This window comes from Malus domestica, chromosome 13, assembly GCF_042453785.1.
Source record: "Malus domestica chromosome 13, GDT2T_hap1".
Taxonomy (NCBI): Eukaryota; Viridiplantae; Streptophyta; class Magnoliopsida; order Rosales; family Rosaceae; genus Malus; species Malus domestica.
This window is the reverse complement of record NC_091673.1, coordinates 4,873,997-5,016,385: the sequence shown is the minus strand read 5'-3', so window position 1 is coordinate 5,016,385 and position 142,389 is coordinate 4,873,997. Positions and strand designations below refer to the sequence as shown.

At 37.3% G+C, this 142,389-nt stretch overlaps 13 protein-coding genes, 4 long non-coding RNA genes and 1 other non-coding gene across 42 annotated transcripts in view; 6 read left to right on the top strand and 12 right to left on the bottom strand.

The window, feature by feature from the left end:
* Positions 1-1,320, bottom strand: part of LOC139190474 (uncharacterized) — a 3,322-nt gene extending 2,002 nt beyond the window's left edge. Inside the window, exon 1 of the long non-coding RNA XR_011574708.1 lies at positions 1-1,320. This exon is cut by the window's left edge and continues 744 nt beyond it. This is a non-coding gene — a long non-coding RNA (uncharacterized lncRNA).
* A 14,536-nt stretch (positions 1,321-15,856) lies between these two features.
* LOC139190529 (uncharacterized) lies at positions 15,857-16,482 on the top strand. Its single transcript, XR_011574797.1, has 2 exons — positions 15,857-16,038; positions 16,321-16,482. It is a non-coding gene; the product is annotated as an uncharacterized lncRNA (long non-coding RNA).
* A 974-nt stretch (positions 16,483-17,456) lies between these two features.
* On the bottom strand, positions 17,457-17,858 carry MIR10992 (microRNA MIR10992). Its single transcript, NR_161606.1, has one exon. It is a non-coding gene; the product is annotated as a microRNA MIR10992 (primary transcript).
* Positions 17,859-20,881: 3,023 nt separating this feature from the next.
* LOC103452333 (probable F-box protein At1g44080) lies at positions 20,882-22,578 on the bottom strand. Its single transcript, XM_070810325.1, has 2 exons — positions 22,380-22,578; positions 20,882-22,208 (listed from the first exon to the last, which is right to left on the bottom strand). Exons 1-2 carry the CDS (start codon positions 22,439-22,441, stop codon positions 21,005-21,007), a joined length of 1,266 nt encoding a protein of 421 aa, XP_070666426.1. The 5' UTR covers positions 22,442-22,578; the 3' UTR covers positions 20,882-21,004.
* A 6,110-nt stretch (positions 22,579-28,688) lies between these two features.
* Positions 28,689-32,123, top strand: LOC108174987 (uncharacterized). Its single transcript, XR_011574398.1, has 2 exons — positions 28,689-28,814; positions 31,630-32,123. It is a non-coding gene; the product is annotated as an uncharacterized lncRNA (long non-coding RNA).
* MYB88 (transcription factor MYB51) lies at positions 29,159-34,040 on the bottom strand. Of its 7 annotated transcripts, none has more exons than XR_011574365.1 (13): positions 33,288-34,040; positions 33,096-33,142; positions 32,913-32,969; positions 32,699-32,771; positions 32,281-32,336; positions 32,013-32,192; positions 31,758-31,927; positions 31,384-31,532; positions 30,977-31,119; positions 30,679-30,890; positions 30,409-30,554; positions 29,707-29,943; positions 29,159-29,603 (listed from the first exon to the last, which is right to left on the bottom strand). XR_011574365.1 is itself a non-coding variant. In NM_001294065.1 (13 exon segments), coding segments are annotated over 12 exon segments (1,410 nt in total). In that variant the 5' UTR covers positions 33,345-33,390; the 3' UTR covers positions 29,350-29,603; positions 29,707-29,832.
* An 18,852-nt stretch (positions 34,041-52,892) lies between these two features.
* LOC103452334 (uncharacterized) lies at positions 52,893-53,735 on the bottom strand. Its single transcript, XM_017336792.3, has one exon. The coding sequence runs from the start codon at positions 53,605-53,607 to the stop codon at positions 52,999-53,001; it is 609 nt and encodes a 202-aa protein (XP_017192281.2). The 5' UTR covers positions 53,608-53,735; the 3' UTR covers positions 52,893-52,998.
* Positions 53,736-57,618: 3,883 nt separating this feature from the next.
* On the bottom strand, positions 57,619-59,582 carry HD19 (homeobox-leucine zipper protein ATHB-13-like). The gene is given in 3 exon segments (NM_001294067.1): positions 57,619-58,357; positions 58,847-59,223; positions 59,355-59,582. Coding segments are annotated over 3 exon segments (870 nt in total). The 5' UTR covers positions 59,485-59,582; the 3' UTR covers positions 57,619-57,994.
* A 6,932-nt stretch (positions 59,583-66,514) lies between these two features.
* On the bottom strand, positions 66,515-72,273 carry LOC103451844 (sucrose transport protein SUC3). 14 transcript variants are annotated; one of them, XR_011574391.1, is made up of 16 exons: positions 71,739-72,273; positions 71,213-71,278; positions 70,846-70,944; positions 70,685-70,749; positions 70,516-70,600; positions 70,334-70,367; positions 70,102-70,201; positions 69,764-69,839; positions 68,748-69,113; positions 68,375-68,518; positions 68,032-68,265; positions 67,884-67,947; positions 67,748-67,791; positions 67,400-67,544; positions 66,932-67,225; positions 66,515-66,841 (listed from the first exon to the last, which is right to left on the bottom strand). XR_011574391.1 is itself a non-coding variant. In XM_008391281.4 (15 exons), the coding sequence occupies exons 1-14, from the start codon at positions 72,030-72,032 to the stop codon at positions 67,462-67,464; spliced, it is 1,704 nt and encodes a 567-aa protein (XP_008389503.1). In that variant the 5' UTR covers positions 72,033-72,273; the 3' UTR covers positions 66,515-67,225; positions 67,417-67,461. The 14 variants fall into 14 exon arrangements, 3 of the variants coding, with proteins under 3 accessions (XP_008389503.1, XP_028947822.1, XP_070666363.1); XR_011574392.1 differs by having other exon boundaries at positions 67,417-67,544; XR_011574397.1 differs by having other exon boundaries at positions 66,515-66,856; positions 67,400-67,494.
* Positions 72,274-73,364: 1,091 nt separating this feature from the next.
* LOC103451845 (binding partner of ACD11 1) lies at positions 73,365-75,476 on the bottom strand. Of its 2 annotated transcripts, none has more exons than XM_029091994.2 (5): positions 75,334-75,476; positions 75,007-75,135; positions 74,840-74,915; positions 74,072-74,179; positions 73,365-73,943 (listed from the first exon to the last, which is right to left on the bottom strand). In XM_029091994.2, exons 2-5 carry the CDS (start codon positions 75,120-75,122, stop codon positions 73,536-73,538), a joined length of 708 nt encoding a protein of 235 aa, XP_028947827.2. In that variant the 5' UTR covers positions 75,123-75,135; positions 75,334-75,476; the 3' UTR covers positions 73,365-73,535. The 2 variants fall into 2 exon arrangements, with proteins under 2 accessions (XP_028947827.2, XP_070666365.1); XM_070810264.1 differs by having other exon boundaries at positions 73,365-73,934.
* A 12,675-nt stretch (positions 75,477-88,151) lies between these two features.
* LOC103451846 (transcription factor PRE6-like) lies at positions 88,152-89,328 on the bottom strand. Its single transcript, XM_008391284.4, has 2 exons — positions 88,950-89,328; positions 88,152-88,591 (listed from the first exon to the last, which is right to left on the bottom strand). The coding sequence occupies exons 1-2, from the start codon at positions 89,085-89,087 to the stop codon at positions 88,439-88,441; spliced, it is 291 nt and encodes a 96-aa protein (XP_008389506.1). The 5' UTR covers positions 89,088-89,328; the 3' UTR covers positions 88,152-88,438.
* Positions 89,329-96,249: 6,921 nt separating this feature from the next.
* LOC103451832 (peptidyl-prolyl cis-trans isomerase CYP23-like) lies at positions 96,250-98,777 on the bottom strand. The gene is made up of 7 exons (XM_008391260.4): positions 98,575-98,777; positions 98,225-98,487; positions 98,030-98,102; positions 97,860-97,949; positions 97,208-97,247; positions 96,825-96,907; positions 96,250-96,745 (listed from the first exon to the last, which is right to left on the bottom strand). Exons 1-7 carry the CDS (start codon positions 98,734-98,736, stop codon positions 96,725-96,727), a joined length of 732 nt encoding a protein of 243 aa, XP_008389482.1. The 5' UTR covers positions 98,737-98,777; the 3' UTR covers positions 96,250-96,724.
* Positions 98,778-100,022: 1,245 nt separating this feature from the next.
* LOC139190525 (uncharacterized) lies at positions 100,023-102,610 on the bottom strand. Its single transcript, XR_011574787.1, has 2 exons — positions 100,842-102,610; positions 100,023-100,473 (listed from the first exon to the last, which is right to left on the bottom strand). It is a non-coding gene; the product is annotated as an uncharacterized lncRNA (long non-coding RNA).
* A 10,206-nt stretch (positions 102,611-112,816) lies between these two features.
* Positions 112,817-115,903, top strand: LOC103451833 (F-box/kelch-repeat protein SKIP11). Of its 4 annotated transcripts, none has more exons than XM_008391262.4 (3): positions 112,817-113,419; positions 113,748-113,845; positions 114,044-115,903. In XM_008391262.4, the coding sequence occupies exon 3, from the start codon at positions 114,113-114,115 to the stop codon at positions 115,439-115,441; it is 1,329 nt and encodes a 442-aa protein (XP_008389484.2). In that variant the 5' UTR covers positions 112,817-113,419; positions 113,748-113,845; positions 114,044-114,112; the 3' UTR covers positions 115,442-115,903. The 4 variants fall into 4 exon arrangements, with proteins under 4 accessions (XP_008389484.2, XP_008389483.2, XP_008389486.2 ...); XM_008391261.4 differs by having other exon boundaries at positions 113,058-113,419; positions 113,743-113,845; XM_008391263.4 differs by having other exon boundaries at positions 113,155-113,419; positions 113,753-113,845.
* Positions 115,904-129,446: 13,543 nt separating this feature from the next.
* Positions 129,447-130,028, top strand: LOC103451835 (uncharacterized). The gene has a single exon (XM_008391265.3). The coding sequence runs from the start codon at positions 129,447-129,449 to the stop codon at positions 130,026-130,028; it is 582 nt and encodes a 193-aa protein (XP_008389487.1).
* A 6,428-nt stretch (positions 130,029-136,456) lies between these two features.
* On the top strand, positions 136,457-139,025 carry LOC103451836 (protein GAMETE CELL DEFECTIVE 1, mitochondrial-like). Its single transcript, XM_008391266.4, has 3 exons — positions 136,457-137,470; positions 138,072-138,261; positions 138,613-139,025. The coding sequence occupies exons 1-3, from the start codon at positions 136,932-136,934 to the stop codon at positions 138,820-138,822; spliced, it is 939 nt and encodes a 312-aa protein (XP_008389488.1). The 5' UTR covers positions 136,457-136,931; the 3' UTR covers positions 138,823-139,025.
* A 1,261-nt stretch (positions 139,026-140,286) lies between these two features.
* Positions 140,287-142,354, top strand: LOC103451837 (pentatricopeptide repeat-containing protein At1g26900, mitochondrial). Its single transcript, XM_008391267.4, has one exon. The coding sequence runs from the start codon at positions 140,472-140,474 to the stop codon at positions 142,236-142,238; it is 1,767 nt and encodes a 588-aa protein (XP_008389489.1). The 5' UTR covers positions 140,287-140,471; the 3' UTR covers positions 142,239-142,354.
* LOC103451839 (PH, RCC1 and FYVE domains-containing protein 1-like) overlaps positions 142,235-142,389 on the bottom strand; it is a 5,482-nt gene continuing 5,327 nt past the window's right edge. For both annotated transcript variants that reach the window (XM_008391269.4, XM_070810261.1), the window contains exon 10: positions 142,235-142,389. This exon is cut by the window's right edge and continues 259 nt beyond it. The gene's annotated coding sequence lies outside the window, so the exon portion shown is untranslated.

Here is a 142,389-nt window from a genome sequence, read left to right as displayed (position 1 = left end):
GATTAGGAGGGATTGCTAATCTATTCTAAATTAATTTAAAAATATTAAATAAGACTCAAGGACACAAAACTAGGCTAAAAACTCTAATAACTCGAAACACACTTAAAATGACTCAAAATAATGGAAACACTCAATTTAAACACTAGGGACTGAAATGGACGGAAATTAAATTAAAAAACTAACAATAAAGAAAACTAACTAAATAATATAATTTAATAATGGATGGGTGTTTGGTTTTGATGAAAAGTAAATTAAACTTAATTAAATTACAGAATTGACAAAAACATAAAATTAAGGTAAAATGATAATTGACGGACTAGCTAGAGGGTTCTTCTCCACACATGACACATATGCAACCTAAATTGATTTTCAGTTGTTCTTTCAATAAATTGTAAATCACAATGTTCCAAGTTAATTAGGTCCGCTTAAATTAACTCTTAGATTTCCCTAGATTCATTGGATTGAATGGAATACGCATTACAACCAAATTATTCCTCATCAAAGTCCCTAACTATGGAATACGCATGATAGAGACATTCAACAAAGATCATTAAGTTCAACGGAAATCATAAACATTGACTAAGCATTCATAACTATGGAATACGCATGTTAATCCAGCCTAGAATTCACTTAACACGATTGTGGATAACAACCTTCACTACTTGTGAATATAAGTTCATAACGATTAGGTGAAATTCACTTATATTCTAGCATCAAATTCATGCATGTAAATTAAGTATGCATCCTTAATCAACATACAAAAATAAGTTATCAATCAAGCAGTTAAGCAAATTAAATCACAACTCAGAAATCACAACTGAAGGTAATCAATTCATATTACAAATATATTCATGGTTTTGAATTAACCTCTAGCCAAAATAAATTTAATTACACATTATTAAAACAAAAATAAAATATAAGTATTGGAAAGATTTAACCGAGAGAGAGGAGAGTGTTTGCTGCTTCTGTCTGTCTGACTTCTCTGTTTTCTGACTTGCCTCCATGCTCAAGCTGCCAAATGGCAGCTCTTCTCCTCTGCCCCGCGTCACCTCTCGCTGCTCACCTCTCGGTGCTCCCTCTTATTTTCTGCGCCACTCTACTTTTCTGTCCTCTTCGGTTTTTGTTTTTCAAGGCTGCCAAAGGCAGCGTTATTTTACCGCACAGTCTCGCTGTGCTTTCCTGCGCTGCTCAGCTGCAAAGGCAGCTTTTCTTTTCTTTTCTGTCCGCGCCTCCCTTCACTGCATCACGCTGCACGTTTTTATTCTCCTGGTTCCGAGGCTCCCACTTCACATGCTGCCAAGGAGCTGCTTACCTCCACCAACCACGCTGCACTCAGATTCTTTTTGTTTATTCACTCCACTAGCTGCAAATGCAGCTTCTCTTTTGCTCTCCACCTCACGCTGCACTCATTCTTTTTGTTTATTTCCTTTTCTGAGCCGCCCCAAAAGCTTCCCACCTTAACATATTACATATAATAATAGAATTAAACACACCATTCTTCCAGCAAATTACAGCAAAACCATTTCAAACAGCTTTTAATTACATAAACAACCACAACAGAAATTGTAACAATCCATAAACTATCAGCAATATAAAGTTAAATACCAAAAAGAAAATAGAAAGAGTCACATTAATACATTATTTAAAACTCATTTGTGCTATTTTTATTTTCTTTGCATAACAAATCCTATAAACACAAAAATAACGTAAATAGCTCGAAAATATAAGGAACTAACTAAGAAAAGACGAGTGAATTTGAAGTAAAAATATATATAAATATGATCCGATCAAGATGGTTAATTAAGCTTCTCCTAAGTTTTTGGAACCACTTAGGAACTAAGAAGCTTTGGTTGTGATTAGGTTGTTGACTAGTTTTGGACCACACACATCACTTATCCATTCTCTCTCTCTCCCGTACTCTCTCTCTCGATTTTCACTCTCTCTCTCTCATTCTTCATACGAAAAAGCTTCAACTCACCCCAAACCTTGTAGATCGACGGTGTAATTGTCACCATTGTGTTCCTCGTGGTGATACGAAAGGTTTGACACCAGTTTTAGGTAAGTAATCATTCGAAAACTCGTAAACCCGTAACCCAATTTTCATGCACTGTTCATACTCACGTAAAACCTTGTGTTTTAGGGAAATATAAGCTCATATGAAGCTTAATGAGGTCCTCACGAGTCTCGGGGTAGTTCGTTTGAGGAATTTGGATGTCGGGATCGCGAGAAACGGCGAGTTGCAGTTTTGGTCGAAATTTCGAAGCTTCCCCGACATGATTTCGTGAGATTTGAAGCTTCAAATTGGTATAACGCCATTCTTCTCACTCTAAGCTTTCATATGGTTCAAATTTCGTGAAAAATGGCTGAAAAACAAGTGAGAACAAAGGTTTTAAAGTTTTACCCAGTTTTTCAGCGACCGGCGACTCGCCGGGGACGAAGACAGAATCTTCGTCAGTTTTGACGGAATATGCTGACGTCGTCAGTTAGTTTGGACGGTTACCATTGGACTTAACGAAATATTCTGGGGAATATTCCTAACGGCAGTTAGGGAATCCACTGCACGTGGCCGCGTGTTTTGCCGTGCGTTCGCCGGCTCGTGAGGGTTCCAAAAATTAATCTAAAAATTTGGGGATGATCCTGAGGTTGTGTAGGTCACTGTGGTATATTCATATACCCATTTTGAGCTATGTATGAGAAGTTATTAGCTAGTTTTGCTTATGTGCTTTAAAATAACGTTTTTATAGTTAATTCGCATATAGGTGAGACTTATCCCGAGGACGAGCGTATCCACGGGCGACTCGAGGGTTACGACCCGTCGACATACCAGTGAGTGGGCTTTTGTTTTCAGTATATATTTATATACTTGATATATTTCCCATAAATGCATTTTTAAGGAAAGTATGCTTTGAAATAATATGCCAAATGCTTTTATATTCTGAATACGCATTTCATGGTTACATATATATATATATATATATATATATATATATATATATATATATATATATATATATATATATATATATATATAAGTGTGGTGTTGTGGAGGCACATGTAAGTTCAGGTAAGTTATATTTGGTTATATGAATAATTGATTGTGGAGCAAATAATATTCACTAGGCGACACGTGGACTTTTGAACATAAGAGGACAAAAATACCCTTGAGGCATACCGGGATTCCTACGCGCGAGCAGTGGGCAATCATTTTTCAACCAAGTCAAAAGTGCCCAAAATAGGTATCAACTTAAAACCTAATTTATTCATATATTTCCCATTTCATTATTTAGCTAATCAATTAGCTAAATAATATACTTATTCCTTTCATATTTCCTCAAATCATAATAATTGACTAATTAAGGGATTAATTAACTAATCAATCCCTTAATTATCAATTTGAAACATCCACCCAAACCTAAAAATACTAGAGGGCCGGCTATCCCATTCAAAACCTAAACCATTACCTTTTTTGTTACCTTTTCCCACCATTTCTTCCCTTTTATTAGCCAATCAATACCATAATTACTATAACATTTATTTTCATATTTAATTAGCAAATTAAAGTGGCTAATTAAACCACAAACTAACCAAAAACCCACTAGGCCGGTCATGCCCTATTTTTCCTGTTGGTGGCTGCCATTTTCTCCCCCTTTGTGTGACATTCAAATAGCTAGTAAATTAGGTTATTACTATTTGCTAATTAACTAGCCAATTATTTCCATAACTCCCTAAAATAACTAGCCCATTATCTCCATAACCCCCCAAAATAAATCATCCTTTCCTCTCCTATAAATTGGGTACCATTTTCACAAAACACTAATTGAAAACCTCTTGCAAAAAATCACAAACACTCTAAACACTATTTCTCTCTAAAATTCTAACTTTGGCATCGGAGGTTCTTCGGCCAAAGCCCCCCCCATTCATCGTGGGCGTGTGAGGCTTTTGGCCTTAACCTAAGGTGCTAGTTGTTTTGTAGGTGCAAAATCGTCCAAGATCGAGGAGGAGAAAATTTGCATCCACATTGATGATATGACATGTGATTGAAAATGTTGAGTTCATAAAACTGCACCTAGGGTGATTGTGATTTAGCCAGAAATGTGAAGTACATGCCTGTTTATTTACGTCACCTCCCGCACTATATGCTCATATTGGATCCAATTTAAGTGCACAGTCTTGTCGGGCAGACCTTAATTATGGTTCTGACTCGTAGGTGACTAGCGATTTATCGCCCGGCTATTATGAGAGAATAAAATTGAGCATAACTATATTACACCCAATCTTGTTGTACATACATTTTTAGTGGTTCTGACTTATGTGCAGTATATTTCCGTATAGGTCATTGTAGTGACTTCTGCTAGATTGACTTAGAGCTATGAATTCAGCCGTACAGACTACCACAGGAGTTCTGGCTAACATATCATATTTCTATGAATTTATTCTTAACTGAATTGCTTACTCTGTTATATATTGGCATGGTATATATTTGAATATGATTATGTGAAGCATGAATTGGATTGATATAATTTCATATATATATATATATATATATATTATGTATATGCTTATATTCTGATTTTGGGAAAAATTATACATGTTTTACAGTGAGGGATTAGATATGTTGATAATGAAATGGTTTTGTAAAACATTTGTTTTTGCCCACTCATGTTTTCTGTTTTGCGCCCCTCTAGGTTTTAAGTAAGCTTGATGTTGGTGGCTTGAGGACGTCAGCGGTTTTGACCTATCTAAATAATAGTAGGATATTCCCGGTATTGTATAACTAGTACTTGCCTACTGGACTGCACCTAGACTTATTATGCTCTGATTATAAGTGTTTACTGTTGTAACTAACTCCTATCACTTCATGTTTAGTAGTGCACTCTAGTAATCCGGTTTTTAATTATTCGTATAATTCTTATCTTTATTGCTTCCGTACTGTGCACATGGCTACGTCACTCTCACGTGACGACTAGCATGCCATGATCTCAGTCGGGGTGTGTCAGGATTTCTAAGTTGTAAAATAAATTGTCGACCGCCACCTAATCCTAGTAATTGGCGAAGATCCAACCGTTGGATCGCTGTGAGAATATAGTGTGTTATTCTATAAGCATAATGTGGACTTTAAGAAGTTATAGATGGGCAGATCTTCCAGATCTAATTACGTAGGGTTGTGGACCCTACAGTTGATCGAGAGTTGACTTTGGTCAACATGGCTCGTAACGTTCTGAATATTAATTTAATAGTACAGGATACTAAGTGAGGTCTTGTGGGCCTACAATGGTTAGAGAGTGACTCAGATTTATGTGATGTAGTTATTATCTTGATTTCTTACATTAATATTGTTTGTAAATATGAAAGGGTTACATAAATGTGATTTCCATTTAAATGTGATTTTTATTATATATTTAACCATGAAATGATCGAATTTGAATTATGGTGATTAATAGAATATTAATTAACCACGATTTTATTTAAAGAATGAATGGTGAACTACAAAGGGCTTGATCTCGCTTAAGGGTACGTAGGCAGTCTAACAAGGGTTAAATGCAGCCTTAAATAATCGAGAATTAATATTTTGTTGAGAAGTTGTTTTAATAGAAGGAATTTGGGGATTAAATTGATAATTTAATTGTATGTTTTGATAATTAAAATATGAATATAGTTTTGTAGGAAATAAGAAATTGAAGTAAAGAATTGTGAGTAATGGTAGTGAAACTAACAAGAGTTTTAAATTAGGATTATCATCGAAATTATTTCCCAAAAATAAGTATTTCGAGGTAGGGCGTTACATGGATCCTCTTCGGATTCCAACTGGGGGGTCCTTGTCACATCCCGGCCCAGGACGGACCACTTCCCGAGCCCGCTCCACCACCGTAGCACGATATTGTCCGCTTTGGGCTTACCATTCCCTCACGGTTTTGTTTTTGAGAACTCATGAGCAACTTCCCAGTGGGTCACCCATCCTGGGAGTGCTCTGACCTCCTTCTCGCTAACTTTGGAGTTCCGACGGAACCCGAAGCCAGTGAGCTCCCAAAAGGCCTCGTGCTAGGTAGGGATAGGAATATACATTTAAGGATCACTCCCCTGGGCGATGTGGGATGTTACAATCCACCCCCCTTAGGGGCCCGACGTTCTCGTCGGCACACCATGGCTAAGGTTAGGCTCTGATACCAATTGTCACATCCCAGCCCGGGGCGGACCACTTCCCGGGCTCGCTCTATCACCGTAGCACGATATTGTCCGCTTTGAGCTTACCATTCCCTCACGGTTTTGTTTTTGAGAACTCATGAGCAACTTCCCAGTGGGTCACCTATCCTGGGAGTGCTCTGGCTTCCTTCTCGCTTAATTTCGGAGTTCCGACGGAACCCGAAGCCAGTGAACTCCCAAAAGGCCTCGTGCTAGGTAGGGATAGGAATATACATTTAAAGATCATTCCCTTGGGCGATGTGGGATGTTACAGTCCTCATCCAAGTCCAAATTGGAAGAAAAACAGGCGCAAATCCGATGAGAAGATGATGAGTCTGATGAAGAAGATGAAGCATGGCGCAACACACAATATGTGGCAGTTATGGCTGCGGTCATGATGTGTCAGCCAATTGAGGAATAACGTCAACGGGGTGGCTCAGTTGCTAGTTGCTCTTACAAACCACGAAGCAGAGCGATGACGCATGCCAATTTGATGAACAACCACTTCAACCCCAACTCGGTGTACACATAAGAGGATTTCATATGTCGTTTTCGGATGAGGTGTCATGTCTTCCAGTGTTTACTTCGTGATATCCAAAAGGTCAATCCATACTTTCGACAGAAGCGGAATAAAACAGGCCGCCATGGTTTCTCACCTTATCAGAATGTTACTGTTGCACTCTGAATAATGGCTATGACTTCCCAACTGATTCGATGGATGAAACTCATGGTATGTTTGAGTCTACACCCTTTAATACTCTTGTTGAATTCTGTGACACAATTGTTTAACTTTACAAAGACGAGTACCTCCGCGAGCCAAATCAAGAAGATTTGGATTGGCTCATTCGTAAATCTGAAGACTGTGGGTTTCCGGGCATGATAGGGTCATTAGACTGTATGCATTGGGATTGGAAGAATTGTCCCACCGAATGGCAATGAGGTTTCAGCGGAAGGTCGAGAAAGGCAACTGTTGTGTTAGAGGCCGTTGCCTCGTATGACACATGGATTTGGCATACTTTCTTTGGAGTCCCTGGATCCAAAATGACATTACAGTTATTGGGCATTCACCCATTTTCAATAGCCTGATGGAAGGTAAATCACCTCAACTTGACTACTACATCAATAGCCATTAGTACAATATGAGGTATTACTTGGCAGATGACATCAATCCAAAATGGGCAACACTTGTCCAAGCAATTCCAAACCTTGCGAATGATGCTGAAAAGTTGTTTACCTTACACTAAAAGGCATACCAGAAATATGTTGAGAAAGCTTTCGGTATTCTACAAGTATGGTGGAAGATCATCAGCGAACCGGCAAAATGGTGGAGTCGGGAAAATTTGGACTCCATCATGATGTCTTGCATCATATTACACAACATGATTGTGGAGAATAAACGGGATGGGTATATTGATGGAGAGTCTGATGACGACCAAGATGATCCAAATAGGTCAAGAATGGCTCATGTAAAAATATATGATGGGCCTAATTTGCCTTTCAATCTAATAACTGGTAGTATCTCTTTAAATGAGTACACGAGGCACTATAGAATGATACGTTCCCGTGCCACAAACAAGTACCTACAACATGATCTTATTGCACATCTTTAGGCCAAAAGAAGCATTAAATAGGTGTTTAAGTTTTATGTTGTTAAATGTTTTTAAAAATGTTGTTTAAGTTTCGTGTTGTTAAATGTTTTTTTTTTATGTTGTATAATTTTTATGCCCTTTCATGTTATTTAATATTGCTTAATATTGTTTAATAATGTTATGTAATGTTTAATGGTTTAGGAAGTTATAGGGGAAAAATAGATTTTTTAAACAAATTTTGTTATAAAAAAAGGGTTAGCTAACGTCAACTAGTTATAGTTGGGATTTGAAATGTGGCCGGGCTCGGGGCTACCCGGTTGGCCCTTTGACTCGTTTTTCCAGTGGGGCCCATGAGCCATTTGGCCTGACCTCAGTTGGAGATGATTTTCGGACTATTTTTCATCTTCTGACCCTCTGGACCCTTCAATTAGAGATGACCTAAGGGGACGGCCGAATCCAAATGTATAGCAGACATGCCTTGGATCGACACGTGTGTGATTATAATGAATGGAAGAAACTAAAGGATATGTTATCCATCATCCTCTACCCGGGTCCAGAACTCCAGAATCTTAGTTGACTTTGTTCGTGGCTGGAATTTTCGTGGGGGATGCTTCCTGTCCGACGAGCACACAGCTCCCCGAGAGGTCGGCGCCGGTTGATGGTTTCTATCGGGCTCCTGCTTTATTGGCGGGCTTGTTGGGCAAGTCTGAAAGAGAAGGACAAAGTTAACTTTGAAAGGTGCCTTTGTGAGGCCTTAGGTGTAGGCCTTGAGGCTTCACAATCAAGATTAACCTTTAAGTGCTCAGGCGTGCCACTGCCATCTTCAACATGACAGATGTAGAACAGATGTTTTTATTTCTTCAAGGTTTGTAGGACTCGATCAGACCTGAAATGGGGTGCATCAGTATTGAGAAGATATCATTGGTTCTCTGACCAGGCCTTTCAAGATGCTCTTGGGGAAGATGCCACTTCTTCTTGTAGGGAAAAATTTATTAGTTGCATTCAATCAAGAGATATGGCCTGGGGAGTTTGGGGCAATCGGTATGATCGAGGGTTGGAGGTGTATCATCCCAATTTTTGCAGTAGGCAATTAGGCTTTAGGCAAGCCATCCCTATCCCATTCTTTGACTCCGTTCATTGTGGCACTTCTTTTCGTTTAGCATCTCCATCTGAGGCGACCTTTAAGGCTGCCCGACGCAGTCTTGAAGTCATGAGTCAGGCTGCCCGAAAGTCCATCATCCTCAATTTTGAATGCACTTCACTATTCTCTTCTTGGTATGAAGACAAATGGACCAAGAAATATGGAGGAGACTTGAGAGAAACTCATGATCGCTTGTTCGGTCAACTTTCTCTTAAATCATACCCTAGTTCGGGCGAACTTGAAAATTGGAAGGAGATGATTCAAGAGAAGAATCGAGTCCTTCTGATAGGTATCATTTCTGCTTATCTTGATTCCATAATCCTTCCCTTAAACCCTTTTAACTTTTTCCCTTCTTAACCCTACAGCCTAAGTGGATGTTGAATCCGTCCCTACTGAGTTTGAGGATGACTTAGCTGATGCAGCAGTTCTTCATGGAGATGCGGCGGAGGCTGAGAGGCGAGAAGCTGGAGAAGGTGGGGATGTTTCGGAAGATTCAGGAGCTGAAAAAGAAGCGCCCGAAGCTACCATCCAAATGTCCAGGCGAAGGAAAGCAGTCGTGATTGAGAACTCAGATTCTGATCCTGCATCGCCCCCCCAAGACTAGACGACGAATTCCTACTCCTACTAGAAAGAGTAAGAGAACCAGAACCGTCCAACCTATCAAGTCGTCAGACCCACCTACTCCAGTTGTTGAGGCGGGCAGAAAGAAGCAAAAATCTTCAAGTAAGTTGTGTTCCCTTCAGTTAGGCTGCCATTTTTCTTCTTTATCTTGATTCCATGTTTTTCTTCAACACAGGACCTGAAGCATCAAAGAAACCAACCATCGCCTCAAAGGATGAACCCTTAGGAGCTGCAATGTATAAAAAGGCTGAAGAATTGAGAAACCTCACCCTTAAAAAACTTGAGGTATAGTCTACTCTTATGTCTGCATAGTCTTTCTTGCTTACAAAAAACCTGAGTATGGTTACTTGAGTCAGGCTGTAAGACACGAGAAGCTTCATCTGCCCGAGGTCTCTTCACCATTTGCTCAAGAAACAGATATCTCTCCCTCCCGGGTTGATCCTTCAGAGGTATACTCCATTTTTTAAACCTTAGGTAACTTTATGATTTTTTGGGATAATGCCTGATCTTTTTCTTTCTTCTGACTTCATCCAGGTCGGGGTATCTACCCCCTTGCCTAGGCAAGGTTCTCATTTGATTTCTCCTTCTGTCCTGGAGGCAACTCCATATTCTCAATTGGATCAATCCACGGGAGTAATGTTGCACTTTGTGGATGAGGACAGTAATTTGGTTAGTAACCATCCTTACAATGAATTCCTGCACATTGTTTCGATATTCACTTCTGTTTATTTCTTCTTTAGCCTCCTTCAATACAAACTTCATCAGTGGCAATAAGAACAAGTGACGAACCCATAGTCCCTGAGATTCATGTAACTTCAGAAGCGACTACTCTACAGGTATTTGCCTGCCCGACAGTTACCCTTGATAAACCTCCTTCATCCCCTCAGGGTCGAACTTTGGTAAGGAGAAATTTCCTTCTTGTTCTTCTCTTACCATCTGCTTACTAACCATTACTGCCTTTCCTGTGTACTTCCAGGGTATTGGTGAAGGTTTAGGCGCAGTTTCTTCTTTCCATGTTAGTGGCAGGGAGTCTTCCCCTCAAGCAGGAATTAGTACTCTTCCTTGTGAGACTCCAAGGCTTAGTCAAGTATATCTCATCCTCCCCGAACTTTCCTTTATTCCTTCATTCCAAATTGTCTATTAACAATCTGATCTTCTTTTGGTCTTTACAGCGAGTTCCTGAAGAAACTTCTCCTCCTCATTTGGTTCGTAAACCAAAGCTCCATCGACCTCATTTAGCTATTGGGAGTGCTGGGATGGTTCATCCTGGTATGGAGAAGGTCGGAGAGCTAAAAATTGCCCCATCAGTAGCCGCTACTTCATTAGAGGAAACTGGAGTGCAAAGTCCCCCTCCTGCTTCTCTGGCTTCAAAAACTGCTAAGTTGCCCGAACTGTTTGAAAAATTCGGGCAGCTCGAGACAAGGCTGAAATCTTCGAAGCATTCCTCACCTTCAGGTTTTCTAGAGCAAAAACGAGTTTTCCAAGAATGGGCAAGGAAGGATTTCTCCGCTTCATTTAGTTTTAAGGCCCTTCATGATCTGGAAAAGGTTACAAGTGAGCTTTTCAGAGCCGGCCAACTGTCAAAAACCCAACATAATTCCTTCTTCTCCTTCTTTGAAAATCTGAGGGCTCTTCGGGATCAACATAAGAGGGTAGAAAGACAAGCTAATCGTGTAAGATGCTTCCAGGAGAAGGAATCATGTACTTCGGCTCAGGTAGACAAGTTGATGAATGATGGTTCATTGACGAAAGAAAGAATTGGAGTGGTGACTGCTGAAATCCAAAAACTAGAAGAACGACTGGTTGTTCTCAAGGCTGAGCAAGCAGCTCTTCTGGACACCATCGAAAATCAAATCGAAGAAGTGAAGAAAACTAACTCGGAGTTGGAGCATTTTAGATCTCAGCTTGCAAATAGCCACACTGTCCTGGCCGAACCTAGTAGGATTTTTACAATTATGGGAATATATCACTCCCAAATAATCACCATGAGTGAAGATGTAAAACTACTAGATTAGGACCACTTGTAACTCCTCTCTTATTGGAATGAACATGTACTTGTCTTTTGCTCGCTTTACTTCTGGCCCATATCCAAACTTCTTTCGGGCAACTCTTTGCCCCCTTGTTTACTTTCTTCTTTATTGGAGCGAGGGTGTTGTGACAACCCGAGATCCATCTCCCTTTGTTGTACCAGCCGATGACACTGGGTTCTCCATCTAAACCAGATGGATCGTGTTGATAGAAACCTCAGGGAAATGATTGGTATCAACCATCATGCTAGCTTGTGACTTGTCAAGTAACAAATTTCCCTTCACTATAAGGTTTTGCACCCAGTCTCTGAACTGGACATAATTAGTTATAGAATGGTTGAAGGTATAGTGTAACTTACAATACTTCTTTCCCCTCAGCTCTTCTGGTTTGGGCATCTTTTTTGTACTGTCGGGTACAATCACTCTTGCCCGCACCAGCTCTTCATAGATCTCAGGTGCTTTGGTCAGATCGAACGAATAGCTCTAATCTTTGGGAGGTTTTATGGGGACAAAACCTCCATCGTTCATCACGATCTTCTGGTTTTTGATGAGCTGAACTAATCATTTCACTGTCAAGGGTTTGAAAGGTGTAGTCATCTCAGCAGCACACACCTCGATCTTCTCTCTATCATGATTGTCCTTCCGCTCTGGCCCAATTTCTCCCACCTCCACATGATGAATTGTAGCTTTGTTTTTGTAGAATGGGGGAGTTTTGGACGTATGCTTCACCTGTTATTCTTCTAGCAATAGCTTCTCATATCTTGTGGCAGCAATGACTAACTCATGTAGCTCATTAATTTTTGTATCATAAAATCTTTTCCTCAAAGGTAATTTTAGCGCCCTTTGAGCAATTGATATGAGCTGAGCTTGGTTAACAGGGAATTGACACCTCATCCTCGTCTTCCTGAACCTCATCATGAAGTCCTCTGTGGACTTATGCTCGTATTGTTTAACTTCAACCAGATCATTAATAGTCATCTCTTGTTCTATTATGTAAAATTGTTCATGGAAAGCCATCTCCATTTGCCCCCAGTTGGCAATAGAGTTAGGGGGTAATAAAGAATACCATTGGGATGCAAGTTCTGCCAACGAATTCCCAAACAACCTTAACTTGTAGTTTGGGTTGTCCTCATACGCCACACAGTAATTAGAGAACTTGAAAATATGATCTCTGGAGAACACACTGTTGTCTTCACCCGTGAATGTTGGGAATGCGGGCATCTTGAAGTTAGAAGGAAATGGATTCTGTTCATCGATGTATTCAGGATAAGGCTTTTGATAAATAATCCTGAACGCTAGGCGAGCTCGTGGTTGAGCATTTTGGACTACTGCCCTCCTCAATTCGGCCAACTCATCCCTTAGTTGTTGAGTAGCTATATTAGTCTGGAAAAGAAGGGCGGACTCGTCCTTCGGGCTTCGGTCATTGCCAATGAATGCCTCTTTCTTCGACTCAGGCTTTCTCCAGCTAGCTCCCCCTCCTTTATGAGCCAACGGGGGTGGCCTATAAGGAAGAGGTTTGTCCGAGGCTGCAGAGCTTTCTTTTTTGCTGGACTTTCCTGTTATTATGAGCATCCCATACTTTGTCCTCTCCTGCTCGCTTTGCTTCCTGCTATTAAATGTTAACAACGGGAAGCTAGGAAACTCCTTTTCCAGGACCGGCTCTATCACGGGTTGACAACCTTCAGGAACTACTTTCTTCTTTCCCCTATCCGTTTCTTCCTCTAATAGTGGAAATAGAGGAATAACTGGCTCACTTCTGATAGTGACCTAGCTCATCCCATTTCCTTGAGCCCCTTTTGGAGTGGAAAACTCCAGATCGAGCCTTCTTTGTAGATTCCCTGTTAAGGTACATAATCTATTGACCTCCCCCTTGTTTCCAACGAGATTTTTTCCATGCTTCTCAATACTTGTATCATGGTAGCCTGCAATTCCTCATTAGTTCCTTTTCCTTCCGACCTCCTGGATGAAGATAGGCTTTCTAAGACCACCTATCCTGATGGGGAAGAAAGATTTCCTGCTTGATCTGTCATTGGTAGCAAAAGTTGAGAAGAATCGCTTTTCATTTTCTTTCTACAAAATGTATGGCTTTTCTTTTTGGACATGCAAGATCTACACAGGTCCCATTGGGCGTGCCAAAACTATGTTCGTGGCTGGAATTTCCGTAGGGGATGCTTCCTGTCCGACGAGCACACAGCTCCCCGAGAGGTCGGCGCCGGTTGATGGTTTCTGTCGGGCTCCTACTTTACTGGTGGGCTTGTCGAGCAAGGCTTTTCGGGCAAGTCTGAAAGAGAAGGACATAGTTAACTTTGAAAGGTGCCTTTGTGAGGCCTTAGGTGTAGGCCTTGAGGCTTCACAATCAAGATTAACCTTTAAGTGCTCAGACGTGCCACTGCCATCTTCAGCATGACAGATGTAGAACGGATGTTTGAGTTTAATTATATATTCGAGAGACTATGTTTAGTTATTGACAGGTGCCTTTGTAGGGCCTTAGGTGTAGGCCTTGAGGCTTCACAATCAATAACTAACTTAGTACTCGAACACATAAGGTTCATTTTCTTGGTTATATGGGTCTTATAACCATCATACTTCTGATTACCTGAACGTAAAGAACAGAATGAATCCAAATAGGTGCCTTTGTGGGGCCTTAGGTATAGGCCTTGAGGCTTCCCATCAGAACCCCTTCTATACTCAATGTTCTTGCCCGAGAAATATAATGAATCCAAATAGGTGCCTTTGTCGGGCCTTAGATATAGGCCTTGAGGCTTCCCATCAGAATTCATCCCATCCCCGAACGTTATATGGTAATCATGATATAACAGAAATAAAACTAAATGACAGGTCGATTACTTGCGCCCCAAGTAACTTCGGACTTCTTGTTTTCAAAGCTTGTAGTGGATGGGTTAAGTCCACATCAGGTTCTTTTTTATGCCTTGAGGGCAATGACTTTTAGGGTGATCAAATCTTATATGCCCGAGGGCTTAGAACTTAGATCTAACTTGAACAATGGAAACATATTCAAATCAGATTCAAGCACTGAGAGAACATTTTAATAGCCATATTACTAGAAATAACTTGGATACAATTTGTAGTATATAACATATTGCTAGGCTAATGAATAAAAAGACAAAAACAAAGAGGGTCGGGCAAGGCTGATCGTCTTGCAAAAGGTTTGAAAGCTTAGAAAAAGGATTGGGAGGTGAGTTTTCATAAAAGAGATCGATACTACAGCAAGAGTTGAGCAGGGTAGCAGAGCTATTACAAAAAAAGGTTATCCCAAAAGGGATGAAGGCTTGGGTTGACTACAGCTTCGTTTTGAAGGCAAATCTGGCTTTGAGCAGAGTTTGTGCTTGTATTTGTTTATTTGAGTGTCCTTGATTCTGACCTCTCTTTCTCCTTTTATAGACATCTTAGCTTGGCCTCCTGTAGCAGCAACCTTGCCCGAATGTAGTTTGAAGGGTAGTGACTCATCAGCTATTTACTTGTACTGCCATTTAAAAGTACTTTTTGGGCTGATTAGCTGGTTGGTCTATACCACTTGGCCTTTGGGTAGGTAAGCAAGTGGTCTGCATGCCCTGCACCTAGTCGGGAAAAAGCCTTCTCTGCTTTTTGGGCTGAGCTTCGGGCTTTTACTTCTCTTTTTGGGCCAACACCCCTATAAGCCCAAAGTTTAAGTTTTAACCCAAACAGACTCTCTCTTGTCCCCTCCTACCCACACTCTCCGACACTCGTCTTCTCAGATAACCACCCAGAACATCACAGTCGTCGCGATTCTCGCGACCCCCACGATAGCACCACCCATTTCTCGATTCTCCTCTTCGACGACATCCCAGAACCAGAAAGCATAGGTCCCAGAACTACGACGGCTTGATTCTCTCCTCCTCGACGACATCACCGCTGTCGCGATCACCAGCACCCCATCGCCGCCGCCAGTTCAGTTATATTCTTTAAGTTATGATATTAATTCTATGTTTAAACCTGCCAAATCTGAACCGATCCATTCCCATATTTTGCATAATTTGAACCGATTCCGTGCTCTTGTTCTGTGGGAATTGTGATTATATGAATTTATTTCTACAATTGCGCAGCCTTTTAGTTGAGAGCATTGTTGGTTGATGAACATGTATTTGTGGGTCTGTGATTATGTCTGCTGGCTGGTCTTGTTGAGTCCAGCTATGTGAGCCCAAGCCCAATACTCTTCCTCTCCTAGTCGGCCCGTACCTGCAACATCTCTGAATCCATACAACTAGGGTTATCTTATGAAGAATATATATATGTAACAATCGGAGCTGTAGCAGGGCATGAATGATTGAATGAACTCCGTCTCTCTTTCCCTCATTTTCTCTCTTACCTTTTTTTCTCTTAATTTCTGCACTGTCTTTGTCAAGTTTTCCGTTTTTAGCCGTCCGAATCCAATTGGGCATACCAGGTCCTGATCCCAGTTATCTTGATCTTGATCGTGTGCTATATGTTTTGCTTCCTGGTAATATTTTAAACTCAAATGAATTTGTCTTGATTTGTTGAAAGTTAAGGATGAAATTGTTGAGATTTAGTCATGCAATTTTGTTTTCAATCTTTTTGAGATCTTCAATGTTTTTTTTTTTCTTGAAAGTATTAATTTTTCGTTGCTCTCAATTGAAATTAGGGGAAAACCCATGATATTTAAACCTACATTCTGACGTACCTTACTGTTAATCGGTTTCTTTGTTCATTTTGTATCCTTGTTTGTTGGATTTGTGTGCTGAAATGCTTGTTTTGGAGGCAGGAATGGAGAATTTGAAATAAGAAGTGGATATGGAGGGGAACACTCTTTGTTATTACATTATAATAAAATTCATACTATCTTGTACTATATGAGGTTTGTCCATAATTTGAAAGAAATGACATGGTTAGAAACCTGACCCATAAAATTAAACTTGTTCATCAATCTATTTTATAAAATTTTCACCATAATTTGAAAGAAATGACATGGTTAGAAACCTGACCCATAAAATTAAACTTGTTCATCAGTCTATTTTATAAAATTTTCACATTAGCAAGTCATGGATAGTCCTTCCTCTTTGACAGAGATGTGAGTTTCTCATTCATATTTATTCTTGCAACATATTTAACGATATGTAATCTGTACAAGTATTCATTTCACGTTCTCGAAGAAAATGTCCTATAGTTATTGTGGTAACATATTCAATGTAAGAAAAATGAATGGATTTTATATATCAGTTCATACATCCTTCTATTTTGCTCGTCTGTGTTATCACTTCATACATCCTTGTAATTCCAGGCTTCGTTGCCAGATTCTATCAAGCTTGATTTGTTTAAATGTATCTAGGCTAGAGACATCCTTCTAAGCTTATTGTGTTGTTTAAGATATATATATGTATGAGTGGCTCGTTTCATCCTCTCTTTAGTATATGCTTTATGTGCACCAACTTGGTGTAGGACACATCATTTCTAAGTATAATCTCCAGGCACTTAATGATCTTGATGGAGCACCTAGATTTTAAGGTCTGAGTTTTAAAGTTACTTATGACAATCTCTAATTCATTACAACTTACATGTATAATTTGCACATATTTATGGAATGTATGTCTGATGCTCTACCATTTGTGAAGTTACCAGCGCTGAAGATCAAGCAGTGCACATCTTTCTTCCTGAACCCTTGAGTTGGAACAAGAAAGAAAAACTTAAATAACATTTGTTGAGAAATTAATTCAATAAAATTATAACATGTGTTAATGAACACGTGTTTAGGTGCATTTATATGTAAACTAAATAGAATTTGTGACACTATGTAATAGTTTTACAATCACAACTACAAAAAATTTCTACCCTTCTTTCACTCTTCAAAATGGTAAGCTTAATTGTAAGCTTTAGTATTTGAAGTGCATCTACCTTCCAATTGGAAACACTGTGTCCTTACTGAACCTTAACATAGTTTTAAAGGCTCTGTGCATGGTACGAATAAATTGAATGCTGGTGGTTGGGGTTCTTCATACATCATAACAAATTATTACTCAGTACCACATAACAAATTATTACTCAGTACAAGTAAATTAAGAGATACACCTACCATACTTCCATTGTCCTTGAAAGTTGTTGTCATAGAAAGGACAATGGAAGTATGGTAGGTGTATTTCTTAATTTACTTGGTACTGAGTAATAATTTGTTATGTAGTACTGAGTAATAATTTGTTATGGTGTATGAAGAACCCCAACCACCAGCATTCAATTTCTTCGTATCATGCACAAAGCATTTAAAACTATGTTATGCTCCAGTAAGGACACAATGTTTCCAATTGGAAGGTAGATGCACTTCAAATACTAAAGCTTACAATTAACCTTACCATGGTGAAAGAAGGGTAGAAATTTTTTGTAGTTGTGATCGTAACACTATCACATAGTGTCACAAATTCTATTTAGTTTACATATAAATGCACCTAAACACGTGTTATAATTTTATTGAATTAATTTCTCAACAAATGGCATTTAAGTTTTTCTTTCTTGTTCCAACTCAAGGGTTCAGGAAGAAAGTTGTGCACTACTTGATTGTATCTTCAGGGCTGTAACTGCACAAGGGGTAGAGCATCAGACATACATTCCATAAATATGTCCAAATTATGCATGTAAGTTGTAATGAATTAGAGATTGCCATAAGTAACTTTAAACGTCGGACCTTAAATCTAGGTGCTCCATCAAGATTATTAAGTGCCTAAAGATTATACTTAGAAATGATGTGTCCTACAACCAAGTTGGTGTGCATATACTAAAGAGCGGAGAAATACGAGCCACTCATACAGATATATATCTTAAGCAACAGAATGATGTTTCTAGCCTAGATACATTTAAACAAATCAAGCTTGATAGAATCTGTCATGCAATTACAAGGATGTATGAACTGATAACACAGACCAGCAAAGTAGAAGGATTTATGAACTGATATATAAAATCCATTCATTTTTTCTTACATTGCATATGTTACCACAATAGCTATAGGACATTTTCTATGAGAATGTGAAATAACAAATGAACACTTGTACAGATTACAGATCGTTGAATATGTTACATGAATGAGAAACTCACATCTCTGTCAAAGAGGAAGACTATCCATGCCTTGCTAATATGAAAATTTTATAAAATAGACTGATGAACAAGTTTAATTTTATGGGTTAGGTTTCTAACCAAGTCATTTCTTTCAAATTATGGACAAACCTAGTACTACTTCCCAAAAATGAAGCTCAGTTTAAAATCGGAAATCCCATTGCAAACTGTATGAGTTTTATTATAATGTAATAACAAAGAGTGTTCCCCTCCATATCCACTTTTTATTTCAAATTCTCCATTCCTGCCTCCAAAACAAGCATTTCAGCACAAAATGAACGAAGAAACCGATTAATAGTAAGGTACGTCAGAATAGAATGTAGCTTTAAATATCATGGGTTTTCCCCTAATTGAAATTCAACATAATGGCAGCAGAGTAAATTGATGACCAGTTGAATACTTTTGAGAAAAAAAAACATTGGAGATCTCAAAAAAATTGCATGACTAAATTTCATCCTCAACTTTCAACAAATCAAGACAAATTCATTTGAGTTTAAAATATTACCAGGAAGCAAAACATATAGCACAAGAAAACTGGGAACGTACCCTGGTTCTGTCACATCCACAAATGCACACCAAGTCTTTCAAAAAATTAGAGCCTTGGACTACACCGTGCAATTCCTGAGCCTTAAAATATCAACTTAACCCCAATTTTAGTCCCATTGTATCTGATCCCGCAAGCATTGCCCAACGACTGGAAAAAAAAAACATACAAATGCAAAGAGAGAATTATGAACACAGATGAAATTTGACCAAATGTATTTGGAAGTTATTGGACGAGGGATCAAACTATCAATCCAAAGTGACCAAATGAATATAAAAACAAACAGAGCACCAAAAGTTTTCATTGACCGAATTAAAAAGATAACCACGATGAGTCAACTAACACCATTCTCTTTCACACCTACTTCATAAAAAATAAAAGAACTTGCAAAGGTTGTAAAAGCATTATTAGATTGGATTAAAAATTGATACGCTTCCTCTATATCTGTATGAATATTTATGTTATTTTTATAATAGAAATGACACTCACATATTTTGTGGGCTTTACTTTTATTATACAAATTGTTAATGCTCAAAACTTGCAGGTTAACAAAATTAAAATACTAAACCCTTGGTGGGCATGTATGGAGGGAAATGAAATAGACTAAATGGTTTAAGTGGTTCACCGTTTAAAATTGGGCCACATCTACTTTGTTTCTCGGATTATAATGATCTCAAGACTAAAAATAACACTCGATTAATACATAAACTTGCTCTTATTTTAGTTGTTTGACGCACTACAAGAGGTTGCTACCACTTTATATAGGCTATCAATAAACCCTTTATCTTGGGTTCTCCCAATTTGGCATTTAATGTGCCACATACGTAGAATAGCACGTGACCCATTTTCACCTATAAACTAGACATTCGGGCGTGAAATGACATGTGTTCAGTTGAGATGACGTGCCTTTTCAAAGTGATGAGACACTCGACCTTGGTTATCTAACCATCTCTTTGAATGCCATTCCAACCATCTTTAGGTCTTATCCTAGGTCTTTGCTACTGATTGTGAGTCGTCGCCACATGGTCTGACTGACGTCTGGGTAGACATGTCTCATGAAGTTATCAGTCTGCTCACATGCCCTTGGTGGTTGGTAAACTCTCCACGTATCCTGGTCTGGTTAAGCTCATAGGCAGTCGACTTTAGTGCTCATGAGTATCCTCTAAACAACTTGGACCTTGGGTTTCTCAAATTTTCTTGAGCTTTTTGTGGCTTCTTTCCCGGTCTGCAATATTATATAGATCTCAAAGTGCCCAACACTACTATAAAATAAACATATAGTAAGTGTAGCATTACTCGGATTAGATATTACCCAAATATAGCATTACTCAAATTAGATATTACCCAAATTAGATGTGCATTAATTAAGCACAAGTGGATGAAGAAAACTTCGGGTAAAGCGTTGGATCAGACAAATATGTGGTAATACATCTTTTGTGTGAGCAATCACAGCAATATTGTGGCTGGTCTACCATATATATTTTCTCTATGATAATGAACACGCCTTTGTTCTTACTTCATTTAAATTGATGAGTGTTGTTATTTTTTATATGTTTTGCTTCACTATCAAGTTTCAAAATATAACGGTGGGAAAGACTTTCAGAATGAGAGCAAACCTCACATACGGAGACAAAAGATTCCGAAATAATTACTAGGATTTTTATGTTAGATGAAACCAGCAATATGTCGAAATGAATTAAAATGTAGAGGATTTCACATTTTTGGGATATGTGCTACAACCTACTTGGACCAGTAATGTAGGCATATAAAAGATTAAACACAAACACTATCAATCTAGGCCACAAAATCAATGGCCAAGTCCGTTAAAGGTTGGGAAAATCCAAATCGCAGGTGGTATACGGCTGGTCGGATCACAATTAGGACTAGGGACCTGGATCCGGGTGATGCTTTTGTCCTCTAAATTGAAGATATTCATGCCAGTTGGGTTTAGCTTACATGTGTGGTATATGCAATTCGGCTTACATCCAACAAAATTCGAAGCCAGAACAGAGAATGAATGGTTGACGCCGAGAAACAAAGCCTCATCTCCAATGTCTTTTACCTCAACCTTCCGGATGGTTCTGTTACTATCGTCAAATACGACCTTGTAAACGCAGAAACTCTCGGTCCAAGACCCCTTAGTACGACCATCCTTAATTGCAAACATTCGAACTTGCAACAAGTCTCCCTTGATTGATTCCACAAGATATTCCCAATCAGCTTGTCCGATTTCAATGAAAGGTGCGATTTGAATGAATGGTTGACGTCGATATGCATGTGACTTCTCAACATCAACTGAGAAGATGCTTCCCAACCGATACCCAACTGCGTAGATTTTGTTTTTATAAAATACAGCATCAGTCACGTTTATATGGATGGACCTCCAATACTTTTCTCCCGCTTTAGTGAAAGCCAACCTGCAAACTCCGCGGTATATTGCAACAACCATATAATTGTCACGATTCAAACTGGGATCGGTGGATAATATAACCTTTTGGACGAAATTCTCGTAGGGGTGAAACCATAGGTTCATATCTTGGGCCTCGAACTCTAACGGAGGAAGACGAATGGTTTCTTTTGTGAAAGGGTTTACCAGAGTTATGTTGATAGGTTGGTCCGCTAGATCAATTGTGGCCAACCAACCATGGCTGGAGCCACGACATATCTTACTGTAAGGCACAGGTAACCGAACATTCTCGTAAACTTTCCCTTCATTAATACTGTATACTGCTCTTGTTGTCGGGCCAGTAGTTTCTACTTGTGTTTGTGATTCTAATTGGGAAGGGATCAAGAGCATGGGAAGTACCTTAAGCCACCGCTGCGTTGCAAGATTATAGACTTTGGAAAGATAACACCATTCCTTGCAAACGGCAGCAAAGCGAACATGATCAATGGGTTCCAACAAGTTATCCAGAATTAGAAAGATAAGGGCTTCGGGAAGACTTGCCCATTCTGATATCGACATCGACAGGTTCCTCCTAACCATAAGACGATGCTTCTTGTTAGACGACCTACATGCACATGACAACGCAAGAACAAAATTAGAAATCAATACAACATGCACGCATGATATTTTTAAGTTTTAACAGAACAACGTAACCAGGTTATTCTTAAACAATTAAGAAGCATGCATGATATACTAACAACAACAACAACAAGATTAATCCAATTAAGGTAATTACAGGCTTAGGCACAGGGCCAACGGATCCCCATTTAAACTCATTGATGTTTCGTCGTCCGCCATGTCCGCCGTTATCCAGCCACCAGCGCCGGCCGCTATTTGATTTCTTTACTCCGATCGGTTAAACTATTTAGCTAGTGTTTTGTTTTTCATCTTCAATCTCTAATTGAAGTAGTTTCGTCTGTTTGGAGTAGTTTCAGTTTGACGAGGACTCGTATTGTTGATTGATCTCTCTACACGTTGGTTTTTATATACCCTTCCCTTTCGCTGATGCACTATTGAGGTATTAGAGTCCCAGTAAGTATCAAATATAACTATTTATTTATCTTAATCGGTCAATGTACTTATCTTAAATTAACTCATAAAGTAATCAATGTAATCTCTTAAGTTCTGGCTATTTGTTTAATCAAGTTTGTGATTATTTAGGACTGTTCAACTTTCACTTGTCGTTATCTTCTTCCTTGTTTTTTTTTTTGAACAAATCGTCTTCCTTGTTAGCAGCGTCGTTGAAGGCAGTCAACCTCTTAACCAAGTTCATACTTCACATTTTTTCACTGGCTTGCTTTGTCTTGGTTTTCCATTTTATAAAACTTTATTTTCTCTACTTGAATTTTTATCTTAAATGGTCATTGAGATTTGTGTAACTCCTTATTTTGGTCCCTCAGATTTGAAATCGATAGAATTGGTCCATGTTTGTCTATCATCAATCATTTTAGTCATTACGTACAAAGTCTCCATTAAATAAGGATAAAATGACAAAAACACTCTCAATTTTTGTCAAATCATTTTGGCTATTGTTTATTAAATTGAGGGAAGTTTTATCATTTTAATCTTTGTTTAACATTACTATTCACGGAAGGACCAAAATAATTGATGATGGACAATTTTAGGGACAACTTGTATTGATTTCAAATTTCAGAAACTAAAATGACGAGTTATGCAATCATTTTGGCTAAAAAGCCTTCATATGATAAAACCTTATCTTCACCATGTACCAATCATGCATATTGAGATAGAAAACCCTAACGAAGATGTATTTGCTCTTTTTAGTTCTTTGCAAGCGTACCAGACAATACATGTTTGCCTTCTTATGCCATGCCATCCAGAACGTCAAATGTGAATAAATATGAGCAAAGCATTGAAATGGTAAATGAATTATCAAAGTTTTGATTGCAAAACTCATCCAATGTCAGATGTTGACATGAAGATTTTGAGTAAAATGTATCAATAGAAAGTATTGAAATTTCAGCCATGACCACAACCAGAGTATATGTTTTTTGGTTGGGATCAAGGATTTAAATATCGATATTATCGGCGATATTTCGCCGATAATATCATTTTTTTTAGATAACGATATTTTTACATATATCCACTTAATTATCGTCCGAATATCGCGATATTTTCGATATTTTTGAGATATTTTCGCGAGGAGGATGCTCTAGACGAGGAAGAAGAAGGAGCAGAGCTGGAAGAGGCGGAGGAGGGCTTATTGAACGGTGGAAAGGGAGTGGAGCCGCCGGAATCCGCCGAGCGTGAGGACTCCTCCGGACCGCCAATCACAATCACCACCGCCAAAATTCCCCCAAATCCCCAGAAACAAACAAGAAGTTGAAGCAAACCCAAATTCCAATAGATCAAATTATGGAATTACAGTGCATAATGATTCAAAAATTACCTTAATTTACACAAAAAGCTTCAAGATCTAACAAGAATTACGTATCCAAAGTAGGGAAATTTAGGGAAAAACCCACCGAGTGTAGTTCATCTTCTCGTAAAACCGAATCGAGAAAAGCGAGAGCGACAGATTCACCTTGTCCTTTACCCACCGAATCGAATAGTCCCCCGATGATGCTCTCTTCATCGAATGATTTGGGGAAATGGGTGTGGGTGCGATTGGGGAAATGGAGCTTCCTCTGCGCGTCGCCGTGCTTCCCAGAGACGGAGAAGAGGGAGGGAGAGTTCAGGAGGGTGGTGGAGATGCTGCGCTGGCATCGGGGTGGACGGATTTGGGTGTGCCTGGGTGTGGGTGTGATCGGGGAAATGGAGTGAGAGAACGAGAGTTCGAGAGAGAGATAAAGTTGAGAACTGAGAGAGAGTGAGGGGTCCGAGAGGGACTCGGGAAAAGAGAGAGAGATAGGGTGAAGGTTAGTGGTCTGCCACGTGGCAGTGTGACAGAGAGTGAGAATCAAGATGGAGGGTCCAGATTAGATTAGGATAAAGGACTCAATTGCACAATTTATATAATTTACATGGAGGTGGGGATTGGCCAAGGTCCATCCTGTAATGTCACATCCCGGCATGGGCCCCCACCACATCCCGGGCTCGACTCCGCCATAGCACGATATTGCCCGCTTTGGACCCCGACCACGCCTTCACGGTTTTGTTTCTGGGAACTCACACAAGAACTTCCCACTGGGTCACCCATCCTGGGAATGCTCTCGCGCTAACTCGCTTTAACTTCGGAGTTTCAATGGAACCCGAAGCCAGTGAGCTCCCAAAAGGCCTTGTGCTAGGTACAAGGTTCTAAAAGTCGCTAGGCGCTAGTCGGGCGGCGGGTTGGGGCCTAGCGCCTAGGCGGCTAGGCGGGTGCCTAGGCGGACTAGGCGGATTTAAGTAAATCTATCATATTTCAGGTAAATAAGTGTCTCCTTCTACTTGAAATATATATAATTTCATCATAAACTACAAAATAAAATGCATATATATCATGAAGTATTGGAACATAATGAAAACATGTGAAATAAGGATATAATGTTTGTTCATTCAAGTATGCAACAAGTCTCTTACAATTTATTGAAAAAAAACAAAATGCAAAATGAAAGTTATGTATTTTCTGTCTAAGTGAGTTGCAACCTAGGCGGGTCTAGACGGGTGCCTAAGTGGTCTAGGCGGTGGGCTGGGGCCTAGCGCCTAGGCGGCACTACGCGGGGATTTTTAGAACAGTGGCTAGGTAGAGATGAGAATATACATATAAGGCATAGAAGATCCACTCCCTTAGACGATGTGGGATGTTACATGTAATCACATTCTTATACATATTGTCCACATAATATTACAAAGATGAGTCTGTTGTGTAATGGTGAAGTAGAGTTTTGTTATACACCTTGTCCTTTATTCAAAACTTGGTGATGCTAGCTGCCTACCTTCTTATTTTAAATACTCCCTTCTGATTTTTAGAACTCCCTACAATAGATGTTCAGATTCAAAAACCTTCGGATTTTTGTAAATCAATTATTTTTTTACAGTTCATATAAAATAAGGTGTACACATTCAAGAGTAAGATCCAGTTATGTTGAAAGAAATGTCTTCTAATATTTTTGAGCCAGTCATAACCTTAAATTTTTACTTGAATATGCCGTATTAAATTCATTTTTACCAAAGCTTGTAAACAAGCTCTTTTTGTATACTACAATCATCTCAATACTAAATTTTTCATCTAAATTTTAAAGTTCGAACTTAAACTAAAAAGTCAGAAAAATTAACTTTTAGTTGTTCTCCAATTAATTATATTACTATATATATATATATATATATATATTTTTTTTTTTTTAAATTTCTTTCATTTATTTCAAAGACCCCTCCTGACATGGATTTCTAGCTCTGCCATTGGCCTTGGTGAGATGGACTTTGCTCTAAGGAACAAGAAATTCAAAATGAAAATGGCATTGAAGTTGAAAAAGATAAGCTTTATAAACTCCAATCTTAATGATTACAGTGGCGATGCGTAATACCCAGAATAAGAGCACGGAAGCAGTCGATAAAAGATTGATGCTATTCTTGATCAAACATTAAGGCCATATCAATAAAAAATTAAGAACCCAATCATTTCAACAAATTAAATATTATATTTCACCATTTCATCCCTAATTATATATATATATATATATATATATATATATATATATATATATATATATATATATAATACGTTCTCGTCTTTATCGATGGCAAGATCACTTTCTCTCAATGGCTGGTCAAGTTACTTTGATCAAGTCAATTGTGGTAAGCATGTTATCTCATACTTTCTCAGTTTATTTTTGGCCACCTACGGTATTAAATCAGGTTTGTAGTTGGACTCGAAATTTCATTTGGATGGGATGTGCTGATTCTTGTGGATTTTCTATTGTGGTATGGACAAAATGTTGTGTTCCTTTAAATGAAGGATGTCTTGGGTAATTTTTCAGCTTTAAATAAGGCTTTTTATTGAAAAAGTTTTGGGATATTTTGGTTACCTCATCTATGGCTTCACAGTTCTTTAATTGTCTTGGACAATCGTGTTCTACATACAAGAGTTCCTCCATTTGGCCTAGTTTACGCCTTTTTTTTTTCCAGATACTTTTCATGGCTCAAAATGGGTGATAGGTACTGGTGAAAATATTATTTTTTGGCATGTGAGATGGTTAGATTTTCCAATATTTGATAGGCTTGGTATTCCACCAGATTTATGCAAGGTTTTTCGAGCTAAAGTTTCTGATTTTATTGTGGATGGTTGTTGGACTCCCTCACCTACTTTACATTCATGGCTAGCATCCCATTTGAGATGATATTTCTTCTATTGGGCTTCCTTCAGAGTCTGGGATTGATGACAAAATGGTTTGGATGTCTGCTTCAAATGGTGACCTTTCTTTATCTTTGGCTTATGATATTAAGCGTAATAAGCAACCAGTGGTTCAATGGGATTGATGGGTTTGGCAATCTTGCTTTCACCCTCGTAATTCGGCTACATTGTGGAAGTATTTACATGGTAAGATGTTAACTGATGATCTCTTGCAATGAAAAGGTTTTGCTATAGCATTTATGTGCTCTCTTTGTTGTGAAGGTATGGAAACTGCTTCACATATTTTCTTTGAGTGCTTTTTTGCACGTCAAATTTTTAGTCTACTGTTTTAGAATTATTCAGAGTTAAATATTTATTTCAAGATATTTTTAGCTTTTTCCATTATCATTTACAACAAGGTTTTGGCACCCAAGTGCAGCTGCTTTGGTGGGGTATGATTGGAGTTGGTTTTTATTCTATTTGGCATGCTCGCAACGCTGTTTGTTTTCATGAAATTGATTATCTCAATTTCGGTTGTAGGAAGAATTATGTGGAAGAGCTTTGCATTCTTCATTCTATTGGTGTTTGTAGACGTCCTGCTAAGGCTCCAAAAATTATTGAGGTGTTGTGGCGCCCGCCTTCTCAATCTTGGATCAAAGTAAATAATGATGGTGTTGCAAGAGGTTCCCTTGGTGTGGTTGCAGTTGGTGGTATCTTTCGGGATTTTACCGATCATTCTCTTGGTTGTTTTGCAGGTTCAATAGGCTTAGCCTCTTCTTTGGATGCCAAACTACACGCTGTTATTCATGTTGTATCTTTAGCTTGGGATATAGGTTGGCATTCATTATGGATTGAATGTGACTCCTTATTGGTTGTTCATCTTCTTTCTTCATCTTCAACTTCTTTGATATCTATCCCTTGGAGGCTTTTGGTTGATGGCATAATTATCGAGTTTCACTATCCTCCATGCAGGTTCAGATTTCTCATATTTTTAGAGAGGGTAATCAAGTTGTTAATTGTTTGGCCAGTTATGGTGTTGATCACCCCAATGTCCATTGGTGGGATTCATGCCCTCCTTATGCTGCAGTTGCTTATTCTCACAAACCTTTCTAAGCTTCCTTGTTATAGGTTTTGCTGAAAGAAGTTTTGAATTGTTGTTATGAATTCTTTAATGGTCCGGATTTGGCCTCATGTCTCTCTTGACATATTGTATTTTTCTTGTTTATCAATAAATTCTCCTCAAAGTCACTTCCCATGATGGCAATGCTGGAGTGGGATGGACTTTGAGGCAAAAAAAAAAAAGGGTTAAACTGTTAGTTGTTAAGGATGAGAATCTTTTAAAATCGAACTTGCATCAAAATACAAAAATATAATTACTTTTCGCCACTATAATAAAGCGACATCTGCTTAACAGTAATGTTAATTGAACATCAAGCGATCACTTTCTCCCTTCATTTTTCCTTTTTTTTTATTTCCCTTTCTCTTACCATGTTCAATTTGCTTCTTGTACGACCTTTCGGTTTTTTCATTTTTTTTCTCGAATGCAAATTGCAAAGCATTACTAGAACAAACATATAATTTTGTTACTAGTTTATCCTTGAGATCAAACAATTTTAAGTTGGAGTTGAGAGGTCCAAATTGTCAATTTGTGCTACTATACCTTCACTCGAGAAAGTTAACAGCAAATAATTATATGTGCACTTTATTTTGTAGAGATTTCCCTCCCTCTTTTACCTCTTTGCTTTTGCTTTCTTCCTAATCATACTGGTCTTCCATCACCACCACAACGACCAAACAACACAGTTCTCTCACAACCCTTCTTCCCCACTTCAACAACTTGCTGTCAACACAGAAGCACTGAAGACTGGGAGTTTCCTTCACGCCAGCCATAACTCTCTGGTAAGCAAAACCACTGGCTTTCTAGCTCAAATTTCGTCAAGTTTTAGGCCGTTTTCTTTTCGGATTTATTGTTCCTTAATTTGAATGCAGTTCATGCATTCCTGCATCTGTGTGCGAGTCGGTGTCTTACTTCCCTGATGCTGAATGTACAGACATTACTCTACACTTCATAGAGATGTGTTTGTCTTTGACACAAGCGATAGCTGGGGAGGGGAGATTTAAACAAGTAACCTCAGATGCAAGGGTAAATACTCTTGACCAACTGAGCTACGAGTGTCTTACCTGGAGATGTGTTCATCAGTTCATGTCTTACTTCTAGGAAGGTAGGATATAACAAAAGAGAGTAGTGCACACCAAAACCAAAACTATTTTCACTCAAATTACATAAAGTTTAGTTACATCAGAAATCATGGGGGAAATCAAACCAAAGAAGAAAAAAAAATATAAATTTATTCTATACCCGTTTTCCACACCGGAAAAACGATAAACAGGAATCCATTTGAACTGGTTAATCCTCTCTCCTTTTGTTTCTTTCTTTTTCTTCGAATTTCTCTCTGTTTTGTTTTGATCATATACTCTAGCGGAAAATATCGGCGAGCTGCCTATGTATGCTTACATTAGTCTCACACTCTGGAACTAGGGATATAGCAAGTTCTGTACAACTGTAAAAATCAAGGCCAAAAAATGGAACACTCGGAAAACATATCGGATGGCAAGAGACTAGCTAAAGAATGACACGCCAAACACACGAAAAGCGAATACCGATTAGGAACTCTGAAGGAGGTAACTCTGCTTAGGACAAAAGAATGCAGAAAACTGTGTTAGATACGTTTGCAAATGCTAAAATGCACCATTGCATTCTAGATCTGGGTTTTGGGAAGCAGATCTTTACCTGCCCATTTGTAAAATTGTAGGCTGGAATGGCTGCAATTCTCAGAAAAGAGGAATTCAAAACGGACACGAACTCAGTAGGCCATGTAAAATGACTAGATATGAGGTGGTGGATCAAAAAGGTTGGTTATAGACTTTGGAGAAGGGATCGTTTGCAGGGTGGCGGTTGTGAAGGATTGGTGCTTGGGTTGGGGCAGGGGGAGTCCTCTCCAAGCGTTTTGAGCAAGAAATTCCTTTCCTGAAAAATCCAACACATAAGTGGTCAGTCTTGAATCAATATAATGTCATGCATTCGTAATAGAAGAAGTTAAGAACTTGTTATACATACACTAACCGTCAACTAGATTCTATGTGGCAAACAAGAAGCTACAGAGGTTTCCAAATTCAAGTTTGCGGGTAGAAGTTAAGAACATGGCTGATCATGGTAATGCACTTGGATATCAATAGTTTGTGGTGCATATTGTAAATGAAAGCAGTGTTGTAGCTCCTAATTTTTTTTTTTTCTTTAGGATGGAAACACTCTTGTCTGCTTTATGTTTGTTTAGCATCACCTGGACTTTGGTTAAGCATTGCATAGCTTCACTTAGATTACAGCGGGGTTAATTGAAACAACGTTAAGCATCATTATTAATACCACTTCTTCTGCAACCATTAAGACTAATATCTTATTGTTTGATAGAGTTGAACTTCTGAGACAACTTACACTTTCAGAAAATTTTGGGCTAGGAATTCCTGCTGCCAAGGATCTGAACAATGGGGTAACTTTAATAGGAGAATTGAACTCTATACTTGACAATGCAGAAACAACTGCGTAGTCTTTTGTTGCTTCATCACATGATGGAAATATCTCTGTGAAAAGAAAGATTAGATAAGTTATCAAGAAATTTGATTGAATAGCAAATTTGATGTGTAATTCCAAAGCAGAAGTTATCATCAGCCAACATATGTAATATGTAATATGTTAATTCATTACCTTGCTTTTCGGAAAAAATCCCTTTCTCACAATCACCAACACCATTTTTCCCTTCAATAGGAATTGACTGTGACCCTGGTCGAATCTCCTGATTCAGTGAACCTATTTCAACTTCATTTTTTTCCACTTGATAGTATTCTGTTTGGGACAGAAGAGTTGACCCTGTACTGTATTCGGAACTTCCTGGAGACTCCTCGTATAAATCAGGCTGCCTGCAATGTCTATGTCATCAATTAGATGTTGTGCAGGGGTTTAAGCATGCTCATATAAGAATAGTAGTCTAAGTCACTTTTCTTACTGCCAAGATGGTCGGCTTCCTTCAGTGGTGCTCCTTAAGTCCTCTAACAGATATTTAAGATCTTCGAGTTGAAAATCAAAATCGTTAATTCCATAACTGAGGATGTCACTATCTTTGCTTTGATTCAAGAAATCTTGGAGCACCTGAATATCACATTTGATGTTTGTGAGGATATGCAGATTCAATTTGGCACCGGACATAAATCTGTTTTACTCTATGAATCAGATATGGAGGAATCAAGTACTAAAGGCATCTGAATATTACATTCACAATATATGCGAGTTATATGTATAATTGTATTTATATGTTCCTACGATTTTACCTGATAGACCGTTTTCAAAAACCAAGCAATTAAATGTTGATAGCTCAGTCCACAGGACCACAGCAAATAGATAATTTTTTCTCACCTTCCATGCATTTTCAAGACTCTGGTCTGTGTTCTCTGCATTAACTTTTAATGCCAGCGAGCTGAGCAATTCTGCTTGTTGCATCAAAGCGATTATCTTCGGATCATCCTTCTTGAGAAATGATCCGTGAAACTTGCTCTTTTGTACTGCTGATAAATGAAAGTAGAGTGACATTAGATTCTCCTTAAGTTTTGTAGTTGAAAAAATATAAATCAATGCATAATGAATTTTTCAAATGATAAATAGGCCAACTTTCTGCTGTCCAAATAGAAGGAATATGCTTATGTTCTCACACATTTCCTGCAAAGTGCTTATCGGGCATTGTAACAGAAATCTGAAGAGTTGCCGAACAAGTTTAATTTGAGGTGATTTACCATTCACGGGGACTTCCTTGGTGCCATTCACATTATTCTGGTCTGGCAGATTCTCTACATTGTGGACATTCTGAATCAACACTGCAAATGGAGCTCTTAGCTGCTGACTCATCTTTCCACACTGCTCGAGTAGTCTGTCCCCCTCGGAGAGACTAGGGATGTGGCTTCTCCTGTGTCGCACAAAGAATGAGTTCTACGATTTTGAGTAGTAATCTAATCAACATTTTGTACATAAAGATATAAACTTTACTATACCTCATCTTCTTAGAAGGTGCTGTAGTTTCTGCTGTTCCATCTGTATTGAATCCATTTCGGATTTTGACCCTTTTGTCATTCTGATTGATATATGAAGCGGCATTCTCTTTAGCTAAGGCTTCATATTTTGCTCTCTTCTTGCACAAGGTGGAAAACCGGTTTTTCACAGCATTGTCAGTTCTGCATCAATAGCACAACTTATGATCTTAAGCGCGTCATTCGACACAGCTATCTTATAACAGGAGGAGAAAAAAGAAAGTCAATATACCTTCCCGAAACAACCTTCGCTATTTCTGTCCATCTGTTTCCGAATATCTTTTGAGCCTGCAGATCAGATCACCTAGAGCAATCAGGTTGCTACCACATCCAATGATGAGGGTAATGATGTTTAATGTTGAATAAACAGTGGTCAGGTTTTCTGTTCAACTTTAGGAAGTCACACAATGCAATCACTAGGTCTGGCCTACTTGGTCATATTAAAGAAAATGATTAAAGCTTCTCTAAAATCGAGTTTTGATGATTTATTTTTCTGCTTAAACCAATTAAGGATGCAGAAAGTAGAAGAACTTCATCCCTTTTTTGACAAGCCAATATTCAAACTCGTCTAATTTACGGTGATGGGAATTAAAACTTGGGCGTATGGAGGCTGGAATAAGGCGATATTCTAAACTACTGTAATCAATTACCTCGCACAAGAGCATGTCTTCCTCTGGTGACCACCCTCCTTTCTTGAAGTCAGAATTCAAGTATGTGTACCATCTGCAACATTATTGTCAAATTTCAGACAAAACAAATTAGCAGTCAAAACAATTAGACCTCAATAATTGAGTAGGATGAAAAACAGAGGATTTCTCAACAGAACTTAAATTCAAACATCAATATCACTGGGTTTGAAATTACCTTCTCCTGCACTGTCTGGTTGTTTTATCCTTGAATTTAGATGCAATGATAGCCCAACTGCAACACAAATTGATCACAAAACAAAGCCCTTAATTCATTTTCTACCAAGAGAATGGTAATTTTATTGAATAAATGTAAAGTAAAATGTGAAACCAACCCAGGTTTAAAAACCAAGAAACTTACTTTTCTGTTCCATGGGTGTTAATTTGATTCCTCAGTATATCATCTTCCTGCAACTCAAAAAAAAAACAACCAAAACCCATGTCAGAGAAAAACCAAATAAACATAATTGGGTGTCTTGATCAAAACTCAGAACTCAAAACAGTCCAATCAAATAGAGAGAGAGAGAGAGAGAGAGAGAGATGAAAAGAAGACCTCTTGAGACCAACTAACGATGTGGCGCTCCTTCTTCTTTGACTCCTCCTGCGGCATTTGGGTTTTTAATTTCACCTCTCTCTCTAGCTATCTCACAGTTTCTCACTCCTCACTCTCACTCTCTCTCTGTCTCTCTCTGTCTCTCTCTGACGCTCCCAGATGATCCCTTTATCAAAACCAAGTTGCATAATACTACCAAAGCCAGAGTCTTTTTTCAGCTATATAATAAAACAGCCACACCTCAAAAGCTATCCTCTCCTCCCTGGATTGGATTTTAATTGCCTCGGATTCTACCTTTTCAGCCGCACCCTTTGGAGTTTGGAGTTTATATCACAAGTACATGCTCAAACAGTGCATGTACTTGTAAAAACAGATTAGATTGGATCTGGGTATTTGTATTTGTATCGATTTTCAACAGCTTACAGAGATTTTGGGATGAAAAATACGATCAGGGTTCGTGAGAGTTTTGGGGTGGGAGTGGACTGGACTGGACAGAACAGTGCGAGGGTGGAGAGAAGAGGGGGAGAGGGGAGAGCTTTTTTGAAAGTTTCTCTATTTCTTTAAAAACCAATTAACTTTCAACTTAATTACAAGTTACAAAGACTGCAAGTCTGGAAAAATCGTATATTTTAATGAATAAACAATAAATAAACACCAACGGATTGTTTGGTGCGCGGGTATGAGGGGAAGTTTGAAAAATAACGCTGAATTCCATGAGATAATATTAATGGATGGATGATGCTGGAGTAGACTAAACCCCACAGGGCCACACACCACACTATACATACATACATACATACATACATATATATATATAATTTTTTTTTAATATTTATTATTCATATCATTATGTATTTTGTAATAATATATATGAGTTGCCTACAAATTTGACCCCTGAACTTTTGAATTTTTTCACTTTTATCACTATTTTCTCCCCAAGTTAGTCTTCAAACTTTTGTAAGTGTGTTTAATGAAGACATACAGTGACTTAAGTTAGAAAAGTTAAAAGACATGGGCATGTGATGTAAATTTTGACTTCCATTTCAACCAAGTCACTCATGTCTAAGCTCCTGATTCACATTAGGGGTTCATAGGCGAGCGTATTGCCTCCACTTTTTACAATCCAACACCATTCAACATTGTAGACCCGGTTTTGGATACATAAGCAACGGTAGCCTCATGCAGTGTATTGTTATTTTATGAATTTTACACAGGCTTCACCTTCTTTCCAATGCTTGCGTTTTTAATATTTCAGTTTTTATGAGTTTAATTAGTAGGGACAAGGCAGAAACAACATTGAGAAATGGAAGAAATAGGTTAGAAGGGTTTTAATCTGTGAGATTTGACTTCCTTTCAAAACACTCAAAATGTGTATAGTATCCTCTACTTATGTTAGTATTTTAAGCAGAAGTCACCACGACTTGCATACGTTTAGGCTTATGACGACAAAGGAATTTATTATCTAGGGACCAAACTGGAATAAACTTAATAATTGAGAGGCCAACTTTGGAAAGAATTCCACGTATATTTTATACAGTTTTTTTTTTAATTAAAGTGAATTAAAATTGATATGATTGGGAGTGGCACATGCATGATGAACACCATCATATATATATATATATATATATATATATATATATATGAGAGCATTTTGATCTGTTGGTTTCAAATTTTTGAATACGTTTTTTGTTTAAAGGGGACGTGACCATCTTCGTGACCTAACCTTCAAATTCAGCCATTCACTTATTCACTCTCACTCACATTAATCTTGCTATTTCTTCTTCGCCGCCTTCAATTTTACTGTGATTTCAGTTGGCCTTTCTTCATCCCCACGCGTATGTGAGGCGCGTGTCCATTACCCACATGCATTTGAAAATTAAAAATTGAAATATTTTAGGTATCATTGATCATACCAATTGTTTAGATGCATGCACGCATGATTCATGCTAAAGGAGTTTTGTTCAATCACATAATAATGGAGTCTAATCGTATTACTAGATTTTCCCCAATTTGTTCTTATCACAAGTTTTTCTTACATAATTACTATTGTTTTCAGTATTTATAAATTAAAATTGATAGGTTTTGATGGGATAAAAACTATCAGTTTAACTTTTTGTTACGATATAATACAATTTTGTATATAATATGCATTATTATACAACAATGTACAACATATACAACCTTTCTTTTAACCATTAAACATGACAATCTCACTGTTTCTACCTATGGTCTATATTGATATCTATCTTTTTTTGAACAACAATAATAGAGTGATTTCATTGGTAAGAACCGAACACTATAAAAGATCCGAACAATACAAGAGGGTGCCATATTAGGTACAAAATCTCCGGTGACCAACCTTGATATGGAGAGAAATTTGCATAAACTAAATCAATAGATTAACCTTTACATGGCACCACCAACAATTACCACAAACATGAAGCGCAAACAATACAAATATAACGCAAAGATGATACAAACGTCCGATTGGTACCGAATGCTAACATAATGCCATCGCTCAAACAAGCAAGGCCATAACAAATCGTCACAAACGGGGCCACAAAACACATCACAAAATAAGAAAATTAGCTAATCCGATAATGGAACCACAAAATAGCTTGTCAACATAGCGAGGGCGACATCGTATCGAGACAAATATATCGACTCCGAAGACATCACAGGTGTGGCCAAAAGAGGTGGCTCAGCCGTGAGTAGGTCGAGGAGATAACATCCACCATAGAGAACAAGTGGTAGGAAGTGGATCCGACCCACCACAACCATAAATCTTGCCCATAACCATGAAACCAGGCTAAAGTCGAAAGCCTACATGGGTTTGGAAAGAAAACTCCAACAAAAATTGGAGGGTTATCTACAAAAAGTGGGAGAAATGAGGGGGAACGCGAGGTAGCACCAAGGGGGGCGCCTGGTGGGCAGGCAAAGGCCCAAGCAGATTGACGCGGGAGGGGGGCGGCGGAAGAATGGTGGTAAGCGACGCGATGAGACTAAGCAATGAAGGGGAAATGAGAGACTAGATGAAGGACTATTAGGGTGTTTAACAGGCTACCGCCAGCCTCAAGCCAAAGCAAGGGACTGACGATTGATAGGCTTTGAGATCTAAGGTTTCTGGAGATGAAAGGCTTTGAGATATAGGGTCTCTCAAAGTAGGACTTTTCATGGACTCTGTGTCACTTCACAATTTAACGTCAATTTTCATGTCAACATCATAAAACATTGTGCTAAAAATATGATGTGGTAGAGAGTTCATGAAAAGTCCAATTTTTTAGATAGTATTTTTAGCATTTCTCGTGTTATCAATTATCGCAATGCAATTACCAAATGGGTAAATAGAGTTAATACACCTAGCCCTAATAACTAGCTATTGAGGGTATAAATGTAGATATAAAAGATCCTACTTAGATATTGGATAGATATTGGATAGTTAGTTCTGTTAGTTAGTGTTGCTAATGTAATGGTGCTATTTTCATTAGTTGATATACTTGTATATATACAGGTTGTAATTTTATTCAAAGCTTTAATGAAAAGATTATTTCCCAATATGGTATCAACCGCCTTCTGTCTCACGACCTGATCCAAACACACTTCACCGCCTTGCGACTTTTCTTCTTCCCTCTTTCTGATTGCAATCGCCATCTCGATCTCCCAAACCCTAACCTTGTGCATCAATGGCGGCTCTTGCTTCTTCTTCTGACTCTACTGCTCATGTTCATCCACATCCGTTGCACTCCTTTGTCACGGTCTCTCCTCTGGTGACCTCCTCTATCACAATTCAAAATATTGGATCTATGGTGCCAATTAAGCTCACCACTACGAATTACCTCACCTGGAGTGCTTTGTTTGCTCTTATTTTTCGCCGCTACAATCTCACCGGCATTGTTGATGGCTTAACACCTCCGCCGCCTTAAATGATACTGGATGATTCTGACAATCGCACTTCTCTCATCAATCCTGATCATGTTTCTTGGTATGAAAATGATCAAAACATTCTTATCTGGCTCAATTATACACAATCTAAAACCTTAATTCCTTACACTGTTGGAGTTAATTCTTCTCGCGAACTTTGGGCGAAATTGGAGTCACGATTAGCTACTACTTCTCAATCTCACATTCATGATCTTTGATTGCGTCTACGTAACCTTACAAAAAGTGAATCTACAACAGCTCAATTTCTCCAACAAATTGAGGAAATTGCAGATGCTCTTACGAGTGTTGGAGCTCCGATGGCTGATTCCTAGCTCATTTCTGTCACACTTCATAGACTGTCATCAAAGTATGATTCTTTTGTTGATGTTGTTCAATTTCGCATCGGATCGACTACCATTGATGAATTGCATGGCCTTCTTCTGAGCAAAGAAATTCAGTTGAATAATCGCAAGAAATCGCCTCTCACTACTCATTTCCAAGCGTTTAATTCTTCTACGGGTATTTTTCCTACACCATCTATGGCTTCTCAGGCTTACACTGCTCCGGTTTATTCTTCACATAATTTCTCTCAAGGTCGTTATTCTAATTACTCTCAAAATCGTGGCAGTTCTTCAAACCTTAGAAATTTTCAAGGTAAAGGCAATTTTAGAGGCAATTTCAACGCAACACTTACCGGCCGAATAATCACCGTTCTTCTTATGGTGGTCGTTCTTTCTCTGGCAAACGCACTCATTGCCAAATCTGCCGTCATTATGATCATGAAGCATTTGATTGTCCACAGTGCAAGAATCCTAGTTACACTGGATCTTCATCTCACTCTGCTATGGTTGCTCACACTAATTCTACTTCATCTGCTCCAACTTGGCTTGTTGATTCTGGCGCCAGTTCCCACATGACCAATAACTACATCAATCTGCAAAATCCTGAAACTTATCATGGTCCTGAATAAGTCTACATTGGTGATGGCAAAGGTTTGCCCATTCACCAATTTGGCTCTTCTTCTTTAAATACTCGTCACCATTGTTTTCAGTTGAAAAATGTTCTTCATGTGCCTGATTTAAAGCAACATTTGTTATCTGTGAATCAATTTCTTCTTAACAACTGGTGTTCCATGCATCTTTATCTTTTTCACTTCACTGTGAAGGATATTTCTTCGGGGAATATGCTTTTTAGTGGACCAGTTCGTGATGGCTTCTACCATTTTCATGCATCGTCTCCTACTGTTGGTTTTCAACATTTGTTTGCTGCTACTACAATGGCTTCTCGGGATATTTGGCACAAGAGACTTGGCCATCCCTCTACCAAAATTTTAAATAAATTGGTCTCTACTTCGTGTATTTCTATGTCTCGTACTATAAATAACACTTTCTGTTCAGATTGTGTTGTAAGCAAAAGTTCTGAGCTTCCTTTTGTTTCTGGTTCTTGTGCTATAAGCAAGCCATTAGAGCTTTTTCACATGGATGTCTGGGGACCAGTTCCTATTTCCTTTGTACATGGTTTTTGATTCTATGTGATAATTGTTGATGACTATACAAAGTATTCTTAGCTTTATCCTCTGAAGTTCAAGTCTAATGTTCTTTCTACATTTGTTCACTTCAAGTCTCTTATTGAAAATAAGTTGGGTGTCAAAGTTATTTCTATTCGTTCAGATTCTGGTGGTGAATTATTGAGCTCTAAATTCTCTTAGTTCTTACTTGAATATGGTATTACACATCAACTCAGCTGCTCTCACACTCCCGAGCAAAATGGGTGTGATGAGCGCAAGCACAGACATCTTGTTGAAATTGCCCGTACTCTCTTAACAGTTTCTAAAGTTCCACATCAATATTGGGATCATGCATTATCCACAGCAATTTACCTCATCAACAGAATGCCTACTGCCATAAATGTATCTCCATGGGAATCCTTATTCAAGAAAGCTTCAGAGTATACTTCTCTCAAAGTATTTGGTTGTAGTTGCTTTCCTTGGCTGAAGCCTTACACTACCTCTAAGTTAGAACCAAAGAGCAAGCATTGTGTTTTCTTGGGGTATAGTTTAAATCACAAATGGTACAAATGTCTGGATCTTTTATCTCATAGAATCTATATTTCCTGGCATGTCATATTTGATTAGCACAATTTCCCTTTTCATAATTCTTTTCTGTCCTCATCTTCTCAGCCTATATCTTCCTCACCCTTACATATTATACCATCTAATCTCACATTTAATTCATTTCATTCTTCCAACCCATCATCACCCTATACATCTCATTCACCACATACATCTCATCCCCCACATCCATCTACATCCCAACAACTACATACATCTTCTTCACCAAATTCATTTCCCTCACAAAATACATCTCCTGCACCACATCCATCTACTTTCCAACAACTAAATATCTCTTCTCCATCACGGCCATCTCCTTCTCTCAACATTCATCTAATGCAGACTCGTTCCAAGTCTGGCATCTTTAAACCTAGCTTTGCTTGCCACTAAACATACCATTTCATCTCATCTCAGTGTTGACTTTGTTCCTTCCACCTATCATCAGGCACCCAAATATTCTCACTAGAGGAAGGCAATGCAAGAAGAGTTCAATGCTATTCTAAACAATGGTACCTCGTCTTTGGTTCCCTATTCTCCTTCTCAGAATCTGGTAGGTTGCAAGTGGGCATTTCAAATCAAACGCAAGCCTGATGGTTCTATAGATCGGTATAAGGCACAACTGGTTGCAAAGGGATTTCATCAACATGAAGGGTTAAACTACACTGAGACTTTTAGCCCTGTTGCCAAACTTGTCACCATTCGACTTTTACTCACTTTGGCTACTCAATATGATTGGTTTCTCAACCAACTTGATGTCAGCAATGCTTTTCTGCATGGTACTCTTACAGAAATTGTGTTCATGCAACAACCTCCAGGATTTCAGGTTTCTACACAGCCTAATTTTGTTTGCAGACTCCATAAATCTTTGTATGGTCTCAAACAAGCTCCTAGAGCTTGGTATGATAAACTACATGGTGCTTTACACTCCTTGGGATTCGTTGGCTCAAAATCTAATCATTCATTGTTTGTTAAGAAAGATCATCTCTTGGTGTTTATCTTTGTCTACGTTGATGACATTCTTGTCACATGCCCTTCTCTTCAAGCCTGCAAGCATGTTATTGAACAACTCAGTGCTCTCTTTCCTATCAAGGATCTTGGTCATTTGCATTACTTTATTGGCATTGAAGTTAAGCGATCCTTCAAGGGTATTTTCATTTCTCAGCCTAAATACATCCTGGATCTGTTGCACAAGGCCAAAATGGATGGTGCCAAACCCTGTGTTACTCCCCTTAGTACATCAAAACTTAATCACTCTTCTCCTCTCTTGGATGATCCTACTGAATATAGATCCTTTGTTGGAGCCCTTCAATATCTCACATGGATTAGGCCCGATCTCTCTTTTGCAGTGAACCTTGTTTGTCAGTTTATGCACTGTCCTCGACTTGCTCATCTTCAACCTGTCAAACGCATTTTGAGGTATCTCAAAGGTTCCATTGAGTGTGGTCTCTGGTTTTCTAAAAGTGAGTGTGGTTTCTGGTTTTCTAAAAGTTCCTCACCATCGTGTATCACTGCTTATTCTGATGCTGATTGGGCAGGCTGTTTTATTGATCGCAGATCAACTGGTGGTTTTTGTATTTTTCTGGGCAATTCTATAATCAGTTGGAGTGCTAAGAAGCAATCCACCGTGGCACAGTCATTTACAGAGGTTGAATATCGATCTTTGGCTAACACTGCTGCAGAATTAACTTGGATTTGCAAGCTTATTGGTGATATTGGTTTTCAATTACCTTGTCTACCAAAGTTGTGGTGTGACAGTATATCAGCTATCTCTCTTGCCAAGAATCCTAATTTCCATGCTCGTACTAAGCATGTTGAATTGGACTATCACTACATCCGGAAAAAAGTTTTGGCTCATGCAATTTCTCTGCATTTTGTTTGTTCACAGGATCAAGTAGCTGATATTTGTACAAAGGCTCTGTCCAAATCCCGTTTTTTGTTTCTCCGGTCCAAACTTGCTCTTCAGCAACCTCATATCAGTTTGAAGGGGGATATTGAGGGTATAAATGTAAATGCAGATATAAAAGATCCTACTTAGATATTGGATAGTTAATTATGTTAGTTAGTGGTGCTAATGTAGTGGTGCTACTTTTATTAGTTGATATACTTGTATATATACAGGTTGTAATTTTATTCAAAGCTTTAATGAAAAGATTATTTCCCAATACTAGCTAGTTTGGACCGTAAATTGTATATGCAAATTAATTAGAAATTGTTCACCCTCTCCTGCAATATATATGTAAAGTCAAAAAGGAAAGCCAGGAAAGGGTCTTCATCAATTGTCAATAGTAATTCAAAATTGATGAGAAAAATAGTAGAGAAATTAGAAAAAAGATATAACCCCACATTTCTCTCTGCGAAGTGACAGAAACCTAACTATATTTATATTAAATGTGATTTGTTATTTTAGACTGAAAATTCATGCGGGCCTCAAAACTAAGTAGCCGACTGGTTGCTGGTGAACATATTTATATCCAAAATATATAACACAATAAAGTAAAAGTTCCACATTTTCATATTACGCTTCCATAAGTCCATTACTGTGACAGAATCTTATTATAATTAATATCAAAATGATAGTATCATTGTGTTGAAAATAAGTTTCACAATGATAAGAGAATAGACTTTTCATGTGTGTATAAATAGTTGGACTACTATACTGCCAATTAATTTTATAATAAAACCTTAACTTTCTTCACATTGCACTGACCGTGCATAGGGTTTAAACTTCTAATATATAGTATATATACTATGATATGTCATGCTTTTAAATTAGGTAACTTTAACGAAAAACATCCGGTACTATTCACTTTAACGAAAAACCATATTTTTACACTAAAAAGTCAATCCTGGTACTATTCACTTTACCCTTTATTTTGTCCTTATCATTAAAACTCAAAGTTTTCAAGCTATTTTCATTAGTTTTCCTTTTAAATTATCCATTCAAGCAGCTTACAACATAAGTGCGTTATAATACTATTGTAAAATTCTGTGTTCGACTTGGCTCCTCTAACCTTAATCTCGCTGGTATAAGATTATCGTTATAAACCATACATTAATATTGTTCAGATAATATTATGATCGGACATTGTATTCTTGTAAAGTATAAACATCCATCCATTCGTTTGACTAAGAAAAGGAAAACATTTCTTCATATATTATACAGACTAAACTTTCACTTATTCCTTTAACGGAAAGAGATTTTCTCTGGATCCCTTCCTCCTAATCCACCAAGTTCGGGGATTCGGGCTGTTGAAATTTGATCCAACGGCTAAAATTATTATAACTTTTAAAGTGGACTCCTATTTGTAGTTGTTGGATTAAATTTTAACAGTTCAAATCATCAGATTTGGTAGATTAGGAAGAAAGGATCAGGAGATGATCCCTTTCCCCTTTAACCAAGCTGAATTTTCTATTTGCACGTTATTTTTTGCCAGGTGGGCAAGCCCGCGATCCACCACGTGGCCCAGTAAAAAGATAAATGCGTAATCCTGTCGAACTTTTGAAATCTTCAATTAGTGGAGCCCTACAAACGGCAAAAAAACCAGAAACTGGCATCTCAATGGTCTCTTTCTTGACAGCGAAGTCTCCCGCCAAGACAAGCTATTGATTCAAGGAAGAATTCTGCTTACTCATTCTGCATACTATTTGAGAATAATGGTGCAATCAGAGTCAGAGAAAAGAATGGGACACATATATATGTACATATACATATATATATATATATATAACTTATGGTGATATATAGTATAAACACAAAAAATGTTTTGCTCACTTATTGCACTTACATTAATTATATTTTTATTAGTTATTAGAGATCGAACAAATAAAAGAGAATTAAGTACCGGAATTAAGAGGGACTGCAGAATAAACCTAAACTTTATGGAAAGGAAATCTAAAAATGTTCACGTAAAAGGGAAATAGTGGGAGTATGTAGCTAGCTGGGTAGAGGGTCGGTGATATTTGACCCACAGCCAGCCATAAAATTGAAGGGCAAAGACCCAGAAAAAGTAAAAAAAAAGACCGACCTTGTGGAACCCTATGTAAAAACTAATTTGCAGTATTTCAACATGAATATATACATATATAATTATATATATGAATTATCCCTTTAAAACTTTTAAAAGCTTTAAAGACTTTAGAACAAATACGTACATATATCTAACGTACAATACTCCCAGGACCATGCATGAAACCCTAATATTCAAAAAGCAAAGTTCCCTCCCTCTTCGATCATCTTCCACCCATTGTGCCTTAATTTTGTCATTTTTCATCTTTGATTGAACCTTGAAAGTGAAACCTTTCATTTTTTTTCTTGTCCTGCCTCCCTCGACTTTTTTATCTTTTGACGCGTAGCTATATGGCTTAGCTAGGCTACTGGATATTTGTAAATGCCCTTCTTATGGTGGTATATATAATCGTCACGTTTGACAAATTTCACGCGGTTTTATCAGAATTTAGGTCCATTTGGTCCCATATGCATCGGATGCATGTAAGAAAAAAGTATAGCATGCATGACTTCTTATGTTTTTGGTCAATTACCTATATTAATATTATACGTTTAGTTTCTAAACTTTGTAAATCTGAAACCAGTAGGGCATGCTTTTTTTTTTCATTTTTTTTTTGGTAAACCAGTAGGGTATGATTTGGCACATCATATACTAGTTGAACTGCATAATTTGACAGAATCATATTATTTAGAGATGGTATGTGTGTATAATTGGCTACGACTTCAACGTTACGCAAGACAATAGGCGGTCTCGCCCTGCTAACATTCATCTAAGGATTTCACAGATGAATGTATGTAGAGAAATATCAAAGAAATGCAGAGAGAAAGATAGAGAGAGAAAGAGAGAAAAGGATGAGTGAAAGCTTTATTATTTCTAGAGAGATGAAAGATTCTTACACAATGAATCGATACATGCTTATATACTCTGCACAATGTAGCTTATCAGCTAAGTCATCTGTGTAACTAGCTTTTAACAAACTAACTAACTCCAATAATTGATATGGCACTTATGATGATGTGTCAAATGATGTGGCAGTCACTATATATCTTCAACGCGCCCTTCTCAATTTAATACCTTACGGCTAACCTAGAAGACTTTGGAAGAAATTAAAATGAATTGGACAATGTCTAAGCATTTCCCTTTCCCCACATTTATAATCTAACAAATAAAATAGTTTTGTTGATAGATATGGATATTGAGGATCAAAAGTCATAATTGCAGTAACATTCCTTTGACAAACATCTCTCCTTTGTTTTTGAACTTTAAGTTAAACATTTCTCATGCCTTATTCATCACTAAGCAATGCACTCATATTATCACACACACACACACACACATATATTATGAACAGTGTTATTTTTCCTAAATAGTTTAGCATGCTAATATGTTACGAGACAATATGAACCAAATAACAAAATAAAAATGTATATGATAATAATAATGTGATAATATGATAACATAACATATGAAATCGAAGGAGATGATCAGGATGAGCAAGCCATGAGGTTGAGGGTGGCCAAACCGTTAATTATGTAATGACTGAACTCTAAACCATGCAATTATACTTATTCCACTAAAGCACTTAAACCTTAAATATAATCCAAAACCAAAATCTTGCAAGGTATAATGTTGTCTGCAATGGAGCTTAACTAGGTAGGGAAGAGAGAGGCCCAAGTTCCCAAAGAGATTGATAGTTGATTAGATGGGGTGGGGGCAGTAGGGCTTCCCCCTTCGTATATTTTGCTCAGCCATCATCCCAACCTGAGCGGCCACCCAATCAATTACCACGCGCCAAGTGTCCCTCCGCTCTCCTTGCCTTGCTTTAATTTTTTAGTCGTGTTATTCACACACTATTTGTTTCTAAATATACTCTTGTTAATTTTTGTTTATTAATTTTCTTCAATTCATTCAATCTAACGGTAAAAAATTGAAAGAATATGTAAAAGATAAAAATAATGTATGAATAACATCGCTCTAAAAAAAACTTCCCCATACAAGCAAAAAAAAAGAAAATAAAAAACACGGGCCAATTTTGAGGCTCCCATTCTCTCAACAAAAGGGCAATGGTGAATCATAGCTATTAAATATTCAATAAGCTTATCATAACTTACTTTTGCTTTGGCCTTATCTTAGTGCAGATCTATTCTAGCTTTAACTTGTTATGCTTTTCATCATTTCAATTTATTTTTGCTACTTAATGAATGATGATAAATTGCATATATATGTACTTACATTATTAAATTATCTTAGGAAAATAATATTTTACATTTCTTTTATTCCTACATACTCTTGATTATTTCTGCTATTTGAATTGAATAAATAAATAAATAAATCAACGCAAACGAAAAAATTGCATTCATTTTATCTTAGCAATCTCATCCTTCTTTATTTACATTCCATATTTGTTTATAATTTGAGTTTTCACATAACCGTGCATGTATGAAAAAAAATGAAACGCATAAACAGATTCCTTGCTTTAGTTTAGTAGCATATATGAACTTTCCAACACCAAAAAAGGGGTAAAAACATTGGAACTTTAACGAAAAGCTCCGGGTACTATTTATTTTAACGAAAAACCATATTTTTACACTAAAAAATTAATCTGGTATTATTCACTTTACCCTTTATTTTATCATTTTTGTTAAAACTCAAAGTTTTCTAAGTTTTTTCATTAGTTTTCCTTAAAAACATTCACTAACTTTGCTTTATGGGTTTTGTTCGAACACGTTTTCTCCTAATTATGCTCAAGTACATCCCCTAGTTCTTCTTCTACCCTTTACAGGTGAAAGGGTTCCATTTTAATTTAACAATTTTCTACATACTTCCCACCAAAAGGGTCCATAAATAACCAATCCTTTTATTCTCCATTTTCAAAGAATATAAAACAAAGGGAAAGGAAAAGAAAAGGAAGGAGAAAAAACAGTTTTAAAAAGTTTTAAAACACTAAAAAAGAAGTTTGTCTATAACACTTTATTCTTCATAACTTAGAATTTAGAATAATAATTAATATAAATACTAGAATTTAGAATTTACCAACATTAGTTAGGTTGGATATATAAATAGCGTACATATATAATTTTAAGAGATTAATTATACTTAAAACATGTTTTAGGCCCCTCATCATGTGTGAAGACGTGTGTATTCAAACATTATGTATCCCTCACTTCGTCTACATGATTTTCGGAAAGTAATTAATCTAAAACAACTTTACTGGCCAAAACTGCATGCCTTTTCAATAAAACGCACAGTGTTTAATTTGTTTGCTAAGTACATGCATGATCATTCGTCTTGTTGTTTGTGTTAGAGGGTCCGATTTGGGATTTGCTTAGCGCTCCCTTAATTTATCTTTTTCACTAAATCAAGCTAGACTTAGCGAAAAGATGACATGAAGGTCGAAAAAGAAGGCTGAAAAAGAGAGGGTGATTTACCCTACAAATAAAGTTTCATGTTGAATACTTAATCAACAAAGCACCAAGAAAGAGTACAAACTAACTTTTTACAATTTGTCTTTTATAATTTCAATCTTTACTTCTTGGCAAAATTCCCTGTTCCTAATTGATCGAGTCAATATTTGCAGTAGCGTTGTGTTGCTTTCTCCACTGTGTAATGAGTAGGAGCCGCGGATTCAATATAGAACCTTGAATGCAGATATCAAGAGAGCTCTTGAATCCTATGTTGCCAATTTTACAAACAAGTCCCCAATAAATTAAAAATATACAGCATACAATACACACACACACACACACACACACACACACACACACACACACACACTTATATATAGGGTTAGACACACATTCACACCTTATTGATCATTAGATTTAAAGAACTTTGACTGTTACGATACCATAAACCCTAAGCTAGCTATAGCGTGCGTACCACCATATATAGATGAGGCCTGGATTCTACTAAGCATATATAGCATTACAACCTTGTTCTACGGTTAGTTTTGAAATGACAATTAAATGATGATTTTATTTCATGGGTGGCAAAATATTCCTTGACTGGTGACCGATCCCATGTAAAAATAAAAGGAAAAAACTTAGGGGCAAAGGCCCCGCGTGTGGAAGGAAAAGTATGGAGCTTATACAAAAAAATTATCTATTTTTAGCTTTATGTGAATGTTGTGGTTCTTATTGCTTGGGATTCCTACATGCTTGTGGGCTGTGGGAACCCATTTTGGATATTGGAGCCACCTTTTCAAGAGAGCCTCTGGATTTTATCTTCCCTCACTTTCTCTGCGTATCTTTAGCACAAACTGTGCTTTCTTGTAAAGAGAAAGGGTTTTGGGAATCCTATGCCCTTCCTTATATTCCCATAGTTTGGGTCTTGTCCCTTTGCAGATTACAAGATTCCCATCCCATACCTAAGTGTTACTCGTTCTATAAATTTCTACATATTGGTATAGCTAGGGTTCCTTTGAATACTTCTTATTATCTTTAATTAAACTTATCAGAAATTAATGAATTTCTAGTTCAAACTTAACGCTTTGACCATTTTATGATAATCGTAGTTGACCGATGCAGTCCAACACTAGATATATCGTATATACTAAACAAGTTCCATTGCTTAATTCACGAAGTTGTAGTGTTACCTTTATTCTAATTAATGAAATGAAGCAGTGAGCTTTTCTTAAGCCTGAATCCATTTTTTTTAACATTGTTTGATTCATGATGGAGAATTGGAGATGCTTGAGGACCTACCTAGCTATATAGGTGATCGACCTCAGAATCTAATTTAAGATATTTAGGAAATTAGGTGCTAAACAAAGACTGAGACCAGTTGGTTTTGAATTGCAGGCCCCCTGTGATTAGGAAGATATTGTACTCTAAGATAGAAAATCCTATTAATCAAAAAAGGATTTGCTTGCTCTAGTCAAACCCACAGCTCCACTACTTGAATTTCCCGCCACAATGTTATAGTGTATACACTTGAGCAGTGTGGCTAAGTGGCTTGGAAATTGGAAATACTAGATAGATAAACTAATGAGTAGTTTAATTAAAATAATACTCCTTGTGTTCGTGCGTGCGCTTTCTCTTGATGTGGCAATGTGGCATTGAGTTTAAAAACCTATTTTTATTGAACAACTATTTTTTTATGAATTTTCTCTAATGATTAGATGTCGGAATTAACTTCCCTTAGGAGAAGTTCCTCCTCAAGATGTCTTATTACTGGTTTATGAAATTTCGTTCTTATAATCAAAATTATTTATGTTGTAAATCACTTTGTAAAAATCATTTATATATGTAAAAAATCAATAAAAATGAGAGATGTTAGTCATAAAACTGTATAAAAGCAAATGGTCGGATACAGTAAAAGTATTACAAACCGTTTGTTTATTTGTTACAATTGATTGATTATATGACATTATTTTAAATTAATTTTTTAGCTAAGATAGTATTTACAGAGTCATTTATAATATGAAACATTCCGATCATAAAAACAAGATTCCATAAATCGCTAACGAAGCATTGAGGAGGAAATACTCCTCTCCTCAAACTTAAGGAGCCTAAATTTTCCTCTTAGATGCCACTAAACTAGATAATACGTTTTTTTTTTTTTTTGTGGGATTATTTATGTGGAACAAATGACACAGTCAAACTCGCAGCTTTGTCGTAATATATGGGCATGCATTTTGGGCTAACATCTTCCGTTTATTAGGTCAAAACATGAATAGGTTTCAAGCGATTCTAGGGTTTGAGGTAGCTAAATAAACAGTTTTAACTGCTATTATGATTATCATTTAATATTAAACTTTGAGGTTTCTCTCATATATCCCCAATACTCCGCATTTCTATGTTTTAGGATTATTGTTTAAATTTCCTTTGCTTGTTTCGTTCCGTATATAAGCCTTATTGATTCGAAAGAACTTATCCATGTTTTGTTGCTGACAAAATGAATTTAGGAAGTTGGTCCTGATCATCACAAAACATTCAGAAACAAGTGTGGTCATATAAACAAAACCTGCAAAGGGCCAAAGGGGACCTGAGTATTAAGCACCCTCTGTCATATATAATTAAGAATGGGGGTCTATCTCTCTTTAGCTTCTTTCAATAAAGATGGTGTTTTTTTCAGAGAGGAGTTTTGCTCACCTAACTGGGAGGACCTCCTTCTGCCTCGTGACTTGACATCACCTTCCACTACTCTTTCATTCTTCCTGATCCTTCCCCCCAAACCCACACTAATACATGTGTTTGCTTTTCTGAGGAAACCAAATCAAGAAAAATGGCAGGAAAAAAAGAAGCAACTGCAATCTCTATATGGTCAAAAGGTTTCCAATGGAGCAGTAGTAACCCTAGCTTCATGATCAGTTCCCTTTTGTGACTCGAGGTCGGTCCATTTTTCTCCTTTTCTTTTTCTCTGCCGGAGCACGTAGGGATATGACATGGTGTTATAATATGGATGAAAAATATTGTTATAATAATATTCTATTTTCCTTTTGTATTTCATATCTCATTAACGTGTTATAATATGTATGAATAATATTGTTAATATGTCTGTAGAATATATTAATAAAAATATTAAATATACATGTTATAATTTAAATAAAATAATAACATCACATAGAAGTATTTCAAGTATATACAAACTTAAATAAATCGAACTTACAAAATGTGTCAGCCGTCCTACAAAACCCTACTAGGAGTACTATCGATTATTTTTCTTGAAATATTAGATCAGGAAGGGTCGATTATTATTACTAGGGACCATATTGTGTTTGGTAGCCATGGATTAGGACCTCAATTGGTAGACCAACGGCATTGAGTGAAGAGTGATGCACACCTCCAATCCACTGTCACAATATTTCAAATTGAAAATCCTTTGTCATGTTCTCACATACAGTATATTTTTTAAAGCTACATTAACAACACTTTTTCAAAAGAATTGTTTTAATATTTTTTAAAGCTACATTAACAACACTTTTTCAAAAGAATTGTTTTACTTCATGACAAAAATGCTTACATATATTTCTTGTCATGTGATTCGTATATTTCTGGCTTAGTCGGCATGGCATGTACATATGCTCGTGCACCTTGGTTACGTATGTTTCAAATACGAAACATGCATGGATGCTAGTCTAATTGATGCTGGCATGCATGGGTGGCGATCTCGTCCAAAACACAAGGATTAATTAGGGCTAGCTACTGAGGATTAATCCTTGAACATATTAGAGAAACTTCAGAGAAGGTCTCCAAAGATCGTACTTCCTCAACCCCACTCGATTCGTGTCACTATTATTCCTGGTGGATGAGGGAATATTAAAAGTTGAGGTAAAGATGCTGGTGGTCACTGCTGACAGGCAAGTTCAAACAAGGAAGGGGATTGTAGGACTAAACTCTAAGTACGGCTGCTGGTTGTGTTGGATGATTGATCACTTTTCACCGTGTCAACTTTTTATGAGTTTTTGTCAGAGCCTGTGAAATTTCATAGCTGCTCCCACATACACATATGTAATTGACAGGCCAGTTGGTTTATTTGATTGAGGATTTTAAAAGTATTTTTAACTGAAGATTATGTCTGTGTAAATCAATGATTCCTTACAAAGTTCCCATTGGGCCCCCTTGGGGCACTAACTGAGTCACAAAATCAAGTTGCAAGCTCATGTTTGATGTCTCCTTTCTTCACCCAATTACTATGAAGATTGCAGAGATGGACTTTTGGTTCTCATTGTCTTTGAAATAAAAACCAATTATCAAGCCAGTCAAGGGATCAAATTTAGTACAAATTTTGGAGTTTCAAAGTTGCATAGTCACCAGATGTTACAAATTCACGTGTTATAATATGAGTGGACAACAAAATTAACATATTAAAGAACTAAGGCTTAAAATTAGTGAACAAAGTGTCACATGCTCTTCATACATTTTTTGGGTCTAAAGAAAGAAGAAAACAAGTAAGAAAAAAGAAAACATACATAGCACAGCAAATATGAGGCAAACAAAAGCAAACGTCCCCCACAGCCAAAGGCTATAAAATGCATGTGAGCTATATTGACATCCAGTCCGTGTTTATGAACAGACTATTCGGTCTCCACTTAACAGCAATGCGTAGGCCATGCATGTCAACAAGCAGCCAACTCAAAACCAACTTTGAACCAAGTGCATGTTTACCAGAAGTGAAAATCACAAGTTAATCATGCTGTAATCAGCTGTACTTAATTAAGTGCTATGATTTAACTTATCTCAAAGTCTCAAAATCTGAATATCACGTCTACTAATTGATCCTGCGATAAAAGAAGAGCAACTTTCATGAACCAGGTGGGAAAGGCGATGAATGTGTTTCATTTAGAACTCATTCACGTGATCAATATTGGATATATATGTTATAGTTTATATAATATATATCTGAGAGTTGAGAGTAATTAAAGAAGCTTTATTTTTCATATATAAAAGAAGTTAAAACGAGAAAAAATAAATATTGAAGTGATAGGACGTGAAACCTAATGACTATAAATGGTGACCCATCAACAGTTTAAAATTAGCCGAAGATTGGGGCCATTTTTCTGCTTCTGCGTTTTCATTTGCAGACAATTAATGGCCAATGGCTCAGGCTGTGTTAAAAAACCACAGTAGCACCTCCACGCCTGTATTTGGGTGGGCCAGGACAAAAATTAAAGTCCGACATACCGGGCCTTGCCACGATTCAAAGGCCCATAACTGGCCTGGATGCTCCAAGCTACCTAACAATTTGGATTTATTTTTTAAATTTTTCTTGATTTTTCTGTTTGCAGGTCTCAAAGAATAACAGGTGTTAAATCACTAGCCCCATCAATCGTAGATCCAACATTTGTCACATACCATGAATATGTAACAACTGTTTATGTGAATTTACGATTGAACAGGTGTTTATGTGAATTTATCCCTATCTACATGCATGTGATGTTTTCATCATATGAGAAAAAAAGTGTGCCGCTTCTAAATAATATTGCAAAGGAAATAATTTTCACACAACCATCTTTATCATATGAGAGTGAAAATCATATCGGGTGGCGGATTGGGCTAACTAAGTTTGGGGCCACATATTGGGCCTAAGTTTAATGTTGCGTCGTGGCCCATTTTCAGTCCATTCCCAAATAGGGCGATTCTATGAAAAACCCTAAAATTTTGTCTACACATCTCATAATTGCCTATAGACCACCATACAAGGTTAACTCACACTGACACCAAGCGTTAGCGAAGCTAGATTCTCATAGCGAGGCGCTTCGAGTTAGCGAAGCGCTGTAGTAGCGCCGAAGCCTTATTTGCAAAAAAATCAAGCTAATATATATATTTCTTTTAAACCCGTTCTTCCGACCCACAGTTTATCCTCCAAAAATGACCTTCTCCAGTCGGGGAACGCATGAGATATTCTACTAAACCACTGTCACTGGTAGATGTGGGAGTAGCAATATTAGCTAGAACAAATATGCTCCTCTTCTCCTTATCGAAGAGAACGTCGACAATATGAGAGAAATCATTCAATTTCGAAGTCATCAGTTCAAGTATTGTACCTTTACTAATTCGAGAAAGAGATAATTTAGATTCTTAACAGTATAGTAATCTCAATCTTCAAAGTGCAAGAACTAGTTAATTATCTACAAAAATTGATTTAGCATACCTCTGAGAATTCTTATACAAGAAAAAAAACACCATCAATGTTTTTGCATGAAATTAAACCTTGTAATAATTAAATTAAATTAAAAGCCTTTGGTTCCCGTTTCCTTCAATACGGCCGGCTTTTCCGCCAAAGAGAGGCAATACTTGGCAATCTCTCTGAACTTGGGCACACTCCTCAGGTCAACCTTGGTGCCGTCTTTGAGGGTGATGATAATATCACCCCATTCGCCGATGAAACGCGGCACCACCTGGACATCCTTGATCACCTTGTACGAGAAGTCGCTCCTGTCCTGACCCGTCAGTCCCGAGATTACCGTCACACGCAGGTTGGTGAACCTGTACCTCAAAAAGAAGGCCCTGAAGACCGCAGCTAAAGTCAAGGGCAGCCAGAGAAGAGTGAAACCCAGGATAAGGTTGGCCAGCAGGTCGCCGTAGTGAGCTCCGCCGTCGAAGAAGATGGTCTCCGTCGTGGGTTTCTTGGAGGTGGAGGTGGCGGTGGTGTTGCTGGGTTTGTTAGTTGGGGTGGACACGTGAAGTCTGGTAAGTGGTCTGTTGGAATTGAGAGTGCTGGGTTTGGTGAGGGAGTTGGGAAAGGGTAATTTAGAGAAGTGTAGAGATTGGTGGTGGTGGTGGACTAAGGAGGACGTGGTGGTGGTTGTGGTGGGGGAGAGGATTGGGGTGGAGGCCATTGGGCTATCAGTTACAAGTTAGAAAATTTGAGAAAGAAGATAGAGAGAAGGGGAAGGAGTGTCGCATAAGGATTGGGTTGGTAGCTGAAATTGTGTGTTTCATATTTCTCTGGGTTTTCTATTGGCTACAGTTGAGACAGCTTTGACATCATTTTATTGGATAAAAGTTAAAATTAGAATCGTTTATTTTTTTATTATCATTTAAAAAATTTATTTATGCTAAAAAAATTACTCAATTTAGAGACCATTTAATAAAAAAAGGTCGTACCCAGTGCACAAGGCTCCCGCTTTACGCAGGATCTGGGAGAGGTGAATGTCGGCTAGCCTTACCCCCATTTAGAGACCATTTAATCACTCATATAAAATTAAATATTAATATTTTGTTAGAGTTAAGTGTGTATTGTACACATAAGTAATTAAAAAAATAACTTTGAAGTAAAAGTTCAGTTTAATGGACTAAATTTAAACCATTCCCTTCCACGAACATATAAATCATTAAAATTTCTAAATTTTACCATCTAAATTTTAATACCAACACGAAAACTCACCCGAATATATGACCCTATGTGTCACAATTAAAACACAATAAATACTACTCAAATTATATCACATTTATTATATATTATTGTTTTTATGTTGTTCTACGGCTTTATTAGTCTTGTTCTCCTAAAAAAGTTTTAGTCACTCACTCTTTGGTCTTAATTCAAGAGTAAGAGGTCATTTAACTTTTGTTATTATACTAGTAAGAAAGTATTTTCTCTTCCACCGTTCAATTAAGACAGTGAATAACTACAATTTACTTTGGACTATGAGATTTAAAACAATGAGAATGATGTTTATCAACCATAGATTGTTGCACATGAACAAGACACGTCGCTTTTTGTAGCCTTATTTGGGCTCGCCCGAAAATTAAAAATTAAAAATGCAGTTGGACCAAACTAAAAGCCCAAAGTTGTATAACATCACGGTACTAGACTTAGGCCCAAACTTAATTTTCTTGCTAGGAAGCAACATATGAATCATATGTTGAATATATACTTCACTTTTGTCTCTCTTTAATTTTTCAATTTGTTGATTTTTCAAATGGTTAGGATCAACTTCGAGATAAGATAAAAATGATTGTTCCATGTGGAGTGGTAATACGTAGTCCTCCCAGAAATTAGAATATTTAAGTCGTCTTCCAAAAAAGTCATTGCAAAAATATTATGTTACCCGTTGACAGAGCTTCAAATCCATGGTAAATCACAACACAAATGGATACACAAAGCATTTCCAAACATATTTTAAAACGCAATAATGCATAATTATTTTTTAATACATATATAACCCTGCACATGTTTTGGTCTCAAAAATGGCAAACATGCTTCTGGGTTGCTCTTATTCTCTTCTGATAACAAATATTTAGCTTAACACATGGAGAAAATTTAAGTATTAATTGGTCCTTGAATTTTCATTCAATATCCAATTAAGTTTTGCCTTAAACTAAATGTTTTTTTTTTTTATATACAAAATGATGGCATTTGTGGAGATCGAACATGCATCAGGGGGTAGACAGGCACTATTGTTTTCTGCCTATGGTAAAGCGCCATCTGCTCCCTGGAACTAAATATTGAGTATAGGTTATTCAACTTGTCATAGTGAGAAATAATAATGATCCTTTTGGGTAACTACATTAAATTTTTCGTCTCTTATTTGATTCTTTAAAATATTTTATTTTAGACGAGAGTTTTACCAAATGTGACCCAAAAAGATTATTGCTTCACAAAATAAAGAGTTCAATAAATACTACTCACAAATTTTTAATTTAAAATCCAAAGCTCTAATTAAACTGAAGTTCAACAACAATACTCTAATATTCTCAAACAAATAAATAATTTGGTTTGGTATATTTATTTAGTTGAGGTGTGAATGTGAGGCCACAAAGGCACGTGGCCACTTAGCTAGTTTTTGTTAACTGGAATTGTTAATTTTGCCACTAACAATATTTATATGTGTAATATAAGTTGGCATCTCAAAGTGTCTGCAAAATGCCGAATTTCCAGCCATGGCGGCCAAAAATTATTTATGGCTTCATCACATGATCCCACGAATTACAAATTTTAAAAAATACAAATAATATATTTTGCGTCAACTTAATTTGATATGCAGTTATGGACAAGGTTATGCAGATTCTGTGACATGTTAATTTGTTGATTTGTCCTTTTAATGACGGGCTAGTTTTAATGAATTAGTGGCTAATAGCTCCCGTTAATTCTGTTGTGACAGTTGCTAGCAACAACTAAAATCTACATCCTGAGAGATGCTCATGATTACATTAGGAATTTTGATGACAATCTTCATGTGTTTGATCCGAAACTTGTTAAGCATGTTCTGTTGAGCTCTGGAGTGCACTGTCGTTCTGCATGCATGCATGCAACGTAAGGTTTGACGACTCTTGGTCAGTCACGCTAAGCTGGTTTAAAAGTGTTGTCCGACCTAAACATCGACATGCATGCAATGTCAGGGTAAATACTAATGCACTAGTAATCTTTGTCAGTCTGGTCGGTCACGCTAAGCTGGTTTAGAAGGATTGTCCGGCTCTTTTTTTTTTTACAGAAACGATGGAATGTTTCATTACCAAGAACAATTAAATACAAAAAATGTTAGATAGTTATATATTCTCTAATGGTCAATCTCTTGATCGATAAGGTCAATCTTACTGTTACAACCAATTTTAGGCATCAACGACTGTATATATAGGTCAAAGATATTGCTTTTGAGCTCAAAATATCTTGGAAAAAAGAGACAGAATTGAGGATGAGGACAAGTGAAAGTGTTCCTGTCACTTGAAAATAACTGTTCGAAAATGCACATGTGTTGGAACTTGGAAGTAAAGCATTACATCATGGAAAAGAAAAAGGAGATGGTAAGTGTGGGAAGGGAGATGTATTTTTCTAAAAGCAAGTTGAAAAAGGATCTTGTGGGACGTTAGAGAGTGGGTGACAATGAGTTCACATGACACCCTACTCTTTTCTTCTTCTTTTTTCCCGATAAATTAACATTATGGTTTCAATGAGTCGCACTCAAGTTTACCAGTTTATATTCATATCGTAATTGTGTTAACTCGTAAATTCAAAGATATGAAAGTAACAATATAATAACTCATATTATTTGTCTCAAACCTGAAAAAAGCTACAATCTTACTAGTTAGCACAATGTTGATAGAAAAATGTTAATTGTATTTTAGTCAAATTTTATATTCGTACAAGAATCGAGTCGTGTAACTTATCAAGATATCATGTCCAAGATTGTCTTCTTAACAGAGAGAGAGATAGGTGGGTGGTGAAAGAGGTGATGGTGGTGGAGACAGAGCATAGTTGGGTTTTTGTCCATTCCCTTCGATTGTCAGTACATTAAACTTGCCAACGTCCCCTTCACGAGTATGACCCTTTTCCAACTCTGTTTTCTTCCACTCTCTTCCATCTCCTTGTCTTCATTTCCCTCTTGGAATGTGTGCTCGATACTCTCCCCCTCTCAGTACTCTCCCTCTCTCTCTCTCTATAATTTCTCTATATGTATTCTTTTAATTCACTTCAAGTAGATTTGTTTTAGCAAAAACTTAAAAGTAGTAGATTTTGTTCTCCGTTTTGTACTGGATTGATGAAATCAGCAAGCAAATCATTACAAAAGGACTTTTTTTCACAGCACTTGTGGCAAATTTGGACTTGGATTGTCTGCCCTCCTAGTTGTGGTGCCCTTCTATGCCCTCCTATTTTGTGCGGTCACGGTTAAGCCACGTCAATATTTTATATTTTTATTATTTTTTGTCTTATTATCTCATTAAAAAATTAATATAAAATATTGACGTGGCTTAACCGTGACCGCACAAAATATGAGGGCATGGAAGGGCACCACAACTAAGAGGGCAGACAATCCTTGTCCGGCAAATTTTCATTGACAGTACAATGCCATGATTCCAAAGTACAGAAAAACTCTAGAACTTTTATTTGGTTAATTTTCTCACTAAACTTATAAATGTCCAATTTTATTTGATAAATTTAATATAGAGAAAGTAAAAGGGACAAATAAGAATAACATTTATTGACCAACATGTTAATATTTTTTGACAGAAAATTAGGGAGAAAATCGACAATATACTAAAAAAATACACAAAATGGCGGAGGAGAGAAATCCTTTTTTTTTTATTTATTTTTATTTCATAGTCCATGTTAGCTAGGAGCTGCTGACACACTCAGTCACTAGCTACCATGCAATTCAAATTCACTTGGATATTTTTTTCATCCCATTAACTTTAATCTAGTCACCAAAAGCATGGAATATTTTAATTAAAAACTGATAGAAATTAACATGGTAATTTGGATTTTTTGCCTCTTGATTATTTCATTGCTCAATTGAATTGATGTTGTTCCAACCAAGGCCAAAACCCTGCTGCAGACTGATCGTCGATGCCACAGAACATGTTGGTCAGGCTTTCTTCTTTGACCATCTGATCGATCTTCTGGCATTGCATTGCTTCAGACCTTGATGTGTTTTGGAAGAGCTGGGCAGGCCTTATTATTGAAGACGAAAAAAGGGTTGGATTTTGATGGTGGTGATGATGGTGAGAAGATGGAGGGCTGTCGATCGCCGGCGTTCTCGAAATGTCCAGTTTTATATCGGAATTGTTTTCACTTCTGTTGCTGCAGGATCCCTCTGTGTCTTTGTTGAGGTTGATGGATTCTGCTGGCTCTCTGTTTTTTAATGCCATTATCTGCACCCATTAAATTGATCAGTAAAAAATGTAAGTTTGTTTCGTAGCCGGACCAATTCAAAGATGTATGAAAAAAATAAAGATCTCTACTTCTAGAATGATGATTACCCTTTTAAGCCCCAAATCATGTTCAATTAATCAGTGCATAAAAAGTTTAACCTATCTTGGAAAAAGCAACTTAATGTAACCAGAGATTATTGGTTCAGGGACCCCAAATGATCAACAGTTATAAAGGTTCTTAAAATCATGAGACAATCATTTTAAAGTAAAAAAAGCAAAAATCTTTATGATGAAAAGCAGATGATTAAGTTCCAAACCATATTCTACAGAACCAGAGCACAATCGTATGCAAAACTTGATTTGAGCGATATTTTAATATAATTTAAACTATATAAATAGAGTTTCAGAACTGCTATAACCAACTTGACTACGAGAAGAATTTGATTTAATGCGTACTTTTATAGATCACTGTATTTGAATTGAACTAACCTCAGCTTGAAGTTTTTGGTTCTGAGATTGGAGAGCATCATTGTCAGCTTTGATGGCATCAAACTGTCTCTTGAGGAGATCATAATCTTTCTCCAACTGCTTTGTCTTCCACCTGGCCCTCCTGTTCTGAAACCATATAGCAATCTGTCTTGGCTGCAAACCAAGAGCCCTGGCCAGCTGCATTTTCCTCTCAGGCTCAAGCTTGTTCCCCAACTCAAAGTTCTTTTCAAGTGTCTTCACTTGCTCCATGTTTAGCCTCCTCTTCTTCTCCCCTACCTGTGACCCATCATCTGATAAGTCATCCTCCCCATGAGCTTCTTCTCCCAACTCAATCCCCGAAAACGACACCGATCGCTTTCCTAGAAACGATGCCACTCCTGCATAAACACAACAAATATTAACGTCAAGATTTCAGAAAGACAGACCAGCGAGACGGATTAGCGGCCCACTACTACTTATGAACTTGATTGATCAAAAACGAATTGATGTTAAAGTTTCAGAGACGTGCCATGGAAATCTTGAGGTGTGCAGGAAGGCAGCATTGGATTGAGAGAAGTGGGAGGTTGATGGTCATCGTGACCATGGGGGTTCTGAAGCATGAAATTTGAAGAGAAGAAGACCATCCCATTGGTAGTCATGGTTTGATGATTAATCAAGCTTTTGCCACTAATCTTAATGATCTAGCAGCTGTCATGTTCAGAGAGTGGCACAGAATCTAACTGTTGGTGAAGGAAAGATAGGTTTGTAGATTTATCACAGAAGGAAATGATAGATTTTTTGCTGAAATATTCAAAAGGGAATATTAATTTCTTCAAACGGAAGGGGATGCAGAAATTGTTGCAGTGGGTGGCTTATATACCTCATCAGCAGCTTCTAGGAATTCATGTATATATATATACATATATATATATATATATATAAATACACTCACACACACATTATTTTTTGAGGGCTAGCTGTAGGAGGGGAGAGAGTGCATGATTCTTAAGTTATATACATTGTTTTTAGGCTATCTCCAATTCAAGAGTCAAGAGTGAGAAATCTTAAATTTTAGCCCCATATTTTTTAACCATTTATTTATACATATGAGGTTAGACAGTTTTTTCTTCAATAGTAAGAGACCTATAATTCCCACCTCCAACTTTATAATTTATTAAACTTTTGTATTTTGTTAAATTTTTTTGGCTAATAGTTTTGGAATTAATTTTTGTATAATATATGTTGTTTTATTTTTACGAACATTTTGATATAAAAAAAAAATTCAAATTCTTTAAAAAAAATTGTGATGGTAAACACAAACAATTCCTTGACATTACATAAAATTAATAACATTACAAGAACAACAAAAGGATTGCACAAGAATACTTAAAGACGACAATCAAAGACACTAATTAATCACTTTCCGAGATCTATGGACTGGGATTATAGGATGCAGTGTCCAAATCCGGGTACGAGTTTTGTGCAATAATTGCATCTTGTTTAGTTTGCCAATACCTCTTTTTTCTTGGAGTATATTGGAGTGGATCCTTCTCGATAATTTCTCTTCTTTTTCTTCTTTAAGCAATCGTATCCTCGCTTTTCTGTCGTCCCTCGTCTAGGGACGAAATCTGAATTTTCTTCTAGTAGGGTCAACCGAAAACAACTAAGAAAATCTTATTATAGTATGATTATATACAATATGATATTAAGGATGATTTCAAATGATGATGTATTACAATTCCAATGTTACAAAAATTTCAATATAGTAGTGGAAAAGTGATGAGAAAAATATAAGTACATGATAGGCGGGAGAGGGTTTTTTCGGTTTGAATGATAGAAAAAGAGCACTATTGCTCATATAATATTTGATATGGAGTATAAGTATAATGAATGTATGTTGAATATTAGATATATATATATTTTGTTCAAAGATAACCTGTGTATATTATATAATTGTAGTAAGCAACTAAACAAACGAATTACTTGAATGGGGGCATCTGCCCCCAATAAACCTTCATTGGCTCCATCCATGCCCTCATCTTTACTCCTTATTAAACTAAACACAAGTACTCACCAGATTGTTGAATAAAAAAAGACTCATCATTTTTTTTTCCCTTTTTTTCTCGTCTTCTTTCTATTTATCGCATCCATCTAGCCGTGGGAGTGGCGTTACAGCTAGCTCGACCTCTTCCCCCAATCCACACCATATGTGGAACTGTGAGAAGACTTTGTTCGTTGCCCCCCAAGCTTAACCCACTTTGGAGAATTTTTAGAACCTCCCAAACATTGCAACTTGAATTTTGCGTGGTTGCATGATTTATTTCCAGCTTCAAAAAATCGGTGTGCTTTCCACCCTTACGCATATAGTAAAGGAAAGTTAATCAGATGAAAAATATTAACACAATTAAAACTGTAACATTTAAATATGTGAATTTACCGTATATTCTACATTGCTACCACTTGCTGGATTACGATGTACAACACTTAAAGGTGAACTCCATAGAGTGACATTGTTGGTTGAGAGTTTTGAAGCGAGGTTTACATCATCCTTGTATTCGAGGTTTTCCCCTATAGTGCCTAGATTGTTAGTGAGAAACTTTTTGTAAATACGCCCCCACATCGTATCAATTGTTTAAAAGCAACCAACAAAACCGTCTTCGGCAATCGACACCCAAGCTAAGCATAAGGCGACATCTTCACTAGGAAGCCAATTGGCATTTCTAGCGCTCTCTGTCTACCATAAGAGATAAATTTGAATGGAGAATTGAATGATTGAACAAATTTGGTGGTGAAATATGAGAAAATTGATTTTTTTATATTTTATGGATAAGTGAACAAATGTATGGGTATTTATAAAGTTTTAAAAGAGTTTTGGTGTTGTATCTGATTTGGATTAATTAATAATATCAATTTGACCGTTATTTAAATTTGAGTCATTGAATTTTTTTCTTTACCGTTAAAATTGCTTAAATTAGATTTGAGCCATTGGATTTGAAAAAATAACAATTGAAGAAAAATATTCAAAATTGGCCATTGGATTGCAACGATAAAAAAGTCTGGGCAACACAAGAAGGACATGTTGGAAACTAATGGGTATGGCGCGCCACACTAGGTCATAACCTAGGAACGCACCAATCCCAGTCGTAAAAAGGCTACTGCTGGTGCATTCGCCCGTAGACAATTAGTCTGCCCTGTTGCATCTGCTGCTCGAGACCCGCCTTTCCCCTCTTCATGTGTTGTAGAAGCAAGTTGGGGGTCATGCCGCCACTTGCTTTCCTTATCCATCCGGGGTGGGTTGCAGTCCCAGATTCTCACCCTCAAACTCAAAATCCCAAAATTTTCACACCCAAAATACATTCCTTGAAGAGATATGGGCCCAAATTTTGAGGTTTTTATTGTTTCCCACCTCCTTGAGACAGCCTCATAGTCATAGGATGTGATTTCCCTCTTTTTATATGAGAGTTCTCCTACCTATGACTTTTCTTTTCTTTTTTCAATTACAAGCAATATAGACTTTTTGGTCTTTCTTTTGTCCGTCACACTTTACCAGAGAGTTAGCTGTGGGAGTAGAGTTGTTAAGTCACTATGAATATGAGTGGGAAAATGTAAGAGGGATTGACAAAAGGCATGCATTGTGTGTGTGTGTGTGTTCTTGATATGCTTAGGTCAAATATTGATAATCAGGGCAATATGGCCATCGTTACACCTAAATTCAAATTTCACCACTCTTAATAAATGAAAGTAAGTTTCAAATATCGCTTTGTCAAAAATAAAAAAGAAGAAAAATGTCTTCAAGATTATTTTTACAAGGGGGAATGGAAACTTTTAAACTAGCTTTGTTTCGATTGTGAATTAAAGGGAAAACGCAGGTGGTTCATGTCTATGCTGGACAATGTCAAGTGGGTGACTTTGGAGAGAAAAAGAAATGTCCCTCTTTTTGGACTCAAAAGACATTGTTGGGATGGATTGAGCTTGGGCGTCCTAGAAAAAGTGAAAGGACTTTGGGTTTCATCAGAAAAAAGAATAAAGCATATATTTGATTGATGATTTCAGTTATGTAAAAAAAATGATCAAACCAATTACTTGAGGATAAAAAAAAGGAAATGAGTTGGCGAGAGCGAGAGAGAGAGAGTGAGGGGAGGCAGGAATGAAGGGGATGGGGTCCAAAGAGGGGGGCAGGGTTTGCTACCTAACCCACCAACAGGTATCGTGGGTTAGGACGAAGCTCTCCCGCTGCTAACACTGCTCACTGCTCACTCCTCACCTCAACTCTCTCTCTCTCTCTCTCTCTCCCCTGCACGCCGCTGTGAATTCGAGTGAAGGGGAAACAGTACGTATTGAAAGTGAAAACGAAAGGTTGTTGTCGTAAACCCTACTACTAGGGCCAAGAGCTGGTCAGTTTTGTCTTTGTGCACCCATCATAATCTTAGTATATACCCCCATATGCATGCATATACTTACATATGTATATATACAGATATATATCAACTCTCTCTATCTATATATATCTCACCACTGTTCATCTCTCTTGATTTGTTCTGTCACACCACCTCAATTTCCATATGGGATATGTCATCATCCCTCCACAGTCCACCCCTTCAATTGGAAACTTTCAACATCATCTTTATATATCTGTGCATACTATATAGTTAATAATTACGTAAAGTAACTGTAGTATTCATACGACCACCAGTTGTTTTAATTTATGGTAGGAAAACTTGGAAAGGGATCCTCTAGATCCCTTCTTTCTAATCCATCAAATCAGGAAATCCGTACCGTTGAAATTTGATCCAACGGTTACAAACAGGGAACCACTTTAAAAGTTATAATAACTTCAGCCGTTAGATCAAATTTCAACAACACGATCCCCTAATTTGATGGATTAGGAGGAAGGGATCCGGAGAGGATCCCGAAAAACTTTACAACTTTTTACTCTTGATCATTTTTCACCTCTTTTTCACCTTGACACGTACAAGTTAACTCGTACAGATCGAAAATTACCCAGGTGCTAAATAGTGTGTGTGGGACTCGGCGGCAGCAAGCACGCGGCTGCATGCATGGAAATTTAAGATGTGGGACTAGATTCTTTACATAATTTTGTCAAACTCCAAGTGTACGTAAAGGGGTGAAAGGACTTGTACAAAGTTAATTAATACTGGAAAATGGAGCTGCGTTGCTCTTTCTGTGCATTAAAAGGAATCGGCAACTAGCGTATCAGCTGGAAAGGATAACAAAGAGAGGGGGCAAGGAAAGCATAGCCCTTTACAAGAAGGATTTCATGGTATGAGACATCACAATGGCGGTGCAGTCAATATTTCAAAAAGAACTAGCGGTTCGTTACTAATGGACCAATCACCGTACCATTCTTAAGTTAGCTACATGATAGCCCAATATATGTGAGGTTTTCTCACAACAGTCTTAAACTAATTTGAAACAAAATCACTTATTGTAATATATACTATATTACATTCTTCAACACACTTGTGTCATGTAAATTGCTCCGAATAAAAAGGGTTCCCTTAGCTTATTACCTGTTTCTATTCATCTTCTGTTCTTTTTCTCATTTTATCATAAATTCTATATGTTGGGAAGCTCGCTTCCTTAACATAAAAACTCAAATTATTGACGACAACAGAAAAAACCACAGAAATGAAAGAAGGTGAAGCAAGAGGGAACCGTGAAATAACTAAAGTACCCATCCATGCATAGTGATATACGATTTGAACCAATTGACATTTATCTGATCGGACGTCATTTAATTTGATTAAAGTACCGCTTCTTAATTTCTTGTTAGCAACTTAGCATGCATGATATGATACACTGATAAAATCATATAACCCATCTTTTCCTTAAGGAAAAGATGTACTTATCAAATCTTTAACTAATCTAGTAATTAATAAAACACTAGAGTTTATTACATGCATGGAGATGGGGCTAGATTGTCAAGGCCTAACATATCTATTTCAAGTGGATGGAACTTGTTTTTGAAAGTAGACCCAGTCATCGTAATAATTGTGAGTCGTTGATGCATAGATGCTCAAATACAAGGGGTTGGCCGGAGCATCCAGGTGTCAGGCTGCCTGATCGAAGATTTGAAAGAGCATATATAGTGTAGAATAATAGTGATGATGGGACATGAAGTGCCAATAGTAACATTAAATAACATAAACAGTTGGTTTAATATTTGGCAAAGACGAGAGTGTAGGCTGCTAAATCACATGCCTGGATTAGAATTGAGTTGTGCAGTAGTTGCAGTGGGGGTGTGCTGTGCCTGTGTGCCCACAAATCCAATGGAATGGGGTGGATATCATATCCATGCATGTTCCCAAATTCCTTAATTTAGTACCTGAATAATATTACCTATATCTATCTGTTTTGTTTTTCTTTATTTTATTAAAATTCATAGAAAATTAGAGAAATTAGAAGAAAAAAAAAGAAAGAGAAAAGGAAGTAACAACTGGGCGAGTGTTTTTGGAATAAAGAAATTGCTGAATCTTCTCCTCTCCACATGCGCTCATAGGATTCTGCTCTCTTCATGTGGCCTTCTCTTCCATTGCTTGACGTCACTCCTCTCTCTCTCTCTCTCTCTCTCTCTCTCTCTCTGTGTACATGCATATGTATCCTTCTTTAGAAATTACAATATTTTATTTCGAGAGCATTTTTACTTGCTACCATAATTATGGTATATGCTCATCATATTTTTAATCATCTATACATTTTTTTACTTAATTCTAATTAATTTTCACATTAAATGTTATCTTTTTTATTTTAAAAAATTAATTAAATTTAAGTGAAAAGACACAAATAATTAAGTATATAATGAACGTACATCATAATTTATGATGATAAAGCAGAAATATTCCCTTTTATCCTTTTCTTTTATTTGTTGAATCTAATTGTTATATTTTTCTGGGATTTGCTTTTTGGGCAGAGGAGATACGCATACTGATTCCTCAACGACCATGCTTAGCTCAAAAATTAAGTCTCGCACTTTGACACGTCATCAATTTGATAAAATTACAAAGGAAAGAGATCATTTCCAGATCTCTTCCTTCAAAATTTGCGGATCAAATGATCTGAACTCTTGAAATTTGATATAACGGTCCTTGAAATCCAGACCCCTAAAGATTGTAATAATTTTTTACCGTTAAATCAAATTTCACAAACCCAAATTACTTGATCTGCGAACTTTGAAGAAAGAGCTAGAGAGGATCTCTTTCCAATTACAAAAACTAGAATTACATCAAACGTGTTAGGTGGCTCCCAGTCTTTTTCTGATCTAGGGATTGAGGTGGGGACAGTGATTCATCTGAGCCGTCCATTTCGTTGGTTGCCTGATGCCGATGTGAGACGGTACTAGGCAGAGCATGGACGTGGCACACATCTTTATTTAGTACTTTTTAATCTTAGCAATTGCAAGCCCAGTCATGCAGGCATGCATTGCCCCTAACAACCCTAACTAGGTTTACCTGCTAATTAATTATAATTAATACGACCAATGCATTCTTAATTAGGGGAAACTTTTGGTGGATCGGTTTGAGATTGAGATGACACAGACTAGCATTACAACCTAGTGATCTTTACCAAATGAAAAAAAAAAAAAAAAAAATCTAGTGATCTGTACAGCATGAGACTGAGAGGATCTTGAAAAGGAAATAAAGGATGATTAGACTAATACAAACCCACCAATTAACCTCCATCAACATCATATAAACTCATTTACTCGTGTCTCTTGATTGTATATTATCATGAACTTTTAATCAAAATAACGTTTACTTCCATCAAATTCGGGTTACCGGGAATGGGAAAGTAGTGGTAGCCACCGGCCACTTCAGGTCACGCTTGCCGGAACCCGGCCACAACATACTTGCTGCTTTATACAAGGCAAAAACAAAAGTCTTATGAAATATATACATATCCAATCGTAAAATGTTAATCGGATGAGGAGGAAGTGAACAATTTTCCGAGAGCGGCATTGACATTATATGCATGTATGTATTATCCTTTTCAATGTACCTGACAATATACACTCTGCATAAGAAGTGAGGCAAAAAAAAATGAATAAATTTACGGAATGGGTAATTCGGTTGGTAAGTGTATACGTACGCATAATTCCAGCGCCAGAGCCAGAGCAATCCCTTGGAGAGCAAATGCTCATGCATGGTTGAATCGTACGCGGGGTGGTCATCATCTGCTTCTGTCATTAGCCGATCGGGTGAACTACTTCTGTCATTACCCAAAATGAAAACCTGTTGAATTGAAAGAACTCGATAGATTTGGTAGTCTGCGAGCTGCGATGATGCCACCAGCAAGGGCAGCGAAGGAGGCCAAAACAAAGGCAGGTATATTTCCTCCCCCAAATAAAGCATCCCATGGCCCCGCACCAAGAGACACAATCATCTACGCAATATCAACGAGGAACATGAAATCAGCACTACCAAACTTGAAGAAGAAAAAGTTCTAAATAAAAAAGTTATGAACGGTCAGTCCATGAAACGGGAGGGACAGGAATAAGAAACAGGTTTATCCAAATGCAGATATCAGGACCCAGGTTACACCGCCACACTACTAGACCTGATCATAGGCTTCACCTTGCTCCGAACTTCTACTTCACTTTTGTCGGGTTCAGGCTGGGCCTATCTAGAATTTGGCACTCTCCAAGGCCAAACCTGGTCCATGATCAGGTCAAAATTTTGCATATGAAATAAGAAGCCTGGTTCTGAAATCTTACCATGAGAAAGTAAGTAAAAAGGGATCGGAGAGAAGGAAAACGTATATATATATATATATATGCATGTATACCAAGCACAGTGACGGTGAATTGTATCACATGAAAAAAAAAAGATCCAACAGACAACAGCCTGCAGCATTACATAATTGAGCTAAACAAGTGATAGAACAGGAATAGTGCATGCTAAATACCTGTGGAACAACAATTGCAAGATTCAAAACTCCAATAGCCAATCCTGCACAATAGTAAAAATGCGTGAGAATTCAAATCACCAAGTTCAGTAAGAACAGAAATAAGTTGCTAGATTCAGGAAAAAAACACACAAACCTTGGCCACCACCTGCGTCAGCAGTCAACTCTGCTGTAACAGAAAAGGGAACGCTGTAGGTAATCTGCAACACAGAACATACTCAGCGCTTTGCATACTTAGGGGTAGGTAGAAAATGGACATTTTCTACAGGAACACTAATACTCACAGCAAGAGGGAAGCCAAGAAGAGCAAAAACAATCAGGGAAGCAATCCTGATATTTTGATTCCCACCAATTACATGTTCAATCCCTTTAGAATACTCTCCAACGGATATCAAACTTATGATAGCGGTGCCTGCCATGCAGGCAAACACAATAAAATTACTCATTGCCCACACTAGTCTTGCACCCATCTGCTGACACATTGGCTCAATTAGGAAAGAACTGATGCCAAGAACAACCTACGCCCCAGAAAAAGAGAAGCTTAAATTAAAGGTTGCTTGATAGTATTTGAATTACATATGACAAATTTTGGAAATCAAGTATTGGTTCTCAATTTTGAGTTCTTACTGAATTCAATAATAGACCGAATGCACCTTCTCTGACACCCTGATCATAAGCTTGTCCTTTGGCTGAGTTCCCATTCGGATCCCCATGATATACTTCCCTACCCATCCAATCCGTATCAAAAAGAAAGAATGGAAACCAGGATAACTGCATGTAAGAATTGAAATGAAGATAAGTTCAAAACAGAACTTCGTAATGGCAACAAACACAAATTCTAATGGTACCAAATATGAGAAAACAGAAATAAGCAAAAATGCTATTAAAAAGGGTGAGACGGAAAAGCTCATGCAAAATAACAGTGCCACATACCCATGTAAGAGCCATAACAATTAGCACTGAAATGGAAAAGCTTGTGCAAAATAACAGTGTCACATACCCATGTAAGAGCCATAACAATTAGCACTGAATGCATCGCTGGTGGTAAATGCCTTAAACTGGTCAATAGATTGACTAACACTGCTCCAGGTCCATCATTAAAATCACCATTCTTATCTTCCTCAACTTTTGAGATGGCCTCCTTTAGATTCTTATCCCTTTCATAGTCAGTTCTGCTTCCATTTGCATTATCAATAACTTGCTTATCACGCTTTAACTTCGAAAGCTCAAGACGACTTTGTTGGGGATTTAGTTGGGGATCATCCAATAAAGGAGCAGAATCTGATAAAGGATTCTGCTGATACATAGTGAGTGGAACCTCCTCAGCAAAATATAAGGTAACAAGTGTACACAAAGTGAGAAAGATCTGCACACATAACAAACTTATTATCTAGAGTTGTACAGAGTACAATACACCACATGCCTCAGCACCAAATTGCAACACTAGAAGTTCTCATTTGAAAATGAAATGAACTCATGAACAACTCTATGCCTTAAATTCCCAAAAAAAAGGGAAAAGTTCAGAAACTTAATAAATAGATCGATATGATTTCTTTAACCACCCAACTATACACTTGATGTAAGCATATCATACCTACCTCAGTTAATAAACTCAATATATATCACATTGACAAGACCAGCCAAAACTTTTATTACTTGTCCCAGACATTGAAAAATATCATAATCTGGGGCCATCTTATAAGAAATACACCATCCAGTGAAACAATGATTAGTGGCTACGCAATTTAGTTCAGCATAACAAGCAAACTGCAAGTAGGCAGTAGTTAATCGGAATCTTCCATTCATGATTGAGCTAATAAAAATATGTAGCAAATCAGGAAAGAAGTCATAGAAATAGATAGTACAATTCATGGATTTCAAGCTGCATTATTGAGATAGAAGCAGGTTTGCTGATAGAATTGTCAATCATTAAGCACCCAAAAGAAATTAGTATAATTCAAACAGTAGAACATGACTTCATAAATACATGCACTTCCGTGCATGCTGGTAACTCACCACTGCAATAAGAAATGCTGCTTTAAGATTTCCACAGGCTTCACAGCAAGCTCTACTCAACAAGAAAGGAAACCATCTGCCAAGAAACAAAATTGTCAGACAAAGAAACCGCCCCTAGAATTTGAGATGCAAACAATAAGTCTATATTATGTGGGAAAAAAAGAGCAGAATTCAGTGATTGCAAACTAAGTTTGATTAGGTTCAGATGGCATAAAAAGGGTTTAGTGTAAGGGTGATGAGAAGTATATACAAGGACTTTAAAGTCCTATGCAAACACATGCCACTGCACAAAAATATCCCATAAAAAAAGCAAAAAAAACATATTTGAGGAGTTTCACCTGTGCCAATTTCCACTTGCACCAGCAGAAAATCCTAGGATGTTACCAAAGGCCATCCATGAGCAAAACACAGCATTTGCAGTATTGCGTTGCTCGGGGCCTAGAATATAGTTGTGACACATCATATTATGTTTAGACAAAGTATTACATACTTTAAATTTTATAAAAAATAAATAAATAAAAAATTAACATAAATGTAACTAGTTCTATGATAGTTTGGGGCGAAAGTCACCTGCTAGATCAGCCAGAAGAGCACGAGCTGGTCCCTACAAAAATTACGAGTTACACTTTATTTTGAGACATGAGTAGCATTATACTAAAAGTTTGATATTTGTTTTTTCATTAGGAAACTACAGTGTAATCTGTTTTACATTGTGATCGAATCGCACAAACTGATAGCCTTAGAACCATTACCTGCACTGTATTGTTGGCAAGATCCAGCAACCAAAATCCAATAATAAAGGCAAAAGCTGCCCTTGTCCGGGTACCTTTGAATGTGCTGCATTGGCTCAAATGATTTAGCTAACAGTTCATGAGATTTTATAATATAAAACACAAAGAATCAACAGAAGGCAACAAAAACCTGCAATGCTCCTTTGTATCTCCTAATAAATATCCAACGTCTGCAGAAAACCCGATTAACACCACCTAAATTACAAGACTTAGTTTAGCAAAAAAAAGGTATGCACCAATTAATCTAAGATATAATGGTAAAGTACAAAAATAAAAACTCTCCGCACTTACGGAAACTGAAATCATGAGAGATCCTGCAAGAATGAAGGGGCGCCTTCTTCCCAATTTTAAAGAGCATTTGTCACTCCAAATACCAACACAAGGTTGAACCTGAAGAAAATAAAAGTTGAGATAACTTAAGGAAAGAAAATGTTTAAAAAATATCCAGATAGCTTCAACCCTAACCCTCCCAGCATATATCCCAGTAGCCAAAATAATCGTGATGGCGCATGCACCAACAGTAGGCTAGAATAAAATCATCCCATTAGGAGATATGTTTGTGCCCCATCAAATAGACCAACACGATTATAAAGGTTACAACATATATGTTACAATCAAAATTGTTGAAAATTGCTGGAAACTAGCTGCCGTCACTTACCACAAGGCCTGTAATAGGGCCGCAAAGCCAAATAAATGAAGAAAATGCATGCCCTATTCCGAGCGTCTGCATCAAAAATTCAAACAGTGGATATTAACCAAACAAGCTTTCAATAATCCAAAATTAGCACAGGCATTTGTGGTAGCAATATGAAGATCAAGAAACGATATGAATTGCGAAGATTAAAAAAGAAAAAGTGATAACTAACGCAGTTCGGGTTAATCAACAACCGCTTTCCATATTAACAGTAAGATTGCATTCCATATTCGGAATACACTACATTATCATCTTCCTTTTCATTTTCCACAGCAGAATGTACCAATCGAAGATTGCGAAAATATTTCATGTTCACGCATTACATTAACAGAAAAATAAATTAGTCTACAATCTTAAGCAGTGTGATTCAAACTACAGAATTTGAAATTAAAACTATACAGTAATCTACTAAATGGTAGATATTATACAGTAAATTACACAACAATACATAAAAATTTATTCTTGACATGCAACAGATTCAAAATCTAACCTGTATATAGGGAGTTAAAAGCGAAAGCTGCAACGCCCAACCGAACTGTACGCCGGCGGCGACCGTGCAGCTCAGAATAAGCGTCAAAAGAGTATTGTGTTTGTGTCCGGGCTGACCGGACGGCGAGAGGCCGCCGCCGCCGCCCCCATTTGGAACCCTAGGGGAGGAAGACGTAGACGAATTGAGGTCGATACGATGATGAGGCTCGTCCGTCACCATCATTTCCACTTCCGCCTCCCTCCTCAGGTTCCTGTACGGCACCCGGATGGACTCCGAGTCCGTCCTCCCCGCCATGGCGACTCGGTTTCACTCACTGAGTAACGGCCGCGAGCCAGAAGCTCAATTTCCCGCGCAATAAACGGAAAAACGGTGCGGATCAAGGTTTTTGCATGTAGATCGGATTCCGGCGTCAGAACTGCGAAGGATCAAATTTGGGCGGGTGCGCGAGCGAAGAGTCTGATAGCAATTCGGTGGCAGATTTAGCGTGCACCGCAGCACCATGAGGACTCCCTACTTCGGCGCCTGCTTTCGGTTTATCAGCTTTATGGGCCCCCGCCAACTTTAAAAGGCCCAGTGAAAGCTACGGTGTGGGCCTATAGCGTGATTCGGACTTAAACATGTGGAATTGTATATTTTTAATATAAAGCCCATACGTAAAGATAACTTTGAATCTGGACCGTCAGATTCGCATTGATTGGAAGTTGAGTCAAATTTACACGACAGTCCACACTTGTTTGTACTCATGAAATTCAAAGTGTGTGACCTGGAAATTCAATTTGATAAACAATGCTATGGCCTCATGCCTATGGTATGTTGCCAAATAAATGTTATTTACGTAACGACATGTGTTTAGTCAAGTTAGAAATCAGTATTTTGATGATGTGTAGTCGTGCTATATCAAGTCCAGTAGGTCGAGAATTTGTAATCCCAAACAAATGATGTGTGTTTTTGGCTATTTCCTTCACGAGAAAGGCTATTCGAGCCTTGATCTTGATGATGACGATCCACTTGCAATGCTCTTAGAATTGATAATCCAGCTTCTTTCAGATCTCCTACCTCCTCTCTCTCCTCTCTTAACCCTAATGCTCCCTCTTCTGAAACTAATCCTAGGATTGCTCCTACTGATGATGCAACTAATCCTACAAATGCTCGTACTACTGCTGCTGCTACTTGTTCTGATTCTGTTAATCCTCCTAATCATGCTCCTAATCATGCTCCAACTTCTCGATCTGCTTCTTCTCCTTCTCGGCCTAATCGAACAATCTCCAGACCAAAGTTATTTTCTTCTCCTTCTGCTGCTTCTCCTTCTCCTTATCGTCTACTTAATCGACCAATCTTCAAGCCAAAAGCCTTCTCTGCTACAACCAACCTCCATGGAAGACCGCAATGCAAGAAGAGTTCAATGCCTTGCAACAACCAGGCAGTTCGTATTAAAAGAAACCCTGACGGTTCTGTAGATAAATACAAGGCCAAGGGCCGTCGCAGGCCAGAGGGCTTGGATTCTACCCAATACTTTCAGTTCATTGGCAAAACATGCTACCGCCCATCCTAATTCTTCTCACTTTAGATGCTAAGTACAACTGGTTCGTAAACCCAAATGGATGTTAATAATGTTTTCCTTCATCGTTTGTAAATAATTATTCGTTTCATTTCTCCCCTTTGTAATGTTCTTCGGGGTTATCAATATGTACAGCAAGCATTATTTATACTAACACCAAGGTATCGAAACAACGAAATGGCTACAGTATTCTGTTCTATATACGAACAAAACAAGAGTACACGATTTTATCAAATACCTCACTGCCTAGCATTATGATTTCCCATATCAGCAGCAGCTTTAGCTGCTCGGTTTAGAGCACCCGACACCCAAAGAGCTCCGTTAGAAAAGTAGCTACTGTTCACTACTTTTCTTCCTGTCTCTGATATTGCTGATTTGGTGATCTCTGACACATGATACCTCTCATTTACAGACTTAACAGCTCCAACCCCTGCATGAATTTTATCGGTGACGCCAAATCTCTGGTTCAGTTCAGTCACCCTAGCTGCTGCACTTGCCGAGACGTGGTTAGACTCGTCCAATGCTTTTGCCTTGGTTAATGCATCTTTTCCGAGCACAAAGCCCCTGGCCAACATGGTCAAGACTACTTCCGGAGCCCCACTCACCACTTCTCCGGCACTAGGAATGTTCCAGCTTCCCTGTGGAGGCTGCCAAGGCATACTGATCGCTTACTCTTGCAAACCTTTTTCAGTACAACAGTATTGTGCGTGTGTGCGAAAATGTACAAACGAGAAACCAAATATTTGAGCCGTAGAAAGAAATAAAATATACATACGGTTGAATAAGTTTCATCTTCGTGCCGAGGCCTGTTCCAAAAATCAAATTCATCTTGATAGTGCCCCCAACGCGTTATGCACACAGCTTGATCTATTATTGTAGCACCCTGAGACAATAAGATTTTAAGGGGAAAACATGAATTAACGCTCACAAATCATCGGCGAGAAAGATCATAAGAAACCGCACAAGCGTTATCATCCAGGCATCAGTAAGAAACCACATACGAGCACAGACAGGTTTAAGTTAATAAAGGATTAGTAAACAAGATAAACCATATAACCAAACCATAATGATAAATACAGCTTTAAGTAAATGTTTCAGGGGGTGGTCAGGATGTGATATAACCAAGCTCCGGCTATAAGGACACTATGATAACACGGAAGCCCTTTCATCCAAGCAACAACTTATTTAGTTAAGGTCACCAGTTGAGCCCGGTATTTCGAAATCTTAGGCTATATTTGGATACCATCAAAGTTCCATCACTGAATTGTTTAGTATAATTACCATTCTTCTGTCAAAGTATCTATCTCTTGCTATGTATATAAGCACAAATATATTGTCGAAAGCATTTGGCAAGTTTTACACAAATTTTAACGGGACAGCCGGCATAAACGAGCTTTAAGCACCGCTATATTCATCGGTCTAGGCCAACACGGAGCAACTACGACTATGTTTATATGCACAGTGCATTAATCAGAAGTTGATCACGAAATATAGGAAGCGAGCACATGAATGATCAGTTGCGACGAGTCGAAGAAACACTCACACTGAGCAAGCAAGCAGTCCCCTGAGAATACGAATCTTTGAACGTCACATAGGCAGTGCATGCACAATCACCCGACCTGAATTTCCCCAGATTAACAACAAATTAATATCCCAAAAAAAAAATTTAAGACAAAAAAAATATTCAAAATGCTAAAAACACCACGAAACCTGACGATTTCGACATGGTCGATGGAACCAGAGAAGGCGAAGAAATCGTAGACGTCTTTCTCCGTTGCTTTTGGGGACAGACCCGTAACTTCGACGGCGTATCCACCAGAACTCATCTTCTCCGAAAATCTTACGAATTTCATGAAATTAAAAGACTAATTAGTCCAATTAATCCAGATTCCAACCAGAATCTCACAATCTAATCTTCCGACTTTCCAATTCCCAATTCCATCACAGAAATTGATCAAATACATAATCTTCACACAATTTAAACACTAATCGGAAAAATAATGAGAAACGTAAAGCGTGAGGAATTCATTAACGCACCTGAGCTCGGTGTTTCTGATCAATGTGTATCAGAAGACGTGCAGGAGGAGGGAACCCCTTTTAATATCTACTTACACTTGTAGACAAAAAAAAAATATTTGTTTTATAGCAGAGCGTATGGTCACACTTGCTAATGGTGATTGGAGAGTTTTAGTAAGACGACGGTGAATCATCTCACTAGAGATAAATCTAATCAAAATCCTTAGCTTTCACACTAAGCAAGTAAACTATCTTCACTCCATAACTAATAATGGAGAATGGTAATCCAACTGATTTACGACTATACCACGAATAATCGGAGAAAATGCCCATGGCAAAGCCCAATACAGGGTACAATTACAAGCATGAAGCCCAACCCAGCAAATTGGCAAGGCCCATGGCGTATGGATAGATTTGGACCGCAACGTATTTCGACACCGTACCTCTCAGGAGGGGTATGGTCTGGTTTTGTAGAAATTGTCTACTTGAGACTGTCGTTTGACCCGTAGATCTCAACACAAGGTTAAAGTTCTAATTATTAGCATAGGGGGTATAAAAATTTGGCTAGATGTAACTGTGAACACGGAAAATTCCTGAAACGAAAGAGACAAGAAACGACGTGCACAAACAAATATTTGTATTTGATGATTTTGGGTTACAATCTCTCTCTATTTTGATCCTCTGATTCGATCTCCGTAAGGTGTGTATTTGAGGATGTGTGATTGATCCAAAGGGCCGTTGGGCTTGATCTAAGGATGAACGTTCTTCAAGGGCCGTGGACTTGATCTTGAAGGTGGATTTGAGCGGATCTTCAAATGGGCTTTTGGGCTTGATCTTTGAAGAACAGTGATGAACGGATCTCCAAGGGCTTTTGGGTTTGATCTTGAAGAACAGTGATTAACGGATCTTCAAGGGCTTTTGGGCTTGATCTTGAAGAACAGTGATGAACGGATCTTCAAGGGCTTTTGGGCTTGATCTTGAAGAACGGTTGGATGTGTGGATTTGTCGACGTTGTTAATCCAAAGGGCCGTTGGGGCTTGATCTTGGATGAACGGATGATGAACGATGATGCTTTCTTCAAGGGCCGTCGGGGCTTGATCTTGAATTGGTGGATGGTTGATCCAAGGGCCGTCGGGGCTTGATCTTGGAAGAACGATGAACGAAGAACGAAGAACACTTTCTTCAAGGGCCGTCGGGGCTTGATCTTGAAGGTGGATTTGATGAAGAACGAAAAGGGGTTTCTTGATTCTTCGGGAACCTGGATGCTTGAGAGCTTCGGAGTTTCAGAGCTTCAGAGCTTCAAGGTGTAATATGAATTGGTTCCCCCAAATGAATGAAATGGGCTTGTATTTATAGAAATTTCCAAGGCCTAATTTTGAATATAATATTCCAGATGAAATAAGTCGTTTCTGCCAGGTGTTGACACGTGTCCTATTTGATGACTTTTCCAACTCATTTCAATTTTCGTTGAGTCACACGCTACGTGTAAAATTTATGTAATACATGAGCGTTGACACTTTGATTTATCGGTCAACATTTATTTACCGAAATTTCGATGTCTACAAATGCCCCCACTTCAAGTCGCGTCGTGTACATGTGCTTGTCGCGTGTATGAGATGCGTTTTGAAGTCCCTTACTGTAGATGTCGATCCAAGGGCCGTCGAGGCTTGATCTTGAATTGGGCTTAAGATTTCTTCAAGGGCCGTTGAGGCTTGTTCTTGAACTTTCGTTTGAAATTTCTTCAAGGGCCGTCGAGGCTTGATCTTGAAGGTTGAAATTGGACCACAAGGAGCTTCATGTGGCAGATGATCTTTGGCTTTGGTAGTGAGTGAATCGACACGTATTTTGTTGCGCTTGTTGACTTTCCACAGCTTTGATCTTGAACTGGGTTGAAGGATTTTCTGGATTCCTCCAATTGTTGATTTTCCACAGCTTATTCTTGAACTAGGTTTTGATTCAAGGGTGGTAGACACTTAATCTTGAATCGGACTTGTGATTTCTTCCAGGGCCGTCGAGGCTTGATTTTGAATTTGGCTGGAAGCTTCTTCAAGGGCCGTTGAGGCTTGATTCTCGAAGGCTGACTCGAACACATGGCAAGCAGGCACGAGGTGAAGGTGACGACTTGTTGCTTTGTTCAATCTTTCTAATTCACACCTGAGCAGTTTGGTCAACGGTATGATCTTCAAGATTGATGGGCTCTTCTTCCAGTTGGTGACTTGATCTTTAAGGATTTGATTCAAGGGTGGTGAATCGGCACGTACAGCCCACAACGCCTAGTAAGTTGACCCAAGAATTTGAGGGTCAAAACGAGTTCACCGTCCTCAGGCAGATGCGGCATCTTCTCGAGTTCTTCATCTCAGACTCTTTCTGCTAAGTTGACTGTGCATGCTGCATTCTTCTCTGCTTGTTTCTTCAGGCAGATATGGCAGCTTCTCGAGTTCCTCAGTTCGGACTCTTTCTGCTGAGTTGACTGTGCAGACTGCATTCTTCTCTGCTTGTTCCTTCTGCACGTTGTCTCCACATGCTGCAAGGTATCATTTTCACTTGCCTTATCTATTCTTCAGGCAGATGTGGTAGCTTATTTGGAAGTACAGCAGCAGTGGGAGACGAGTCCTCGAGAGCAGTGCTAGGTAGGCAATCAGGGAAGGGTTCCAAGCAGTCGGTTCCTTACCCAATCTTGAGTGGAAGTTTCGGCATATTGTTTTCTTTATCCTTGTCTTTGTAGGTAAGAACAAGGACAAAGGAAAGGACAGGGGGAACGCATGATATGAGATACTCTTGCTTTCTACCCTGGTGATATGAGATACTTTTGCTTTGGAGTCATCGGCTTGCAGAGGCACCCCAAGGAATAAGGAACATTGAATGACTCGAGAGGCTTCGTTGGGAAAGCATTTTTGGAGATGAAGAAAGGCTCTGCATGTCTGCCTTGCTATGGAAGGTGAAGGTGGACAGTTATAGGAGGTCCCTTAATACCTGTAGAGGTACTATTCTTTCACTCGTGTCGGCAACTAACGCGTGATTGAACAGTAAACTTCACGTGCTTTCTCCTTCACCGAAAATCTTCGACAAATTGCCCGTGATTTGCGCAAAGTTGAGTGTGCATATGACAGGTGATGACGCGGCTGAAAAAAACTGGCGCCTCTTCGATAACTGGGATCGGCGCTTCGACAAAATTACCCGTGATTTCCGCAAAGCTGAGTTTGCATGTGATGGGTGCTGACGTGGCTGAAAAAGACTGGCGCCTCTTCGATATCTGGGATCGGCGCTTCGACAAATTGCCCGTGATTTTCGCAAAGCTGAGTTTGCGTGTGACGGGTGCCGACGCGTCTGGAAAAGCAAGATGCTTCTCCGATTTCTGAGCTTGCCTCTTCGATTTTTGAATGGCCTCTTCGAATTCTGAGCTCGCCTCTTCGATCTCTGAAATGCCGTCGAGTGTTGATTTTATAGAGGCACGCAGTTCGTTTCAAAGCACACTTCGCTTGTGAAAACTCCCCTCTTGTACTTCTAAGCTCTTGATTTGTCTGATCTCTTCTTCCTTCAACACTTTGAAAATGTCTGGACCCTCCGACCGTCGTTTTGACTTGAATCTTGGTGAAGAGGCAGTCCCGCCTTCTCCAGACAACATATGGCGCCCATCATTCATATCCCCTACTGGTCCTCTTACCGTTGGGGATTCGGTGGTGAAGAATGATATGACTGCTGCGGTGGTGGCCCGGAACCTTGTCACTCCCAGAGATAACAGACTACTTTCCAAACGGTCTGATGAGTTGGCTGTTAAGGATTCTCTGGCTCTCAGTGTGCAGTGTGCAGGTTCTGTGTCTAATATGGCCCAACGCCTATTTGCTCGAACCCGTCAAGTTGAATCATTGGCGGCTGAAGTGATGAGTCTCAAACAGGAGATTAGAGGGCTCAAGCAGGAGAATAAACAGTTGCATAAACTCGCACATAGCTATGCGACAAACATGAAAAGGAAGATTGACCAGATGCAGGAATTTGATGGTCAGATTTTACTTGATCATCAGAGGTTTGTGGGTTTGTTCCAGCAACATTTGCCTTCTTCTTCTGGGGCTGTACCGCGTAATGAAGCCTCAAATGATCAACCTTCAGTGCCTCCTTCTCCTGGGGTTCCGCCGAGTACTGAGGCGCCACCTAATCGTCCTTGAAGATACCCTCTTGTAAATTTGATTTGATTTGATTTTTTTTTTTTTTTTAAGGTATGTATAATGCAAATTTATGTAAAATTTCCAGAAAAATAAATAAAATGGACTTCTATTTCTCTCAATGCATTTTTTTTTTTGCTATATACATACATATATTATGTATGTATGTATATATATATATATGTATATTTTTTCACGTGGACTCATCCACCATTCCAAAACCCTTCCCCTTTGCATGGTGCTAGCCACCAAGAATCCACCCTTCTCTCCTTTTTTTATTTATTATTATTTTTTATTATTTATTATTTTCTTTTCTTTTCTTTTCTTGCCCATGGTGCCAGATGCACCATCTTTTTTTTCCACATGGTGGTGCTGATCCACCAAGATTTTTTTATATTTTCTTTTCTTTTCTTTTGCCAAAAGCATCCCCTTTTTTTTCACGTGGTGACAGATGCACCACCACCTTTTTTTTTTTTTTTTTTTTTTTTTGTATTTCTTTCTGTATAAATTAGGATGGTGGGTAGAGGAATTTGCAGGGAGCGGACGAAGACGGACGGAGAGCTTTAGGCAGCAGCCATGGCGGAGCAAGGAGGAGAGGATGAGGAGCTGGAGAACTTGGGCAGCAGCCATGGTGGAAGAAGACGAAGGAGTGGAGTTCGTGGTGCATGCAGGAAGTCTCGGCCTTGAAGTAGACGAGGGCACGACTTGCCATATTTGTGTTTGAAGGGCGATAAGTACTGCCTGGCGTTTCGTCTCTGCGTCGCCATTCTTCATCCTCTTCATCAAATGCAATGTAGCAGCGGTGGAAGAGACAGATTGGGTGTTTCACATGCAGGGAGGAGCTTGGGCCATGCAATTCACCCACTTCTCTGCCGTGTTGAGATTATGCTTCCTCGTGCGGATGATGCTGATGAACTGGACCTGGTGGCGTAGCTCCTCACTGGTGAGAACTCGCCAAGAAGGTGGTGTCTGATGAACTCGAAATTCCGAGACCTGATCAATCATGATATTCCTCTCGAGCTGGAGATCGGAGCCGACGTCTCCACGGTACCTTCTAGTGGATTCTCCTTCAGTTGCAGGAGCGGTGCTCTTAATAGATCCGACCTTGCTATACTTACTCATGAACTTGTATTCCCCGTCCTGCAAGGCCTCGAGTTCGAATTGACTAAGACCAGAGATATCACCAGTCAGATCTTTGTCTTCAAACGACATTTTTGCAAGAGCTATGCTAGCATCTTTCTCCGCGAACAGTGCGTAAGGCCCACCAGGTCCATAAAACGTCCTGCTCTGGGACATGTCATATATCTGACCCTTGATAGCCATGAGCAGAGGCTTCTTGGAATCAGAGGCTTCAATTCTTTTTCGGTGATCTCGTCGAGCTGGACGGGAGGACGATATAAGGATGCAAGTTTACCTTGAACAGCATTTGCTGATGATGTATCACCTTGGTCCGATTCCCATACCCCAGGATGCTTCATTTCCTCCTCAAAGTTACGGAAGGTAATTACAGAACCCTGTTATGAAAATCTAGCCCTAGGTGCTCCATAGAGCGACATATCGTCAAAAAGAAAGTCCCTTATAACAGGCATAGGAGCGCGCACCTCATCATCAGCGAATTGTTCCGCATTCTCATTCACACCAGGAAGTGCCACGTTTTCATTCACACCAGAAGCTTGTTCGGCCAACTGATCAATACTTTCAGTCGGTAACGGCGTCGCCTTGGTCATTATCCCAGCTTCATTACCCACGTAAAAGGTTGAATTGCTTCCTCAAGCTTACACCCAGTGGCCTACAGAAACTGCCGCGCCGTATCGGCGGTCTGGCCGACGGTGATCTCCAAAAACGAAGAGACCAGAGTCTGCTGGTCACTGACTGACATCACACCCTCCATCTCTCGATTGGCAATGAGTTCTGTTCTTCTGAGATTTTGTTTCTCTCTGAAATCCCTGGTTGCAGATCTCGCACACGTACCGATCCGATTCGAGTAGGGTCTTGGAGGACAGAGACACCACTTCTGCATCCGGATCTGGTGTGCCTGCAGGTCCAGGTAGCTATGAGGCACGGGTGGAAGAAAGACACGGGTTCAGCGGTTGCTGGAATTGAGTTACGGCGGCGCTGGTAGACGCGGGGGTTGTAGCGACAGATATGTGGACTTGCTCCGGGTGTACGCACCATATGCAGTACGTGGGGTTTGGTGGAGTGAGGCAGCCATGGATGACGACTTTGGCGTGAAGAGTGTGAGGATGGGCAACTAGGCTTGTCCGGACCATTGTTGGCCCAATAGCATTGTTGATGCTGGAGCTTGGTGTTGGGCCGAGACGTAAATTTATATGTTTCCCTTTTTTTTTTTTTTTTTTTTTTTTTCTAAATACATAATAACATATGTATTCATTTTTTTTTTTCGAAGAAACTGTAATTTATTTTGTACAAAGAGAATTGCAAATTTTCTTAACAAAATAAATTTGTAATAAAATTGACCTTCTTTAATAAAACATTTATTCTTTTTTATTTTGATGTGACTGAACTCGAAAAATTGAACATTCGAGTTGCCTACGTACCCCTCCAAAGAAGAGATCAAGTCGTAACGTAGTTCAAATACTTTTTTTTTGGATTTTCCCTTTTTTTTTTTGTGCCGTTTGCAGTTTCGGCTCATGCAGGCAAGGAGTGTTGGTGTCGTTTGCAGTTTCAACTTGTGCAGACAAGGAGCATTTGGTGCCGTGTTGCCGTTTTAGCTCGTGCAGGCAAGGAGCGTTGGTGTCGTCTTTTATGCTCGTGCAGACCAGGAGCGTTGGTTCGTGCAGTTTAGGCTCGTGCAGGCGAGGAGCCTTGTGTCTTGCAGTTTAGGCTCTTGCAGACGAGGAGCTTTGGTTCGTGCAGTTTTAGGCTCGTGCAAACAAGGAGCATTGGTTCGTCAAGCGATCTGAGAGAGTCATTCCTCGCAATCTTCATAGCAAGGAGCCTTGACTGAGTAGTTGAAGAAGTCTTCAGGAAAGAAATCGCGCATCGTGATGGGGATGGACGATCTTCGTGTCAAAGTTTCATTATCTCCAACACTTTCACATTGTTCTAGAGGTGAACAGGAGCTGTTTTGCCCCATTTCCCATTGGTGAGCTTGTGGAGAAGACATATGCTTCTTGTGCAATTTCTTCGGAGTGACATAAGTCCACCCTTCAACTTCACTCGGCTTGACTGGCATGTTTTTGGAGCATGCCCCCAGCGATTGAGGTGAAAATTTTGAGTTGACAGAGCCGGAAGTGACGTCTTTTTCCAGGATTTCACCTTCTTTGTCTTCTTGGGCCTTCTCTTCAGTGCGGTCCTCTTGGGTTTGTTGCCGTGAAGATTGGCCGGTGTAGATGATGGTGCGCCTCCTTACCTTCAATGGTCCTTTTGTGTCGACTTCCAAAGTTGCTTGGCGCTTCATTCTTGAAGGAATCAAGCTTTGAACATCGTCTTTTCCTGCTAGACTGTCGAGCTTCTCTCCCTTTGGCGTTGTCTTCCTGTTTCTAGAAGGCTTCTTAGTTTCTTCAAGTCTGTTCAAAGCCGACCGTTGCGGAGATCTAGCTGTGCCGCTTTGTTTATTGGGTTTTGATAACCTTTCAAAGACTGATCTTTGCGGTGTTGGCGTCTCAAGCCTTTTGAAGACGGAATTTTGGTCTCGACCACTGATGCGATCAAGTGCTGCAATTCTAGGTTTTGAATAATTCAGCCTTTCGAAGACTGAAGTTCGAGGGGCGGGTTTAGGCTCCTCTTTTGGCCTTGTGGCTTGTGGTCTTAGCTTCCTCGTTTTTTTGTAGGTCACCGATGTCCACCATTTCTTATCACCAGTAGATGCATCTTGGTTGCTTACCCCCGGTGATGGTTGTGTAGGAGGTGCCATGTGACTTGAACATTGACGGGAATGGTCATGCATGCTTCGGAGATGCACAGGATCGAGTGATTCAAACACGATAGTAGTAGTGTGTGCCGCAACCGTGTCTTCGAGGTCAAGCTCGATTTCCCCTTGCTGTGCTAGCTTCAGGATGAGATCTTTCAGTACGAAGCACTTTTCTGTCGGATGACTGATGAAGCGGTGGAATTTACAGTATCTTGGACTGTCGGTACGATTCATCTCTTTCGGTCGTCTGCACTCAGGCAAACTGATCACCTTCTTGTCCAACAGGTCATCCAACATGGCAACCACATCAGAGTCGGGGAATGGATAAGTCTTCTCCTCAAGCTCCTTCAAAGTGCGTCTACGCATCTCTTGATCACGAAAAGCTTCGGTTTGAATCGCCTTGCCTCGTGTGGAGATTCTGACGGGAGCTGTGTTGACCGTCATTGCTTCCTTGGTGGGTTTCCATGCAGCCTTTTCCACATTTGTCCCAAGAACTTTGTCGTTCTTGTAGTCGGCGATCGGTTCTTTCTTCCCATGATAGGCGATGCTCAACTCCATGTCATGGGCGCGAGTGGCCAATTCCTCGAAAGTCCGTGGTTTAATGCCTTAAAGGATGTATTGCAAACCCCATTGCATGCCTTGGATGCACATCTCGATTGAAGAGGTTTCCGAGAGCCTGTCTTTACAGTCGAGGCTTAGAGTGCGCCATCTGTTGATGTAGTCGATGACTGGCTCGTCCTTCCACTGCTTTGTGCTCGTTAGTTCTAGCATGCTCACAGTGCGGCGGGTGCTGTAGAAGCGGTTGAGGAATTCCCTTTCCAATTGCTCCCAGCTGTTGATGGACTCAGGCTCTAGGTCCGTGTACCACTCAAAGGCATTTCCTTTCAGCGAGCGCACAAACTGCTTGGCGAGGTAGTCTCCCTCCGTCCCCGCGTTGTTGCAAGTTTCGACGAAATGTGCAACGTGCTGCTTTGGGTTTCCTTTTCCATCAAACTGCATGAACTTTGGTGGTTGATAACCCCTTGGCATCCTTAGGGCATCAATCTTCTTGGAATAGGGCTTCGAGTAGAACAAGGAGGTATGTGAGCTCCCTTCGTACTGTGCCTTGATGGTGTTGGTGATCATCTCCTGCAGCTGCTTGATAGAAAGAGATCCCATGAGTGCCGCTGCTTGGTCTAGCTCCGGCTTCCCATCGATTTTCTTCACCGGGGGTTCTTCGTCTCCGCCAGCTCCTCCCTTTAGTGGATCATCCTCTGGGTCGGGTTTATCGCCGTCCTGCGCCTCCAGTCGGTTGACTAGTGCTGCAATTTGCAAGTCTTTTTCTTCCACAGTTCGGGTTAGCCTTGCGATTGCTTCATTCATTTGAGCCAGCTGCTCATCGATTGAAGTTGCTCCAATGGTCATGACTTGCATGGCTGAACTGTCGCTTGAATCGGCATCGGAGAGCATGGATTCGGGGTATTTCCTTGGGCTTTCCCCCCTTGGTGCCCTTAGTGAGGCTAAGGTGATCAAAGGCTCGTGCTTTGGGTGTTTTTGTTCCCTTGGCAGAGTTGATGCAGAGGTGAAAGAGGCGGCAGAAGTAGCTCTTGCCATGCTTCGAGTCGTGATGCCCAAAGTGACACCACCTGCGACGAGAACGCTCTTGTTCTTTGTGCCAGTTGCGGGAACAGTTTGAGCCTTCCTTGAAGCCATTAATTTTGGAAGTGTGCTCGAATTTCTTGAACGGAGAAAGAGATGAGAGGTAGAGATTGTCCCACTGGGCGTGCCAATTTGTGAACACGGAAAATTCCTGAAACGAAAGAGACAAGAAACGACGTGCACAAACAAATATTTGTATTTGATGATTTTGGGTTACAATCTCTCTCTATTTTGATCCTCTGATTCGATCTCCGTAAGGTGTGTATTTGAGGATGTGTGATTGATCCAAAGGGCCGTTGGGCTTGATCTAAGGATGAACGTTCTTCAAGGGCCGTGGACTTGATCTTGAAGGTGGATTTGAGCGGATCTTCAAATGGGCTTTTGGGCTTGATCTTTGAAGAACAGTGATGAACGAATCTCCAAGGGCTTTTGGGTTTGATCTTGAAGAACAGTGATTAACGGATCTTCAAGGGCTTTTCAAGGGCTTTTGGGCTTGATCTTGAAGAACAGTGATGAACGGATCTTCAAGGGCTTTTGGGCTTGATCTTGAAGAACGGTTGGATGTGTGGATTTGTCGACGTTGTTAATCCAAAGGGCCGTTGGGGCTTGATCTTGGATGAACGGATGATGAACGATGATGCTTTCTTCAAGGGCCGTCGGGGCTTGATCTTGAATTGGTGGATGGTTGATCCAAGGGCCGTCGGGGCTTGATCTTGGAAGAACGATGAACGAAGAACGAAGAACACTTTCTTCAAGGGCCGTCGGGGCTTGATCTTGAAGGTGGATTTGATGAAGAACGAAAAGGGGTTTCTTGATTCTTCGGGAACTTGGATGCTTGAGAGCTTCGGAGTTTCAGAGCTTTAGAGCTTCAAGGTGTAATATGAATTGGTTCCCCCAAATGAATGAAATGGGCTTGTATTTATAGAAATTTCTAAGGCCTAATTTTGAATATAATATTCCAGATGAAATAAGTCGTTTCTGCCAGGTGTTGACACGTGTCCTATTTGATGACTTTTCCAACTCATTTCAATTTTCGTTGAGTCACACGCTACGTGTAAAATTTATGTAATACATGAGCGTTGACACTTTGATTTATCGGTCAACATTTATTTACCGAAATTTCGATGTCTACAGTAACTGTTGAGATTATCTTACACTAAATGATGAAGGTGTCTAGACGTCTCACAATACGTGTGAGCAATTGATTAGAAAAACTTACGTTAGTGAGTTCAAATTTGATGTGAGCGCATTTGTAGTCAGTTGAATGAACAAATTCAGCAACTTCTGATCGAGTATGGTATGTGGACCAATAGAATAATAAATTCTTATGATATTTCTTTTTTTTCAAAATCTATACCAAGAGCAATTATCTTGCAAGAAATATGTTTGTCACGTTGAGAGACCATTTGATGTCTTATCCATGTTTTTTTCAATATCATGTTTGCGGGAGTAGCGCCCGGGGAGTATGCAAATTAAGGTCCACTCTTTCTTCTTCTAGAGTTTAAATTTTGGTACTTTAGAAACGATTAGACTTTGATTTCATTTAATATAAGCTATTTATCTTTTGAATTTTGATGTTTTTTTCAAAGAAGCAACATATATGTATTTCTTGTAGGAAACACTTAAAGTGCTTTTTCAGAATAACTTCTACTAAGGATTTGTTTGAAAAATATTTTCACCAAATACGATTTAAGTTATTTTAAAAATACTTTCAAACGAGTTAAATCTAAACCAATTTCCTTCGTAATTCGCTTTTTAATTAAGCTGTTCCTTCCATGTGATGCAAGGCACTACATTTTCGACTAATTCTGTGAGCTATATTCTTGTGTTCAAAGTTGAAACTACACAAGCAAATAGTAAATTTTCGGTTCTTTGCATGAGCATCTAGCCATAGCTGTGAGCTGGCATACTATGGATCTTACAGTAATATTTAGGTCCAGTTTACATGGTATAACGTGTAAGAATGCACCGATTACCAAATTAATTTGGTCTGAAAGTCACATTCCCCAGTTAATTGACCTTGAATTTGACACCACTCTATAGTAATAGTTAGGTCCCGTTTTTACATGGAAACATATTGAGTGTTACACCGACAAATGATGTTACTAATTCCCGTATTATATTAAAAGTATATAACATGAGTGAAATAATAACGTTATGATGCAGTGTGTGACAATCACATTGAACAATATCATACTTGTTTGTTTAATTAAACTCTTGTATTTTACTTATTTTATATAATTAACCCTTCCACATTTGCATATTTTGGTTTAGCTAAATTGGTTAGAACAACGCTTTCCACTCTACACCATTATTTCGTCTCTTTTCTCGTAGTTTAGATTAATTAGCGACTGTTACTTGTAAAACCATTCCACATTCCTTCATTTCCATCACCGGGGAGTAATCACGCATAGAAGTAATGACTAGGTAACTCTTCCGTGCTAGCTCTTCCAATTAACTTTATAATTAGGACGAGCATGAGAATTCTTTGAGATCGAGTTGTCGTATATTCAATGAGCTTCAGAGTTGATAATGTGAACACACCAGAGATTTTCTGCATGATGTTTATTTGTCATGGCATAATCCTCCTACCGCTAGTTAATTAGTACAACAAATTCACTGGAATTATTTTGTTACCAAATTGGTAAGTAAATTTATATGTGGGGTAAAGTCACATGTTCGATTGACATTGTCAGCCTCAATGTTGCCTCTACAGTCCACATCTAACATTTTAATGTATACAAAAAATGATGAATAATATTTCAACAATTAACTAATCACGTGTATTGTTGAAGAATAATATTATCTAGACACACAAACTATTATATCATATTTGTTGACGTAAGAAAAATATCGTATTTGTTGACGTAGTCTCTTATACAAGTATGTTCTGCATAAAATAATATAGTTCATCCCTCTTACGGAATTGTATCATCAGAACTGATAATTGTATATATACAAATAGTATTATCGGTTGTATATATATAGCTAAATATTCACTATAAGTGTCACAATCACAAATAACAGATAATATTAAGAAATTCAGTTTTCTCCGAATGGATATAGCTATTGAGATTTGAATTATATATATAATATATAGACACATACATACATACATACATATATATATATATATATGATCCAACACAAATTAAAAGAAGTAGAAGTCTAAAAGTGCTTTTATTATTACCAAAGTTAAAAACTTACTACACGTCGTCGAAACTCGGAAGTAATAGCATAGACATGGACTGAAGACTACTCCATGTCACATTCTTGTCAATGAAAAAAGGAAAAGAAAGAAGACGAAAAAAATCTCTTTCTTCTGGCCTAATGAGCAAACCCTAGCTAGCTAACTAGCCAGATTTATATATCAAAGGCTCACGACAAAAAGAGTTTTAACAGTACTAGTACTTAACACTGATGATTAATTAGGAAGCTCTCCGTACATATATCATCACATAAGTAAACTCCTAATAATGGCTGCTTGGTCGTTATCCATGTCCGTCGTGGCCAAAAGCTCTGATAAGCGCTCACTTAGGTCATCCACCTCTCTGTGTAAGTTTCTAATATAATTGCAAGTCTCTTCCAAAACCTTCGACGCCGACGCCTGCCAAAATATTAATCGGAACACATTAACTAACAAATTAATACATAATAACTAATCAGTTACACATATATAATTATCCACCTCAATTTAGACAGAAACATATACAAATGAGAGGGTCTGGTGAGGATGGCATGGGGGAACAATTGGAGTCCCACACCGCAAGTTGTGGCTACAGAATAAATGAGACGAGTGTGACTTATCTACCTCTACATATTATCTAACCAAACGGAGACCACATAAAAGAATAATTGCATTAATTTTTGCAACATTATATTACAAACATGAAAGGCTAAAAGAGAGCCAGGAAGAATGAAAGTTAATTTTAAAAAGACAAAAAATAATAAATGTATATGTATACCTTGTCGGAACGCCTATTGCGAATCTCGGGAAGAAGCTGCTGTAACTTGGTTACGAGATCAGTGATCTGTTCATCACTGATACTGTTGTTGTTCCTGCTCGACGACTGCCTCGACCGTGAGGACCTTCTGCTCGACATTGTCAAGTATTTGGTGAGTTTGAAGTTCTGACAGAAGACTCAAAGCTCAGAAGGAATAACAGTAATAGAGTTTGAAGTTCGTCTAGAATCAATTATATTAATAGAACGAGAAAAATGAGAAAAATCCTGAGAGACAAATGAGCGAGAAAGTATGAGCTGAGAGAGAGAGAGAGAGAGAGAGAGAGAGAGAGAGAGAGAGCAGAGAAGGAATGCTTGAGGAGTAGGGAGACAAGTGCATGGGAAGAAGCAGTGGGCTAAAGGGTTGATATTAATAGGGTTTGAGGAATGAGAGCGATGGAAGGGATAAAATTGAATTTTTTTAAAAAAAAAATCTAGTGGGGATCACAATGGAGAGCAACTTTCTTGACATAGTATTTTACGTTAATATATAACGTTATATAGAGAAAAATTTATGTGCAGTGTTGTATAATTAACATAATATAAATTACATTTATGATGTACTCATACCATATAAGTTTGATTTTCCAAAGTGGGGAAGGGATGGAGAAATGGAGATACGCCGGCCATACTGTCTTTTGATCAAGTGTCTGCAAAATAGGGTTAGAGTTCAAGTGGGTTAAGAGGAATGTGCTTGTTATCGGCCTACTACGCGGGCCTCTCTGTGTCAGTCCCAGCACGCAAGGCCATGTTATCTTATTACTTGTTTGTCATTTTAATTAATTATTTAATTAACATCTGTACCTTCTACAACATTATTTATTAATTTGTTTACTACTTGAGAGTGGTGAGGGAGGCTCCTCTCCTCCATTTTTCCTTGTTTGAAAGCTCCAAGGTGAGTACTGTGCAAGTGTGTGTTGTATGACATTGTTGAATGTTGACCCGGCTGATCTCCAATTAAGCACTTTGGGTTTAGAGCATGCACGTGTGGTCTCGTCTGTGTCAAAATCTAAACCGGATTCCCAGGCAAAAAATCTGTCTAATTTTACTTTACTACTCATTGTAATGCTTTCATTATATGAGTTAAGCATGCTTCTTGTCAATTTAAACCCTAATTAAAAAAAACATAAAGTACAGATTAAGCATGTTTTTAGCAGTTTACCCTTCAAGTTCAAGCATAACATTTTTGGAGCCATGGATAGATTCTTAACATAAAGTTTAAAACTACAAATTATACTATATAGTTAATGGAGAAATACTTATACAAGACATCTTGGTCAAACGCTATTTTATAAGACCTCATGCCTTCAATTGTTTCTGTTTTACTATCTAAATAATATATTCTTTTGTAGCATCAACATATTGTCGTACATTTAAACATCAAACCTGATGTATTACAACTATTAATAGATAAGTCTTACACATCGTGAGACCAACCTTACTAGTTGGTTGGTCTGACTAGTCTACTGAACTAGTTTTTCACCCGTTATAAGATAGAATAATCTGAAATATGAGTGTCATATCAGTTTATTGACCTAGTATCTAATTCTGGTAATAGAACTAACCCGCCCATAGTTTGGTTGGAGGAGAGTGAGACTAAAGAAGCACAGCTTACTGATATTGCATTGCTATTTTACTTAAAGTATTTCTCCAATATATACTCTGAAGACCTTAATGCAACTAATTAAGTTAAATATTCATATCTAAATATAACCAACAATAATAAAACAAAACATAATCAAAATATTAGGGGTCACAAACTGCACTTAATCGGGAATTTTCTACTTTTCCAAGACAAAAAAGTACTAAATCCCCGGACAATATGTAAACTTTTTTTCTGGCGTGCTTCCTGGTAATTAAGTTGGTATGTCGACGTTAGTCGTTGGCTGGGGCTTGGGATCATCACTGTAAAATCCCGATTGCGGTTTTTACTGCACGTGTTTGTAGTGGTTTTATTTTTATGGGTAAATTACATAGTAACCTTTCAAGTTTGAGGTTTATTACAACTTCATACAACATATTTAAAACATTTCACTTTCATACCTCACGTACTATTTTATTTCAAAATAATACATTCATTAGATTTTCCAGTCATTGATCCGTTAATCGCTGACGTGACTGCCAAATGTGTGTCATGTGGCAAAAATAATTTTTTTTTTTTGAGACTTTGGATGCGGTCCCTAACTATGAATATTCTTTGACTAAAACCTTGTTGGTTTTCAAATTTTGATCCAAGTCCCTAAAATTAATGTGATAATTTTATTTCTATGTACGTTAATATATTTTTTAAATTAAAAATTGAAATTTATATTTGTTTATATTAATGAGATTTTAAATAAAAAAACCATAATTTGTGGGATTAAAAATATTAAAATATAAATATACTATTGTGTGTGTGTGTGTGTAAACATGGGTATATTCATCAAAATTAACCAAAGAATTATTGTATCAAAACATGAGTACATTCTTCAAAATCACAAAAAAAAAGATATTAGGCTTAATAATATTAGTAAATTTCTTCGATTAAACTTAACATGGATACATTCTCAAATCAAAGAAAAAAGAATGTACCCATATAAGTTTAAAAATTGATTAGAAAAAAAATTGAATAGATTATATATATATTATAAAATGGTACATTTTACATATAACAAATTGGTATATTTAAGAATAAGTACATTTTAAGATTAAAAATTTGAAAAAATTACATGAATGGGTACATATAATTAGCATGGGTACATTTAGCAAAAAAAAAATGGGTACAAATACAAATAAAACTTTAAAAAATACGGGCATAAAAAGAAATTAATATATGGGTACAAATTAAAACTAAAAAGAAAATTGGTACAAATTAAAAATGGGTACAAACTAAAAATAAAAATAAAAATATATGATAAAAAATTTAACCATAAATATAAATATACTACTTGTAACATTTTTAACATTAAATGAATATATTTAGAAATAAAAAATATTTTATTATTGAAATAATTAATGTGTTATTAATACCAAGTACCTTGATAAAGCAAAAGTAAGGATGAGAACCTAATTTCTTCATTTTTTTTAAAACCTGAATCTTCTTAAAAATAAAAAAAAATCAAAAGCCGAAAGAAAACCCCCACTCCCGTGAACCCCCCAAACCAAAAACCCAGAAAGAACCCACCCCCCCCCCCCCTAAAACCCTCCCTCCCCCACAATCCCCAAACCAGAGAAAAAGAAAAAAAAAATCAAAAGCTGAAAGAAAATCCCCACCCCTATGAACCCCCAAAACCAGAAACCCAGAAAGAACCCCACCCCCCTAAGACCCTTCCTCCCCCATGACCCACCTCCCCCCTGCGGAGCCCCTCTCTCCCTCACAACCCACCTCACCCAGAAACCTACATCCCTCCCTCCGCACCTGCCCTCGCACTCACCCACCCTTTTCCCTCCTCTACACACACACCCCCCCCCCCCACTCCCTAAATCCACATCCATTCCTCCCACCTCACGAACCCGACAATGACGCGTAAACGAGATCTGGGTTTTTTTTTTTATTTTTTCTGGGTTGCAGGTAGGGGGTTGGGGGAAGAAGATGAAGATGTGGGAGAAGAGAGGGGGAAATGATGGGGAAAGACGAACTGAAGGGTTTTTTTTTTTTTTCCTAGGTTGCAGGGGGAAGAAGATGAAGATGGGGGAGAAGATAGGAGGACGATGGGGGATAAGGTTTCTAGGTTTGGGGGTTGCGGGGAGAAGAGAGGAGGAGGAGGGGGGATAAGTTTTCAGCTTTTTTTTTCTTTTTTTTTTATAATTTAGAAGATTTAGGTTTTTTTTAATTAAAAAATTATTATTTTGCCACGTGTCACATATTTGACAACCACGTGGCAGTCACGTCAATGCTTAACAGATCAATGAATGACAAATCTAACAGAGGTATTATTTTGAAATAAAATAGTACGTGAGGTCTGAAAATAAAATGTTTTAAAGATATTATATTGGGTTATAATAGACCTCAAACCTGAATAGTTACTATATAATTTACCCTATTTTTATTTTTAACTTTTAACTTGCACGAGAAGAGAAGGTAACAATCAATCAAAGGGTCACAACCAGAGAAAAAAAAACTAAGGCATGCGCGTGCATGTGAAGAAGTTGAGAGCAGCCAAATTTAACTGACCACATGCGCCTCCTGTGGCTTCTACACCTTTCGAATTTCAAACAATTATTTTTATTTTTCGCATATGCATAATGCACTAATTAAATAACAATAAAGGTAGACGGCGGTTTAGTGCAGCAGTAGAAAGTAATAATATCTATGTATTTTGGTGCAAGTTCGATCTTCACCGACAATTTAACCTAATAACATTATCATTTATCACAAAAAAAAATTAAAAGATAAAATGAAAAATTGTTTGAAAACTTGTTATTATGAGAGAAAACACATGGTACCCACATCCCGGACATGGGAAAAAACTTCAACAGGACAGAAACACTCACAAGTTCTCCTGTTTTTTCTGTTAATTTGATCCTATTTGTGACAACATAGCAACTTCTTCCTCGGCCTTTATAGACCTCATATGACGCTTCTACCAAAGATTCACTGTTGGTATAAAGTGTTGTTTCATTTTATTTTTTCAGTAAACAAAAGTGTTTTCTATATAAACATGCCCAAACAATACAAATAAACTGCGATGACCAGCGTTTGCATTCGGGCTTTCACCCGTAACTCCATTGAATTATTTTGAACCAAGTATTCAATTGGGATTTTGAGGGATTTTAATTCTTTTAATGAATCCAGATGTATTCAATCTGGATTTTAAGTGATTATCTGAAATTCAATTAGGATTTAAAGATAGTTTATTAAAATCCTTAGAAATCTAGGTGTATTTAGTTAGAATTTTAAAGAAATTTATAACATTCCAGGTGTATTCAATTAGAATTATAATTTAAAGAATTTGGAAAAGTTGAGGAATTAGAGGGAATTGGAGAGATTTTGTAGTGTATTTTAAGCATCCACAAATCTTACATATCTCCATGAGATTTCGAGTGAATTGAATCAAAATTTTACATGGAATCTCTACAAATCAGTCAAACTTCATAAAAATTTATGAATTTATAAATTTATTAAAATATTTCAAATTCTTAATTGAATACACCCTTTCAAAATGGGGCCTGGAAATGCCAAAACGTATACCAACCAATCTGAACGGGCTTCTGCGATTACATAGTTGTGGAAATAATTTCTTTTTCTTTTTTTTTCAAACAGATGATGCCAAAACCTAGTCACGTGACAATTATTTCAAATGCCGTGAATGAACTTGGCAAACCTAAATAGGAACGTGGCATTGCCAATATAACAGCCGACTAATTCTTGTGGCCAAGTGGTTTGGATGAATTTCAGATTCGTATTTCAAACGGTACGTTTTGAGTTCGATTCTTGATGCTAGTGAATCACACGATAATGACCATAGGAGATTGAAATGTCTCTATGAGCCTCTTCGGCCCTCCAAAGATTGTACTACCATGATGAAGCCACCAATTGGTTCTCTTTTTAAAGAAAAAAAAAAGGAAAAAAAAATTCTCATCGGCCCACTTTGTCGACATTAATGGTAATCCTTTTTCTCTCTTGTAGGCGGCCCTGCTCTGATACCAATTGATACGAGCTGAATGGTACTACAACTTACCTTACAAAACCAGCTCGTAAACAAACTATCCCGACACAGGCTGTTGTTCCAACGTGGGATTTTGGGTCCTAACATTTTAAGAGTTTAGTCGTTTTTCTGTTTTGTCTCCAATCAACTTTAGGTGGAGCTTGGGATGAAATTGGATTCACGTGGAACACCCCAAACAAATTAAAAAAAACGTTCGTTGTTCCATGTGATGGGTCGAGTGAATTACCAACCAAAAGATGCAATTAATCACATATGGGGTTAAAGAAGATTGATGCCATAAATTAATTCACGTAGACGACTTTGTTCTGTGTTGGCGTTTTAAATCCATGTGGGTATGTTTGTCTTCCATCACTTGAAGACATTCAAGCTTCTGAAACATCATAAGACTTCCATCTCCCCTAATGTCAAGCCTGCTTGAGTCCGTTGATTTGGACACACATGTTGAGAGTGAGTCCCACACCCGGATAAAAGAGACCTTCCGTGTGCTTCTAAATAATTGGCCACTCCCCATATTGCCAATTGAGTTTATGAAAGAACCTTAACTTTCTTCATGGTATTATAGTAGGTTGTTCCATGTGTAAAGTGGAAGGCCACACATGCTCTAAGTTACCCAATTTGTGTTGTCCACGTGTACCCATTGCAAGTTTGCAACTCTAAATTGAAAATTGCTAGATGGATTGGAATGCAGCTCCTACCGAATTGGACATATCCTCGATTTTTTTTTGGTAGGACAACATTCTAAAATAGTCTAATTAATGAAAACGGTTTGAACTTGGATGCAATGTCGGAGACATTACTATCGTAGCCAACTTGCCTAAATTAATCAAATGAACTCGTATAATTTTCTGCTTATGTGCGCTCCTTTTAGTATGTTTACTTAACATAAATGAGAGAAATAATGAATTAGAGAACTTAAAAAGTGAAACGATTCTCGTACCCATATTCTAGTAACACAAGGAACCCAATAATCAAAATGATCCCAATCACTATTCCTGGTAAGTAAACATGTCCTTAAACTCTTATTGATTAGTCGGCATTGAAATCCGATTTCGGCTTCATCAGTGGCAGAACACATGGGGGAGGGGGAGGGGGAGAGATTTTGGTATATTGACCAGGACAAAGGGAGGGAGGGTGGGTTACCATCTTCCTCGTCACCAAACAGTTTGCTTACTCTGATCAGATTCAGACATGTGACTCTCCACTGACTGCGATTCCCATGTTGGTGTAGGCCATCTGCGGCCTTCCTGGTAGATTAGGTTGCTCGATAAATTTCACCATGCAACACATGACTCCTTGTCTGCAAGGCCAGCGACATGTTTTGACCCAAATCGACCGTCAACTGAATCTTACTGTCTCGCTTTTGTCGTTACGGTGAAAGTTGTGCGCAGATTCCACTCAATCTACCTCCATACATTTTACGCCCTCAAAGCACTAGGGTACTTCCGGTTTGTTAGGAATTTGACATGTTTCCGATTGTTACGCGAAGCTGCAAATTTCTCATCAATTTGGTGGCAAAAACCGGGCTAATAAGAGTTCAACTCTCACCGTCCTCTCGAGTAAAGATCAAACTTCCGAGGCGCCAAGCAACATTTCAATCTTATTTTATAAGTCTAGAGTTTTCTTGTGTACGGTACGATACTTTGCAACATATGTCATTATAGGCGGCATCTCAAGATCAAGAGTAACTTGAACTTGGGATACCGTCATAGTTACATTCTCGTTACCCGGAAGTACTTTCCATACAAACAACAGTGAAGAGTAATACTACCAACACTAAGCCACTATAAATCCATTATTTGCTTCCACAGCTAACATAAAGAATCAAGTGTGTGGTTTCAACGAACATGTCAGCCATTATCGACATCCAGTACAACATCAGGTTTCGATGTTCACTTACAGAGACAGCTTTAGTGTCAGGTATTCAGTGGCAGATACTCGATTGACACCACAAATATTGTCTCCCATCTGCTCGAATGGATCTTTTTGAACTTTCCTCACCCTTTGTACACTGTTCTCTGACAACATACAGCGGATATCTGGAAGATTGATAGCAACCACAGCATCTCTTCATTCTGATATTTGCTTGCTATGTCATGGGAAACATTTCATTCTCTACAAATATGACACGTGATAAGTCCATGTTTACATTTGGATGTTTGAAAAGATAATGTTCGTTGTAAATCTTATTTACCTGTCTCTCGATTTCAACAGCAGATGCAGCAAGCCTCTGCTTCATGACAGACCTCTCATGTTCACAATGCTCCATCTCGGTGTCTAAAAGTAACACAATCAAGCCATAAACACAATGTAAACTAAACCGATTTAAATGATTTAAATGTGATCATTAAAATCTCCAATGCAACAAACACTGGACCCGTCATCACATGGCAGACATGTATCAACAAGGAAAGAAGTAACGAAACGGAGAACTTCAGAGATGTGCACGGTTCGGCCTTTGGCCTCAAACTTTTCAAAAAACCTACCGCTGCTCCTTTATCCAGTCGTTAAAGCTAGTGTCAATACATATGAAACTAGTACAAGCAATGAATAAATCAAAGGGTGCTTGATTCTCACCATAGTAGTATGTTGACAGAATTGTAATGCGCTCGGTGGGCTGGAGGGAAAAATAAGAAAATGAATTAAAGAGAATAATCATTTCTGAGCCAAGAATGCAGTGATTCTCCCATCAAACGGATATAAGAGTTGTGACCCAGAGCATATATGATAAAGGCGTAACTGAAGCATAACTAATAGGCCGTGGTAAGAAGCACGGCTACTTTACCACATGCAACCAATGAGTATAATGTACGGGGAAATACTAATGCCGGAGACACTGGTAGATAACACTACCTGTGGTGCATAGGGTAAAAGTACAGCAGTCCAAGTATGATGACAAAACATTTATACCCCAGAGAGAGAACCATATGACTCCACATAACAAGAATTTTAATTTAATTTAATTATACGAAACTCATCCAATTGGATGTCAAGCTCCCTAGCAAAGCGAAAATATTTAGTTTCGACTCCAATCCATTAATACATTTGCACATCAAATGTAATGGCAATATCTATAGACATCTTAGAAGGGTGAAAATAACTAGCTATATTGTTCTATGATACTATCCTACGTAACTAACACAGGAAAACTATGATTCTAACTTTACAGGATTGACGAATTGATCTTATCGAAATTGAAAATAAGCGAATAGCATAGGGATAAGCATACCATTACGAAAATCCCTTCCCGATGTGTAGGGAGTTCCTCGAGCGCTCTCAAGGTCTCATCACCTTTGGTAACTTTCCCAAATATTGCATACTGAAAAGGTTTTCTTATGTCAACACATTATCGATGATCATGCCCGATTCAACAATGTCATCAAAGTGTAGTCAGCTTACCTTCCCATCAAGATGAGGGGAATCTCCAAGCAGCATTGAGAAGGAGGATCCGGCGCTGTTCGGATCGTCATATCTACACAAAAAATTAGCAAAAACAACAATTACCCAGATAGTAATTTACAATTAAAGACACGAAAATGCGAAAATTTCAAACTTCTAAGCAAGTAAATCAGAAAGATAGAGACTTCACTGTACCTTCCCATGGAAAGAATGCCCCTGACATGCTTAACGGCACTGAACTCTCCGACAACCGTCTTCTCCGCCTCTCTCCGCTGTTCCTCGTTCATCGGAGCCGACCTTCCGCTGGCCACGTCGGCCACTTGGGCGACGAACCCTTTCTCAACCCTAAAGATGTGGTTGGTGTTGTAGCCGCCGAGACGCACCAGCTTGAAAATGTGCTCCACCGTCTTCGGCGCGACGGTCGGGTAGAACCCGAATTCGATGTCGCCATAGTTGGTCTGTAAAATCACACAAGATCAAAATCCAAATTCGTCCCCAAAAATTCACATTAATTTCTACTACGTTTTCAAATTTAATTTTTTTACCTGAAAAACGACGCGGGCGGATCCGAGCAGCGGGTCCGGAGAAGAAGCTGCGACGAAACTTGTCAGAAATGTGGAGTGAAAGTAAAAGCAACTGATCAGTCCGATCAGTGCCGATTTGCGGTTCAACATTTTCCCACCAAATCTGCCGTCCGTCCAACGCATTTCGCGTCAACTACCAAAAACACGCTGCTCGGTTCAACATTATAGGGCTTTGAGTATTTTATGAGGCCCAAATTTTGCGTGCCCAACTCTTGACCCAAAAATGCTACTAGAGGCCCAATAAATTTGTAAGCAGTACAAAGTTATGGTTTTCGGATGTTTTGTAACGGAACTGTCGTTAGTACTCCAAAAATAATGATGCTGCAATCTTTTTTATTTGTAAATTATGGAGGAGTTCATGACGAGTTCTTTGCGGAGCTAGTTACACAAAAATTATGTTTAATTTGATATCTGGGTCGAGTTGAGACAATGTTGATTGTATGAAATGTCCTCTTATTGAGCTAAAACGACATGTTTTCGAGCTTTCATATGGAGAGGAGCCTTAATAACACACCATTTAAGGAGGAAACTAAGCTCATGTTAGTTAAACCATGACTAACATGCCTAGTTAAACCATTCTGGTAAAAGCATGAAACTTTTATTTTGCGTTTCAACCGAGCTCATGTTAGTTTCACCTGATACGGAGATGCCATGCAGACGTATAAGTTCCTTCTTTGAGAATGCAACCATGACCGGCATCTTGGATCAACAAGGCACCATCCTTTTTTCTTTTTTTTTCTTTTTTTTTTGTAGGTGAGAAACGGGCCCAACTAGGCCTATGACGTTGAAATGTCATCCGGTCCACATAGGCTACAATTATTATTGTATCGCCATGACCTATGGGAAGGGATTATTTGCTAATATGTGCTCTTTTTCACGAGTGGCTGTAATGACATTGAAACGTCGTCGTCCAATGCAGTCATGTTCACCAAACCAAACACCCAGTGGACTACCAAATAGTTCTCCTTTGGACATTGGATTACGATGAGTAGCCATCTATGAACTTTACAACCTCAAGGGGATCGAGCAAGGTCTTTGATTTGAAAAAGTCTTGAGTGAGACTGCCTCAACCGGCGTTTCAGGCATAATGCGATCCCATCTTAAACGAGTGGGGTTGAATTATGTGACAGTTTCGCCCAAGATTCTTTTATTCAATTCGTAGTATCCATCGAACTCGATGTGAGTTGTAATTGCACCCATTCTCTCAATGGCTCATATCAATTTGGTATTTGTTTCCTAAGCATATGTGCTAAATATTCCATCCACATTTCCCAAAAATCAGTTTTTGGTCAATGACATTGATAATTCGTTGATGCTTCTATCTACCTAGTAGTAATTTGATTCCCATCTTCTAAACATATCAAGTGTCCCTCTTGCACTCTAGCCCAGCCCAATTTTGATCTACAGTGTTTAATTTTATTAAATTGTAAAAGAAAATTACTGTTTATATGGTGTTGTTATTTACGCACTGATCTCCCGAGCAAATTTTTTTCTTGCATTTTTCTTGCTTTTATATGAAATTTTATAGCATGCGTTGATATATTCAGTAGTCAGTACATCGGAACATAATAGAATTCCGGTTTTTACATACAATGAACACTCTTTTTCTTCTTCTTCGTAATCATGATTTCGGCTCCACGACACAGTGCTTACAGCCCGGTCTTCTGTTGAAAATTATCAAATCCCCAATCATCAGTTTCTCGTATCAATCCAATCAAGGTTTTCAGATTGCGCCAACCTTATGCATGCTCTAGAAGTCGTAAACTTTGACAAGCATTGGCATCCAAAGGAAAAGAAAAAGAAAACTCGAAAACAAAAGCGTTCAACTCTCTCTCTGCGCAATGTCTGCATACACAGAATCTGCAGCAAAGAAGAGGTGGAAACAAAATCAGAATTGTCTGCTCAATTTTCCAATGCTAGTTACACAACAAGCCCTTCAAAACCACAATGATGCGTGTATATTGAATGCATAGACTTGAAAATAGCTAACTAACAATCTATCATGAGTTGTACTAATTAATGTGCTTATGTGCTGTCTTTCGGAAAACTCTAGCAGATGATGGTCGTATGCAATGACTACGTCTGTACCTCTTCTCGCGCGACGAGAAAAGTAATGCATGCACAATTGTTGCATGCAATATATCGAAACTATTGAGTTTTTCTCCTCATATATAGTGTAAACGGTTACACTAATCAACGAAAATCAAACTAATATCATAAGTATTTACCAAGAAATTTAACCCTAGTTTTTAGGGCATCCAACAAACTCAAACCTCATCAAACTAAAACAATAACAAGTTGATGATCATCGGGACCATGTGATGACAATAAACTGCAGAAGATGCCCCACTTCTGCACAATGAAGAAGACGCTGAGAATATGGATGCCATCTCACGTAAAAATTTGGCAACTTACAACACCATTTAATCGTACAAAACTAGCTAGAAAGAAACAAAACCAACAAAATAATAACAAACCAGCAAACAAAGACATGGTCTTCATAATGTAATGTATTCCATAATTCATATAGCGTGCGTATAAAATAAATATGTATCTTTTTTTTTTTTTGAACTTTGGTTTTGAAAACGTGTGATATTCATTACGATAAAAAAACGTACAATGTATGTTCAAGTGATCATGTTATAACATTGTTAGGACTTTCAACTTGATCAAGGAACAAAAAATTGTCATGTGCGCACCAACTCTTCAGCTTTAAACATGCATCAAGTTGAGATAAACCCTAGACCGTTTTATGTGATTAATTAAATTGGAAATCATCTTAATCATCAGCATAAAATTCTCCCACTAGCTTGCGTTGGCGTGGCATCATGTACGTGTAGAAAATTGCTAAAAGAAAAAAGTAATTGCAACATATGGTTTGTCTCTCAACCCCACTTGATCATCTATCTTCTTTGATTAATTATTTGTTTTATGCAAAATATGATTCCGAGACATTACAAATAATTGTTATAAACTTAATTAGAAGACACGTATATACGATGATACCAACCAAATAATTTATCTTCCATCTCCCCCACCTTATTAAATTTGTAGGTTTTCATTGACAATTGCTCTTTGGAACATGCATGCAATATTCGCAAACAATTTAGCCTATTAAATTATAAGCTATCAAGGAATAAAACATTTGCCAATGTCACAAATTTAAATAATATATAGATTAACATGCATGATGATGAATGATGGTCCTCCATTTATTAGACGAGCAATCCAAGATTAAGATGGTGATTTGAGACGCTACTCAACAATTAAATATTGAAATTAAAAAAAAAATGAAATCCCCCAACTTCTTCATAAAGTAATATGAGAAAATGATGTTTTGTTTAGATAGATACAAACTAATTTGATAAGAAATGTTCGAGTCATACCATTTTTTGACAAGAAGCGATAGTGATTTCATTAACAAACAAGAACAGATACAAGGTTACCACATGGACACATTCTTCAGTGGCCAATTCAATAATCTGGAAATAATTAGCACAAACAAGCATAAAGATCAACCTCTAGCTAATTGGCTACCACAAGCACTATCGGTACCAGCACAAGCGCACAGGTTTAGATCCGCCACAAATACAACAGACGCAACGAACCTAAACTAGGCACACATAATGTCATCTCCAACAAGCGAGACCACATCAAATCATTGCTAACAAGCGAGGCCACTTTACTCACTAGCAAGCGGGTCATATCATTAAAAATAATGGAATGGTTTCTAGGGTTGTTGCACGTAGAGATCAAACGTAGACGAGCATAATAAGATATAACACACCAAAGATTGAGTAATTTTATGTGTTCAGGCGATAAGTGACGTGATCCAGTCGCTAACATTAAAGTTTTTTTCTCTCATTGGCGGAGAACACGCATCTAAATTCTTGGCTTTTGTTAAGAAGTAAAAGGCAAAAGGAAGAAGAGAAACTTCAAACTTGTGTTCAGATAAAGAACTCAAAGATTCTTAGCTTCTTTTTCATACATTACACAGCGTGTGATCTTTTCCCATTGCCTGAATGGACCCAAGTCGCTGTCACGAAGGCAGTCATTTTACATGCGTATTTAGGGTTTCAGAGTGTTTTATTAATCAAAGTCGGTTGCTTTGGTTTGGCGAAATTCACGGGTTTCTTGTTCCTCCCTTTATTATCTGTGAATACGACATAAAGCTAATCTCATACGCTGCATCTACAAGTGTCGTATTTATGCGTATATTTCCATTTCCATCAGAAAATGAAGAAAAGAAAAGGATGGGTTTTGAAGATGACGTTTGCCTAACAAAAATGTATTTTCTCTCTATTTTTTTCCAATATTTTTTGAAAAAGATTATTCGTTAATGCGGAAATGGGAGGGAGGGCACGAGGAATACGTCTCTTGTGCTGACATTTTCCACTTGGCTTTTTATGCTTATTTGTTGACTTATTAGGTCTTATAGACCCCCATCAAACTTGTAAATCTCTCAATAATTTTAAAAGCATCTACACTTTATATCTGCAACCTTTATACTATATATACATGGGTTCATGTGATGATTAAGTTTGGATGGAGTTACATACGACTTTGTATGCATACACACACACACACACATCATATCTACATCGTTTTATGTGATGTATTGCGAGCATGTTTGTACGAAGCATGTTTATACGCAGCTAGATGTATGGATTTTTTTTGTTTTGTTGGAGGCATAATGTTTTAATGATTCGAGATCGTTAAACACGACCTAATATGTTTTGGTATGGATCATTTGAAAAGACTGATCTCATGAATGGCATAAAACAATTCAAATACATTCTAAAGTGAAGAATTGTGTACTTTTGACAAACAATAAGTTTTTATTTTTTGGAGTACTCATTTTAGGAGTCTGGTAGCATATTATATACTTTTATTTCCTTAAGCTCCGAAGTGTGTCAAATGCACGTTCGTTTGATCTCATAAATGCATAAAATAGTTCAAATACAGTCTTAATAAAATAAAATAAAAATATAATACAAACAAAAAAGATTGTCCGTTAGGTTTTCTTTCTATTTTCGTCGTGTTTAGAAATGGTTTTACCCGTAAACAATGAATGTCATGTCAAAACAAGATATTAAGTAGTTGATAAATTATGTATTATTTGCGATATACAATTTGTACAAAATAGGAAAATAAATATTTGAAATCATTACTACTCCCAACAAGTCTATTTTCACCGTGTTTAGAAATGATTTTACTCGTAAACAATTAATGTCGTGTCAAAATTAGATATTAAGTAGTTGATAATTAATGAATTATTTGCGATAAAATTTGTACAAAATAGTAAAATAAATACTTTAAATCATTACTACTCCCAACAAAAAAAACATGAAACATTTCCCCAAAAAGTGAAAGCAAAATTGGGAGGATTAATCATTTCTTAAATGAATTTGTTTCCAATTGTGAGCGAAGATTAAACACAAAGTTTACCACTTTTATAGCCTTGTGTAAATTGATGTCGTTGAAATGGGCCCTTGACGTATAAAACCCAAACTAACATGCAAGCAAAGCTGTATTGTCTTGCATACAACCATACATGTCACATGGGTTAGCCACCTCCCCCCACAATTTCACTTCTCTTTCACTCCAAAACATCACCACCAAAAATTTGTTTCACGCAAATGAGACATTCCCCACTATATCACGTGATAAGGGCGATGTTCAAACGAGGAAAGGCTTAAGGTGGATACCTAGGCACCCAGAGATGAGGAAGTGCACAGTAAGCAATAAAATGCTTCGAGGAGTTGAAAATAAGCATAGATTCGAAGATTTCCCGAATAGGTTAATCTTTCAAACTGCTACTTAATCTATGGGCCAAAATTTTCTTTCGTTTCTGATATAGATAAGAATTATGTTGTCGATGAACTACAATATATCGTTTGTGTTCTTGTATTCAAAGGAGGATGCACATTGGGACTTAAATGGTCTCGCAACCACCCGGAATTCAAAAAGTATATATGTGAAGTTTTTTCGTAGACTCTCCGAATATTTTGTACTAGTCCCTTTGTACCTACGAAGTGTTTCTGTTAGCCATATCTCGATAGGTTGCATAAACAACACTCAACAAATTCTCTCAATATCACTCGTCAAGTGTTTGAAAAAATACCTCAATGAATAAATTGATTTTTTTTTTGCCGTACTTCACACTCTATTTTTATCTAAAAAGCATAGACCTTTAATATTACAACCACTTAAATTTCGAATCCTAAATCCGTCACTACTTATTTTTGCATGATTTTACGGTCTCACCTAACTTAGTTCAAAAAAATAATCAAGTCAATGAGCTACACGAGACTTGATCACCATCATCGTCATCGTTAACCTTAATTATCTGGTAATTAAGTTAAGTTGGGTGCAGACTGCAGAGCACTTGGAAGTTTGAAATGTGTATATTTGTGCGAGTTGCGATTAGTCAGTGAGTGTGATTAAACACCTTTCTCATCATCCAATAATGCTCCACATGACCACACGTCTTTACACAAATGACCGACACGTGGTCGGGCCCCGTTGGAGAAGGGACTGCCTCGGTTCATGAAAGAGGATTATTACTGTTAACAATTATTTATTATAAAATTTGCGAGTGCACGCCAGAATCTTTTTTTTGGGTTGGAGGAGAGAGAAAGAGATAGAGAGAGAGAGAGAGAGAGAGATAGTGGAGTTGCTTGGTTTTGAAGTTTGTTTCTTTACCCTATTGGATTAGTCGATTAGACTATAGACATGCAATATTTTAAAATAATTGTTTTCGTTAATTAAATTTCTTAAGATCCTTGAACATGATGTCTGCACGTGGTCGTGTTTACACCGCGTTTCCTATGTTTATTTTTAGTCTTTATCGATGAATTTTAACAAGTTACATAATGTATTTTCACATGTACAATAAACGATAGGATTGATATGTCTTATATTAATTATACATTAACAAAATTGTATATACAATAATAACTAAATTTTATTCCAATAAGTGAAGTTGGTTGTATAAATTCTAAAATGCTATTGTGCTCGATTTTACGTCAAGTCTTACGTTAACTCAAAGCCTCCAAGTACTCCATATATGTTCTTATAGTCTATTTCAAAGTCTTTACAAGTCTTTTTCTACCCATTTTGCCTTGAGCTTTTGTCTCATAGTCATATATTCTAATCAAAACATATGTAGGTCTTCAATTCACGTGTCGAAGCCATCTTAACCGAATATATATATTGTTATACTTTTAGTTAAACTATAACACCGCCTAATATTGTTTTGGGTGATGCTATCCACGTACCATTTGTTACTTCTCACACACCTCATTTAATTTTTGACTGTTTAATGAAATAATTGAAGAAGATTGAAGGACTAAAATTAATAAGGGTACGAGGATAACACGACCTTATTGTTTCGACTGTAGTGAAAAATTTATCATCTTAATTTTAGGATAGAGCTAAATATCCTCTAAACAAAGTCACAAAGACGTACTTACAAGCATTATTCTAATTAATTAGGGTTTGCTTTCTTTTATATATAAAAGAGTACGACCCTCCTATAGGGTATAGCTATGAACAATCCCACTTTCAAGTCCTTTTGCGAGCTTTTGCCTTTATTTTGCAATTGAGTGATTCCATATGAACCTTATTCTAACTTTATATTCTTTTGCACTTCACAATTATCGTTTTGTATTCCTAATATTCACTCACATTACATTTGATCCAAGCAAAAGAAAATTCCCCCCCCCCCCCAACATGTAAGTGCAATTATTGTTAGGATCTTATGGTTTATACAAGTTGCATTTAGATGGAGGAAATGAAAGTGTACTCATTCGAGTTTTCTTCTTTGTTTTGTTTGTTTCTATCATCATGTATTCATTATCGCCACATCGCTCAATCTTTGAGTAATTCTTAATCTTTATAACTGAACGCTAATTTAAAATATAGCACTTAAAAGCTGCGCCAAAATTTTACGAAATGAATCGTGAAGGAATAATCGTGCCTCTTTCAAATATTGACAAGACAACACTTATAAAAGTAGCACATAATTATGTTACGACTTTAGTATTATGTGAGATCACCGTTGTCATCTATATTCTTCGTTTTCCAAATATGATGCTAATGATAGTGAAACAAAATCACAACTAGAGAATATGATTTCCTAAGGAAAAATAACTTGGAGATCTCATAACATATAGTTCAAGGGATGTTTTTAATCTGAGCAAGCAATTGTGGTTTGCTACGCACCTATCAGACGTGGGTATGCTCTATTAACATGAGGGCTTAGGCCGCGCTTAATGTGAAAATATTTTGTTTTGTTTTTCTCACCCCAACCTTAACCTTTTTTTTTAAATTTATTTATTTAAAGGACAACCAGTGACAAATCACTATTATTCATTATTTTCGAGCCTGAAACAGACTAGTTGGGAAATGCAACGTACCTGTAACGAGAATAAAAAAGATTCGCAGCTTACAAAGTATTAAATTCAAGACCTCATGTTTTTCCTTTTCGCATGTATCTACTAGACTATCCATGGTTAGTCTTTGCGTTTAATTAAAAGTTTTGTAAAACAAATAATTAAATTATTAAGAGAGGAAATGTACTATTAAATTAATTAAAGAACCGATTCACATACATACACCAATCTGTAACCTCTTCCCCTCTCTCTCGGCTACAGCACTCTCAGAAAAACTTAATTCCCGTGCATTGCACCATAGCCTTCGACGTCATGTCATCATTTTACCAGCGGATGCTGCTGTCCGTTTTGCCTTTATGCCATTCGGTTCGTTTTTTTCTTCTTCCGTTGTGTTTTTCCTTTCTGTGGGCGTAGCAGGAGAGGTAAAAAATTTAATCAAGACTGGACTGTAAGCCGATAAGAGAGGAAGATAATATAATCAAGCCTTTTTAGTTAAAATTGTTCATGAAATTTGAAATCAATATAAATAATTCCTGAGATTATCCATCATCAATTATTTTGGTTATTCGGTGAAAAATTATGTTAAATAAGAATCTAAATGACAAAATTACCCTCAATATAATAAACAATAGGACAAAATGATTTGACAAAAAATTAAGAGTATTTTTGTTATTTTATCCTTATTTTATTGAGATTTTTCAAGAAATTACCAAAATGATTTATTGTGGACAAACTTATGAACCAATTATGCCGATTTAAATTCTCAAAGACCAAAGTGAAGAGTTACGTAAATCTCAATGATCATTTTGGCTAAAAAGCCTATAATCAATTTTTTAATTGATGGGATATAGATGAAGGAATAAGTGGTACATTTAATTAAAAGGAAACCAATGAAAAATGCTTGAAAACTTTGTGTTTTAACAAAAATGACAAAATAAAGGGTAAAGTGAATAGTATCAGGATTGTTTTTTTAATGTAAAAATGTAATTTTTCGTTAAAGTGAACACTATCATGAGCTTTTCGTTAAAGTTCCTTTAATTAAATGCATGGATAACCATGATTAGTGAAATAGACACTAGAAAAGGATCATCTCTGGATCTCTTCCTCCTAATCCACCAAATTAGAGAATTTGTGCCGTTAAAATTTGAACAAACAGTTACAAACAGGGGCCCACTTTAAAAGTTATAATAACTTCAGTCGTTGGATAAAATTTCAACGGCACGGATCCCCTAATTTGGTGGATTAGGAGGAAGGGATCCGGAGATGATCCCTTTCCATAGACACTCACACCATTCCGAAAGACACGGTTGATGGTCAAGCGGTGGATGTACATTATGACCAAGGTGGTACAAGTCCTTTTTGAGAACTCTATGGATGTTTCATATGAGTCTTTTTTGTGCTCACCAAATATTTGATGTAATGCCCGATAGTTATATCTTGATAGGTTGCTTCGACAACACTTAACAAATTCTCTCGATTGAGATTTGAAATCAATAGAAGTAGTCCCTGAGTTTGTCCACCATCAATCATTTTGATTGTTCCATGAAAAATCTTCATTAAATAAGGTTAAAATGATAAAAATACTCTTAATTTTTGTCAAAACATTTGATCTATTGTTCATTAAATTGAGGGTGTTTTTGTTATTTTGGTCCTTATTTAATATAATTTTTCATGAAATAACCAAAATGATTGATGATGGACAAACTCAGGGACCAGTGAAATTGATTTCAAATCTCAGGACCAAAGTGATGAGTTATAAAAATCACAGGGATCATTTTGGTTAAAAAGCCGTGGATAATATCAATATGCAAATTTGTGAAAATATCGACGGATATGTTGAATATCGACATCGATATCGGTTGATTTCAATGGAACGATGAAAATTTAAAATGAAACTTTAGGGATTGTCAAACATTCGTTTGGATGAAATATCAGAGTTTCTCTGATATAAGGTGAAGTTTAGACTTAACCCCCTATCTTCATATTTTTCTCTGATGTTTTAGTCTTTATCTGATTTTTTAGATATTTTTATAAAAATATCAACCGTATCGAAGAAATTTTAAACACTGCTTGAACCTTTAACATTGGAACCCGTGAGATTCACCAATGGTTACAGTCACCTTGAATTAGGAGTAGAGCAAAATCAGACTCAAAGATTTTAGGTGGTAAGTACGCCTTAGTCATGGTTTCTTACGCATCAATAAATTCTTATTCAAATTAAAAAAAAAAATTCATAGTTTCGTGGTTTAAAAAATCGTGTGAAAAGCAAAAAGCCGATACAGACGGACATTCTTCCACATGTTTAGTATGAGATATTTTGGATTGGCCGATATAATAGGGAAGCACAGTAGACGGTAGACCGCCGTATAATTACAGAGTAATTTAATTGGCCAATTAACGTTAAAGTTAAACAAACAAAAAAAAAAGCCATTGCTTTTTGGACAATTTCTTACCGCCCACTAGGAGCCACCCACGTGCAGCGCCGACACGTGGCACATATTTCTATATCAGTGTCCACCCTCAATAGAAGCGCGCCAAATCTATGGAAATATTCTTTACTTTATTACGGACTGCGAGTGATTTACTAAAGTTAGTAATAATTAATAATAAAATTGCATATAGTTTAATATTCTAATAAACAGTGTGATGGGTTCTTATCTGTGCGTTTCGAGTTTGAATACACAAGCAAAGGTACTGTGCACGAGTGTGTGTTTCAGGAGTACTTGATAGAAAAATGTTTACTTCTGACGAACAAAATTATATTAAAAAATATTTCGTAATATACTTTGAGTGCACAACCAAATTACATCGTTATTTATAAACGAAAGAAAATTCCGTATCGAAGCTGCATACCCCTTTAACTTGTAACTTGGTGGAGATAAAAATTATGGAGCAAAGCTGGTTTATATATGGAACAATGTTTTGCCGCTGAAGTTTTTTTTCTAAACATTTTAATTTGCATTAAAGTTTTTATTGTTGATTCTCCAAAATAAATAATGATACAACATCTTTCTTTTGATGAATATGAAATTAAATAGCATTTTAAACACTTGGTTATAACTAGCCAAAGGTAGAGTCTACTTGTTTTTTGTTTGGTAGTTAATAGTATGCGTGTAGAAGTTATAATAAACATGCATACTATATAATATTCGTATTCGTGTCAATTAAAATTTGAATTTTCTTTGATTCGTTTTTTTTTATTTTAAATAAGATTAGCTTGCGGTTTTGATATGGCAGTTCACCTTATCGCGTGAATCATTAACGCTATAAATTGAATTCAGAATATATCGTATAGAATACGATTTTGAAATTCGTTCTAAAGACGATGATTAGATTTGATTGATGTGCTATATCTGGTGAGGAATGGATTTCTACCTGTATTTTGTTGTGTAGCTTGTGTGTGTTTGTTAGTAATCAAATAATGACACGTCCAATCCGTCTATTTTTATCCGCCTCGCAATATCAGAACAAGATAATCTAAATTAATTCAAATAAATTTTGGTTTTTATTAGACAGGGTCAAATGGGAAAAGCCGTCTACTTAAATTGACACTTCAGCCCCTGACCCCTCTCGCACCATTTTATTATTTACTATTTATTTTATTTCGATTATGTTATCCTATTACTTATGGACCTTATCATATCCAAAGGGGCAAAGGGTATTTTCATGGAGGTTGAAATTTTATTTGATTTGACTGAAGCTTTTGCCGACTTGGAATTTTCCACCAAAAGGTAAATTAGTTTCAGTTTTACTTTCTATTTGCAGGATTTTTTTTGTTTAAAGAAATGATATTATTTATTTACAATAAGAGGATGATAGAGTAGATTAAACATCACAATGAGTTAGCAATAATATAGGTCAAATTCGCATTTGGCGACAATCAAACTTAAAACCTCTCACTTACAAGTGAAAATGAATACCACTAGACCATAGTACTAAAGGACAGAAAAAAAAGGAGTTAAAAGAGAATAATAAATTTAAAAAAAATGGAAGGTACCAAGTTCTTAGAAATGTTAAGAATACTCTACATGGATTAACTCTCTGTTACCTTAAAATTTAACGTTAATGTTTATGTCAACATTATAAAATATAGCATAAAAAATATTCGATGTTAGATAATCCATGAAGAGTCTCACTTTTAAGAAAGTCTCCTTATTTCTCAGGTTCGTATGATTATGACTAAGGAAAGGGATCCGGATCCCCTTTTCCTAATCCACCAAATCAAGAATCTGTGTTATTGAAATTCGATCAAACGGCTGAAGTTATTATAACTTTTAAAGTGGGCCCTTATTTGTAGCCGTTGGATCAAATTTCAATGGCACAGATTTCTTTATTTGGTGGATTAGGATAAAGGGATCCATTTCCACAACTTCATGGTTATAGCGTACATGTGGGAAAATGCGACACCTATTGCTCCCAAGTCCTAAGTCCTAATTTATATAGATTGTAAGTTGATAATTACAAATTGGAAATGAGATCATTGAGAATGTAGGCATGGTAAAAGTTGATGAAATGTGATTAATTTGACACGGCTCTCCCCCGCACGAAATGGATTTTTTTCTAATTCGAGCATGTCGACACGTAATTTTAAAGTGCTAATGTCCAAAGACAAACTTCAAAGTAAAAAGAAGAATAATTGATTGAAACATTTTGGAGTTGTGACACCTTTTCATCATGTTAACGATTTGGTTGAACAAAAAGTAAGATGAAGTTTACCTATTTGTTTGGTTGGTGTCGAAGCCCAACAAATTGAATCCTTAACAAATTTTCAACATGGCTCCCATCTTTCATACTCAACGAATAATTAATGATCTGGCATATAAATTAGTCAAGTTGATCTTAATTTTGTATGATAAAAGCAGTCGTTTCAACATAAATATGTCACTATTAATGAGTGTGGCAAGTTGTTCAAGTGCATGTTGCAGATTTGTGTACTAATGAATGTTCATAAGTTTATGAATTACTTAGTGGTAAACACGTGTGTCTGATCAATCTACCTCAGTTTATATCTTACATAGACGAGTAAATATAACATTTTATCCCTACAGAGTGCAACCGCTTATATCATATTTCATTGTACATTAATGTTAAAACGTTCATTCTTTTCATATAATTCAATCTAAAATTTAGCGAGCGTACCTAATTTATATATAACGCAAAAAAATGACACGCCCCCTATAAACCCAATTTTCTTATTCAACAACAAATTGCATCAAATGAAACAAACAATTCACTTTTCACATCAATAATTGGCTATTTCTAATCAAATTTTTTGAAAACCTGAGAAGAAAATACGAACTTAATTGAGAATTATTGGCAGAAAATTAGGGAAAAAATATAATTTTTAATTAACATCGGGGTCGAATATCTCATAACATTGATATCTTTTTTTTGGAACAAACGATATCATTTACGTTACATCGGTGGGGAAGTGAGCCAGTCATAATAATGTAGTTCAAATTCGACTGTGGCCAGAATCGAATATAAGAACTCTCACTTACAAGTAAAAACCACAATACTAAGTTGAGCATACAAATTGATATTAAAGTTTCCAAGTAATAATAATGATATTAACAATATAATTAACGGTGGATTTGACCAGTCAAATAGGGTTATGAACGAAGGTCCTTTTGTTTATGATTTCACCACACAAGAGAGAAAGAAAAAAAAAAAGAAAAAAGGTTAACCACCAAAAAAGCAAAACGAGTGTAAGAAGTTCAATCGCAGAGTATCCCACCCTCCAATGGGAGAGGCCGAAACCATCCGGAAAGTTCCGATAAATTGACCAAAACGACAGACGAGAAATCGGATCTTTCACGGGCAGCAAATGACGTAAGATTACGGAGTCGTGTCCAGCCAGCACGTCGACGCCAGAGAGGGACAGTTGCCATCGCCAGTCTCCCCGGTCAACACGTATGGAGGCGCCAACCGGTTCCCGGTAATTATAACGGCAACTACGGCTAGAACCTCTGTTTGCCAGGCTTTTTGGGGGACCCACCTCCACTCAACTAGAGATGTTAACACAAAAGCGACTTCCGTAGTGCTTCCGACTTAAATAATAACTTAATTAAATAATACTGTTTTATGATCTTAAAAAATAACGTCGAAATATTAAAAGCCAAAAAACCAAGAAATTAAAATTTATAAATTTAAATGGAATGGTTTAAGAGGGATAGGGGGGCTCGCTGAAGAATTTTGCTCCAAAGCCGAAGAAGCTCAGAGCTTTCTGTGATTTGCAGAGAGAATCCAAAGGAAGGACAATTGGGGAAGAGAGAGAGAGAGAGAGAGAGAGCTGCGAAGAAAAGGAACAGAGAGTTTGGAGTTACAGTTAGAGAGAGAAAGAGAGAGAGAGAGAGAGAGGGAGAAATTTTGAAAATTCCAACCAGGTCCTTTTTCTTCTTATCCAATCCGTAAGTCCCTCGCATTTCTTTAATCTCTCGTTTTTAATCAATTTAATTTGCTTTTTTATGTGAGGAAATTGCTGGATTAAAAAGGTTTATTTGTGAATAGCCAATTCTAAACAGATCTAATTTAACTTTGTGTTATTGTTTTGGGGGTTAATGAGAACTTATAAATTAAGCTTTTTTTGCTCGTTTGATTCGCTGGGTTTACAGATTTTAATGTTCCAACATCGACCCAATTTTCTTTTCTGACAAACAAGAATTTTCATTTTTTTGGGTATTAATTTCTGTGAAACTCTTGGTTTTGATTTGACTTTCTCACATATTGAAAGGAAAGAAAAGGATAATTGAGAGATTGGTTTTTGGAGAAAACCCATCTGGATCGTTGGATGATGGAGTTGGAAGGCTGAAAGTTTGACAGATAGTGCTGAAAAGGTTGGACTTTCTTCATCCGATTCATGCAAAGATTTGGTTTTTATACTATTTTTGACAGACAAACTGGACATTTTTTTTTTCTTTTGATTGAATTCTGATTAGTTTGAATCTTTTATTTTGACTGAACTTTCTGAGGGACTTGGGGGATTGGATTTTTGGAAAATTTATCTGTGGAATTTTTCAATTTTTTTTACCCAGAGATAAGAGGCTTTTGGATAGGATTTGGGTCTGAATTTGGTGGCCTGCCATTGATTGTTTCCCGGAGAAATGTTGGAGGGTCGGTCCTGCTTGCTTTCGAGGGTGTTTCCGAGCTCTTGCCAGCCAGAAAACGAGTGGCCATACATGACTTACCGCCGGCTCGACGATATTTCCAACAGCAAGCGCCCATTGGGGTTTGATGGCGGTGATGACGACGAAGAGCATCGAGAGAGGAAGTTGTGTAAGCTATTGGATTGTTGTGACATGGTGGAGACGGAGGTGAATCAGTCATCGTGTGAGCAATCGGAGGATCAACAGCATTCTGGGTCTTCTTCAGATTCGGATAAGCATATAAATAGGATTGGTAGGGACAACTTGATCAGCTGCCTCATTCGCTGCTCGAGGTCTGATTATGGTTCCATTGCCTTTGTAAACCAGAGCTTCCGCTCGTTAGTTAGGAGCGGGGAGCTCTATAAACTGAGGAGGCAGAATGATGTCATTGAGCACTGGATTTATTTCTCTTGCCACCTACTTGAATGGGAGGCTTTTGATCCCAATCGCGGCAGGTGGATGCACTTGCCAAGGATGACTTCCAATGAATGTTTCATGTGTTCGGACAAGGAATCTTGCGCCGTGGGAACCGAGCTTCTTGTATTTGGGAAGGAGGTGACTTCCCATGTAATCTTTAGGTATAGTATTTTGACAAACTCGTGGTCTTCTGGAATGAGGATGAATGCCCCGAGATGCTTGTTTGGGTCTGCCAGCCTCAAGGAGATTGCAATTTTGGCAGGTGGTTGTGATTCGCAGGGAAATATACTCAGCTCCGCGGAGTTATATAATTCTGAGACTCAGACTTGGGAGATGCTCCCGAGCATGAATAAGCCCCGGAAGATGTGTTCTGGGGTTTTTATGGACGATAAATTTTATGTTATTGGTGGGATTGGGGGAAGTGATTTGAAGGTTCTTACATGTGGCGAAGAATATGATTTAACGGCAAGAACATGGACAGAAATACCTAACATGTCTCCTGGACGGAGTGGTGCAGCCAGAGAGACTGATGTGCCTGCTGGTGAGGCACCACCTCTGGTTGCAGTGGTAAATAATGAATTGTATGCTGCTGACTATGCTGACATGGAGGTGAGGAAATACGACAAGGAGAGAAGAGTGTGGCTGACGGTGGGGAGATTGCCCGAGCGGGCAGCCTCAATGAATGGTTGGGGTCTTGCATTCAGGGCTTGTGGAGACCAGCTTATTGTTATTGGCGGCCCTAGGGCTCTGGGTGAAGGATTCATAGAGATCAATGCATGGGTTCCGGGTGAAGGTCCTCCACAATGGAACTTGCTTGCGAGGAAGCAATCGGGTAACTTTGTCTATAATTGCGCAGTGATGGGATGCTGAAGGTACACATGTATAAGATTGGATTGTCCATCGACACAGGAGTCTTGCTAATTGGTAACTCCCCCTTTTCTTTTTGATTGTTAAATCCCTTTCGGGTGGGGGACAATGGGGAAGAATTTTAAATTTTACTCAAAGATTCAATTGAATGTTTTCTGGGAATGAGATCTTGAGTAAACTTTTTTCTTTTTTTCTTTTTTACTTTCCCTTTTTCCAGCTTATATTGATTTCCTCGGATGGAATTTGTCTTCCCCCATTTTTAGTAACATGAGAAATTTTAAACCTTGGCATCGTGTAGGATAGGAACAGGTTCAATAATTTGAAGTACCAACACATCGGTAGGTTGTCTGTAGTGCCTGCTGAAGCTTTTTAAAATACACACAACTAGTCTTACGGGTTTCGCCTTCTTGATTGTATTTGTGTTGTCTTCACAAGAGGAAATAAATTATGAAGGTTGTTATCTTTGATGCTGGCTTATGTTCTGATTGCATTACTTGATGAAATTGTGATGGATTATATATGTATCGAACTTTTGACTTTCCTCTGAATTATTGGATTCCTATCTAATCTTCATAAACAGAGGTCGCACTTGGTGCGATGGCAAGTGCCTTCGCCCATGAGCGGTAGGTCTCGGGTTTGAGACTTGGGAGCAGCCTCTTCATAAATGGGGGTAAGGCTAGCCGACATTCACCTCTCCCAGACCCTGCGTAAAGCGGGAACCTTGTGCACTGGGTACGACCTTATCTAATCTTCATAAACGTTTATGGTAATAAATTTGCAAAACTGTATTACGTACGCAACATTTTCCCGTTATTTGCAAAACAAAAGTTACTACATTAGGAAGTAAGGTATGTGCATCTTCCCTCTTCTGGTACTGTTGCTTCCACATTTAGGTGTGTCTTTTGAAATTTACTGTTGTTCGGCAATGTTCTCATCGTAGTTAGAATAATTTTGGCGGATTTGTGTTGCAGTAGATGTTTCCATTCATGTGTTAATCTGTTGTTCATTCATGTGTTAATCTGTTGTTTGAGAGTGTACTTCTGCACTCTTCCCTTTTTCTTTTGTCCCTTGGTTCGTCTTTGGTTCGTGATCCCAAAGGCTAGAAAAACGAGGAGTGTGCTATGGTTTCACTTGCTTATGGCTTCCTCCGATTTGATGTTAGGGGAGTTGTTATCGACGCTCCAATAAAAAAGAGCAAGAGAAGGTTTTAAAGATGACTATTTTTGAGTGTCAATAACGATTACGGCCAATGGTGTCTTGGCATGTGGAGTAGAATAGCCGTGCGATATGATTGGTAGGTTTGAAACTTTTGAAAGTAGCGCGCATTGACTTTCTGCTTTTTCTTCTTTTTAAATCGGATAAGACTGATTTCTTGTTGTTCATGCACGTCAATTTGCTTGACATGATCGTTATCTGTTCGTGATGCGCCTGGTTTTGGGAAGTGATGGTTATTCTTTCAATGGAATTTTCTGTATGGGTTAAAGTTTTATTTGTTTGGATACCTATGCTTTCGGCTCAACTTGGCGTTTTATGTTTGAAATTTGAGAAACTTTTCGTGACGGATGTCGTTTTGTCGTCACATGATGTTATCAACTCACTTATATGATAACATATAAATTAATTTATTACTATATCATGTACAAGGTAAAACAACAATGTTGTTGACCGGCCCGCTCTTTAACGGGCGGGGAAATTTAATAATGTCACATCCGGCACACTAAAAAATTTTCCGTTGAATTGTATACCAAAAAAAGAAAAAAAAAATCCGACATTGGGCCTTAATGGGCTTTTGTAAAGGGTGCTCCAACTAATTAGCTCACCCAATGAGCTCATCCCTTTCTCACCAAACCATAACCAGAAAGTAGGCCTCTACCTTTGTAGCCCACGAAGGCCCTTCTGATTTCAAATGCGTTTGGGGACTTGGGACACTACAAAGTAGAGAGGATTTCACCACTAAACTTAGAAGCTCGCTGAGGCCCTTTTTTGCAGAAGAACATTGCTTGGCTCCTAACATGAAATATAGGGAGGTGCTATCCTTACATTCATTTTTACCTTTCACACATCTCTCGTAATTGGATTAAATGAATTAAAGAATATCAATGGACAAAAGGATTTTCATCTTCCCTTTTGGGTGCTGCTTGATTAAAGCAACTCACACGATAAGAACTAGGAACCAAACTATAGCAAATCTGAAGAAAGTTGAATCTTCATCATAAAATCAATTAGCAATATGGGAAGTAATCACATTACTTATAAATACAAGGTCCCTCCTTTCCCCGATGTGTGTCATACTCTCAACATGCCCGCTCACAAGGTGCAAACTTTCAAATCTAACACGTGGAGAACACAAATCGAATGACGTGGAGTACATGTGGTCATTGAGCTTCACAATATGGTATAATCTGCTCTAATATAACAAAGAAAATTATGATTACACTATAAAACTAATTGATTATATGAAAAATAACTTAATTACATATAAATTCATGCAAATTCTCTCTTTTCTTCAACGTGGAATCTATACTCTAAACAAAATCAAACAAACAGACACACGCAATAACAACACCAGTTAAGTTTTTGTCCTCCCTGTCGGTTTTGGTCTAAAAATCAAAACCAGGTGCCCAGGTGTCAGATGGAAATCGGAGCAATCCTAAGAACCCCATATCTACCAAGAATCTCCAGTTGCCTCAGCTAATTGTTCTCAACTGGATCCATTTTGGTGAGAATTCTAGGGATTCGTGAATTATATTTGTTCATCGTATATCGTGTGATGAATTACATTCACCTCTCCCAGACCCTGCGTAAAGCGGGAGCCTTGTGCACTGGGTACGACCTTTATCGTATATCGTGTGATCAATTTTTGTCAAGTACTGTATATGTTTATTTTTAAATAAAAATATTTAAAATAATTTTTTATCTGTACGATAAATGAACACGATTTAGGGATTCTCAAAATCCTCACAAAGAGGATTTGGACTCCTAATTGATCCCTTCCTATTAGATGTTTTAACTTTTATATTAACAAAATCAACACCAAAATTATGTCGAAATTGACCTAAGAAATTCCTCAGAACACAATTAAAATCCATGCTTAGTTAGTGCATAATAATGTACAGGACCTGGTGGCCCATAAAATAAATGATGAACAAGATAAAGTTGCAAAAGGCAGCTAAGAATAGTTTAGTGGTGGAAAACATAATCCCATCATCCATTGAAATTCCTTTTGATGCCACAAACAATGGCTTTTAGTTATGTCATCCTCTCCCACTAATTGATCACAACATGGGATAAAATCAATGGAAAAGATAAACTAAAGGCCCATTTCCTCCATTAAGTAGCAATATCCCCAATCTTTTTATAATCTTCAGGTGGTTAATCTTTGGAGAGCAATGGTTTGCTTTTTCACTTTAGAACCAAAACCCCACATAATGTGACTAATGTGTATAATATTAGGGCTAGGTGAGGAATCCATCCTAGATTTGGTCTCCCATTTTAGTATCTTAAAAGCCATAACTTTTTTAGTGTAACTGTCATATCGTAAAGGGGGTTTTGATCAATTCATTCGTGTGTATAGCATATGTATTTATTAGTATTATGTTATAGGTACATGACGTATTAATAATATCCTCTTAAACCCTGAACTCCCTTGCGTTAATCTCACAAATCCCCTCCACTCTCACGTCCTTCTAGGCTTATATCTCTGTTCGTCACCATAGTTTCACATTACTCTTAGCATCTGGGGTGCCAATGAATGCTTTTAGTTTCATTTTCATATCATGACACATATATTTGTAAAAGTGATGGATTTAGGATTCGAACCTTTTAGGGTTCCTATGTTAAAATATAAGTTTTTAGATAGAAACAGAATGTGAAGTGTGCAAAAAATAAATAAAAAATCAGTTTTTCCACTGAGGCTTTTTGTCGATCACTTAGTGAGTTTATTGTCGTCAATCAAATCATGTTGCGCACATACCAACAAATATCGACATATGCCAAAACAATTTAATGAGTGATATTGAGAGAATCTGTCAAGTGGTGTCGACACAACATGTTAAGATATACCTAAAAGACATTACATCAACCATTTGATAAGCACAAAAAAAACTCAGTACCAAACATTCAAATAATTATCAGAAAACCTTTACGTATATATTTCTGAGATTCCAAATAATCTTGAAACCAGCTTATCTCCAATGTACATCTGTACATGATTAGTAACATTAGGTGATATAGCTGTCCAAATACAAAAGTTTGTCCATAAGAAAAGAACTTGTCATGGAGGAGCATAAATAGCACCTATGCTTAAGTGACACCTTAACTCTATGTCGGGCCAAATAAAAGTGACACAATTCATGCTTTTTGTTGAGTTGGTTTTGGACTTTTAAGATCTTCAAAGATATGATGAGTTAGTGCTTAATAATCTCTCAACGATATGATCCCCCTATATATGCATACGTTACATGTGCTAAACCTAGCTATAAGATTCCTTCTAGTGATTGGAGAACTAATGAAATGGACACCAACGGTGGAGAACCTTCAAACAAGGTAATAAAAGTATATAATGTTGATTAAATATAATAGTGGCATGAGTAATGGATTACATTATATATATGTATATATACACACACACACACACTAGTTAATTAACAACCTGGATTATATTTTGGGTTTCCAGTTTCAACGCAAAGGTTGTTTGTTTTGTTATAAAAAAAAAATCACAAACTCGAGTAGTGAAAACTTATTTTCTAAGTAAATGTAAGACCGCATACCATAGACGTTATCTTTTGCGAGAAGCAACCAAAAAAGGTTTCTGATTTTGGTTACATATTCAGAATTAACCCTAATGAATCATGAAGCAGTCCAAAAACACGATTACATTTTGTTACAAATTAAGCATGTATTATTATTATTATACTTCATAATTGTTCTAATTAATTGCACTAAATTAGATGGCCTTGTTTCGGGATCACGATCCTCTCCTGACCCTTAAAAACTGAGGTTACTGAGCAGGCAATCGTGACCGTAAAAATTTGATTCAACGGTTAAAAACAGGAGACCTTCTAAAAATTATAATAATTGTAATCATTAGATCAAATTTAAACGATCATTATTGTCTGCTCAGCAGCCTCATTTTTTAAGGATAAGGAGAGGATCTTGATCCTTTGTTTTGAGGCATCTTAAGCTAAGAATGCGGCACGTTGAGTATGTCTGCAGCTCTAATAATCTTCTTATGATTGGTTACGATATTTTGGAGGAAGATTTCATCTTAAACACCATTATTTCCATTTAATTGTTTAATTTTGGTCAATTCACTTGATCATCATTATTTCCATCTTATTTAGCGACTAAAGAGGAAGAATTATTATGCAGATTAATTTAAAAAGTACTTTAACGAAAAGTTCTTGGTATGGTTTATTTTAATAAAAAATTACATTTTTACAATAAAAAGTTAATCTTGGTACTATTCATTTTACCCTTTATTTTGTCCTTATCGTTAAAACTCAAAATTTTCAAACATTTTTCATTAGTTTTCCTTAATTTAAAATGATGACGGTTGAAGTAGAAGTTGCACGCTCGATCAAATACAAACACCATTTTAATGTTTATGTTTAATCTTACTCGATCTATGGTGACTTATCAACTCAACAACAAAACAAACCTGATTCATTTTAGCAGATTTATTTTTGTTCTTAACTGGAGATAAATTTTGCACAAATTCGAGCTGTAAGTGGCATACAATCCTTGACTCGAAATGGCCCAACAATCGAGTCCACCAAGGATTTCCCCACCGGTTGATGCTAAACTGTATGTTCTGCTTCAGGAACTATTATTTTCTCTGAATATTTAGGTAAGAAATTGAATACCTCCATTTCTGTGGCTGGCAAACTTGTACCGGAATCCCAATTATTTTGTAGTTGAATTTCGAGTAGGATCGTAACATAATTGACATTTCCACATCCTTCTACATGCAAGATACCCAATTATTTAATTTAGTGTGTCAATTTCCAAGTTTAAAAATAAAAATTTGAATTAGCTACAAAAATACGGGGACATCAGGTGCATGATTGACACAGAAAGTATAGTACTCTGTATATGTACCAAAACTGAGGCATGCATCAAACCCCACAAAGAGTGACGGCATAATTGAACCCTCGACCATAAAGGAAGGGAAGCCCATGCAACCAAACAACATGATGACATAAACACTTAGAAAACCAAAGGAAAATATGGTCCATCTGCCAAGCGGTTGAGGCGCACACATTATGGAAACTTGCAACAAAATTTTCATGCACGACTTACGACTCATCACTACTACCTCAACTCAATCAAATTTTATTTTATTGCACATAATCAGCTAGTCTAGTTGCACCCGATTGCCATTTAATTAGCCAAAATCTCAAAAGTTGTATTTATAGTGAGCTCAATATTGAGTAGTAGCTCATTAAGTTTCAAGTTTGTTCAAATCTGGCCTGTCAAAGGGACTTGATTTTTGCACCCTCCACTGAAGAGTAGGGGATTAACAATTGTCTTTCTTGCATACCTTTATGCAGACTAAATTAACAAACTAATCAATACTTTAAATAATAATTTAATTATCAACTTCTATGTTATTTGATTTATAAAATTTAGTTTATAATTTAATCTCTCTAATATTACCTTTAATTTTTATTTATCTAAATATTAAACAATCAAAAAGATAAATAAATAATTAAGAATAAGCAGGGACGTGCGATAATTATTTTCTTTATTTAATTACATGGTTTATACTATTCATTTAGAGATATAATTAAAGAAAACTAACGAAAAGTCTAAAAAAACTTCTCCTTTAATGAAAAATCATTTTTAAAGGTATATTAAATAGTACCAGAAAAAATGTATAATTGTGGTTTTTCATTAAAAGTAAACAGTACTGTGATTGTTTTGATAAAACTCCCATATAATTAAGGGGGCCAATTATTGTCTGTCCTCCCTTTTTTCATGCCCTCCTATTTTGTGTGGTCACGGTTAAGTCACGTTAACATTTTATATTATTTTTTTATAAAGATAATAAGACAAAATGAATAGTAATATAAAATATTAACGTGGATTAACTGTGACCATGCAAACAGAAGAGCATCGAAAGGCATGGAAAAAACAGAAGGGCATACAATCCTTGTCCAATCAAGGGAACGGAAGGAAGGGAAGATCCATGTTCCGAGGATTGTGTCATCACTGTCATGGAGCAGCACTTCTTGTTGAGATTAGGTATACGAACCACGTGCAGTGCACTGTCTGATGACTCAGATGACCTCCACAACCCACATGCACTTCTTACTTCTTGGCCAGATGTAGCACGTTCGTATGCTCACCTTTCCGTCTTTCACAATTCTGGATGTCCTCGATCTATCGTAACATCCATATCCATGCCTTCTGTCTGGTCAATGGCAAGTTGGAACGAGGAGAAAATCGTACAAGCATAAAAAATCAACTCTTAAAAACGCTTAAGCATTGGTTGAGTGAGGATTGGGTGTTTAGCGCTTAAGCGACTAGATCGAACCTGACACAGGACCTAAACGGAGACCTAAGCAGCGCTAGGAGAGGAATTCTAGAACAGTGCATAGAATACATGTTACAATCAAAGTGAGAAGTTGGAATCTCATACGTTTTGGTAAGGAAAACCTTCCTGCGTAACTACTCAATGGTAGAGCTTAACTTCTACACTTGTGATTCTTCCTTTCAACCCATGAGATTTTATTGAAACAATATGAAAAAATCGCATATCTAGAACTTTACGAAATAAACATAACTTATATCAAATGATTTTACTTTTAATTGTTTGCAGAACTACTCATTAGTACTTACCCAATCAGCTTTACGTTTTCATGAACATTGAGATAGCCTGAGTCTCAAACTTAATTGTCCTAATCCTGAATTATCACTCCATCCTAAGTTGATACTTAAACTACGAGAAGAGGGTCGACTTCAAACAAAATACGAGTATTTAATTATGAAATTTATATTTTTAATTGGTGATAGGCTTGTAGGTTAAGTCATAATAACTTGTTTATCCACGCATGGCAAGTTTAGATTCTAACGCATCCTCCATTTTCTTGATCAATTCATAAGATAAATAATGATTCACACATATCAAATTTATTTGGAATAATTAAACGATATTAGTTGAGGTTGTATTAGTTAGAAAATGAATAGAAAAATGTAGCGGGACGATCCAGCATAATCCAGACAAAGTGATTTAGACAGAACAAGTGTGTCCCCATTTCTTAATCCTGATTGTTGCTTGGGTTGGGATGCCTTTTGCAAAACCTAATTATTTCACTTCAATAATTAAGTTTAACACCAAACCCTAATACTAATATAATAAATTAATATATATGACAGTGCCAGGAGTTTAATTCTTGATCGACAAACTGGTCATGATGCACAAAACAAAATAAAATTATTCAGGGTTAGTCGTTCTATGAGAGATTAATTTAAAGCAACAGTCCGCGTGATTAAGATCCGATTGCCCTATATTTGGGGTTACTTTAACTAATTAATTTCGGTCAGGCACGAAACATGAACTGTTCAACATGAACCTTCTTGGTTACTTAACCAATCAAATAAATAATTTATTTAATTAATAATGAAATACTCTATTCGCTTTGCATACGAGCAGTTTAAGATGCAAACAAGATACTTTATAAATCATATGACTTGATTGTTGATGATTAAATATTTATTATGAATGACACATCATATGATTTGTAAATTTAGTCTGAAAAATTAGTTTATCTAGTAGTACTTCTTTAACCTAGTTACGCAAACTGAATGTTTAAATTAATAGATAAGATAAGATAATCAAATAAGTTTAATCACGTAGATTAATTATAAAAACTTGGGGAAGCTGGCGTGGGTGTTAGGCTTTTTGTCGTCTTGACCGGAATTCATGAGCAACTTCATCAATACCGCCGGCCTAAATTAAAAAAAAAAGGGGGAAAGTAATCAAAGTTATTTTTTTTTAATTAATCTTAATAAGTGAACCACTTTGAACATGGCACCCTTGACAATTGAATCAGGTAAAGGAAAAGGACCCCTAGAGAGGCAGGGTTTCTGTTTTTCTTTCTACTTTTTGCTTTTTAAAATTTTTTTTTTACTCAATGAACATTATCATTTTAAAAAAGCAATATTGAAAGTGTGGAATGATTTGTTTCGAAGTGTCAATAGCAATCCCCAACTTTTTACATATTAGAACAAAAAAGTATGAGAATTTTTTTTTCAAACTCTTAAATACTAATTTCACGACTGATTTTGTTGTTGCATTGAATGAAGAACAATACTTGGCTACTAAAAAATAAGTAGGAATTTCTACTTAAAAATTTTCAAAATTGTTTGTTGCCAATTTATAGAATTTCGTGTTTATAATAAGAACCGTTCATATTATAAATTACCCTATAAATATCACATATGTAAAAAATCAATTAAAATTAAGATCATTTAGTCATCAAACTGTTTAAAAACAAAATAACGGTATTGGTAAAAACATTACGAACTGTCTATGTATTTGCTACAATAGATTGCTTAAAATACCTTAGTTTTAATTTATTTTTTACAGAGATGATCTTTATAGTGTGATTCATAATATAAACGATTCTGATTATAAGTACAAAACTCTATGTTTAAAATACTAAGAGTTTCGAGTAGGAGTTCATTTTTATCTTCAAGTAAACAAGTATTGTTTTTACATATGAATTGAAGAAAATCAATACACAAAAAATTAAAAAGAAGTGCGTGAAAGCACTACCCTTTGGTAAATCCACCAAAACTTTAGTCTTTGTTGACAAATCATCAGCCTTGTCTATCTTATCTTCCAAGAAAGTTCGAAAAAGAGAAATTGTATTCTCTCTCTCTGAAGTCTTAAAGTCCAAAGTCTAACACCACATACCACCCAGGAACAATCTTGCTTTAATTAAATTCACTTTGTGTTGCCGGCCGGACTGGGGTTTACATTTTCTAGTTGGACGTTGGAAAAATGCTATCGGGACAGAGACAGTCCAAAAACGAAAAATAAAATAATAAAATTGTAATATTGAAACATCATCGTTCCAATCTTATCTTTATCTTATGTGGTGTGTTTGGCCAGAAATCAACTGTTCCACAACTTGAACAATTAGCTACGTCGGTCGCAAGATACCAAAAACCCTAGAAATATTAAATAAGCAGTTAATTAGGTTACGCTTTGCTTCCATCAAACACGTCGCATCCGTATGCCCTCTGCTTACAAGTTTGACTTACGTGATAAAAATATCTTTCATTAGATCCACCGTCGATGTCCATCTCTTATTGGGACTTGGATTGTCTGCCCTCCTAGTTGAGGTGTCCTTTCATGCTCTCCTATTTTGTGCGGTCACGGTTAAGCCATGTCAATATTTTATATTTTTATTATTTTTTGTCTTATTATCTTATTAAAAAATTAATATAAAATATTAACGTGGTTTAACCGTGACCGCACAAAATAGAAGGGCATGAAATGACACCATAACTAAGAGGGCAGACAATCCAAGTCCCTCTTATTGGACCTTAAAAGATGCAGTTGTGTATTCAGGCTTGAGCGATGCTTTACGTGTCAAAATATAAGCATGCAACAGTTGAAACCTTTACGAATAATTTATTTAGAGAAACGTTAAATAAATTCTCTTAAAAATGAGACTATCTAAAATGTATTTCAGCTCATATTTTTAACATAATATTTTGTAATAATAGTATGAAAATTGACGTTAAACACTGATATAACAGAAAATTTATATAAAATCTCATTTTAAGACAGTTTCCTTATAATTTCTCATTTATTTATTAAATCTAATTTATATTTGCACAAAAATCCATTGTATCATCACCTAGAATTCTAACAATAGCAATCACACTAGCACTATGATTACGTGAGAAGCTTTTAAATTTCATCGATCGATGTTAATTTAATAAAGGATGTATTGCTAAATGTTAAACAGGAGAAATTAAAATTGTAACAATGAGTAATATAAAAGGTAGGCGAATGATAGGAAGATCATATACAAAATTTTGTAAATTAAATGACACGAAAGTTGAAGTTTAAATTATTATTGAGTGCTGATATCTCTACCGTTGTGTCTTATTTTCCCACTCATATCTTAATAAAAAATTTATTTACAAGTTTACTTCTTAACAAAATGACGAATAAAGACAAGAAGTTGTTCAAAGTGCAATCTTTGATTTTTACTGTTCTTACTTTGCTCTCTCAGCTCCTTTTCATCCCCATAACCCTCACAATATTATCCTCCTTTTTTCTTTTTTCCCCATCTGATTTTTTTTTTCTTTCTAAATGTTTTCCCCATCTGGGTTGTTTTGTGAAAGCCAAATTAAGCTACTTATGTTAGTGTGTGCTTTCTTCCTGTGCTAATTTGGATGGGTTGGGATCTATTTATTGGAGAAAGCAAATCCATAGGCATGTTATTTGGAAGGAGATTGAATTGAATGCGTTTTTGGGGACTGCGTTGGTGGATCTTCATAGGAAAACTGGTTATTTGGATAGCACTGGATACGTGTTCCAGCAAATGGTAGCTAAAAAAGATGTGATATTCACACATCCTTTTTACTTCTTCTACATTTTTTTAGTTTTCAACCGTCGGATTGAATGAATTGAAGAATATCAACGAACATAAATTAGATATGTGTGAGAAGTAAAAAGAGATGTGTGGATAACTCATCCCTTAAAAAAATGTGTACTTGAAATAGGATGGTTTCTGCACTTTCGTTGAAAATGAGGCTTGCAAAATAGTAGAATATGTAAAGGACATCTTAGGAATATAGGTGGGTGTAGAAAGAGTCTTTTTAATTTTTTTAGCTTTTTTAAGGGGTGGTAATATAAGGTGGGGTGGGGACGTAGGGCTCTGGGATGAGTCTAGTATTTATTTTATTATTTAAATATTAATAAATATGTTTATTTGTATTAATGATATATTATTTAATTTGTAAATTTTATTTACAAATCTAACCTCTTTAGATTATCTCTAATAGTTAGGCTAAAAGCCAAATATTTTAGTTTAGAAAATTTAACTTTTAGCCTAAAAATAGTTTTTCAGCTCCAACCGTTATAGTCTAAAATTTTAGCCTGGAATTATTAAAGAATGAACTTAGGTTTTTTTTTGTTAAATTAATTTTTTTTAAATAAATATGTAGACTATCGTAAATTAATTTTATGAACATTTTAATCTAAAAAAATTTTAATTCCAATTTCTGAGCTAAATTTTGGGGGAATCTGGCCTTGGTTTAACATTTAACATTTAGTCTAAGTTTTCCCCTTGGGTTGGATTGGATTTGGGAGGAAATTTTAGAAGGCAATTTGACTTTTAGCCCACCATTGAAGTTAGACTTAGGATTATCCTAAAAGGTAAGCAGGGAGAATTTATAAATGATGAAGGACAAGGAGGAATACGACAATCTCTCTTACATCTTTTGTAATATACATGTTACTTTTCTAATTTCTTTTCTCTAACACGATCTTAAAGTTACGAGATTTGGAGTTTTCCGAAAGAAAAAAAAAAGTTACGAGATTTGGATTTGAATCCTCTTCGGATCAAAATATGAGAATTTTATGAATTCTCATATTCTAATCTTATGGTTAAAAATTATTTTAAAATATAAATAATATCTAACAAAAATTAAACGTATAATATACAATACAAGATTAAAATGTCAGGATTCCCAGGATAATGCTAGTAGACCCAACTACTTAACATATTTATTATTTAATTATTAAAAATCAAAATTATTTTAGTACAAGATTAAAATGTCAGGATTTCCAGGATAATGCTAGTAGACCCAACTACTTAACATATTTATTATTTAATTATTAAAAATCAAAATTATTTTAGTACTAGTAAAGCAACAATTCTTTTGTTTAATTACTTTTTTTTAGTTGCTATTTAGTATTACAGTTTAATGATATTTTTTTAATTGTAAATGAAAACTCTTAAGTTTGACTATTATTGAAGTCGAATTTGAACTACATAATTGATAATTTACTGTGAGTCTTAGATCAGTCTGTTATTACTTAATGTAGTTTTTTAAAATAAAATAAATTTCTAGTTGTTTTAAAATTCGGGACCAGTAGATTAAAGATAATTTTAACAAAATACTTTTGGTATTATTTTAACAAAAAAATTATATTTTTACATTAAAAAATTAATTCTGATACTATTTATTTTATCTTTTATTTTATATTTTCAAATCCGAATACCCCACCTACCATCCGCCTCGAGCAAGAATCTGCAGCTCTGCTTTATCACACGAGAGACTCATCACTGACATTACCATTACTCTCTCTCTCTCACTCACCCACGCCTCACTGCCTTTGTCATTTTCTTTTGGGCCTCGAGATATCTTCCTCCGCAATTACCAACCGCTCGTTTTCCTCGACAACGCCAAAAGCCAATCAAACGGTCTGATGCATTTACATCTCCCCTCTGTACAACACCTTTTCCATTAAATACTATTCTTTTAGGAAAATATTTTTTTTAATTAAGTCATGGTTTCCAAGCGTCTTTTACCTCTAACACAACACCAAAAAAATTGATTAAAATATTCCCCAGCCTCCATGTTTCGATTATTTTGCGGAATTTGGATCCTCTCCTCTCCTTAGCTCAGCATCCTGAGCTTACTGAGCAAATAATATGGACAGTTAGATTTTGATCAAACGGCAACAATTATTAGAATTTTAGAGAAATTTTTTATTTGTAACCGTTAGATCAAAATCCAACCGTCCATATGATTTTCTCAGTAAGCTCAGGATGCTGAGCGAAGGAGAGGATCCAAATCCTATTTTGAGAGCCCTTTTGACCGGCCCTTTACTTTTCCCCATCTCTCCCTCACTCTATATAAAGACTTTACATCCCCCATTCTCTCTCATCAAACCCTTTTCTTCCTCTTAGCCACTTCCTCTCTCTCTACATCTCCTCTTTACCTCTGTCTTCCTATCTACTTCCACTCTTGACAAATGGCTATTGCCGATCATACTCCGGCTAAACAGCAGAGGGATGAAACCCTAACCCCCGTTGACGACAGTGTTCGTCAAGCTACGTCTAAACGCCAAAGGGACGAAACACTAACCCTAGATGAGGATTCCGTTGATCTCAAGCGTCAGAAGCCCTACACCGACATACTCTCTGTCCTCGACGAAGAAGAAGTTGAAACTTCGGAGGACTTGTCCTCTCTAATCACATCCCTGCAGCAAGAAATCTCCTCTGAGCCTCTCAACACATTCCACGGCTCCGAAACCCTAGCTGCTGAGTCGGCTCTCGAAGGCTATGCCTCGTCCTCTGGCTCTTCCACTCCTACTTCTTCTAATGCATGCTTTTTGAAGGAGGATGAGAGCGAGAGGGTTTTGCGACGTCTTTTAGAAGCTTCCGATGACGAGCTCGGGATTCCGCAGAGGGAGGCTGACGGGTTCGATGACGAGGCGGGTAACGGGTTTAAATTCAATGGTCTGGATGGGTTTACTTTTGGTGATGGGTTGTGGGAGCTAGAGGACGAAGCTGCCAACTACTATACCTTGATGCAATCTGAACTGTTCATGTAGTACATTGATTAGGGTATGGGTTGGACAGGTGGAGGGGTAAAAATGGAAAGGAAGTATATGTTAGGGGACTCTGGAGGAAAAAAATGATGTTTAAAAGGAGTTAAATGAGGGACAATACAGAGAAAATGGAGAGAATTTTTAATTTTCATTTTGGTCCCTCTTCTTGTGTAAAAATATCAAACCGTCCTCTGCCACTTATTAGGAGATTTAACTTGTAGAAGGAAAATGAAATCAAAATTTCAAGAAATTATTTTAACACCTGTATTTGTTATTGTGTTCGTTTGTTGAAGTACCCATTTTGTCCTTGCATTTTAAACTTTCACACAGTAGGACTAAACCAAGCTGAATGGGTAAATTTGACCTTTGAGGAACACAAATTTCCTTAATTTTTCACCCTTAGCTTATTAATAAAGTAGGTCCACAGTGGGAAAAGTTAAAACGCTGTGTGTTCTCGGGAGCTGCTAACGTGAGCCATGCTCTGCGCACTGCGCACTTCAAAAGATTTTTGTAGGATGCACAGGGTACATTTGTACGTAACCGACCAAAGTTAAATTGAACGTTGCGACTTAATAGTAAAAATATTGGTTCCTTTTTCTTTTTTAAATAAAAGCGAACCATTAGTATTAAACCACGGTTATTCATTCTTTTTGAAGGTCTAAAAGATTCACAAGGATGTTTCAATTTTTCCTTGGCTATAAGTTTATAGCTTTCACATCAACAGTAGATTTCAAACCTAAAACCTTTAGTTTTTAATTTTAAAGAAAGTTCGTAATCCGTCATTTACCAGGACCACTAGCTCATGGTTAAAATATTGGTTCCATTTGGATTCGCTTGTTCTCTCACTTCACTGCACATCAAATTATATTATCTCGTTCACCAAAAAAAAAAAAAAATTATATCCACTTTCTACTTTTGATTACTTAGAGAGTGCGACGACGCACCGTTCCGTAAAAAATACAAAGATAATAGAAATTGAAAGACGATGAGAGTGCCGACGAGTCGTACGCAAACCAAAGCTGTGGGGCCGTATGAGGAGGTAAAACCAAATCATGTGGCGACAAATAATATTGATGGACCTAGCGGGACCGTAGAGGAGCGCATTTGTCCCACTATTTTCAATTGGTAATGCTCCATGAGAGTTACATAATACATTATTTTAGTTTATGAAATTGAAAATGAATATAAATGGGTCATGAGATTGTTCACCATTCATTATTTTGATCATTCCGTTAAAAATTTCGTTAAGTGTTCCGAAGCTCTTGATCGAAAGTTTGGTCAATTTTCAAAGTTTTGTAACTCAATTGTTTCTTAACCAAATTCGACATATAATATATCAAAATGAAGATAGGAAAGTGTAGAATAAGATTATACCTATTTGGAAGCCCAGTGTTTGTCGAAGATGGCCGGAAAATATCTTGAAAAGTGACTGGTATGCGGAAAAATTGAAAAACTCACTGGAAACTGGATGAACTTTAAATGCTCATAACTTCTTCAATACTCAAGGAAATCGAGTGATTCAAAAACGAAAATGATACTTTTCGACGAGATTCTCGTTTTTGAATCACTCGATCTCGTTGAGTATTGAAAAAGTTATGAACGTTTAAATCTACCCAGTTTCCGGTGAGTTTTTCAGTTTTCCTGCAGACTAGTCACCTTTTAGGCTATCTTCCAGCCATCTCCGGCCACCATTAGACTTCCAAATAAGTATAATCTTGTGCTACACTTTCCTATCTTCATTTTGATATATTATGGATTAAATTTGATTAAGAAACGATTGAGTTACGAAACTTTGAAAATTGCCCAAACTTTCGGTCAAGAGCTTTGAGACACTTAACGGAGTTTTTAACGGAATGACCAAAATAATGGATGATGGACAATCTCAGGTACTAAAGTGATGTGTTATACAAATATTATGAACCATTTTGACTAAAAAGTCCCTAAATCATTACAGTTAAATGAGATTAAGGGTCGAAATTTGTGTTTATCAATTATCACTGCACGAAAATTTTATTTGTTAAACTCATCATAAATCATGATAAATGGAATAGTGAACATCATCTACGTTAACAAGGTTATAAGCCATCGATGGGCATGCATATGTGAACTTATACGAGACATGTACCATGTCATGGGGATGGGCGGGATGATGTGATACGATGGGAGGGAAGATATTGTGGGATGGAGTGGTATGCATCATGCATGGGGACCATGGATGGACACATTTGGGGCGACAAGGACAAATTACATCGTGGTGCCATCGATTCTATATCTGCTTGACATGGGGACCACGAAAATAATAACTGGGTTCGAAATATCGATATCAGCATTTACGTAAACGACTCTGGTCCTAGTAAGTAGTAACTTCCGTGGTTCGGATTTTAGCTGTGACCTTCAATGCCTGGTTGGTTTACATTAGTTTGATTAACCAATGATTTTATTAAGTTGTCGTTTTATCCCCATTTTGTTTTTAAATAAATAGACATAAACACTAAATTTAAAATAGTTATTCAACGATTTCTAAGTTTTGATTTTAAATTATAGTTTTAATTAGGGGCCTTCATTTCTTACAGCCCTTATTTCTTTCATGTATTTTCAGTTTATTAGAGCATTTACAAAAGAGAAGTAAAATTCCTATGTGAATTGTTTTGACAAAAAAATATGTTTTTTTTTGTTTCAATGGAGATGTCAAAATTCTACATAAATTAACTTTCTTCTCTTTGCTGTCAAATTTTAAAACAATGTCAAACTTTTCTATTATTTTAGTTTAATGCTAAGTCCACATATTTCTTTACTTTTTTTTTCGTTATTTTTTGACCATTTGATTATGCATTGGTATATCCAAGGTTTTAAAAGACGTTAGGCGCTAATCAGGCAGCGGGCTGAGGCTTAACACCTTGGCGGTTAGGCGGAGCTTAGGCGGGCACCTAGGCGGACTAAGCGGATTTAAGTAAACTTATTATATTTCGTGTAAATAAGTGTCTGCTTATACTTAAAATTTATATATTTTCATTATAAACTACAAAATAGAATGACATGTATATTGCGAAATATTGGAACATAATGAAAACATGGGGAACAATAATATAATGGGTGTTCATTTAAGTATGCAACAAGTCTCTTACAATTTATAAAAAAAATAAAATACAAAATGAAAATTATTTATATTATGATTAAGTGAGCCATGACCTAGGCATCTGCCTCGGCGGGTCTGGGCGGGTTAGGCGGGATCTCAGCAGGTTTATGCGCAATTTCTTAATTTTCAAATGCCTAGACATTAATTGGGGCGACGCCCGCCCGCTTAGCGCGTAGGTGAGAATTTTTAGAATAGTGGGTATATCTAAGTTACCAATGCATTAGCATTCTTGTTCTTTCAATGTGGAGGATAACTTAGATATACCAATACATTATTATGTAAATTAAGGTTGTTGTATAACAAGAAGAAGAAGGAAGGCGATTTGGTTTCATTTTCATTCAGACGATTTATTCAAATCAAATACACTTCAATTTGGCTAAGTGTGAAAAACATGGGCGGTCAAGTAGACTAGAAGACAATTGCAAGGATCGTGTCGTTTTCACTTCAAATTTAAAGAAGAAGAATACTAGTCGCTGGGCACATTGAAAAATTTCTTCCCATTTATTTTTTTCACTTGTTTTTTTTACATTTAGATGTTAACACGTGAATTTCATTGGCACATCAAACTCAATAATCAATAATCAATACTCTTAATGTGTGAAAAGATTTATCATTTCACACATAAAAGAATCTCTTCCCATTTTCTCTAAAAACGTTTTCAGTTATTTAAAAGCACTTTTCAAACAAGCCTCAAAACAATTTTCTAAATTTTTATTGCAAAAAACCCCTAGTCTACAATTTTAGGCCTCATTTTAGTCTTGAAAAAGTTGTATGAACTATCGTGTGTACTGTATAATAAGGATGGAGACTATGGTTGAAGCGTGCCATCATCGCAATTGTCCAACAATTAATAAGCAAAAGGGAAGAAGCTCAACAACGAAAGTGGTTGCCTTAGGGGAAGATTCCAAATTTTAAATCTCCACAAAATTTCAAGTGGAGAGAATACGACTTTGTTAATTAAACACACAACTCAAGAGAAAGTGGGTAATTGATACCCATTGAAATGGTATGGAAAGCAATTTGTATGGTTAACCAAATGCAAACGGTTATGATGACATTTTGTGCTAATTATATAGTGACATATGAAGAGAAATTAGCATATATGTTTGTATTATTTATACTTATTTTATAAAATTCATTCTCTATGCTGTTGGGAGAAAATCTTTATAAACATCAAGAACATTAATCATGCGGTGTATCATTTCGCGTATTATGAAAAACAAATATCTAAGATTTTGTTTGAGTAAAATAACATCGTCAGATGATTTGTTCGGAATATATTGAAAAATTATTTGAGGCGCGAGAAGCTTCCTCAGACACAGGTAATTCCAAAATCAGATTCTCCCAACCCCACCAGTTTCCAATTTCTTGCAATACAAGCAACCCAGCAGTTAGTAGCTTCTTTCCAACCTGCGGTTTGATGGCGATTGGCTCTCTCCTGTCTACTTCTCTGCAATTAATTCCCACTTTTTTAAATATCTGGAACTTGAAAGGAATGCGTATTGATACTTAACCACAATTTCTTCGCGACTATACAGATGCGTATTTTATGGGCGAGATGTTTCCACATATTGCTTCGATTGGTGGAGGAAGGCAAAGTCCGTCTAGATTGACAGTTACAGAGATTTTTCAGTGTGATCGGTACACGGGATGATACATCACGTGTTATTATACAAATGGTGAGATATGTGTGCTAAAAAGCTAGTAACTTAAAAGATAAAATTTCCCACCACTCTTATTAAAACACATGATGTACTACTTGTATTTCCGTCAAAACTAAAAATTTCTCGATAGTTACATCCATGAACTAACTAATCATCGAACACTATTAATTATGAATCACGTTATTTGTACTTTAAAAAATCATAACATTCGTTTGTGGACTAGAATTAAATTGCGGTGAATTACTCATAGAACTCAAGATATGTTGAAGATAAGAGGAATAAATTTTCATTTTGAGGAGATTAGAAGAAATTAGACATGAACGAAACTTATCTTTCTAAGCCTATTATTATGTTGGAATATTTTTCGTTACAAGGGGGACCAATTGGTAGTTTTGTCAAGACAATCCACCATTCCGGGGGTCAGGAAGACTCACAATGGCATTTCAGCCTTCCCCTGACCCCCATTGTGCGACTCGCCAATGCTTGGAATTGAACCCAGAATGTGCCGTGTGGAATATAGACTTAGAATTCATCTTTAACCACTGAGACACCCCTTAATAGTTATGTTTGAATTGAAATAGATAAGTTTATTTATGTACCATTCATCTTCTACCTTTAAATTAGACGAAATTATTCATTTCTTTATTTAACATGCTTTGAAATTGTGAATATATCAATCTAATCCTGATCACAAAACAAGCGCATAACGCACAATTTATTTATCAATGTACTAGATGAATTATTGAATCATATAAGTAGAATTCGTTTGAAAGTACTTTTAAAATAACTAAAAACGTTTTTGGTGAAAATATTTTTGAAACCAATTCTTAGTAAAAAAACAAGTAAATCCTAGAAAAACACTTAAAGTGCTTTTAGAACCTAAAAATATTTTCTCTAAAAATACTTCCAATCATTTTAGAAGCACTTCCAAACGAGCTCGTGTTTTTATTTTATTTTATTTTACATTAAGGTAGGAATAACAAGTTCATTTTAAAAATTATAGATATGAGATAAGACCCTTGAATGCGTTGTACCATCGGTATGCTTGTCTAAACATGCTTTAACAGTATTCATCATAACCAAGATAACAAACAAAACTCGGAGCTCAGCTGGGCTTGTATGCTGTGGCGTGGCCTATCCATTTGCGTAAGGTTTACGGTTTATGGGGTAGGGGGCCCCAACACCATTACTTATTTAAATGAGTGAACAATAAAAAAAAAACAATAATAATAATAGCTAATAAATACTACGGTCTGTTAATATTTCTATTCAATTGTAAGTGAGAGATCTTAAGTTCGAATATCGTAGATAGCGAATTTGATACTAAATTAGGTTACCTATTGTATGGCTTAGCCAAACTTCCCTCTTCCTTTAGTGTAAAATATATCGTTGTATTAAAAAAAAAAAAACATTTTGACACTTCCTGTTAAATTTTGATCTCGCAAATTGAATACTTTATCATTTTTTTACGTTTATTATTAAGGACGACAATTTCAGACACGGTACGTTACATGAATTAAAACTCGCACGAATATAGGACCTTACAAGTACACAATTAACATGAAGAAATTACGATTAAATTAGTCAACCAATAGCATACTCGCGTGACACATCTAATTAGATAAAACCTAAACAAAACTTGTTGCCACGCCCATTCCACAATAGGATTCTCTGATTTTAAATTAGAGTGAGAAAACCGCTACACTTACATGTTCCTGTCAACCTAAAAACAAGGGAATTAAGCTTTTGAGGTTTGCATAACTAGTGACAAAAAGTGGGGAAAAGGTTAGGATTGGGATAAGTCGGGGTTCGATTTCCTCCAATGTAAAAAGAACAAAGAAAAAAGAAAAAAAATTAATCACAAAGTTTTATTTCTTTCTCTATGGCCCAATATCGAACGTACGGCCCGTTATATTATTTTAAGGCCGTTGAAATACTTGGGCTTTAGGTTAGGCCCAATATCTCAAAGCCATTGAAATACTTGGGCTTTTGGTTTGGCCCGTATGTTGTCTTCCTCCTCTCTGCGTCCCCGTCTCTCTAAGAACAAAGGGTTTATGCTTCCATTTCTGCGATTCTCTCCGATTCTCTTCACCGATTCCACAAACCATGCAAGCCCTTAAACGCATAGCAAGAAAGACCGAGCTCCACCGACTTTCGTCCACAATCGCTAAAACCCAATTCATTTCAGCCGCCAATGTCCGAACCTTCTCCTCCAACTCAAAGAAAGCGGGCGGCGACGACGACTGGAACGACGCATGGGAGACGGCGTGGCTCCCACCCGACCTCTCGGGAAATAACAGCAGAGCTCCATGGGAGACCGACGTCAATTTCTCGTCTCCCGGGTCGAGCATCGTGCTTCCGTCGGACGCCGACCACGACACGAAGGCGTTCGTGGAGGACATGAACGAGAATTGGAACGAGAGGCGGAAACCCAAAGAGGAAAGGAAGCAGAATCAGCAGAGCGAGAGTGGGTCGTCGCTTTATAGCCTGGAGAGCTTGAAGAAGGACTATCGGGTGAAGAAACAGAGGATTCACGCTGGGCTTTGGATGAAGGAGATTGAAAAGCAGGAGGAGGCTAAATTGGCCGACTCGAATTCGATTGGCGGTGGCGACGACATCGAGCGATTGCTCGATAGTTGCTCTGAGTATGTTAATCTTTCTCTCTGTTTACCTTTGCATGTACATGAATGTATCTGTTTCTGTACTCATTTGTAATGTGTTTGTGTTTTTAAGTGCTTTTATAAAAAAGCGTTAATTGACAAGTTTGGCTGAAAAAGTAAAAATGCTTCTGGGATAGAAAATCACCTTGAACTGAAGGGGAAGCATTTCAAGTCCTTTTGATTGAAGCTCTGGGCTTTTTATTTGAAATTTCGACGTGATTATGATAAAAGCGCTTCCAATAAAACTGCTATTAGTAGAAGTGCTTTCTAGATACGTATGGTGGGTTTTGTTCTGCTTCATCAGTTGGTATGAACTATGGAATGTGAATGTTCTGCTATCAATTTGATGTGGGTTATGTATCCGAGTTCAGATGTTGCACTTGCACATGTAAAGTTATGACCTCGGCATGTTTTAAGAGCTTGGAGTCCAATTGATTGTTTTGCATTAAAGTCTTCGGTTTTGCACGGAAGTTACTGGATTAAATCTTCAATCTTTACTTTCTGTTTGTTTCAGCGTAGTAGTAGCAAAGTTTCTTGAGGTTGCTTGCGAATTTACATTTTTGGTTTACCTTTTTAATACGTGCAGCATTTTTGACTCCCCTAACAACGATTTGGGGAACTCTAATGCACCGAGTGCTTCTGACTACAAAAACAAACCTGATGGTTGGGAAACTACATCTAAGGCTCAGGAGGGAAATATATGGGAGATGACGCAGAGAGAAGAAGACATTCTTCTTCAAGAGTTTGAGCGTCGGATTGCATACAATAAATTTCAGGTGTGTATATTCACTCACACTAATAATATAAATGAACGGTACAACTTGTTGGATTAGCCCTGAACTTTACATTGTTTGTGTGAACCTATTTCATATGCTAGAAAAGTTCAGCTCGTACAGGTTTGTAGTTTTAGTATGGTTCCTTTCTTGTTGAAATGAGTAATTGGAAGAGCCATCGGATTAATAACTCAATCGCAGAAGTTTCACATTGCTCTGGTGAACCAGACTTTGCAAAGCCTTTCTACACAAAATTCTGAATTCATTCGTTTTATTACACGCATGACGATCCTGCTAACAATTTCTTTCTGCTGTCTCGATGCTTACCGCTGGTTGTATGACATTGGCATGCAGATTGCTAGCTTTATCAAGACTCACATATTTAGCCGGAGGAGACCAATTGATGGGTGGAAATACATGATAGAGGAGTTAGGGCCGAATGCGAGGAAAGGGAAGGGTTCTGTTTCAAGGCTACCAAGTCTATCCGATGCATCAACCCAACCCTTCAAGGAGGAGAAGACTCCGATGAGCAGCGGCAGTCTTTCCCCATATAAGGAAAGGTAGTTTGGTATCGGGCTACTTTCATATATTCCGTTTCTGCCGACGGTAGATATCAGCTCCGAAGAATGTATTTATAGTTACCGCATCACTTATTGCAAGTTGTGATATCGGGTTTTCTCAATGTATGACGGTACCATCCTTTAGGCAACTGAAAGTGCAATTAGCGCAAGTGAATATATGTATATCCTTCAAAGTTGCAGTTACAACTTCCTAATGGCGTTTTTCAGTTGGGAGTATCATAGTATGAACCTTGAATATGGTTTTGCAGACAGCCGCTTACTCTTCCGCCTCCATCTCCACACGGTTTACCCGTCTATAGGTCATTTTCACATCACTTGTATGGAAGAGAAGTGGCTTTAGATCATTTATCTTCTTCGATTATTCGATTCGAAAACCGAAAATTGAGAGGGATGTGTGAGAAGTAAATATGAGTGCGGATAGCACTACCCTAGAAACATGCAAGATCCTATTGCCTACATTTTCGCGGACCATAACAACTGAGAGAAACTTACAAGCATGGAAGTTGTGTAATTTGTGGAGTGCAAGACCGGTCAGGATACCAAGATGACAATATCCCAAACTATACGACATATGAGCAAGTTAAAACAAAAAGAGAGTGGTAGTTACTAGATACTATTACTTATGATATTTCAGCTGCATGTAAGTTCTCACCATAACAAGATACAATAAAAAAAAAAGAACCTGATAGTCGCGATGACAAGATCCTATTGCTTACATTTTCACGGACGAAAGTCTAAAATTAATTGACTACCATAACAACCGAGAGAAACTTACATGCATGTAAGTTGTGTAATTTGTGGAGTTCAAGACCGGTCAGGACACCAAGATGACAATATCCCAAACTAGACACATATGAGCAAGTTAAAATAAAAAGAGAGTGGTGGTTACTAGATACTGTTACTTATGGTATTTCAATTGCATGTAAGTTCTCACCATAACAAGATACAATAAAAAAAAAAGAACCTGATAGTCGCGATGACAAGATCCTATTGCTTACATTTTCACGGACGAAAGTCTAAAATTAATTGACTACCATAACAACCGAGAGAAACTTACTAGCATGGAAGTTGTGTAATTTGTGGAGTTCAAGACCGGTCAGGATACCAAGATGACAATATCCCAAACTATACGACATATGAGCAAGTTAAAACAAAAAGAGAGTGGTAGTTACTAGATACTATTACTTATGATATTTCAGCTGCATGTAAGTTCTCACCATAACAAGATACAATAAAAAAAAAAGAACCTGATAGTCGCGATGACAAGATCCTATTGCTTACATTTTCACGAACAAAAGTCTAAAATTAATTGACTACCATAACAACCGAGAGAAACTTACTAGCATGGAAGTTGTGTAATTTGTGGAGTTCAAGACCGGTCAGGATACCAAGATGACAATATCCCAAACTAGACGACATATGAGCAAATTAAAACAAAACGAGAGTGGTAGTTACTAGTAACTATTACTTGGTATTCCAGTTGCATGAACTTTTTGAACTTTATTGAATGGAATGCAAAAACTGACACTACTATACATGGCTTCGGAGCTTTGGTATTTGAATGCCTGAATTTTTGGCGTGAGCTCCAAACAATTCAAACGCTGCCGCCGCCGTGCCAGCGCCGCATGGCTGATGACATTGATAGCCAAGTCGTCACGTCTGGGGCAAAGACTCACACTTTCGCCCACACACAACTCCGTCTTCTTCCAAGATCTCAGCCTCATTTCTCTTTTACCATCCTGCAAAACAGTCTCAGAAATCTCACAGATCCATGGGTCCATGGTCAAGACTGGTCTCGACCACCTTCCTTTTCCCTCCAGCAAGCTTCTCGCCTCTTCCATCCAAGACATCCAATACGCCGCCGCCATTTTCAACCGAATACAAAACCCAAATCTCTTCATGTTTAATACCATGCTCAGAGCCTACTCCATCAGCGATGATCCAAAGCATGCTTTTCATATCTTCAATAACCTGAGAGCTCAGAATATCACGCTGGACCAGTTCTCTTTCGTCGCGACGATCAAAGCCTGCGCTCGTGAATCGGCCATTGGGACCGGCCGAGGGATTCATGGGGTTGTTGTGAGGTCTGGGTTTGGACCGTTTGTCAATGTAAAGAATACCCTTTTGCAGTTTTATTGTAGTTCTGGGAAGATTGAAGATGCCCGGAAGGTGTTTGATGAATTTCCTCAAAGAAATGATTTGGTTTCGTTGAATACTTTGATGGGCGGGTATCTTCATGCGTCTAAGCCTCATGTGGTTGTGGATTTGTTCAAGCAAATGTGTAGAATCGGTTTTGAAGCTACTGTGACCACCGTTTTGAACCTTTTGTCTGCCATTGGTGGTTTAGAGAGTCACCTTGGAGAAGAGTGTATTCATGGCTATTGCATCAAGATTGGATTCTGTTCGGATTTACATGTTCTTACTGCTTTGATTGATGCGTACGCGAAGAAAGGGGAAATCGATTTAGGACGTCGGATTTTCAATGGAGTTTCTGTGAAGGATGTCGTGTTATGGAATTGTTTGGTTGATAAGCATGCAAGATGTGGCATGGTAGAAGAAGCAGTAGCCTTGTTAAGGCTGATGAAACTCGAAGGAATGAAACCGAATTCATCTACATTGGCCGGGTTGCTTTCAGTTTGTGCTGCTTCTGGGTCTGTAAGTGTAGGGAGTTGCATTAAGGATTATGTGGAAGACGAGAACTTGGTATTGGATGCGGTTCTCGGAACAGCTCTGGTTGATATGTATGCTAAATGTGGGTTTTTGGACAAGGCACTTGACATCTTTGAGAGCATGGAAAGCAAAGATGTGAAATCATGGACTGCCATGATTTCAGGTTATGGTGTTCATGGGCAGGCGGGTAATGCCATAAGGCTATTCGATAGGATGGAAGAAGAGGGCTGTCAACCTAATGAGGTCACTTTCTTAGCAGTTTTAAGTGCTTGCAGCCATGGAGGGCTGGTGGCAGAGGGAGTTAGGTGTTTCGAGATGATGGTTTGCAAGTATGGCTTTGTGCCGAAGGTGGAACACTATGGTTGTATGGTCGATCTTTTGGGTCGTGCCGGGTTGTTGGAGGAAGCACATAAACTAATTGAAAGCTTGCCCGTTAAGACTGATGTTACAGCATGGCGTGCACTGCTTTCGGCTTGCAGGGTTTATGGGTATGTTGCTCTCGGGGAATCTGTACAGAAAGTGCTACTGGAACTTAATGATGATCATCCGACCAATTCAATGCTATTATCAGGTACTTACGCGATTGCCGGAAGGTTGCCGGATCATATAACAAGAAGGCAGGAAATAGAAGATGAAAATATGGCGGGAGAAGTGAAATTTCGGCCAGTTCGAATAGAAGACAACCTGATAAAGGAAGCTGGACTGAGCTCAATTGAGATGGATAGTTAAGGTTGAAGAACTGTGTTCAACTTGATGTACAAAAGATAAGGTTAGAGATTGATATTTGTACAAAACTAGTATTTTGGCACAAATTTAAGGGAAAAAAAACAGCATTAACCGCAGAATATCTAGAATTCTCAAATGTCTTTCTCATCTTTTC

What these genes read in the sequence shown, in the direction of transcription:
- LOC103452333 (XM_070810325.1), bottom strand. Translation starts at nt 22,441, where the DNA reads ATGGCGGACGACGAAACATCAATGAGTTTAAATGGGGATCCGTTGGCC. An exon ending in TTGGCCCTGTGCCTAAGCCT is followed by an intron (nt 22,209 to 22,379) that starts GTAATTACCTTA and finishes ATGTGCATGTAG; the next exon opens with GTCGTCTAACAAGAAGCATC.
- MYB88 (XM_008391274.4), bottom strand. Translation starts at nt 33,344, where the DNA reads ATGCCGCAGGAGGAGTCAAAGAAGAAGGAGCGCCACATCGTTAGTTGG. An exon ending in TCGTTAGTTGGTCTCAAGAG is followed by an intron (nt 33,143 to 33,287) that starts GTCTTCTTTTCA and finishes TTTGAGTTGCAG; the next exon opens with GAAGATGATATACTGAGGAA. An exon ending in AAGACATGCTCTTGTGCGAG is followed by an intron (nt 32,337 to 32,698) that starts GTAATTGATTAC and finishes TCTGATCTGCAG; the next exon opens with GCTCAAAAGATATTCGGAAA.
- LOC103452334 (XM_017336792.3), bottom strand. Translation starts at nt 53,607, where the DNA reads ATGGCCTCCACCCCAATCCTCTCCCCCACCACAACCACCACCACGTCC.
- LOC103451844 (XM_070810262.1), bottom strand. Translation starts at nt 72,032, where the DNA reads ATGGCGGGGAGGACGGACTCGGAGTCCATCCGGGTGCCGTACAGGAAC. An exon ending in TTGTTATGGCTCTTACATGG is followed by an intron (nt 68,519 to 68,747) that starts GTATGTGACACT and finishes TCTTACATGCAG; the next exon opens with TTATCCTGGTTTCCATTCTT. An exon ending in TTGCAATTGTTGTTCCACAG is followed by an intron (nt 67,226 to 67,747) that starts GTATTTAGCATG and finishes GATATTGCGTAG; the next exon opens with ATGATTGTGTCTCTTGGTGC.
- LOC103451845 (XM_029091994.2), bottom strand. Translation starts at nt 75,122, where the DNA reads ATGAGTTCTGGTGGATACGCCGTCGAAGTTACGGGTCTGTCCCCAAAA. An exon ending in GGACTGCTTGCTTGCTCAGT is followed by an intron (nt 74,180 to 74,839) that starts GTGAGTGTTTCT and finishes TTATTGTCTCAG; the next exon opens with GGTGCTACAATAATAGATCA. An exon ending in AAGATGAAACTTATTCAACC is followed by an intron (nt 73,944 to 74,071) that starts GTATGTATATTT and finishes ATGCCTTGGCAG; the next exon opens with CCTCCACAGGGAAGCTGGAA.
- LOC103451846 (XM_008391284.4), bottom strand. Translation starts at nt 89,087, where the DNA reads ATGTCGAGCAGAAGGTCCTCACGGTCGAGGCAGTCGTCGAGCAGGAAC. An exon ending in GCAATAGGCGTTCCGACAAG is followed by an intron (nt 88,592 to 88,949) that starts GTATACATATAC and finishes ATATTTTGGCAG; the next exon opens with GCGTCGGCGTCGAAGGTTTT.
- LOC103451832 (XM_008391260.4), bottom strand. Translation starts at nt 98,736, where the DNA reads ATGCGTTGGACGGACGGCAGATTTGGTGGGAAAATGTTGAACCGCAAA. An exon ending in CCGCCCGCGTCGTTTTTCAG is followed by an intron (nt 98,488 to 98,574) that starts GTAAAAAAATTA and finishes GTGATTTTACAG; the next exon opens with ACCAACTATGGCGACATCGA. An exon ending in GGCATTCTTTCCATGGGAAG is followed by an intron (nt 98,103 to 98,224) that starts GTACAGTGAAGT and finishes TTTTTTGTGTAG; the next exon opens with ATATGACGATCCGAACAGCG.
- LOC103451833 (XM_008391262.4), top strand. Translation starts at nt 114,113, where the DNA reads ATGTTGGAGGGTCGGTCCTGCTTGCTTTCGAGGGTGTTTCCGAGCTCT.
- LOC103451835 (XM_008391265.3), top strand. Translation starts at nt 129,447, where the DNA reads ATGGCTATTGCCGATCATACTCCGGCTAAACAGCAGAGGGATGAAACC.
- LOC103451836 (XM_008391266.4), top strand. Translation starts at nt 136,932, where the DNA reads ATGCAAGCCCTTAAACGCATAGCAAGAAAGACCGAGCTCCACCGACTT. An exon ending in TTGCTCGATAGTTGCTCTGA is followed by an intron (nt 137,471 to 138,071) that starts GTATGTTAATCT and finishes TAATACGTGCAG; the next exon opens with CATTTTTGACTCCCCTAACA. An exon ending in TTGCATACAATAAATTTCAG is followed by an intron (nt 138,262 to 138,612) that starts GTGTGTATATTC and finishes ATTGGCATGCAG; the next exon opens with ATTGCTAGCTTTATCAAGAC.
- LOC103451837 (XM_008391267.4), top strand. Translation starts at nt 140,472, where the DNA reads ATGACATTGATAGCCAAGTCGTCACGTCTGGGGCAAAGACTCACACTT.